Source organism: Mustela putorius, unplaced genomic scaffold, assembly GCF_011764305.1.
Source record: "Mustela putorius furo isolate JIRA1106 unplaced genomic scaffold, ASM1176430v1.1 tig00003896_pilon_pilon_pilon, whole genome shotgun sequence".
NCBI classification, from domain to species: Eukaryota; Metazoa; Chordata; class Mammalia; order Carnivora; family Mustelidae; genus Mustela; species Mustela putorius.
The window spans coordinates 8,426,986-8,548,881 of record NW_025422045.1 but is presented as its reverse complement, the minus strand read 5'-3'; the positions used below and the strand labels follow the sequence as shown (position 1 = coordinate 8,548,881).

The window sequence follows — 121,896 nt, the reverse complement described above, 5'->3', positions numbered from 1 at the left end:
TGCGGGGAATTACAGACGCCAGTCTGACCTGAGCTTGGCTGGGTCCGCCTGCCACGGAGGAGCCTCGCGGAGAAGTGGGACTGCCCGCAGCCTCCGAGTCTCTCGGAGCTGGTTCTCCACGCCGGCTTCCTGCTACTCTGTTTTGTGAGGTTTTCCCCAGAATCGCAGCGCAGGCGGTTGGCCGCCAGGCAGGGACTTGGTCCCGGGGGGGGGGGGGGGGGCGGGGTGAAAGGCGGCAGAGTTGCTGGGATGTCTGGACCCGTATCGGCGGGTGAGCTGCCAGTTTAATTCCCACTTCCCTGACTTCCCCCTTCACTAAGGACCTCCCGGGAGAGTCCCAGGCCTTCGTCAGCCTGAGCGCCCAAGATACAATAATGCTGTTCAGAGTTTGGCGATTGACGGAGATGGGTTCCGGCCAGGGTAATGTGCATTTGAATACTGCAGCACGGATGTCCCAGAGGTGTTTGCCTGAACGAGGGCGGGGATGCCCGGGAGTTGTGGGCCCGGAGGTGGGGCAGCGCGGTGTGGCCTGGGGTCTGCGTTCCAGCCTCTTTAAGAAGGCCACCCCGCCACGGGCAGTGTCCTGAGGCAGGGATAGGGAAAGTACAATCAACAGAGAGGAAAAAGGAAGCCAAGAGCTCAAAGGCTGGAGCTGGGCAAGACTTTCATTCTCCAGGCCTCAGTTTCCTCATCTGGAAGGTGGAAATAATAATACCACCTAATGCTAAGGGCTACCGTGAGCATTCAGTGAGTCAGCGTTCTAAAAAATGCTCTGGAACCAGTGCAAAGGCTGGGCACGAAACCTCTTCGGAGGCCTCCCTAATTGTCTCAGACCCCAGTGCTGCTCTCTCCTGGGGGCTCCTAAAACTCATGGTCCAGCCTTCAGTGCCAGCCCTATAGCCTTGATGGAGTGACTGCTTTATTTTGCAGCTACTACCCCCAGCCACGGGATACCTCTTTGCACCCCCATCCCTACCAGACTGAATTTTTCAAGGCAGACAATGGAACTTGATTTGTTGCTGTATTAATTCAAAAACAAGGCCATATAATACTTTGCAAAATTATACTAAAGTTCGTCTAAAAAATAACAATAATAAGCACAAAGAGACAGAGTTGTGAAAACAAATGCAGTGGGGATGGGGAATGGGACTAGATATTGAAACAATTTGATCAGAGCCATCAGAATTTTTTTAGGTGTATATATACTTTACACTCTATTTTGAAGAATCCACAAAACTCCATTCAAAACTCCATTTTGAAGAATCCACATCTTCTACAGAAATCATAGCAGTGCTAGGGCAAAAATAAATGTGTAAGGACATTTGGTGTGGTGTTGTTTGTAACTGTAGGAAAGAAGAAACTACAGAGTCCACCAGTAGGGGTTAGTGATCATTTTACAATATATGTAAATCAAAGTTTAAGGCAACTTATACAGTGATGTAGGTCAGTTTTGTTTTTTTGTTTTTGTTTTTTCAGTAAATCTGGAAAAAACTAGAGGATGAAAATATATTGAGGTGCGGCCATACAAGGCAATACTGAGCAGTTGTTAAAAAAAGAAATGAATGGGTCTATAAGTGCTGAGGTAGGAAGAATGCCTAAGAGATAGCAAGAAACAGAACAGGGAGTATAGTGTGAGTCCATTTCTCTGAAAACATTCTCCCACTGCTGCCTTTCAGTCTTTGTCAAATCTCCCTTGCCCATCTCAGGATGGCAAAATGGCAGATCCTTTGCTTTGCAGGCCCTTAAGAATATTAAAAGTCTGCTCCAACCCACTTTAAGTTCGGCCCCTTTCCATCTTCAAAGTACGTATTGCACAGAGCAACACGAGGCTTATCATTTTAACACATTTATTTCCCACCACGGCCCTCTGAAAGAGGTGCTATGATTATCATCTTCAGTTTACAAGTAAGGAAATTATAGAATAGAGTCGTTAAACAGTTTTCCCTAAGTCGCACAGATCACGTATGGCAGAACCAGTGTTTACAGTGTCAGAATCCATGCTCTTAACCATTCTGTGTGTCACTCTAGGCTCATAGGACTACAGAGAGCACTTTTTCTTGGTTCAGGTTTTCAGTAGGTACAGTATATATCATTAACTAGGTATACTAGCCTTTCCCCTGGTGAGGGACAGATAGCTTGTTTCCAGCATTGTGCTACCTATCACAAACATTGCTGCAATGAACCTCTTTGGTCAGGTATTTTTGTGCATCGTGCAAACATTTTGGTAGGTTAGATTCATAGAAGTCAATCGCCGGGTCAACGTGTAAATTTAAATTTGGATAGCTGTTCTAGTTACTTATTGCTGTAGGACAAACCACCCCCAAATACAATGCCTAAAGCCACCGCTTTATCTTATTCACAATTTTGCAGGTGAGGAATTCAGGAAGGGCTTAGCTGGACGGTTTATTTTTGCTTCTCTGCCAAGCCAGCCTCCTTACTCACAGGACAAGGCCTCACCACTTCTTGACCTCCCTCTGCAAGTGATGCCATCCCCTCCAGGACTCCCCTGCATGCTTTGGGCTTCTCACAGCTGGTCATTGCAGTTCAGGTAAGAGGCAGGATGTAGAACCTGCTGGGCAAGTTAAGGGATATGCTTGGAACTATAACAGTGTCCTTTTGCTAGATTTTATTGGCCAGAGAACGTAAACACCAGCCCAAATTCAAAGGAAAGGATCGCCGACCTCCTTTCTCTATGGGAGAACTGTCAAAGAATTTGTGATCACCTTTATTCCACCACAGTAGCTATTTCCAAATTGCCCTCCAATATGCTGGTTAGTTTACATTCCTGCAATGTTTGGGGCTGTCTCCCCATACCCTCACCAACACTATACGTTGCAAAACCTTTCATTGGTGCCAATCTGGCAGTTGAAAATGGCATTTCATTGCTACTTTGTTATCTGTTTCTTAAATTATGAGTGAAGGTGAGCATCTTTTCATGTATTTACTGTTCATCTGGAATTTTTCTTTCTTTATGAATTGCCCATTTTTTAATTTGGTTACCTCTTTTTCATGTTGACTTCTAAAATGTGTATATTAAGTATATTAGCTCTTTATCTCACATTCTCTTACAAATAGTGTTCCCAGTGTTTGGTCTTTTAACTTTTCTCCATTTGGGTTTTTAATTTTTTTTTTTATTAAAGATTTTATTTATTTGACAGACAAAAATCACAAGTAGGCAGAGAGAGAGGAAGGGAAGCAGGCTCCCTGCTGAGCAGAGAGCATGATGCGGGGCTCCATCCCAGGACCTTGGGATCATGACCTGAGCCAAAGACAGAGGCTTAACCCACTGAGCCACCCAGGTGCCCCTTTAATTTTTTTTTTTTTTTAAACATGTTCAAATAATCAGTGTTGTACTTTAAGACTTCTGGGTTTTCTGTGGTGTGTTCCTCCCTTTTTCAGAATTTTCGTGCTAGTTTCAAATGTTTATTTTTCCAGAGGAAGATTAATATCATTTTCTGAAGCTCCCTCCCCAATCGTGTTGGTATTTGGCTTGAAATAGCTTTCAATTGATAAACCCCTTAGAGAAAATGCACAACTTTACAATTGGAGGGCAGGGTTGGTCATCACTTTGTTTTGGGTCTTCTATTCTTTTTTTTTTTTTTTAAGATTTTATTTATTTACTTGACAGAGATCACAAGTAGGCAGAGAGGCAGCCAGAGAGAGAGTGGGAAGCAGGCTTCCTGCTGAGCAGAGAGCCCCATGAGGGGCTCAATCCCAGGACCCTGAGATCACGACCCGAGCCGAAGACAGAGGCTTAACCCACTGAGCCACCTAGTTGCCCCGGGGTCTTCTATTCTGTAGGACATTGGGGCTTATTGAGGGGTGGTAGTGCCATCTCAGGTAGGCCCCAGTACCCTGGGCACCTGTAGGGAAGGGAGCCCAAGAGCCCAGCAAGGGGCATAGGCCTGTCCTTGGGAACCCAAGGCCTGGCCAAGGGATGCCTAGAAAACAGCCCAAAGGTACAATCCCAGACCTCCATGCAGGGTGAGTTCTGGCCTCCCTAAAGGAAACATTCCTTGGAGGCCCAGGAGAGGGGCCAGATGTTACCTCAGAGAGCTGGTTCAGGAAGTAAGAGATTTCACAGAGCAGCACCTTGTTCAAGAAACCAAGTAGTAAGGCCTTGGCCAGGGACCATCCTACTGGTCTCAACATCACAGCCATGGGGAGAGGCAGGGATCTGCTCTGGGAACCACAGGTATGGGTGGTGGCTCTGGGCACAGACCTTCAGGCTTGCCTTCCCAACCCTGCTGGGCTCCACTGGCTTCTGGCCACCCTGGGGCCTCAGACTGCAGCATCCAGCTCCTCCTTACCCAGGCAAGGGCCCAGAGGCTTGCCCACAGGCACCCAGGGAGACTGAGTGGCACTCGTGTATTCCCTGATCATTTGTTAAGTGCCTGCTATATGCCCATCTGTGTCCTTGGGATGCAGTAGAGCAAAATTCCTGTCCTTCTGGAGCTGATAGACATAAAATAACTGTGGTGAAAATGTGAAATATCAGGAGATAAGTGCTCCGGAAGACTAGAGGGCGAGGTAAAAGGACTTGGGGGCTGGGGGTGGGAGCAGCGGAGAAGGAAGTCATTGTTTCTGGGGGACATCCATTTGCCCTTCAGCTTGGCTCACCAGTGGGGACCCCGTGCAGGAAGGCCAGGAAGGAGCGCCAGGTGCTTGTTCTCCTGGCTCCTTCCCTGAAGGGTCACAGCTCCTGTCTGGGGGCCCTCTCCCACAGTACTCTTTTTCCTGTTTCCAGCAACCCCTTCCTTCCTTCCCCCTCAAGCCTGGGAGTGGTAAAGTTGCCCCATGCCCCCCGCACTTGGGCATAGCACTCTCCCTTGGGATGTCCTTACATCCTACTCACACCTTTGCGAACAGTCCTCGAATAATCCTAACTGGAGTGCAGTGTTCTGCTGGAACCCTGAGAAACACAGTGGCACCTGCGTGGGCACGAAGGCAGGAAGGTGGTTTGCTGTGTAGATACCTAAGGGAAGGGTGCTCTCTGCAGAGGGGATTACCAGTGCAAAGGCCCGGAGAGGGAAAGTTACATCCGAACTTTTTGTTTGTTGGTTTGTTTGTTTTTGAGATTTATTTATTTATTAAGCGAATGAGCAGGGGGAGGAGCAGAGGGAGAATCTTTAAGCAGACTCCCCAACGTGGGGCTCCATCTCATGACCCTAAGATCGTGACCTGAGCTGAAATCAAGAGTTGGACACTCAACTGCCTGAGCCACCCCAGGTGCCCTGGTATATCTGAACGTTTTGAAGAAAAGCAAGAGGCCAGAGTGGCTGGAGCAGAGGGGAGGAGAGAGGATTAGCACATGGTATTAAAGAGGTGGGTTTTGGGAGGTAAGGCCACTGGAGGCCCCAACTGAGAAGGCTGTTCTTCAACACTATTGCTCTGCTGCTATGTGGAGAGCCAGCTGTGGGGGCTCAGAGGTGGAAACAGGGAGGCCAGTGAAGGGGCTATTGCAGTATCTCAGGTGGCTGAGATGGCAGGAGGGAAGACATGAGCCCACAGGATTTGCTAGCAGGTTAGATGTGGGGGTTCAAGAACAAGGAGGCAAGGGTGCTTCAGGGTCTCTGGCCTATTGGACTTGTCTGGGCTGCTAGGTTTCGTGTGGCGGCCCTGCACCCATCCAGCCTGGCCTTCACGTCTGTCCCTCTGGGGGCCGCAGACCCATCTCTTCTCAGGCGTGCCGACTGGTCTGCCAGCCACTTCCAGGTGGGGTTCTTGAACAGATCTCAGCCCCTCTACTTGGGGCCATCTCTCTGCTGGTCCTTGACCCTAGGATAGGAGTAGATTCTGGGTCTGGGGCACTGGGAACAGGGGCAAAGCCAGATCCCAAGAGGCAGCCCCAGTGAGCTGACTATTGCTCCTCTAGTGACCAGCTTTCTGGGGGTACGCCTAGATCCACACTCTTCAGCCTGGGCCCTGTGGGTCAGCCAGACTCAAACATGACCTCCTTCTTCTTCCGTCATTCTCTTGGCTGGCTTCCTCTCAAGTTCCAGGCCTCTGTGGGGCCATCTGAGGCCTCAAGTGAAGAGCCTGCCCAGGGATGGCCCAACCCTTCCTCAGGGACTTTGTCAGCCTTGGCCCCTCTTGCTGGACATGGTCTTTCAGAATTCCGGTTTGGAGGGCCTCCTCCCACAACATCCTGTGGAATCACTTGGCGAGGTTGTCACTGCCTCAGCCACTGGATACCAGCTGAGTGCCTTCTGGACCAGCCAGACCTGGCCTCCACTGATAATAGCACCACCATCTAGACGTCCCCTGAGCCGGCTCCATGCTGAGATCTTCTCAGGCCCATCCACCCAAGTCCGCGGGGGTCCATCTAGCACTGATGGTCAGTTATAAGAGTGGGTTCTGAGGTATACTCTCTCCCACTGGTCCGCATCTGACCTTGGGCAGTCACCTAACACTCCACGTCTCCATTCCCTCAGCTGACCTCCTGGTGTCCCTCCCACATTGGAGATCCTCATAAGTACTTTCTGAAGAAGTTACTCAATGCAATACATTTAACACAGTGCCTGACCCACAGTACATGCTCAGTAAAAGAGCTACTTATTCATTTATTTGACAGAGAGAGACAGCGTACAAGTAGGCAGAGAGGCAGGCAGAGAGAGAGGGGGAAGCAGGCTCCCTGCCAGAGCCTGATGTGGGGCTTGATCCCAGAACCCCGAAACCATGACCTGAACCGAAGGCAGAGGCTTAACCCACTGAGCCATCCAGGTGCCCCAAAAGAGCTATTCAAATCATCCCAATCTCTAGGTGAAGAAACAGAGGTTCAGAGAGAAATGGAACTTCTCCAGGACTACAGGCTAGGAAACGGTGGAGTCAGTTTCCCCTGTGCCCTGAGCCATCCATCTACCCCTGCTGTTGTCCCCTTCTTCCCTTCCACTGTGAGGCCCGCACAGAGTAGGTGTCAGCCCATAAGGAAACACATAGAGAAGCCAGGAGCTTATACTCTAAGAATCCCCAGGGGAGGGGAGGCACCTGTCTTCATGGGAGGTACAAAGATGAGTTAAATAGTCTCAGCTCACAGGGGCTGCCCAGTCTGGAGCTGGGAGCCACAGTGCTCTGGGAGCCTCATCCTTTCCTATGTAGAAGATTCAGGAAACCGCCAAGGAGGGGTAACACCAGAGATTCAGGGACACGACTGGCTTGTTGAATCATACAGGTCACAAGAAATAGGGACCACACAATCTGAATTTTTAAAGACAGTCTTGGGTTTTAATTCTGGGACATCCTGTCCCATTGTTGGATAAAGCATCGAACGACCCAAAGAATCCAATATGGTAGCACTGAATTGACTTCTTACAATCGGGGGTGGGGGTCACAAAAATCCATGGTACTCCACATGTCCTAAGCTTGACTTGGGGAAATAGGGCCAGGTACACAGATGCCACCTGCCCCAGCTTTATGGGTGTGTGTATGTCCTCAGAGACACTAACACCAGCCAAAGCTAAGGGTCATCCACTCCCGGGTCATTCAGTGACTCACTGGCTTGAGCAGCACCCTCTGCCTGCTCCAGCAATGATCCTCGCCCCCCGTGCTGGGCACTGTTAGGTCTGGAGCGGCTGTGTGAATCCTCAGAGAAAACACCCTTGCCTTGTATACTGCTTGTCCAGATGGAGGAGCAAGGCCTGGTAGAGGCAACACAAGGTTTTGGCTAGAATATCTCTGATCAAGGCTGCTGCCCAGATATGGTGGCTTTGCTCCCTTAGCACAGCTCTGCAACCTTAGCGTTTTGCTACAGACCTGCCTTTCACATGGACTCCTGCCAGGACTTTTGGTTTCAGTTTCTGAGAGCCAAGAAACAAGTCCTGCCCTTTCTCTCTGCTGCCCTTCACACACTCTCTCTTCCTCCTCTGTCTCTGCCCTTCCTTCCTTTCCCTCCCTGGTAAAACACCGGGCCTCTGGTCCCCTGCTCTGAGGGAAAGGATCAGTAAAAGGGGGAAGAGTGGAGTTAGAGGAGAGAAGAGAATCACCAGAGAAATCGCTCCATTACCAGGGCTGCTTACTGTGCAACTCTAGGGGATGCAGATTTAACATCTTGAGTTTGTCCCTGGGAAGCAGATAAGTTACAGCTGAATTCAGCCTCAGGGTCTCCTTTACCCTGGGGGAAGGAGGTGGTTGTCCCCCTGACTGCAACCGGGACCTGGAGTATTCTTCCATTGGGGAATGATGGTGGGAGCCCCGTGAAGTCACCCAGAGAGGCTGTGTCCTGGAACCTCTCCAAACCTCGGTTTCCTTCCCCAGTGAAATGGGTGTGATAATAGTCAACTTGCAAGTGGCTGTGAGGAATAAAGGGAATACTGTGTGTTGTGGCACTGGCCCAGAGAAGGTGCTCAGAGGGAAGAGGAGAGGGCCCTGCAGGGCTCAGGGAGCTGGCCTCCCTGACTGAGGATAGGCCTGCAGAGGACAGTGGAACCACCAGGCCCAGCCACTGCCTGAACTCATGCTCCAGGGCAGGAAACCTACCTGGTTTCTTTTGGGTCCTATAGGCCACCATCTAGCTTTCCTCTGCTGTGGGCTACCCCCCCCCCTTTGCATGACCGCACTTCCTGTATGCTTAGAGACAGCATAGCTCTGCAGGAACCCCCAAAAAGCCCAAATCCCGTAGGCTGGCCTACAGCCCCACCCTCTGCCCTACCACCCCTGCGGCTCACCAGCAACCTTGAGCTATCTGACACCCCCAAACAAGCCATGCATTGTCACACCCCCAAGCCTTTGCCCATGCTCTGTCCCTCCCGTGTCACATGCATGCTTTCTCCCCTCTCCCTGCCTCACAAGAGAGCTAAATCCCACTCATTGTTTAGAGACCAGCTCAAATGTCGCCTTCTCTGGGAAGCCTTTCCCAGTCTTTCCAGTAAAGAAAATAATCACCCTTCCTGTTGGCTCCATCAACTCCACACTCTGTCAGAAGTGCTGTGGGGCTGTCAGTCAGGTCCCTACCCAGCCTCAGTGCCCTCATCTATGAAATGGAGGCAAATCCCCTATCCCAAGGGGTACAGTATTGGAGGACTTCAGGAAAAGGGGACACATGAAGCCCCTAACCATAGTGTGGGCATGCAGTCCATGCCCAGTAAACCCTAGCTGGCCCTTTAATTCCAGCGGGCCAACGGGGCAGGGAGCAGGAAGGGTGGGTCAGGCATCCTTTCCATCCATTTATTTCTGCCCTTTTCAATGGGTCCTCAGGTTCCCGCCCAGGGATGCTGACAGCCCACCTCTCATTGGAAACCAACAATGATTGACAGGCTCCAAACCCAATGATTGACCTAGTCCTTCCTGGAGCAGGTGGCACGCCCCACTGCCCTCTTTGGAGCCGCTATCTGAGGAAGGCAGAGGCCTGGAGTAATTTGGGGGGTGGGAGTGATAGGTCTGACTTCCATGGGTACCCTTAGGTTGGCCTGTGCAGCCTGCCCGCCCCACCGATGACTCAGGTCTACTCCCCACCCTTCCCCTTCAGGAAGAGGCCCTGTCATAATCGCAGTTATGCTACCTAAAAATAGCTTCAGTTCACAGATACTGCATGAACACCAGGCCTTTCCACTCAGGGAAGAGGAAGGCTGTTTCCCCAGTGCATTCTCCCTCAGCCCCTCTTCAAAAACAGATCCTCTGGGGTGGAGTCCTAATGCTTCATGGATGGCTTCAGCAGCTGCTTCCTCCCCTGCTTGGGTGCAGAAGGCTTTTTGCTGCTTTGCGATCAGCTCCTCACATGTTCTCATTTGTCCTTTACACCAGAGATATGGGGCAGAGCAGCAGAGGTTTTTGTACCCATTTTGCTGATGCAGAAACCCAGACCAAGGGAGGGGAGGTGACTTGCCCAAGATCACACAGTGAGCTGGTTGTAGAGCTGAGGTTGGGCACCCGACTCCTCCTACAGTATTCTGTCTGCTCCAGCAAATGTCTCCTCGGAAAATGCCGTGGTCACAAGCAAGGCAAAAAGAGAAAGGGGAGAAGGGAAAGGTTGGACAGAGCACAGATTTGAGGAGCAAGACATTCTTGCAACAAATGTTTGTCAAGCTCCTGCTGTGTGCCAGGCACCACACCAGACCCTAGTGATATAGCAAGGAGCAAAAAGTCTACTTCCTGCTACCATGGAGTTCTATAGTTTAATGGAATGAGAGTTAACATTTACTGGCCATGTTCTTTATACCAGATGCTTTACAAAGCACTTTTCCATGTAATATAGAATTTAATTCTTACTAACATCCCTATAAGGTAGAATATTGGACGTTTGTCATTTGTGTTGGTCTCCTAGCATCTGAAATCCCTTCCAGTGTAGGGGTATTCTTTACTCGTGAGGAAGAGCCCAGCTTCCACGACTGAGACTAAGCATGCCAGATGCTCCCTGTCCCAGCCTCCCGTGCAGCTTGAGGCTGGGCATGTGACCAACCTTGGCCAATTAGCACAACCACCCCAGACTCCATGTTCAGGCAGTAACTGTATGGATCCATCCTGGCAGTCAGTTAAGGACGACAGGAGCCCCATCTGGTTTCCAGAGGCACCAACTGCCATTCATGGGGGCAGAGTCCCTCATTCACTGCTCATGGAGCCAGTGTCTGTACCCAGTGGTAGCAGGTCGTGCTGTCCATCCAGCTGTGTGGAGAGACTGAACATGGGGGATAGTGGAGAAAGGAGAAAATCTTGCACTGCCTGTGGTGGGGATTCTTGCTGCTTTCCCCCAGGAGCAAGTGGGTGGGGTAGAACCTAGAAATGGCAGGGAGTCTGGAGCAGGGGTAAGACTTACTCAAAGGCCTTCCAGTCTGAGTCTAGTGATCTGGGCTGGGATAGAAGTGGGCACTGGATTGTGGCTGCATAATCCTCCCTACCTGAATCCCTGGAGAGCCCCTGTCTGTTCTCAGGCTGTCTCTTTTCTCCCACCCACCGTCCTCACCAACCCACTGACCCAGGCTAAGTTTTAGACCCTTGACCTCTGCCTGGACCCCTGTAACAGCTTCCCTTTGGTCCCCCTGCTTCAGCTTTGTGTCCTTGCATCCATGTACTACCATCCTTCTTCCTGGAGTCAGGGTGAGCCCCTGGGACACATGACTAATAAAGTCACACCTTTCCTTAAGCACCTGCCAGGATATCCTCACCCACAAATGCAACGCCTAGCACTCAAGCCCCTTAAACCCTGACTATGCACATCAATCCTCCACCCCCGTCCCAGAGCCCTGATCCCACACCTCTTTGTCCAGTCATCGCACTCCATTGCCACTGTGCCCTGTTCCTTCCACTTTCTTGCAGTTTTTTGCTTGTGCTGTTCCCTCCATTAGGAATGCCCTTCCCTAACCCCTCTACTCTTCTAATAAAATTTCATTTGTTCTTAAGGCAGCTTCAAGGGCCATGAAGCTTCCCTCAACCGCACCTTGACTCCTAGTACTAGTACTAATTCCTTTTTCTTGTCAAGGAGAAGTTCTGTGGTATGTATAGGTACACAGGTTGCTGCTGCCTAGATCAGGGACTTTGATGTGAAGAAAGCTGTGCCTGTGGGACCAAGAACCTGGGCTCTTGGTCAGACAGACCCAGGTTCCAGTCTAGGCTTTGCCATTTCCATGCTGGGCCATCATGGGCAAGTCAGTTCACCTCTTCAATGCTCCATTTCTTCAGCTCCATTGGGCCCCATGACAAATTAGTGGTTTCCGTATCCGTCTCTTCTGTGAACTATGAGCAGCCCCTCCAGGCCCAGGATTGTCTGGGGCATGGGGCCCTTTACTACCCACCAAAGCCCTCTTTTCTCTGTGTCTCAGCTCCCCCACTTTCAGATCCACTTTCCACTATGGAAGCGTGAAACAGGTCAGAGGGGGACAAAGTGGGAGCCTCCAGTTGGGCATCTCGTGGCACTCAGGGAGAAGTGCGTAGTTGTGCCCCATCTGTGTGACTAGCGGCTGACAGGTACAACTGTGTAAAAACTTGGGGTTGTATAAGTGTGTGTCTGTGGGGACACACGGGCTTGTCTGTGTGTATTTGTATAGCTGCTGTGGTTGTTAATTCAGAGCAAAAAAGCCCACACTTCCTGTTAAGAATCAATTAGAGCATTTTTTTAAAAAGACTTTATTTATTTGACACACAGAGAGAGAGAGATCACAAGTAGGCAGAGGGAGAGGGAGAAGCAGACTCCCCGCTAAGCAGGGAGCCAGATATGGGGCTCCATCCTGGGACCCTGAGATCATGACCTGAGCCAAAGGCAGAGGCTTAACCCACTGAGCCACCCAGGTGCCCCCAACTAGAGCATTTTTATAGAAGCCCCACATCTCCCCAGAAGTGTCAACAGACTTAGGCGACGAGAAGTGGGCAAGGCAAGGCAGGAGGTTGGGAGCAGAGGGCAGGACTCCTAGGTTCTTGTCCCATTCTGTGGCCAAGTCATGGCATGACCCTAAACAAGTGACTGTACTTCTCTGGGCCCCCATTTCCCTTTCTGTAAAAGGGTGGGGGGTTAGACTAGGTGATCTCTGAACTCTGCTGCTCCCTCATTTTCGGAGATCCACATTAGCACCCAGAGTACACTCTTCAGAGGGAGACAGCACTCACAACCCAGATGTTCCGCTGAGCATACGCCTCATGCTGTGGATCTCACCCTTCCCTGGCCATCCTTGGAAGCACCTAGCCTCTTCCTTGAAGTTGTATCACGGAGGGGACAGGAAGGAAGTTTCCACTGGGAAGGACTTATCAGCAGCCAGGCTCCCACCCTCGTCAGTAACTTCCTCTCCACCCCCATCCCTACCCTAACCTCCTCCCTCCCAGTTCCCACATCCTCAACCAGAAGAGAAACAAATTAGTTCCTCAATCTGAAAAGGCAGGAGTCCCTGCCCTTTCTACCCACCCCATCTACAGTGGGTGAGAATACATGGGGAAGAGTCTGGTTTCACAGTCAAGGCTGGTCTCCTCGTATTACAGATGAGAAAACCATAAACGGAGAAGGTCGGTGACTTGCTCAAGGCACGCAAGTGAGATGGTGGCAGTGCCAGGATTGAACTCAACTTCCCACAGGCCTTTCCATACCATCAGGCTGCCCCTCCATGGAGGAAGCTCCCCAATTCATTCTCAGAGCACAAGAGCAGGAGCTTATACTGCAGCCTAGGGACCTGGAGTAGAGGCCAGGAGGCACTTCTCAACCTAGAATTGGTAGACCTGAACAGGTGCCAAAGTAACAGCTCCTCCCAGACATGCCTTCAGAATAGGCTACCCTTGAATGCAGCAGCTCCTTATGGTGAGGGTGATGGCTGAGGAGGCCAGGTTTCCTGCTCAAGTTATCTTTGCAGGGAAGGCAGGCAAGACTGAGAGGAGGAAGAGAGTTAACTTGGCCAGGCCCCATGTTCAGTGCTCCCACCTATGCCCGTGACAGCTTTAGGGGAGAGGATCCTTATTTTATAGATCAGGAAACTGAAGCTCAGAGAAGTTAAGTGACTTTCCCAAGGTCATATAGTTAGAAAGCACAGTTGATCACTGAACAATGCAGGAGTGCAGAACCCTGGCACAGTTGAAAATCTAAGTGTAAGTTTTGATTGCCCCCAAACCTAATTAACTACTTATAGAGTACCGTTGACCTGAATGAATCCTTACTGATACCATAAACCATTGACTAACATCAGCTCATTGAACTCAAGATTTCATAGATGCTATTGCTTGGAAATAGGCAGAAGAAATTGTTTTTGTTTTATCTTTTGATGCCCTTTACCCATTTCTCCCCCCTTCCCCCCAACTTCTAGCAATCACCAATCTCTTCTCTGTTTCTATGTGCTTGGGTTTTTTTTTTTTTAATTTTTGTTTTTGTTTTTTAGATTCCACATGTAAGAGAGGTCATATGGTTTCAGCTTTCTCTGTCTGACTTACTTAGCGTAATGCCCTTGAGGTCCATCTGTGTCGTTGCAAATGGCAAGATTTCATTCCTTTTTCTTTTTGCCGCTTGGCAAGCAGTGGTTTATTAAGGAGACTTACAGAGAGAAGCATGTCTTAGGTGGCAGCAAGATAAATAGATCTTTGGCGATTTCAGTCCTTTTTGTGGCTGAATAATATTCTAATATTATTCTAATATCATTCTATATTATATTCTAATAATATTCTACTATATACATATACTACAATTTCTTTATCCATTCATCCATTAATGAACATTTACATTGTTTTCATCTTGGCTATTGTAAATAATGCTGCAGTGAACATGGGAGTGCAGATATCTTTTCAAATTAGTGTTTTCATTTTCTTCAGATTAATACCCAGAAATAGAACTGCTGGATCGTATGATAATTCTGTTTTCAATTTTTTTTTAAGATTTTAATTATTTGAGAGAGAGAGAGCAAGAGAGGGAATACAAGGAGGGCGAGTGGCTGAGGGAGAAGCAGACTCTCACTGAGCAGGGAGCCTGATGTGGGGCTCCATCCCAGGACCATGGGATCCTAACCCGAGCCGAAGGCAGGCGCTTAACCACTGAGCCACCCAGGCTCCCCTGTTTTCTATTTTTTTTTTAAAAGATTTTATTTATTTATTTGACAGAGAGATTACAAGTAGGCAGAGAGGCAGGCAGAGAGAGAGAGAGAGGAGGAAGCAGGCTCCCTGCTGAGCAGAGAGCCCGATGCGGGACTCGATCCCAGGACCCTGAGATCATGACCTGAGCCGAAGGCAGCGGCTTAACCCACTGAGCCACCCAGGCGCCCCCTGTTTTCTATTTTTTGAGGAACTGCCCTACTACTTTCCATAGTGGCTGCACCAATTTACATGCCCACCAATAGTACACAAAGGTTCCCTTTTCTCCACATCCTCATCAACACTTATTTCTTGCCTTTTTGACACTAGCCATTCTAACAAGTGTGAGGTGGTATTTCCCTGTGGTTCTGATTTGCATTTCTCTGATGCTTAGTGATGTTGTGCTTCTTCTCCTTGAACCTGTTGGCCATCTGAATGTCTTCTTTTGAAAAATACATATTCAGATTTTCTGCCCATTTTTCCATCAAATTGTTTGGGGGTGTTGCTACTTTGTACAAGTTCTTCATTTTATTTTTTATTTTTTTATTTGAGAGAGAGAGTAAGAGAGAGCATGAGCAGGGGTGGGGAAGAGGGAGAAGCAGGCTCCCAGCTGAGCAGGGAGCCCAAAGCTCGATGCTCCATCCCAGGACTCTGGGATCATGACCTGAGCCAAAGCTAGATGTTTAATCAACTGAGCCACCCAGGTGCCCCCTTTTATCTTTTTTTTTTTCATGTATTTTAGACATTAATGCCTTATCAGATAAATAACTGGGGCAAATATTTCCTCCTATCGGTACATTGCCTTTTTATTTTGTTGATGGTTTTCTTTGCTGTGCAGAAGCTTTTTAGTTTGATATCGTCCCACTTCTTTATTTTTTCCTTTTGTTACCTTTGCTGTCAGATTCAAAACCCTACACTAAGACCTGTGTCAAAGGCCTTGTGGCCCATGTTTTTTTATAAGAATTTTATGGTTCCAGGTCTTACATTCACGTCTCTAATCTATTTTGAGTTAATTTTTGTATATATGTTAAGATAGTGATCTAGTTTCATTCTTTTGTTTCTGTTGTCCAGTTTTCCTAACACCATTTACTGAAGAGACTGTCCTTTCCCCATCGTAGATCCTTGACAGCTTTGCCATATATATATAGGTTTATTTCTGGGCTCTCTATTCTGTTCCATTGATCTCTGTGTCTGTTTTCATCCCAATACTATACTGTTTTAATTATTATAGCTTTGTAATAAGAGTTTAAAATCAGGGAATGTGATGTCTGCAGCTTTGTTCTTTCTCTGCACTAAATTTTGAAAGGAATTAAAGATTTAAAGCAAGATATTAAATGGAAAATGGAGTTCAGGTAACAAAAATCTGGAAAATGATGTGTGAATGGATGGAGCTTTAGAAACAGTGCTCGAAAGCCTCTGGTCAGAGGCAGTGAATACGGGTTTCTGCCTGACCACCCTGGTGGCAAACACCTGAGGGACCCCTGAGTGTGGTGCCCCTGTCCAGTCCTCAGGGCCCTGCAGGCCTGGGCTCAGGTGTGTGTGCAGGGGCCAGTCCTAGGGAGATGTGGGTGGGGGAGGGGATCGTCTGAGCTTCTGGGGAAGGAGGCAGGCAGGGAGAAGTATGAAATGGAGCCACTGGGCACCTGGAGTCGGCGTGGAGGAGAGGCTGAAGCTCTCCCCATGGCCTGCTATGTGTGGGTGCCCCTTCCTCCCCCAGTTTTAGGTCCTCATTTTGGGTCCCGGTTCCTACTCTCCTCTGTCTGTATCAGTTTCAGCCTTGCTCACTTTCTGAGGAGCCATCCAGGCAAGAGGGAAACTCTGGGCCTCCCTAAGGGGCAACTGCATCCCTGGGCGTTCTCTCCTGGGCCTGGCCAAGGGAGCCAGTTCCATACGGCTGAACATCAGGCCGGGCAGCTGGCCGGCCTCTGGGACCCAGGGGACTAAGGGAGGATGCCGAACCCAGAGAGGGCCTGCCTGGCTGACCCTGCAGTCTGGGGTCAGTCCCACAGGGGCATGTCATCAAGGAGGTCAAGTAAACTCACTCCAAAGCTAACACAGAAGAACCCCCGGGGCAGCAGGGGACCAGCATCTTCCTGGTCAGGAGGAAGCCCTGTTGGGGGGGTTGGGGAGGAGCTCCATTTTCCTTCAGCCCCTTGCCATTCCTGGCTCTTGGATCTGCCCAGCCTGCCTTCATTGCTCATGGCCTGTTCACTCACTCAGAATTGGAATACTGAGTGATCATATTCGTCAGTAAACATTTCTAGGATGTTTTCCCTGCAAACTCTGGGCCAAGTGTTCTTCACACAGGATTTTATTGAATCTTCACAAGAACGATGAGAGTAGATCCTGTTATTATATAAGCTGAGTCTCAGGGAAGGGAGCTGTCTTGCCCAATGCCAGACGAAGGGCAAGGAAGAGCCAGAATTCAATCTGATTCTGAATGGGTACTCTTTTCCCCATCCGCATGAAGGAGAGCTCACCACTGGAAAAGAAGTCAGTTCTTCAACTTAGACTTGATCTCCAATTGAAATCCAAAGCCCACCCCCTGGGAAAAGCCACCCTCGAAGCTTTCTTTACTACTGTCCTTTACCTTAGCACCATAAATGATTTCTCACTCACCACCTCATGTAGTTCATGCCAGCAAGGTCAGATATGATGCCCATTTTATAGCTGAGGAAACCAAGACCCAGGGAAGGGTGACCATAGGCTACAAACCCCTGAACAACATCGTGACCCTCCCCTCTCTTGGGTCTGCCATTCTATCCACACACATCTCTCTCAGGACCTGTCTCCCAGAACACATTGTGGTAGGAGGGAGAGGAGCCAGCAAGAGGAACCAGGGCCCAAGAGGGAGGGTGATGAAGGGAACACGTGGTTTGTAAGGAGAGGGCAGACTATCTGGGCCTTTGGGCCATCCTGATTGCAACCTCATGCCCTTTCTAGACTTCCAGAGCCCCCTGTAGAAATGTAAGGGCCACCCTTTGTGAAAGCAAGAGCCGTTGTGCATCCTCTCCCCTACAGTTATCCTGCCAGCAGCCTATCCTCTAGCCAAAAGACCTCCAGTTCCTCAACCATTCCACTTAGGACATTGTCTAATTATGGTGAGTGTACATGGAGAGGAAGAATGAAGATTCAGGGCTGTTTCAGTTGAGTTGAACAGTGTGAGTGTCTGTTTGTGGGAGAAGATGCTTCTGCTAATGGACTGTTAGAAGCATTCAGCTGGAGAACTGTGGATTGCTCACTGTCCAGTGACGGTGGGGAGTTGAATTTCACTTACGTCAAGTAACCAGACTGGCATTCAGGTTTCCAATGTAACTGAAAAATAGTCTTTAAAAACTCAGGATCCACTTTTTAAAATTTTTAAAAATATTTTATTTATTTAAATTTTTTTTTAAAAGATTTATGTATTTATGTGTTTATTTGTTTGACAGACAGAGATCACAAGTAGGCAGAGAGGTAGGCAGACAGAGAGGAGGAAGCAGGCTCCCTGCCGAGCAGAGAGCCCGATGTGAGGCTCGATCCCAGAACCCTGGGATCAGGACCTAAGCTGAAGGCAGAGGCTTTAACCCACTAAGCCACACAGGCGCCCCTTTATTTATTTAACTTATTTGAGAGAGAGTGAGAGAGCATAAGCAGAGGGGAGGGGAAGAGGGAGAAGCAGACTCTGTGCTGAGCAGGGAGCCTGATGAGGGACTCAGTCCCAGGACACCAGGATCATGACCCCAGCCGAAGGCAGACACTTAACCAACTAAGACACTCAGGCACCGCAGGATCTAATTTTTAAATGGGGGTGTCTCCTCTAGGTCAGGGGCTCTTCACCTTTGTGTATGCTATAGCCTGCTTTGTCATCTGGTGAAGCCTATAGACCCCATTTCAGAATAATGTTAAATGTACACAATAAAATAACATAGGCTTATAGAGGAAACCAACTAACTTAAAATATGTTTAACAAAAATATTTTTTTCTTTTTTTAAATAAAGATTTTATTTATTTGTTTGACAGAGAGTGAGAGAGGGAACACGAGCTGGGGGAGTGGAAGAGGGAGATCAGGCTTGGAACCTAACATGGGGCTTGATCCTGGCACCCTGGGATCAGGACCCAAGCCAAAGGCAGACATCTAATGACTGAGCCATGCAGGCACCCTCCCAAATTTTTTTGATGTAGTAATGGTGCTTCCTATTTGAGGCATGAAATATCAAGATCTAGCAATAGGTCTAATAACTACTGTAGTTTTGAAATAGTGATGAACGTAAACCATATTTTGAAATATCTGAAAAACTATAACGGTGATTTGAAAATATCTGTAACTCTATCAGTGACATCATCACAGGTCCTCCCTATATGGCTGTGGTTTGTTGTCACATCACTGAAGAGAAAAAATTCAGGTAGAGGTCAGTGAAAATAAAGATGTATTTTTTTCTCTTCTAGATTTTTCGATTCCTTGAATTCTCTTCTTAGATCTTTGGGGAATCCCACAGACCTCAGATTAAGAACTCCTGGTCTAATTCTGTCTTGTATTTTATAGCATGTATATGTAATTGTATCTAATGTAGTTAACCTGATTAAATTTGCAAATAAAGTGCCTCTCAGGTAGTAGGTCTCAGTAAAGGAGGGTCTTTTGGGGCTATGGTTACTCTACTCAGCATTCTTCAGGGGAAAGTGCAGCCTCTTCTCACGTGTAGAAGGCGAAGCTCCCTAGGCTGCATAGAGACACTGCCCCAGATGCTTTGAGAGGGCTCAGCCCTGAGCCAGGCCTTCCCCCACCCGCATGACTTTTGTGCCCCTGCTCTTTTTAACACGACTCAGCAGGAGAGGAACCAAATTAGGTCTGGGGTTATTTTGACCGGCCTTCAACCCTGGGGAAGCTCTGGCCTCCCAGGCACTCTGAGGCCCCTCAGGCCTTCTGCACCCAGGGCCCAGAGCCGTCTGCATTGTGGGAATCCCCCGGAAGCTCTTAGGCGCCTGTTTCCCCTCTTGACTCATTCGTGTGCAGGAGGAGCACAGTCACGAGCCAGCGTGACTAGGTCAGCACTGACAGGCTCACAAGACACTTGGCTGGAAATCAGGCCACAAACATGGGCGGTGAGTTGGGAGGCCTGCAGAGCCTGGGGAACAAACAGAAACTAGAGGAGAGGTCCACTCCAGCTCCTCCGGCCTCAGGAAGCGGCCCAGCCAGAGCTCAGGCTCTGACTCCCCAGAGCTCATCCCCCCACACCTCCTGTACAGCCTCCTGCCCATTGCCAGGCCACCCTTCCCCCTGCCCAAATTGTCAGTGCCGTGGCAGACTTGTGCCCATCTGTGTGGCCCAGGTCTGCCACTGTCTTCTCCTGCTCCAGAACACGTCCCCCTCAGCCTTTCCTTTCTGCTTTCTAATCAAAACCCATCTGTTCAAACAACAGAAAAACAAACAAAACAAAACAAAATGAAAAAAAAAACAGTTGTTTTGTGTCCCTTCAGCCTCTGCTGTCCAGGACAGCTCCCAGTTAGATGAGGTATATAGAATTTGGAATTAAAGATCTGTATTCAAAAAAAAAAAAAAAGATCCGTATTCAAGTGCTGGTTCTGATTAGCTACAAAATCCCCTGCCTCTCTGAGCCTTATTCAGTGTCCTCATCTACTGCATGGACAGTTTAAGTGCTTGTCCGTGTTTAAATTCATAGCTGTTATGAGAATCAAAAACATTTATTTATTTATTTATTTATTTATTTATTTATTTATTTTTAAAGATTTTATTTATTTATTTGACAGAGATCACAGGCAGGCAGAGAAGCAGGCTCCCTGTTAAGCAGAGAGTCCGATGCGGGGCTCGATCCCAGGACCCTGAGATCATGACCTGAGCCGAAGGCAGCGGCTTAACCCACTAAGCCACCCCGGCGCCCCTCAAAAACATTTTTAGATGTGAAATCACTTTATAAAGTTTCACAGCCATTTTCAAAGCACTTTCATAGCTATAATACAGGACCCATGGCTGATAAGTTCCATCCGCAAAGTCTTTCTGGAACAGCACAATGGAATGGCTTTAGTGGGAGTGTTTGGTGGAGAGAGCCATCTAACCAGAGGGCCCTGCCACACGTTCCTACCTTGCGTGGGAATCGTATCTCCACAAAGGCCCTTGTAGGCAGAATCTGGTCTGGAATATGGGTAGGAGTTTGCAAACTCCCACAGAATGATCCCCAGCCCCCAGATGATACTGACTTGCTTCTGCTTTAGATGTGATTCACCAGTTTGTCTCAACCATTGTTAAGGGGAGAGGAGAAGGAAGGATCAAACATCTGTTTCTGAGGAGGAAAGCCGGGAGGTGCAGGCCCATGTGGCTCACAGGAAGGCATTTTTTTTTCTTTTTCTTTTTTTTTAAAGATTGTATTTATTTATTTGAGAGGGAGATCACAAGTAGGCAGAGAGGCAGGTAGAGAGAGGGGCAAGCAGGCTCCTTGCTGAGCAGAGAGCCTGACTCAGGGCTCCATCTCAGGACTCTGAGCAGAGGCTTAACCCACTGAGCCACGCAGGAGCCCCAGGAAGGCATTTTCAAACTGTTTGTTAGCGTGGGGGCCTGGAGTGTGACCTGCTAGGGAATCTTGCAGGGGTTTAGCCCCAGAAGGCCTGGATCCCAAACTCTGCTAAACCACACCCAAACTGTGTGCCCATGGTCATCTCTGGGCCTGCATTTCCTGTCTGTACAAGGCCTGTGGTAATCCTCAAGTCAGCAGAATAGCGGAGCATTCATGGGTTCACAAGACAGCTGGGTTGCAGGGAAAGGTGCCCACCTGCCTAGCCTCCCAGTGTCTGTAGCCTCAATGAGGCCCACCCAGCACAGCACTTGTCTGGGCCTCCCACGTGTCTATCTCCCCGTCGGGTGGGTTCCTATGAGAGATCGAGCAGCACTTTTTCATCTTCCACTTGCATTCATTGTGCACACAGGCCGCATGGAGGCTGGAGAGCGGTGCACCTGTGATTATTTCAGAACTCACACTGTAGCCAGGCCAGACGCACAGGAAGGCCCCTTGCTCCCTGGAAGGCCAGGATCTCCTGTCTACATTAGTGTTGTTTTCAGAGATTTCATTTAGTGTTCCCCTCTGGGGTCATAGAAAATCTCATGCCCAGCCAGTAGTAGCTCCTGTGTCTGGGATCGCTCCATCAGTGCCCTTTCTCCTGCTTTGGGGCCAGTTTGATTCAAACCCCAGCTCTGCTGCTGACTAGCTATACCCTTGGGCAGAGCACTTAAACATTCTGTGCCTGGGTTTCCTCTTCTGTAAAATGGGAAAAATAATTTAATCTACTGCTGGGTAGGTGTATATTCAGCTTGATAAGAAACGTCAAATTTGTTTTCTAAGGGGGTCGTGCCATTTACATACGCAATAACTGCCTAAGAGATGTTATAATATGTAATATGATATAAGATGGTAACTGAATTTTCTAGGTTGAATATTGAATAATTATTTAAACACGGTCCCATGATATTTCAGAAGGGAAGGGAAAAGTATGGCTTGCTTTCTTACTTATGAATTCCAGTGTATACAGCCTATCAAATGACACTCAGGATAATACAAGAGTATTCCCTAACAAGAAAATCAAAATGTCCAAAGCCAAGTTTAAGGTAAAGATACTTTAATTCATTCATGTCTGTATGGGCTCTTTGCGATTTTTAAAGACATCTGATTCTCTGGAGGTTAGAAGGGTCCATATCCCCTTCAACCTCTGTATTATCAAACTTTGAAATTTTTGCCGGCCAAATGGATGTAAAATGGTATTCATTATGGTGCTTGTTTGCACTTCTCTGAATGCTAATGCAGTTGGGTATGCCTTCATATGCTTATTAGCCATACACATTTTCCCTTTGGTCAAATGCCTATTCATATCCTCTGCTCATTTTTCTCTTGTATTGTTTATCTTTTCGTTTAACTGATTTGTAGGAGTTCTCTATTTTTTCCTATATACTGTTTTTAAGAAGACATTTATTTATTTTGAGAGAGAGTGTGTGAGCAGAAGGAGAGATAGAGGGAGAGGGAGAGAGAGAAAGAGTCTCTGACACAGGGTTCGATCTCACAACCTTGAGATCATGGCCAGAGCCGAAATCAAGCAAGAGGCTTAACTGACTGAGCCACCCAGGTGCCCCTTCCTATATATTCTTAATACTAATCCTTTGGTTATATAAAATAATTTCTCTTCTTCTAGTTTCTCTTTTCACTTTACTCAAGGTGTCTTTTGATGAGAAGTTCATTGTAACAAAGTGAGATGTCAGAAAGATACCATATTTTTTTCTAAAAGTTTTCATGTTTGGCTTTGAAGTTCTTGATCCATTACTCCAATCCGGAGTATGTGGTGTGAGGTAGGAGTTTTCCTTTTCCCTATGGATAACTGAATTTTCTAGGTTGAACAGTCCAAGAGCAATCCTAACTGATTTTGAGGGGTCAGGGAGGGAGGACCCAGCTGAGGTCTGACTGACATAGAATTCCCTCTCAGCCTGGCCAAGGGCTTCCCAAGGGACTCACACCCAAGAAGTCTAGAGACAAAAGAGAGCCACACTGCCACTTTGCCCAAGTAGCCCCTGCCTGCTTCCGAACTATTTTATTAATAGGCATAACATGCCTATTAATAGGCATAACTATTTTATTAATAGGCATAACATACACATATGGCAAATGATAATATGATAACAATTCAAATAGTACCGAAAAGTATCAGATGGAAAGTTAAATTCTCCCACGTTCAGTACCCAGAGGCACCACTGTAGTAGTCAGTGACTTTTTCTTTTTGTGAATTCTCTCCCTGACTGCAGAGAGTATGTTTAATGTCTCTGTTTCTTGACATATCTACCCTGGAGTAACTCTATTCATTGTCTGCCGGGAAAAAAAGGTTCATCTACTTACATCTGCCCCAGCTCTCCTCCCTTCTCACCCCGTTCTCAGTACTTGGCTTTTTAAAACTGATTGCTAGAGGGGATGCCAGCTCCTGCAGCTGCTGCCACAGCTATGCCTCAGGAAGCCCAGCCCTGTGAGGTTGCCCCGCAGGAGGATGTCGGAAAGGACATCCCATCACCCCATTTCCTGATTGCAGCCATCAACACTGAACTGGACAGAAGAAAAACAGCCTTTTGGTGGCTGGGGCTCTTGCCAACAAGGGTGTACATGAAAAGACTGGGTCCGTTTCCTGAGCAGCAGGAGAGCCCTGGAAGAGCTGGAGAAGAATGTCGTTCATGTGTGACCTTGGGCAAGTCTCTTCCCTGGTCCCTCCATCTGTAAAATGCAGGTTTCTGAGGTCACTCCCACGGCAGACTGTGTGCTAAGAATTAGAGTGGCGGCTTGGGGAAGGACTCTCTGATGAGGAGAAGCGAGGCTTTCCTGAGAGACTGTGTGATGATAGGCTGATGAGAGGAGCAGCTGGCATTTCCTGAGTGCCCCCTGTGGGCCAGACACTCTCCAGAGGAATCCTCACAACCCTCAGCTGGGTGTTATTCTCCTTATTGAACAGATGAGGAAACTGAGGAGCTGAGAAGTCAGGCAACTTGTCAGAGGTCACCAGGGCAGAAGGTCTGTGCCACCAGTCAAATCCAAAATGAGTCCTGCTGAAGAACTCAGATATTTGAAAATGCTGAAAACCTCTAGAGTCCCTCTGGGCCTCTAGAAAACAGGTTGGAAGGTGGCAGTTTAACCCTTTCTGAGCTCGAGGAGACTCTGCTTCCCACACCCACTGTAGGGACTGATCCTAGCCTAGGTCGAGCGGGCCATTCTCAGACCAATTCCTTTCAGGGAGCCTTTTGTAGCCAGACAAGACTAGGGGGCTGTTTGGCCTGGGGAGACCTTTGCTCACCTTCAGTAAGGACTCTGAACAGTTCAGACTGGTTTGGGGGCTATTCTTTCCCATAGGCCTGCCCAGAGACAGAGCTGTTCACATACCAACACCCCCATCCCACTGATAGGCACTATCTCAGCCATACCACATCCCAGGGACTTTGGGGACCCACAGGCCTCAGCCTCAGCATGGCCTGGCATTGGCCCCAGCTGGGGCAGGTCTGCTTCCCTTCAGGCTCAAGGCCACAGGCTGGGAAGGAAATGGAGGTGGGAGGAGCCCAGAAACGCTGACTTGGTTGGAAGTCTGCCTGGGAGGGAAGAAGAACAGAAAGGCCCAGCCCAGTGCTATGGGCAAAGCCAGAAAAGCTGCCCTGGCATCTCTGTGGATTCAGGGACAGGGACCTCTTCTTGACCACCCAGCCCTGGCTTGTGGCCAAGAGGCTGGGGGAAAGGTCCTAATCCTGTCACACTGTAAGGGACTGAACTAGAGCCTGGCCATGGTGGCCCAGACTATGGAGCTTTTTCCCCCACCAGCAGCCAAGTTGGTGGCTGGTGAGCAAAGAAATGCCCATGTGTTAAATGAGCCCCTTCCCTCAGAGTCCAGTCTGGGACTCTGCACTTCTGAGCCCAATATATAGAAATGAATGAAACAAAGAGGCACAAAAAAAAACCAAGCTTCTTTGCTTTTATGTGAGGGCAGGAGCCCCTCCAAGCTGGGGAAAATGTAACAAACCCCCAGAGACCTACGTCTGAGCTGCTGAACTCCTCTGATATTGTGGCCTGAGGGACAGGTGTCTTGTGTGGCCACAAGTGACTTGTCTCCTCCCTCTTCATGCTGTCCTGGTTACAGCAGTGAGACTAGAAATTGTCCATGTAGGTCAGGGCTTCTCAAGCTCAGCACCACTGACATCTTGGGCCAAATGTCCTAGAGGTTGTCCTATGCACTGTGGGACATTTAGCAGCATCTCTGGCCTCCACACTCCCAGTTGGGACAAAAACACCTCCAGATGTTGCCACATGTCCTCTGGAGGGCAGCATGGCCCCCCACTGAAGAACGCTGCTCTAGAGATCCATTCTTTCCTTTTTCTTTGGTAATAAGACTCCTGATTTCCAGTTGGCACGTGGTCACCAGGAAGAAAGCCCAAGAAACTGGAGGATCATCCTTGCAGCTAGATGTGACCATTTGACTAAAATCTGGCCAATGAGAGGTGGGCAGAAGTGCAACTTCCAGAAAGTATATTTGAAGGGAAGGTATGTCCCTTATGTGTCCTTATGACCCTGTCTCCCTTCCCAGCAGTTAGAATCCAAGTAATGTGACAGGAGCCAAGTTGCTGGCAGGTCATGAGGTAGGAGTCAAGTGATAAGATGGCAGAACAGTAAGAGGTCCTAAGTGACCTAGTGACCTTAGAGCTGCTGTACTAGGGATAGACTCTACTGCTGGACTTGACTCACAGGAGAGAAAACTAGTGTCCCTGTTATCTTGGCCTAACTCCCCCAGGGCTGAGTTTGGCCTCTGATGAACTCTCCTGATGCCATGGCCTCTTATAGGTCACGCTCAAATCTAATCCTACAACATCTAAGATATAACTCTGCCATAGTTGCGGCTTCAATCACCCACTGTCTAGATGCCCAAGATCTTCAGATTTGCTCCAACTCAGTTCTGGTAGCTCACTGGACCCCTCACACAATTGCCATCCTCTCCCCAGCCTGCTTTTCCCCACTCTGCTCCCCGTCTCAGGAATGGGCACCTGTAAGTCATTGATTTCCCTCCCTCCCACTCCCACGAGACCCTAAACCCCCATTCTACCTCTTAGAAGGATTCTACTCCTCTACTCTACCTCCTGTGTTGCTGTCCCAGCTCAAGCCCTCACCCCTTGTTCATTGCTGCCTCCTAATTGGTCTCCCTGCCTCCAGTCTCCAACCCACAGCCTGGGTCTGCCCTCTTCAAAACCCGCCCATGACTTCCCTTGGTCTCTAGGACAAAGTCCAAGTTTTCCAGGTGAACATCACAACCTTCTGCCTTCTGCCCACCCCCATCTCCCAGGCTTCCACCCCTCCCTCAGCACCTCCTCCTACAGGATGCTACACAAAGAATTTGCTTGAACTCCTGTAGCCTGCTGTTCCATGTGTCTCAAATGCCCTCCCCAGTTCCTCTGTTTAGTATTACTCTTCCTTCAAGGTGCAGACGAAAGTCACCTCCTCCATGAGGCCTTGTCTGATTCCCTCAGCAAAAGAAGCCTGTTGAGCTCTGTTCTGTGCTGCTGCAGAATGTGCCCATCTAACACAGCTTATCCCACTGTGCTCACCATGGGGAGGGAGGTGTCTGTCTGTCTGTCTGCCTCCCCTAACTGGTAGCAACCTGGGGAAGCAAGCAACCTGGGGAAGGACCCCATTTTCTTGGAATACACAGCTCCCAATAGAAAGTAGGTGCCTAACATACAATACTGTTACCCATTTACTAAGACCCTACTATGTGCCAGGCCCTGCGCTTTATATAACTTGTCTAGTTTTATCCTCAAAATCACCCTGCTGGGAGAGACGAGACAGGTCAGGGAGGCTGAACAGCTGCTTCAGGTCACACTAATTGTGTTCAGCAGTGTCAGAGACGATTTCACGGCTGCCATACTTGGTTCTAGGTTGGCCTGGGGCTTCACCCCACTGCCAGCCCCAGCTGGGGTCTCCAGGGAAGCACCAGTCCCCACAGCTAACCAGATCTGGGTGTAGAACAAGTCCTTTGTCCTTTTATTCAGCTAACGTTGAGATTTCTTTAAAAAGAAGCTTTTAATAGGAAACCAAGGGAAAGCCCTGCCTCCCAATTTAAATATGTGATATACACACATGTACATATATATGTACGCACACACACACATTTTAACACAACCTATGGGCAAGTTCAAGTCCTCCCACTGAGCTGTTACTTCCTCCTCTCTAAAATCAGTGGGAGGAGGGGCGCCTGGGCAGCTCAGCCCTGTAAGCCTCTGCCTTTGGCTCAGGTCATGGTCCCAGGGTCCTGGGATGGAGCCCCACATCGGCTCCCTGCTCAGCAGGAAGTCTGCTTCTCCCTTTCCCACTCCCCCTGCTTGTGTTCCCTCTCTCATTGCATCTCTCTCTGTCAAATAAATAAATTCTTAAAAAAAAAAACCAACCACAAATCAGTGGGAGGGACTGGATGGTCTCAGGATCTTTGTCTGTCCTGATACCCTGTGATTCCATGCTTAGCTAGCATGGCTAGTGATTTTTGTTGGGGAGGACAGTACCCCGAGAACACAGCTATGGGAGGAGGGGAATAGGATTTTGTTGTGCTGCTGGCCGACCAGTCCCTTTTCCCAGGCCCTAAGATGGCCCTGACCAGTCTGAAGACTGTGTGCTTCCTATAGGGCCTTCAAGGGTCCTGACCCCTCCCTTGGCCTCAGTTTGCACATCTTTGCTTCCCTGGGCCAGAGACTATGGCCTCCCAGGCCCTGGCTCCTCCTCCCCCCTCTAGCCAGTGGGACCCTCTGGAAAGCCCCTGACAGCACAACACAGGAAGGGGAGAGGGGAGGCTATGGGCGAGTTCCTGCAGAGGCCCAAGCTCAGCTGTAGCTGTTGGAGCCTGTCATTTCCCTTCCTCCGCCCACCCAGCTGGGAGGCAGAAAAGTTTCATCATAGCTGAGTTGTTGTCCTTATAAGGGCAGGGCCTCCTGAGCCTCTCCCTTGGGCCATGGCCGGCTGGTGGAGAGCCTAGCCAGCCTGGGTTATCTTCCAGGTGCCAGCAAAGGTGGGGATGCCCCAAGCCCCAAGTCCCCCAGAAGTTCCCTAGGCTTGGCAGCCATCTGAAGTCAGACTCTCCAGAGAAAAAGCAGGAAGCTCATGGTGGCCTCAGGCCAAGACCCCAGAGGATCAAATCCCAGGTCCTGGCACTAACTTGTGGTCTCCTGGGCAAGTTGTTTTAAACTTCAGTTTACTAACTTGTAAATGGAGTGACCATAAATACATCTTCCTCAAGAGGCCATTGTGGTGATGATGGGAGGTCAGTATAGGCCTGCCAAATAGGACGTGCCCTGTGAGGCCAGGCCACTGGGTTTATTAAACATTGTCTATGAGGCAGGCCATGGACAAAGTGTCCCACAGCAACCCTATGAAGAAGGGAGAATTGGCCCATTTTATAGACAGGAAAAACTGAGGCAGGTTGCCTAAGGTCACTCATTCATGGCTGGGGCTTGAATCTAGATGTGTCTGCCTCCAAATCTAGTCATGGTTTTTTCTACTTGTACCCTGCTACTTCCTCCAGGATTTTTGTTTCTTTAATAAAATTATGACAACAGGGAGGAATGTTCAACATCATCTCTCTACCACTTTCCCCCCCAGACCCTCCTCATAACAACACAGAAACCTCCACTGGAGTGAGTGAATGTGGCCTTTTCTGACAGCCAAGTCTCCTATCTCTGACATGTCTTGTGTCAGGGACACGAGAGTAGAGGTTGGAAGACTGGAGTTGGAGGTGGAACAAAACGCAATGGCTCTAAAAAGACAGAGATCTTCCAGGGCCCAGGCTCAGGTGGGGGCAGAGGGAGGGACAATCCAGATGCTACCCATCCCCCCAACAATCCCTTCTGCTCTGTTCTGGGTCTTGTCAGAAGATGGCCACCTTGGGGCACCTGGGTGGCTCAGTGGGTTAAAACCTCTGCCTTTGGCTTGGGTCATGATCCCAGAGTCCTGGGATCAAGCCTGGATCAGGGTTTCTGCTCAGTGGGGAGCCTGTTTCCCCTTCTGGCTGTCTCTCTGCCTACTTGTGATCTGTGTCAAATAAATTAATAAAAATCTTAAAAAAAAAAAAAAAAGAATATGGCCACCTTGTAGTATGTAAAAACCCTGAATTTTGTAACTATCTATAGCATTTTGGGCCACTGAGATAATGAGGCCAGTAGTCCAAAAAACCCCCCAAAAAAACCAAAACAAAAAAACCCACCTCCTCTCTTCCACATAGGCCCCCAGCCCACTAGACCAGAAGGTTCTCACCATATCCTTCCTCAGCCATGTGGCTGGCCACTAAGACCTTTCCCACAGCCACCCTCTCCAAGGTGGCCTTCCAGAGGGGACCTCATTCTTGGGCCAGGGTTGGGGGACACCCTTACCAGTAAAGGGCTTTCTCTCCCTTATCTTCGTTTCTTCTCAGATAAGGGACCTGTGAAAGTGAAATGATTCACCTAGGTCTCCCCAGCTCTATAGGCCACTCACTCAGAGGCCAGTGGCAGGGGAATTCAGGCGGGATTCAAGGATCATTGCCAGTCAATAAGCCCTGAATCGGGTGCTTCCTGTTATGCTGGCCACCAGCCCTGTCCAGCATCCCTCACAGGAGGAAGAGAGCCAGCCGTTGGGGAGCACAGCAGTGCCTTTTCACATCAGGAGTAGGGGCATGGTACATCTCCTTTTCATAAGTGAGGTCTTCAAGGCTAAGAGGGACTTGGGCCATGGCAGTTTGAACTGGATCTCTGTACACTGGCCCAGGGGCTTCCAAAGAACACTCAGTGAAGCCCTGGGATCCTGCTGTATTAGGAGTGTATTGGGGGTGCAGTGGGTAGGGCCCAGGCTCACCCCTAACCAGGACAGGCTCTGAGGGCCAAGTAACAACTGGAATAATTTTGAACCATCATAGGAAACATCTGTCAGGCAAGAATCATCAATGAATACTAAATCTACAGGGAAATTTTGATGAAGTGCAACATATTCGTGCAGTCTTAAAATATCTCCCAGATTGTTTATTAGCTGCAAGAGAAAAAAAAAAACTATACAATAGAAAAATCAGACACCTTGACCAGGAGATCAAAATTGACATCACTAATGAGGGATGAATGAAGGTCATATGCCCTGAGAAGGACCTGCTGTCACCTATGCAGTTTTCTTGCTGAGAATCCATAACCTCAGTCTAATTATGAGGAAACCTCAGTGACAAACCCCAAGTGAGGGATGTTCTAATAAAAAGCTGGGGGCGGGCGCCTGGGTGGGAAGTCGGTTGAGTGCCCAACTCTTGATTTTTGGCTCCGGTCATGATGTTGGGGTAGTGGGATCAAGCCCTCCATTGGACTCTGTGCTCAGTGGGGAGTCTGCCTGAGATTCTCTCTTTCCTTCTTTCTCTAAAATAAATAAATAGATCGTTTTTTAAACAAAGGGGAGGGGGAGGAAGGGCTGTATTCTTCAAATGTATCCACATCACAGCCACAAAGTCTGTGGAAACATTTCAGATTAAGTATGCAATACTTAAGCCTATACTGAAGGAAAAATATCAATGAGATTATTGGGTCAAATGACAAAACTGGAATAAGAACAATAATAAGTTCACCAATGTTAAATTTTCTGAAGTTGATAACTGTATTATGGTTATATGAAAGAATATATTTAGGAAATTCTCACTGAAGTATTTAGGGATAAGGGACCATGAAAATGAATTCCTCAGTGATTCAGAAAAAATATATGTTAAAGACAGAAAGCACTCAAAAGATAAACCAATGGGTCTGATAACACATGGGTTTTCTTTGTACTGTTCTTATTCTTGCAAATTTTCTGTTTGAAATAATTTCTAAATAGTCTCTAAAAATTCAAGTGTTTTTTATGACACTTAGCTCCCAGCTATAGAAACAGTGTATGTGGGGGTGGGGAGGGGGCAAAATTGGAGAGCCTGGCTGAGTTTAGCAAAGATGGGGCACAGCCTATGGGAAGGGAGCCCTAGAATGAAACTTAAAAGACTGGTGATGTCGCTGACCAACCCCCGCCTACCCTCTGCTTCCTTGAGGCCAGCCCTAGAGCTCATCCCCACACTAACAAACAGGCTTGCGGCAGAGAAGTTCCATAAAAAGGGATTTATTGCCAAACTTCAAGAAAGGCGCTTCATGACAGAAGACATGGAATGCCATCCTCCTCAAGGAGGCAGGCAAGGCAGCCCCTGTATATTCCCCAACCTTCTACCCTTCCCATTGAAGCTAGCTTTCCCCTTGGGGCCCAGGCCACCATGGCATGGGGACTCCATAGGAACCAATGGCATTAGGTCACTGAGATGGTCCCAGAGCTACTTGCTTAATCTGGTCACTTATCAGAGGAGGAAACTGAGGCTCTAGTCCCTGGAAACAGGTGACTTGGCTAAAGCCCCAGCCCAGGCTGCTGGTGGGGGGAAAGCTGTTCCCCAAGAGAAGACTGCAGGGGGCCATGTGACATGGGCACATGATAACATCCTTGCTCTCCTACTGAAGGCAGACAGACAGGCAGACTGTGGCATGGGAGCCCAGTTTTGTCCATGGAGTGTAGTTTGAGGAGACCAGTGGGGCCTCGTGAGTCAGGACATTGCTGTTCACCTCCACCCTGCCTAGGACAGGCTGCAGAGTAGCCATCTGCCCTTCTTGATCCCTGGCCATTATCCTCAAGAACAAAGTAGAAGTACAGTAAAGAAGGCATTGACCTGCACTGGCAGGTCTCAGTGGGCACGACTGGTGATGGGGCACTGGACAGAAAGGCCGGGGCATGCAGCTATGACCCTCCCTTCTCCTTTTTCAGTAAATAAAAGTGCACATGCAGAAACCCCCTGAGCAGACCTGTCAGAAGCTGCTCCCACTCCCACAGGCTCCAGGGAGAGCGGCTGTGGCCCTTGGGAGGCTCTGCACCTACACAGGGACTGGATGGATCCCCAGAGCCAGGGACAACTGTGTGGGGGGGTGTTGGGGGAGGGAGGTGGGACAAAGAGAGAGAGGCCCAGGCAAGCATGGACCAGGAAAGGGACAGAAAAAAATGCCCGTTCCACAAGGAAGTTCAGGAGGAGCAGTCCATCTGGGGCCTGAGCCAGAGGAGTGGGGGGAACAGGGAAAAGGTAAGTTATTTCAGGCCCCAGCATACCCCCATCAGCATTCAAACAAATGATTGGGGTATTGGACCTGTTTCGGTGGAGGTGGAACCAGAGACCCAGATATAAATCCCATCTGGGGAGGCACGGAAATTGAGGTGGCTTCTCTTCTGAAGGTTGATTTATAATGACGTATATACAGGATTTTCTGATGTTGACTTCAGAGCCATTCTCAGGCTCACCTCTACAGGAATGTGCAAGGCTGGACACAGGCTGGTTCAGGGATAGAGACTAGACTACAAGACCCTTGAGTTTGTCCTCCACCCTGGAATACTCCAATCATAGCTCACCATAGGGGAAGGCCTGCAGAATGGGAAACAAGCCCAGAAAGGAGCCACACATCCAATGGCATTCTCACACAGCTGCCTCCCACCTGCTGGCACAGGCCCTAGCTGGATTCCAGGTCTCACTCAGCTGAGGGAAGAACCTAGAGCTTGGACCCAAGGCCTTGGCAGCTAGTTATAGTAGGTGTGTGGGGAGGGTTGCTTACGGCTCGGAGCTGCCTCTGCCATAAGGCTCTCTGTCCGGGAACATGTGGACATGGGAGCTGCAGGGGGGCTCAGCTGTGCTCTATTCAGAAGTCAGGAATGTAAACTACTGGGGGTGGGAAGCAGAGATGATGTCACCCCCAGAAACCCCAAGTGCCATGCTAAAGCCCTGGGGCAGTTCAGAACAACCATGCAAGCAACCAAGTGTGTGCTCCCAGCCCAAGCCCAGAGCCTAGAGGCTGGGCCAGATAGTGGCCCTGGGTGGCACCTGGCCCCACTGGCCAGAGCAGGGTGGGAAGGATGCCAGGAATCTGCAGGTCCTGGCCATGCCCCCAACATGCCTAATGGCCCTTCTGCAGCCTGAGCAGAAGCATGTTTTTTGGCAGGGTTGGGCAGTGATGGACTGGGCAGACTAGGAGGGACCGTGCCCTGGACCAGCAGGCCCTAGGGTGCACTTCTCCTGTAGATGGTCACCAGCTCCTTCCGCTTCTCCTTTAGCCCAGGTGCTTCCTGGCTCAGCTCGTCCAGATCTCTGATTTCCTGCAGGACTTGGGTGGCCTGCCTCAGCTGCTCCACAGCCTGGCTGAGCAATGTCTCAGCATTTACGGGGTTCGGCTCACTGTCCAGCACCTTGTTCAGCAGCTTCTCTGTCTGTTCTGAGGCCACCTTCACCTCCAGCTGGGCCCGATACAGCCGTTCTCCAGGTTGCCGTGGGCGCCGCGGGCCTTCCCCAAGGAGGTCCCCCAAGGAAGAACAGCGGGGATGGAAATGAGGTGGCAGGTCCCAGCGGGGCAGTGCTGTGGGTGTTGTTGCATCCTCTGGTGTCGTTTTTGAGATGCCTGAGGCCTGGGGTGGCTTGATGGGCTTGGGACTGTCATCCATGCCATTCACTGAAATCTCTGCTGGGTCTGGGGCAGAGGTCTCAGAGGCCTCAGGACTCTGGGCTGGCCCAGAAGCCTCCATCCTACTCACGGAGGCTCTCAGTTTCTCTGATAAGATCTTGGGTGGAGGTGTAGGGGGCTTCCCACCCTCCTTGGGCACAGCTTCAGGAGTCTCAGAGCAGGGAACCGGGATTTCTGTACTCTCAAAGTCAGGGGAATCCTTGGGGTTGGCATTCTCCCAGCTCACTTTCAGTTTGTCCGGCAGAACCCTGTTGGGGGGCTGTTCAGAGCCACTGTCCTGCTCTGGAGTCTCTGAGTCCTCTTGGCTCCCAGGGTGGGACTCAGAGCTTGCTGAGACAGGGGATGGGGCTCCCTCCCCAGCAGGGGTCTCCATGCTGTCACCAAGGCTGGTCGTTTCAGGTGCTGGGGAAGGCTTGGTAGGAGGCATAGGGGGCTTGAGTATCTCCCGGGGCTGGGCTGCACTGACATCATTGCTGGGGGCAAACACCGGTGGCCCACTATCTGGAACTTCAAGGTCCAGGCGCAAAAGCCCATCAGAAGCTGCGTTGGCTACCTGGTAGGGGACAGTATATGGGTGTCATCTTGGGTAACTGGCATTTGGGTCAGATGTGTCCACCCATAAGGGTACTCAAGCCCTCCCATCCAGGCTGCCCAGGTCCCCAGACCCCACTCTCTGCTTCCAAGGCCACATGATTAGAAGCTAAATTGATTCTCAATGAATCCTTTCCTCTCCCTCACTTGCACAGAATTCCCTGTTTTGGAATCACAAGCCAGGAAGTCAGAGCCTAGTCCTCTTGGTGCCCAGCCTGTGAAAGAGACTGCTTTATAGTCTTTATAGTGGCAACTGTATTGGCCTGGGCAGCAGGGGACCTGGTTCCAGCTCTGTTTCTGATCTCTTTCTGGATGTCTGGCCTTGGGAGGATCCTGTCTGTGCAACCATTCACTCAGCGGGGCAATGGGACCAGGACTCAAACATGGTCTTCTGAGTTGTCTCGAGCCCACTCATTTCTGCTTCCCCTTCCTGGAGACTGCTCTCTCGTCTGCCAGCCTCAGAGCCAGCCCTCCAGCCCAGATTTCTGCAGCCAGTGCCTACTCTCCTCATGCCGTCACATGTAGTCTCAAACCATAGCTGACCGCTACAGGAGGACAGCTGCACCAAGTAAGCAGCTGCCCCCTCACCTTGCCCTAGGGACCACAGGGACACCCAGCAGCCCCCCAGTGATGGAGACCCTCCCAGGGAGCCTCAGAGGCCCTGGAGCAGGGCTGGGCAGGAGGCCTCTCCCAGGGTGCCTCTCTTTTACCATGCACACAGGTGATCTGGCCAACACATACGCTCACTCAGTCACTGGGACATAAGTCCCTCCCTGAATTCTTCTCAGAGGGTCTCTCCCTCCAAGGCCAGCCCTCCCCTAACACCTAGCCCACCCCCTCAGGCATTTCCTTTCTCTCTGGCTATGTCAGTCTTTCCTTCTGCAGGCTTTATTCTCTCAGTTGACAGGCAATGAACAGGCTGTCTCATTTCAGAAACAAACTCTCCAATGACCTTGGCCCCTTCCCTTCTCTCTCCTCCCTACCATGGTCCCCTTCCCTCTGGCACCCCCAGCCCTGTTCCCCTTGACAAACCTAAGCCAACTCCTCTTCTGAGAAAATTTATGCAGTAAATGTCACCACCTGCCCCTTTCCCCAGTCCTGCCTTTGTGATTTGTGGCTGCCAACCTGGCTGATAACCCCCATGTCCTGTGCTCTGGACTGCCATTTGCCTCTCTGGCTTCCTCTTCCTTGGCTATCTACTGCCTGGTCCCACTCCCCAAATGTAGCATTTGCTGAGGTTTTTTCCTGGCCTCCAAAATCTCTCCCCCCAACATCCACCCCCATCAGCAACACTGCCTGTAACACAACCCTCACCCTGCCTATAACTTCTTCCAGATTCTCCATTCCCAGGGCCATCATTCACCCAGTTGGCAGGCTTGGGTCCACCTGTGGACCACCCTCCCCTCTGTCTGGTCTGCCTCCCCTAACCCTGTATTCAGTGGCAAGCCCAGATGGCTCCTGCTTCGCAGTGTCTCTCCCATTATGGCCTCTCTTTTCATCCCCTCCTGGGGTCCGGAGGGCCCACCTCTCCCTTTTCTTGGCTCCTTGCCTTTCCCTCCCTCAGCCCAACCCACTGCACCCTGGGCCTCAACTGATCTCTGGAATGTACCCTCCAGTGCATTCTATTCCCAGCTCCAGCATTCAAGGCCTCTACAATTTCCTACCCTCAACCCACCTTCCCAGACTCATCAACCCGTCAGAAGAACTCAGAATACCTCAAACTCTCCTACCTCAGCTCAGGTCATTCCCTTGGCCAGGGGGCTCCCTCACATCAAGTCTGCCAACTGAAACCCTTCCTATCCTTCAAGGGTTGGCTCAAGTGTCAGTTGAGCCCTCCATGGTCTCTCCTGCTTGGAGAGCCCTCCCGTCTCTCAGAGCCCTCCTCTGTACAGAAGTTAGACACAACTCTGCTTAGAGGAGTATGCGGGCAGGTCTTTTCTCCAGGTGGAAGCTGAGCTCTGAGAGGCAGGGCCTAGCCTCAGGATCTCAGTTTCCCTCAGGTACCGACTCTGGATAAGGCCAGTATGTAGACTCAACAAGCAAAAGCAGGCATCTCTCCTCCCCAAGCACATATGACACACAAGCTTCCACACACAGACACCCTGCATACCACTCAGGAAGCCCCAACTCCAAGAGTCCTCAGGTAAAAAGGTGGCCCGAGCTTGGCTGCCACCTTGAGGAGCTGGGATCCCCGGCTCAACTGACCTCTGACCTAAGCTGGGGGCAAAGTCTTACCTCCTTCAGGTGGACTCTTGTAGGTGGCCGGCGCCGCTGGCCCCCACGCACCCGGTCCCGTGTCACGTGCTCCAGGGCACAGCTCTTGTCCACTTTCACCTGAGAAGAAGGAATAAGGTCAGTGCCCCGCGGGGAGAGGAAGAAATGCCCAGGCCCATCTCAGAGGCAGGGTCTACACCATCATCTTCCCTTTAGAGGGCAGGGCCCCACCACTGGCCCTTTCTTTGAGGCATCTCCCTGTGTCTGGACTTTGCTTTTCTTCCTGTTGCTACACTGCATTTGTCATCTCTCAGCAGTTGGAGGCTCTTCCTCTCTGCCTCAGTCTTCCTGCCTGGATCTGGGCTACCAGCCCTTGCCCTTCAGTTTACTGCAAACACATACCAGCAGGCCTGAGGCTACTGTTGTGCTCAGCTGGGGGAGCGGGAAGAAGGCCCATGATCCCCTGGTGCCTGGCTTCCAGAAAATGGTCCCTGTCACTCTCCCAGGTCCTTGGAAAAGCAAAAAGCCCAGGAAAGAGCAGGGCCTCTGCCCCTTTGGGCTAGGGTGTCTAGAGGATAGCATATCCTCTCTGATGGTAAGGAAAGACAGTCAGGAATAGCTGGGAAGCCAAAGTAAGTAAGATTTGCATGGGAAATCCAGACTCTAAACCCCAGTGCAGCTTGTCCTTGATGGAGAATGTGGCTAAGATTCTTTAACCCTTAAGTCAGGCTCAAGGTCAGTCCCACCCTGGGTCGGGGGCCAGGGCGAACAATCTGTTCCTGACTGCTCCAAGTCTGTGGGCTGACAGACAGCTGTTTCAGTGGCCCCCAACATCTATATGTCCCATCACCCCTCACCCACGAAATGGGGATATTTTCTCCAGCTAGTAAAGAGCTGAGCATAATGGAGTCTCATAAAACATGACATAGGAGTCATGGCTGTGAAGCAGGAGACCTAGGTGTTAAGAGGGACTTGCCTGGGAAGATCCCTTCCCTCAGGTCTTAGTCTTCTGCAATCCAAGGGCTCAGTTTAGGTGGCCCCCAGGTCCATTTTAACCCAAATAGCTGTGAATCCATGATGTCAAAGACAAATCCTCCCTAGGAGATCTGGGCCCATGGGATACCCTGCCTACTGAAAGCCTGATCATAGCCACTGTTGCCACAGATCACACTACAGTACGGGGGGCTGGCTGGTCATTGCCGACAGATGGGAGGCCCAAGGCCAGAGCCAGCCTGGCCTAGACTTGACTGAAAGCTCTCAGCTCAGCCCCCTCAAGACCTCTCCGGGCTGGGCCCACCAGCTGTTTTCAGCTAAGGCTGGGTTGGAAAGGCTGCAGGACTGCCACTAGTTAAATTCTACTCTATCACTTACTCATTTTTTAATTTAAAACAAATTACCTAATTTATTGACACCTCAGTTTCTTCATCCTTAAAATGGGTACACTACTCTAGAGATGTTGTGAGTATTACATGAGGTAACAATAGCAGATGTTCAGTGTTTGCAGCAATGATATAATCAAGAGGTTGTCTGAGGTGGGGCAGGCAGAATCCTCTCTGAGATCACACATGGTGGGAAAGTGGACATAGAGTCATCCACAGGACCGTATCGCACCTCATCAAAAACCTTGTTCTTGCCTCGGTTGATCCCTTCATTGAGGGCTTTGATCCAGGATTCCTTCTCCTCCCCACTGGTTGCTTGAAATTTGATGTCGCTGACCTGCAGGGAGCATGGATGGAGTGGATGGCAGACGTTTAACAGAATTTATATTTGGGGTCTTAACAAGCCTCCCATCCCAGATCCCAAAGTCTGCCCTGGCACAGCTGGCCAGGAGCAAACTGAAATGACCCGCATAACAGGTCTGACATGGGGCTTTGGGGGTGGGTCACAGATCTAGCAGAGAAGGGGCTCGTTCTCAGCATGATGCTGTCAGAGATCTGGATTGGAATACACCTTGTCCTGTGGGAAGAGCCAACATCAGGTCTTACTCCATTTAAGTTCCCCAGACCAGCTGCCTGTTTTTTCCATAAAGTAGGAATTGTCCCGATGTTCCTCCACACCAGGCTGAGTATAGTAAGAGGTGACAGGTATGAAGGGTATCCATCAGTGAAGACCCCCTGGAACCAGGGCCACATGCAGCTTCCCAGGGGCCCCCCCGTTCAGCCCTGGCCAAGTGAAAAAGTCCCAGGGTCTCCTTTCTGCCCTTAAATCATAGATTATACAAGAGAAAGGGCACCGGGGTTCAATTCCAACCCCCTCTTTGTACAGATAAGGAAACAGAGGCTTACACAGATGGGATGGGACTTGGCCAAGGTGACCTAAAGTAATCCCATGTCTCCTGAGTCCATCCCACCCCACCCCAGGGGTCCCTTGTCATCTCAGGCAGGAGCTCCCAGCTCATACATTAGAATCAGAGAGACACCTGGCTGGCTCAGTTAGTGGAGCATGAGGCTCTTGATCTCAGGGTTGTGAGGTGGTGGTGGTGGTGGTGGTTGTTTTTTTAGGATTTTATTTATTTATTTTTTTTAGGATTTTATTTATTTATTTGAGAGAGTGTGTGTGTGTGCACAAGCAGAGGGAGGAGCAGGCAGAGAGAGAAGCAGGCTCCCTGCTAAGCAAGGAGCCGGATATGGAACTCAATCCCAGGACCCTGGGATTATGACCTGAGCCAAAGGCAAATGCCTAAGTGCCTGAGCCACCCAGGCATCCCTCAGGGTTGTGAGTTTGAGCCCCACATTGGTGTAGAGATTACTTAAAAAAAGAAATTTAAATCTTGGGAAAAAAGAAGCATCAGAGGGCAGCTCAGAGAGCCCCCTCCCTGTCTGGCTCCAAGGTCAGACAGGAAATATAAAAGTAGCAAAGCCACATACACTAAGGGGCCACTTTGCACACTAGGGCCTCTGAATTAGACAGAACACCACCTACAGCTGGCTGACCTTAAGCCTCAGTTCCCTCATCTATAAAAGGTCAAGACCACCACAACCCGCCTCATGGAGCTGTGAAGATCAACTGTGTATCTCAGGTGTTGAATCAGGAGCTCAGCACAGAGTGCTCAATAACAGGAATTATCACTACTGCCTGCCTTCTGACAAAACAGTCCCAGTTTCCTAATCTGGATAAAGGGGTCATGCCTGCCCCAAAGCAATGCTGAGGAAATTAAACATGACTAAAGCCAGGGCCCTGCACACAGTAGGTATTCAGTAAACAGTTACTGAATGAATGAGCCAATAAATGAATGAACTGACCCACAGTTCCTTCCCTTGCCCCATTTTTGGACCACTGCCCACTCTGACCTCAAGATGCCCTAGTTCTTGGTCGGGAAGGCTGCCAGCCTGCCCATCCCCCACCCTGGTGTCAGATAGCGCCTTCCCTCCCGCCACCCTCTAAGTTATGTAACAGCACAGTCCGCCTGGCCCCCGCAGCATCCTCGTTATATAACTTCCTCCTGGCTGCCACCTCCTTCTCATGCAGGGCCCTGGGACCCACCCACCTCCCCATGCCAGGCACAGCCAAATGCTCATTTGCATGACCAGGGTAAATTCGATCCTGGCAGCAGATCTGCAGTTAAGTCAGAAACCCCAGGGCACCTTGGCAACTGCCTCTTAGCCTAGCCATCAGGGCTGCAGGGGGCTCAGGGAGGGACAGTGGCTACATCGAGGCTCTGCAAAGGCCCACCCAACCCTGGGACAGGGGCTGTCAGAAAGGTGGTCCAGGGCCAGCTCCTTGGAGCCCAACTGCTCCTCCTCCTCGCAGGCCCAGAGATGGTGGGGCGCCTGCATAGTACAGGATTTGGCATGCCAGAGAACTGCGGAGGCATACACTTGAACTCAGCCACAGATGGAGCAAGAGCAGGGCAGAGAAAGAGCACTGGCCTGGGCGTCAAGCTAAAAGTGTTCTAGTCCCACCAACCCACAATGCACAGGCCTGTGCACTACTCAAGGCCTCAGTGAGACAAGATCAGAACCACTGTGCCCAACCCAAGCTGCAGTCCTTCCCCACCGGCCAGCCCACATGAAAAAGGCTTGGGGGTTGGCAGGGGGTCAGCTTCTGTTCTCTTCTCCGTGAGGGAGAAGGCCGTAGGAAGACCTACACACTAGCCCAAGGGATCCCCTGGGAGACGGAATACGTGGTTAAATCGGACCCAGTCCCACTCTGAAGAACCTTGTTATCCTGGCTCTATGAGTCAGGCATCCCGCAGGGGGGCCAGAATGGGCACAACTGGAATACCAAGAAGTTATTCCTCCTGCCCCACCCCTGGCCCTGTGTCCCAAAGAGCCACAGGCTGCACAGGTCCTTCTCAAGTGCTTCCAAGAAGCCCCAGGGCCACAGGAGCTGCTAGGAGTTTCACAGCTAATAGGACTGGCCACAGAATAGGCCTACATGACCTGGGAAAGGGGGGAGGACAAAATGACAGGGAGGAAAAAAGTGGGAGGGGGAGACAGGCAGCAGGAAAGAGGAACGGGCCAAGCTGGCCGAGACCAGCAGGGCAGCAAGGCCCAGCTAGGCCACCCTGCTTCCTGGCAGCGTCTGCCTGTGACCTCATGGCAAGGGCGTGGGGATGGGAGGCAGGGGGAGAAGGACATGCAAGACACTGGAGTCTTTGTTTATTTGATTAGAGGGGGAAAAAAAGGCAGCCTCAGGACCAGACTGCCAGGGTCATGTGACCTCCCCGGCCAGCCGGCGGCCTCACCGAGGATGGGGAACACCCAGGGCGATAGGAAAAGGAGGGTGAGAGGACGCGGGGGACATGGTGCTCTGGGCGGTGCACTATCTGATTTCTGGAGAGCCCTGCTCTCTGTAGTTCCTCAGGTGGTGAGAGCCAGGGGAGTGGAACCAGATGTATGTCCTCCCACCATCCTGCAGCCCCCACTACTTGCTCCATAGCCCCATCTCCCTGACTTATCATCCTGTTCCCAGAGTCACCTAGAGCCAACCTGAACTCTTAACAGGATTGGGGGTGGAAAGCAGGGTGTTGGCCAAAGCAGCTAAGAATGCAGCTGCACAAACAGGCCCCTCTGAAGGTGATGGGCCACCCTGAGCTGGGCCCAACCCGCCTAAGCCCACCATCAACTGATTGTTAAAGCTGGGTAAAGGAAGCGGCCCACACAACAGCACTGGCAGAGGACAAACACAGCCCTAGCCCCCCACATCCACAGAAGCTCACTCAGAGACATAAAAAGACCCAGAGAGACCCATGGTCAGGTGAACACTCACCTGCATATAAAGAGATACACAAACACACAACCCTCCACACATAATGTGCTCTGCATGTCACTCACACACAACAATGCCTGCTCAGAGAGAAAAGTAGGTCTCCAGAACAGGGAGAGGCCTAACAGGACTGAAAGACCAAAATACGGTTCTCCTTCTCCTAAGAGCCCTAAGCAGCAGATGTCAAGTGAAACCAGGGTCCAGCCCCATGAACTATCACAGCACCATAAACCTGGACTCATACCCCAATTACCAGAGCTCCACAGATGCCTCTGTGTCTCACCCTCCTTGGAGCTGGACAAAGGGTTAGTGAGTAACACATCACAGCCTCCTCCAGGGCCTAGAGCCCTGGGGATCAGAGGACTTAGGCTCCTGGCCCTTAAAGCTGGGGGAGAACAGAATGGCCTCCAGCAGACCCAGACCAGATGCTCCCAACCCCCCGCCTCTGTGACTCAGCCTCGCTCTGTGAGGCTCTGTATGACGTGCAGGGGTTGGGGTGAGGCGTGGCCCAGCTGCAGATGGGCGCAAGCTGGAGAGGTGCTGTACACGCCAGCCTCAAATGTGAACTCCCTCCTGACATCTGTGAAACTATATCATGCATCAACACCCACCCAGACTCCCTGCCAGAGAAATGTGGTGCAAACAGAAAACCTCATCTGCACACACAGTGCGTCCCAGGGGAAGAACCACCCAGGCAAGAGACCTTCTCCAGCTTTAGCCAAGAAACAGAAAGTGCAAAGGGAGGGAAGGTGGGGGGCTGCAGGTCTCTGAGCACTGAGTCCAGGATGGAGCAGGAGGGGTGGCCCACCCACGAAGACCTGAGATGAAGTGGAGGTCACAGCCTCCCCTCTGCCCCAGACAGCATCAGGGTACTGCAAGCCTGGTGAGCTGAAGGCCTCATTCCCCAGTTTTCCTGTCTCAGCTCTGAGCCTCATATGTCCAGGGTGTGAGAGCAGGCCAAGGGCCCCACCTCCAACTACAGCCTGGGAAGGAGGCCCCAGAGCCTGGAAGGGGAGAGGGGATCAGGTATCTCAGAAGTGTCCTAAATGCATCAACCAGGGGCTGGGGAGACTCCGGGCCAAAATGAGTAAAAGGTCCAACCTGTGGCAGACCCTGGGTCTGAGCCTCAGCCACACTGCAGAGACCCTCCAGAGGCTATATCCAGGGGCCCAGCCTGCCTTAGAGAGCCTTCCGGGGGTGATCTTCCCAAACCTACCCTGGCCTGGAGGGAGGTCAGACAGCAGTGGGCATAGCCCTACCTTGTTCCCCGGGGATCGCTGTAGGATAAAGCGGTGTTTCCGCTTGAGGAGGGCACGAAGGTCCTGGCACTTCTCATAGCTGCCCAGCTCCACTGTCTCCACACACTTCTGCTCATCCTAGGGAGGGAGGTAGAGAAGACATGAATCGATGAGAGCCAGACACATCCAGACCCTCAATCACCCAGGCTCCACCTCAGACCCTGATCCCACTCAGTAAGGGCATCATGCTGTCAAAAGGCAACCTTGGGCTGCCAGTCAATCACCAAGATGTGGTATTTGGACCCCAGCAAGTAGGTAGTGTTCCGCCCGTGCTGACTGGAAGGGTGCCCTCAAGGCTCAGCATCCACATGAGATCCAGGGCACCCAGGCTGGAGGTGGGCAGCAGGGCTGACTCAAATGCCTAAGGCCAAAGGAGGAGACAGCAGAAGCTGGAGAGACTTTGGAAAGGACACCTGGGGGTCCATGCAGGCCCAGAGGCCACACAGAGAACTGCGGAAGAGATAGCCTAGAAGAGGGAACAGGATGTCACAAAATGAGAAAAAAGAAAAAAAAGAAAAAGCCTTCCAGGCAGAGCCACAGAGGGAAATGTGAACTAGGCACATTTGAGCTGCACACCCTGCCTTTACCACAATGATCCTGAACTGACTTCCCCACTTGGTGTCTTCCTCCGCTGACCCCTGGCTAGGCGGGGAGGCCACTTTCCATGGCCTGCACAATGGAGAGGGCAAGAGTTCCTTCAAAAGCAATCCCCCCATGAACCTGCCATCCTGAAGCCTCATCACTAAAAAGATAGTTGGCAGCCTCTTCTAGGCCACCCCTGGACACTGGCTGGGCTGCACTCCTGCCCACCAGCCCTGGCACTGGTGTATTTTTCTCCACGGGGGCTCCACCTACCAGGTGCCTTTGATGCAAGCTGCCTGGGATTAGCTCCCCACCCAGGGGTGGTCAGTTCCTCTTCCAGGGGAGACCCAGCTGGAACAGCTCCTCAGTGTGCTGCATTCTCACCCTTGAGCATCCGGGGAAGAAGAAGCAAACCCTGGAGGTAGGGGCTGGAGGGGAGAGCTGCCCAAGAGGCTGGCCAACAAGTTAAGGACATGCTTGTGCTTGGACATCACTCAGAGAGCCAGCAAGAGCACCCACCAGGGACCGCCTTGGTGCTCTGCAGTTTTTGGTGGAATATCTGAGAGGCAGTGACTCAACTGTCTGCAGAGGAAATGCTCTGATTTCCCTCCATGATCATCTGCATATGTTAAGAAGCCCTGACACTTAGCAGGCACTTTTGCTTCCTTGATTCTCCTGAGCCTCCCAATCTTCATGAAAGCTTACAGCCCCAGTGTTTGCCTCACTATATGCAGGAAGAGAATGAGGACTGCAGGCAACTGATTTGCCCGGGGGGAACAGACACAAATGTAAGGGGCAGGGCCAAACGCAAAGCTACCTCCTGCCTCCCAAACAGAGCTGTTTCTAGCACACCACTCCTTCCAGCCACAGTCAGAGGCTTGGTGATCAATACCTTAGCAACAGGGCACTGAGTCTCAGTGGTCCTCCAAGTGAGGCACGTGGCCCAGCAGCGGCATCACCTGAGAACTAGTTAGAAATGCAAATTCTCAGGTCTTATCCCCACTGAATCATAACCACAGGAGAATGGGCCTAACAGTCTGACGACTAACAAGCACTTCAGGTGATTCTGCTGTATGCAAAAGTTTGAGAACCTCTGCTCTACACCAGAGCTTCTCAACCACAAATAGCATCTGGGAGCTTTAAAAACCCCAATGCCCAGGCAACATCTCAGACCAATTTCATCAGGACCTCTGCGGGTTGGAGCCCAGGCATCTGTATTTTTTAAGAGATGACTGTATAGCCAAGGGCGATAACCATTGACCTGCTCTCTGTTTGGGCTGTCTGGGGAAGGGGAACAGATAGATGGCCAGGGTGACCAGATCTTTCCCATCCAGGTTCAGTTAAGTGTCTTTTTTCATTTTTGCTTCTAAGCATGTCTTTCCAACCCCTAGTTTCCAAGCCTTTCCAAGTTCCTCTACTCCACACAGGGCTAGTAATATCCACCTGCTCCAGGAAGCCTCCTGCCACACCCCCACACCTGAGCCCTGGTGCTCTCCCTCTTCTGAGGTCTCCCATCCACAGAGCACCTGCCAGGCACAGGCACTATATGAGGTGCTAGGGCCACCCTGCCATGGGGAAGAGCAGTCCTAACTCCCTGCTGGGCATCTCTGTCTACCCTGGGGTACATATGTGTCTGGTTACCTCTACAGCACCCTGTGAAAGGCCGCCCACAAGAGGGACACATATTGGATTAGTCTGCTGGACTGAATGCCTGACACAGGGTGAGACTCTGGTCTAGCAGGTCCCCTCCTACCTGCATCCAGGGAAAGAAGCTGCCTGGGGAAGGAGGCCTGGTCCCAGAAAGAGCAGCTCACCTGCCCCATGTGCACAGGCCTCCCTCAACTGGACAACTACAGGCCCAAACACACCCTCCTCTGTCTGGGAACAAAAAGTCAGTCCATCCCCACCACCCGGCTCTCGCCAGGGTTTCCTGACCTGGGTCTCCTCTCCACCCCAAACGCTGAATCATCTGGCCCTTCTGCAGCTCAGAAAAACGGATAAACCAGCAGGCACTGGGTGGGGGTAGCATTTTTGGAATGTTAGCCTCCCTGACAGTAAAGAAACAGCCAAGAGTCATTTGCACTCGCCTAGTTCCTGACATCAGAAAGAGGAATTGAACTCATTAGCATTTCTCAATTCCTGCTCCTGGGCCAACCTTCCCTACCCCCCAAGTGCGAAGTTCTTGAAATTGCACGGAGGTTTTTAATAGTGACTTTTAAGCCTGATTTAGAGGTTTCATGTTTATGGGATGTGAAATCCTTCCCACTTCCCAGTTGTGGCCAGATGTGGAGAGGGTGCCCAGGACAAGTCTGGCACAGCCTGACAGGCTGACAGCTTGGGGGCTTGTCATTCAAATCCTATGGCAGCTGGGACTGAAGGAAGCTGTGATAACTGCCTTTATTTATAAAAATATCCCCCTGCTGCAGCTACCACACATCCTAATTTGGTAACAGCAGCAGTATAGAACATCTGGGGGACTGTCTGCACATTTCATTCCCTTGCCCTCCTCCAACTGCTTCTGACACCGCAACTCCATGAGCCCAGGGACTCGGGCAGGAAAGGCAAGGTGCTTCACAGAGGCAGTTCTCTAAACTGTTAGATCTGGTTGCCCAACCTTTCTTGGCCTGGGACAGTTCTGACTTTGCCAAGATAACCTGAGGGATGCTGAGAAAGGACGGTGGGAGACAGGCAGGATCCCTCTTCCTCTGCCTCCAAGCCAGTTCTGCCCCATGTATTCCATCTGTCAAAGGCACGCAGGGATAGCCCATCTTCCGTGGATGGGCCTTCCAATGGCATCTATCCCAGGACACAAACAACATCTACAAGTAAAAGCCACCTTTCCTCCTCAGATCTTCACCCACAGCTTTATCGACTCTTTCTTAACACAGAATTTTAACATCCTTGGTTGTTCAAGTTCCGAGCCTGCTGAGATGGGAAGGGGCACAAGCCTGACATGGGCAGCTGTGAGGACGATGAGAGGCACACGGACGGCAGAAGTGGCAACTGTGTCTTGACATTAAAGCAAAAAGAAAAGCTGAAAAGTATGGTTTGGCAGGATGGTATAGTCTAATAATAAGTGACTTGGAGCTACCATGGAAAGACTCACTTTTAGTCCAACACCTTCTGTTGAAGAAGGTAGAGAATACTTAACATATTTTAGCCAATTTCCACCAAAAATAAGCTTTAGAGTTTACTTGCCAGAATCTATGAGTGGAAGGAGCACTGGATCTGTTCTGGGTCCCAACTCCTTCATTCACTGAGATGCTGACCAGTCACTGGCCCCCTAGGGCTTCAGTGTCTTCCTCTGGGACATGATGACACTCTCATGGGACTACTATGAGCCTCATATGGGAGATATGGAAGAGCCCCACAACAAGCATGAGTGCAAAATGTTACTTCTATTCTCATTGCTGAATGGAACAAGCTTTAGCTTTCTGGAACATTCACTTATGTGGCTTCTAGCCCAATGACAAGAAGTTACAGTATAGACACACAGTGAGGAGACACACAAGTCCCTTCAACAAGCCCCTAATCCAGGAGCCCTAGACTTGTACCTAGAGGTACTGTCCCCACACCACAGTGACCCGGAGAAGATCAGGCACTCCAAGGAGTCAGGTCTCAAACCAAATCCAGTTATACAGCAAGCCAAGAGTGGAGCAGGTGTTCCAGTGCCAGCTCTGGGATCCTCCAGCTGGCCTGGGCTGCCATCCCTTTGCCCCATCTCCCAGCACCCCCAACCACAGGGCCAGGGGGGTCTTTACCTCGTTCTCGTAGACCAGCAGCTGGGCCTGGCAGAGGAGAAGATACCGGTCTTTCCAAAACCCCAGGAGGCCACCACTGCTCTTCTTGATCCAGCCAGCCTTGTCTGCCCTCCGTGCTCCCCGAGGCTTCTCGCCCCCTTCCTTCACGCCCTGTAAGATAGCACCAAGACATGCCATGAGGGCTGCTGCCGTGGGGCCACACTGTCCACTGGCCACAAGAGGGATGTGTCCCTCTGTTGGGTACCTCCTCATACCATCCCACATGACTTTTCCCACAAACCCCAAGGCAGATACCCTTAGTCCAATGTCAGGAGAAACGGGAATAGGGGCACCTGGGCGGTTCAGTCGGTTAAATGTCTGCCTTCAGCTCAGGTCATGATCTCAGGGTCCTGGGATTGAGCCCCGCGTGGGGCTCCCTGCTCAGTGGAGAGCCTGTTTCTCCCTCTCCCTCTCCCCGTCCCTCTGCTTGTCTGTGTTCTCTCTCTCTCAAATAACTAAAATCTTAAAAAGAACAGTAGCGACAACAATAATTGCAACAGGCACCTCAGTACTAAGGCATCAGATTATGTTTTACACACATCATCCCACTTAACCTATATTAACTACTTTCTGGGGTGGTAGCATCATTATCCACAGGGCACAGGCAAACTGAAGCTCAGAGAGATGACTTGCCAGAGTCACTCAGTGGGAGGGACAAATCCAGAATTCAAACCAGGTCTCTGACCCCATGTTCTTCCAGCTCCGCCACTCTGCCTCTCATGGATTCATTCAACCAGTCAACAAACACTACACTGCGCACCTACAACGTCACGGGTGCTGACGTAAGCAGAGAAGAGTAAAAATAATGCATCTCTGTCCTCACAGAGCTGGCAATGCAGGGAAGGAGGAGTCGAACAAACATGAGACACAAATACATTAACAAGCATGAAATGCTATGAAGGCTACAGTGAAGGCGGCATCCAGAAGAGGGGAGTAAGAGAGGATGGTGGGGGACCTCGCTGAGGTCTGGGTGGCCCAAGAAGGCGTTCCAGGGGAGAGGACATTCAGGCAGGAGTGGAAGGATGGGAGGAAGCAGGCAGGTGGTGGTCATCTGCCTCTCCACCCCTGCCCTTCAAGAGTATCCATTCTGCAGGCCCCACCTCCTGCCCTTCAAGAGAACCCATTCTGCAGGCCCCACCTCCTGCCCCAAAGCAGGAGGTCCTCTGCTCTTAGCACCACCATAGGCCAGGACTTGGGGGTGGCCATCCATCTGGTAAGGGCTCTAGGGACTCTGCCTTCAACCACAGGCTGGTACAGGAGGTAAACCTGAGTCTTCCTCTCGGACAGGGGCAGCCACCCTGGGGCCTCTAGGCTAGCTGCTGACATCTCATGGCCCTTGATTATCTGCTTAGGTGGCCGGCTATCAGGTGCATGCCTATCAGATGGGGTCATATTTACCTCTGGTCCCCAGCACCTAGCCCTGTTTCTTTACACATAATGGGTGCTCAAGAAATATCTGTGAAAGAAAAATAAAAATACACCAAAATTTGCTAACCACTTTGCTTCGGTGACTGGTGCCCACAGCAGTGAGTGTGAAGGGGAGGGTAAAAGAGGGAAGGTCAAGAGGTGTCAAATCTAGAGGATGCTAGAAGGAAATTAGCACTGACTAAATTTGACTACTTTATAATTTACATAAAGTTCAAAAAAGGGGCCCCAGTTAAAAGGAGCATAACTCTCCCCAGGGATACCCTGTGGCCACAGCTTCTTTTGGAAGGACAAGCCTGGGCAGAAGTGTGCTGAGCTGTCAGGGGCTGGGCAGGGCACTGCCTCCTTGCTCTCTATCACGTCAGGGGAGCCCCAACCTGGTTCTCACTGTGGCCCCACCCCTGTGAACTGCACACTCTGGTGGTTGAGAGTCAGCTTTGAAGCCCAAGTCACACAGACCCAAGGCAAGCCACTTAACCTCTCCAAGCCTTGGTTTCTTCATCTGTGAAATGGTTATACACCAGAAGTTGCTAGGATTTTAACTCCACAAGGGCAAGGATTTTTGCTTTATTTACTGCCATATCCCCAGTGCCTAGATAGCATCTGGCATTCAGTAGATGCTCAATAAATGTTTGTTGAATAAAGATATGCCTTTATATAAAGTAGTGCCTAGAACACCCTAAACTTGGGAAATGGTAGCTTTCATTGTCATTGTTGTCAATGGCATCCCCTCTGGTTCTCAGGTACACTTTCCCTGGACCTGGTTCAGAATTTAGGAGGCCCTTCTGGGCTTAGCTGCTGGGCTTCAGTACCCCAGGAGCTCCAGGAATGTGGGGTGCCCCTCAACATCTCTCCCTAACTTGTAGAAGGCAGGAAAATGGGGAAGTGAGATGGTCCCAAATGATCTTTCTGGATGGAGGAATGTGGAAGTGGGAGACTTGCTTAAAGGCCAGTTAAGAGCAACCCACCCTGACCAGGGAAAGAGGGGACTTCGGCACACTTTGACTCTTTCACATCCAATCACGCACCAACCCCAACACCAGAGACCCTGTGTTCATCCCCCACTAGCTACATGACCAGCAGGAGCCTCATCTCCCTCAGTGAGCCCTGCAGGCTGGCGCAGTCCCAGGGCTAGAAGGGAAGAAGTAGGAGATGGGAAACCCCACCCCATCTTGCACACCCCTCCATAGCAACTGCAGCACTGTTGTCCACTTCCTAGGACTGCAGACTCTCAGTCTCTCTCAAATGAAGCAGAAGCAGTAGGGACTGCAGAACACGAAGCTTCTGCCTGATCTCCCACTGCTGAGTTCCAAGCTTGCCTCCTGCTTTTCAGGGGCCCATCCACCACCCCATGGGATTGCACACCCCTTTCTAAGTTCTCTCCCTCTGTGACCTCCCCTGCCTGCCTCACCCGCTATCTGACATGTGAAAACTTCCTGTCAGCTAGAAGCTCCCAAGGGGCGATACTAGACACTTGTGCCTTAACTGCTGTCCTCTCAGGGTGTAGTAGATAGAGCAGAGCTCAGTGAACACCATGACTGAGTCAGCTAAAGAAGCAAGTCCAGGGCCTTCGGGAATGGGTGGGAACAGGATGGGATTGAGGCAAGAAGTCACTTTAGGGATGGGGGGAGTGAGAACTGAGGGGCTGGAGGTGGCACAAACCAAAGCCCAGGGAAGGGTCTTCTTGTCTAGAATCAGCCTCAGCAAGAGGCCCCCAAAAGGGAGGCCTGGCTGGAGGCCAGAGTCGTGCTTGCCTGCCACCCTCCACCCTGCCCCTCGGACACTCCCACCGGGGGGCCTGGCTATGCCCCAGTAAGTTTTAATAAATGGCCCCTCCCCTTGGCAGGGCTCACAGGGGAGGTTTTGTCTTGCTCAGCCCAGTTTCTCGGCCTCCTCTCCTCTTATTGATCAGCTGACCACTGTTCTTCCTGTTTCACCCTCTCTTCCCACCCATTCTCACTCAGACCCTCCCCTAGCCCCTGTGAGCAACTCCTGAGGCACCCCTAAGCACCGGCCTGGCTCCCTTTTGCCTGAGATGCAAGGCACTCTGGGTCATTCCTTTAAGAAAAGAAAAGGATGCCAGGGCACCCTAACCCTGTACACAGAAGGAAACAGGTGGAAAGCCCCCACTAGCTACATGACCAGCAGGAGCCTCATCTCCCTCAGTGAGCCCTGCAGGCTGGCGCAGGCCTAGGGCTAGAAGGGAAGAAGTAGGAGATGGGAAACCCCACCCCATCTTTCACACCCCTCCATAGCAACTGCAGCACTGTTGTCCACTTCCTAGGACTGCAGACTCTCAGACGAGTAGAAGGAACCTTGCTGGCACCTCACATCACAGGGAGCTTATGACCTTTGCCCTTGCCCTTTGCCTAAACCCAGTGATGTGCTGACCAGACCCTGCTAAGAACCCACTGTGTCAGAAGGTGGGATGGGGTAACCAGAGAGGAAACACAGGCTCTGCCTGCAGGAAGCTTCCAGTCTGATGAGGGCAACATAGACCCTATGCAGGGAAGGTCCTCAGTCTGGGGGTGGGGAGGGCATTCCCCACTTTTGGGAGAACACAGGACCTCAGCCCTAGCTCTCTGGTGGGGTAAGGGCTTGGGGTGAGTGTGGGAAGCCCTTGGAGAAGCTAAGGTTTTAGTAGGAGTGAGAAAAGAAAGAGACGTACACCTTGACCCAGAAGAGAAGGAAGGACACAAAGGGTATCAAAGACCCTATACTCAACCCCTTCACTATTGAATGAGAAAGTATAGCCCAGAAAGGGCAAGAGATTAGCTCAAGGTCACAAAACCAGGGCTGGGACAGGACACTGCCCTGCCTGTCTAGATGGATATGGGCAAATAGGCAGCCTGGAGCCACTAGAGGCTGAGCCAGGGAAAGGCATGACTATAAGAGGGAAGCAGGGAGTAGCAGGACCCCAGGGCAGAGATAGGAAAGAAAGCCTCAGTTTGGGGGTTTTAACCTTACTCCAGTGGCAGCAACAATATCCATAATATCTGCAGTTTTCAAAGCTTTTGCGTGTATATCAATCACATTTGTGGATGGCCCACCTCCCTCATTTTATGGGTGGGGAAACTGAGGCCCCGAGAACTCAAGCGGACAAATGCCCAGTGCCCAGACCTGCACTTCTTCACTAAGCCTCAGACTGATGAGGACTATCAAGCTACTGCACAGAGGAGGCCACTGAGGCCAAGGGGTCTTGGCACCAGGGTAACTGGGACACGGGGAGAAAGCTCTGAGCTAGGCAAAGGGCTAAAAACAGCCATGTGGGGTGATGAGGCCTGCCTGAGGTTATGGGGAAGAGCAAGTGACTATGATCTAAGAGGTTTTAGAGAAACAACGATGGACACTGAGACCTACAGAAAAAAGAAATGATTAGAGGAAATGGGAGGAAAAGAATTAGGGATGCCTAAGAGGAAGAAGGAGATAGGGAGCCCCTAGCTGCATGGGGAGGAGGTAGGCAAGACCTTAGATGGCTCAGGTATGTGGGGGACTCCTGGCATCTGGGAGTCAGTAAGTAGCAATGCTAGAAACTCAGAACCAGAGGGAGTGCAGGGCTGGGCTGGCCACGAGACAAACCATCGGCCCAGGAGGCCCCAGGAGAACTTCCCTTAATTGGGGGCCAGAGCAGATCAGGAGATGGAGTAATCCTGTCCCACATCCTCTGGGAGAAGGGGAGGGGCCACAACCAGACAGTCCAACACTCACACCAGGGGCCTGGAGTGGGGGAGGAGCAGCCCCACCCCTGTCAGCAAGAAACCACAGCAAATCATAGTGGCCTGACTTTGCCCCCTACTTCCACCCACTCTGAGAGAAGGGGACACAATCACACAACACAGGGGGAGAAGGCCAAACCCTATATTTTATAGAAGAGGAAATGCAGGCTGAGAGGGGAAGTGACTTATCTACCATCCCACAGAAATGCAGGGCCTGGCCTGGAGGAAACCCCGACAGACTGTGGCCCCAGGAAATAGGGAGCCAGACACTGATGCGGACACAAACAGCCTGGTCCACCAAGGGCTCCCCAGCTGACCAGGGTTGCCCCAAGAACAAGGTTTCATCTTTCCTCTCCACCCATGCTGGCAGACACCTACCCTTGCCTTGGGCTGGGAAGGGCAAAAGCTGAGACCCTCTCAGGGGACAAGAAGCAAAGTCCTTGAGACTCAGCAGATCCCGGCTCTAAAGTATTCATTCCACAGATACACACTAGGTGCTCACTGTGCTTCCATGATGGCGCTGCTGGGAGAGCTGAGATTAAGTCAAGGGTAGGGGTCACTGAGTGCCTGGATTACTCCAGATCAAGAGAGTCCTGAGGTGGAAGAGGGAAGCTCAAGGGGCATTGCTGGTCCAGTCTCCCAGCTGGCCAGAGAGTTGGCTCTCCCAAGGAGGTGGGGAAGGCAGTGGCCAGGATCAGTCCTTCTGTGGACCTGACTCCAGAGCAGGGGAGAGGGTATGGAAAAGAGGATCACAGGGACTTATAAAGGGACCAACAGACACGGTCACGGCCTCAAGATTCCTTGAGACAGGGACTGTGAAACCCGCAGACTCCGCAGTCTACCTCCTCCGGATCAGACCTGGCCAGCACGGGGTGTCAACCATAACCCCGTTCGAGCCCGGTAACCCAAGCCACTTTCAGCGAGTCGTTAACTGACCAGAGCCTCAGTCTCTCCGTCAATTCAATGGGAACAATAACCACCGCGATGCCCACAGTTGGTGAGAGAAGACGAGATATCCAAGGAGTCCGCGAAGAGCGGGACGCAGAACCCTAGCCCCTGCTCCAGCTGCCTGGGGGGATGGGGGTGGGGTAGGGGTTAGATGTCGGGAGTACCGCGGGAGAGGGGCTGGTTGGAACAAGGGCCTGAGCCTGCGACCCCAACAAAAGTGAGGGTCTCAAAGACCCCAGCCCCGGCCTCCTTCCCGGCCCGGCCCTCACCTCCTCCTCCATCGCGAGTCCGCTGAGGTCCCGCAGCTCCGCTGCTCACTCCCCGCGCCGCGCGGGCTTCGCCACCTCCATCCACACCCGGCCGGGCGGTGGCTCTCTGCGTTCTGTCCCGCGGGCCGCCAGGGGCCCAAGAAACTTCGGGGGGGCGGGGTTGGGGGCGGGGAGAGGCTTCCGGGGGCCAAGGGGCGGGGCCCGGGGAAGGGAATAGCGGGGCTGGGAGGCCCGGGGCCCGGGCGGGAAACGGGGGGGCGGGGCTGGTGCTGGGGGGCGGAGCCTGGGCGGGGCCGGGCGTTGGTTTGGGGACCGGACGGAGGAGCCGGAACGCAGGAAGGGGGAGGGACAGGGCGGAGAGAGGTTTCCCCGACCCGCCGAGGAAGAGGGACTGGGAGGGGACAGAGGATGCGGGGGACAGGGAGGAGGGAGGGGGAGGGGGCTTCCGGCCAGAGGCTGACGGGAGGGACGCGGGCGGGGCCCGAGGGCGGGACTGGGGTGGGGCAGGACCAGCGAGCGCCGGAGGCGCTGGCGGGTTGCGCCTTTGAGGTTTCCAGACCTGAGAGGGGTGGGGTTGTGGGACTGGCCCATGAGGCCCTGGGCGGCCCAGAGATGGGGGGCACCAAGAGGCTCCTCCTTTTTCTCCTCGACGATGGCGCAGTGGCGACGACTTGGTCCTCTTCTCCCAGGAACCTCTTCGCAGGGCCGGGCCTGGACCTCGCGTCCGGTCCGGATAATCGGGTAACGGGAAGACTTGGGGCTGGGAATCTGGATTTAAGGGGTTTCTTGTGGGGGAGGGGGCGCTACCTCTGGTTCTCAGGGGTCCCCAAATGCAGTGTTCTTCTGCCCTCGTTGGACGTTGCACAGAGCTGTTCTCCCTGGTTCCTATATCTGAGGGTCATCCTGCAACTCCCACCTCCATCCAGTGGTGATCTTCCAGGCTCCACAGCCTTGCTGGGAGTGGAATGTTTACACCGTGCGCCCTCATTTGACATTTGGAGAAACAGAGGTCCAAAGAGAGAAAGTGACTGGCTACATCCCAGCCTCCAGCACCATCCCTCCCCCTTCCCTCTCAGCTCTCCTAGCCAACTTTGCCTAAGCTTGTTTCAGCTGGAAGAATTAAGTATATGTGGGATCAACAGTGACCTCCTTTGGCTCTGGCTGCTATAGCAGCAGCTGCACCAGTTGACCAAGTTCCCCTTTCACAGCCTTCTGCTGGCCCTCATGCCCCTAAGCCACTTAGAGCCCTGCATGGAAAAGGTAGCCTGGGGTCCAAGGGGGAGGAAGATGGGGACCTACTTTGTCTTTATGACTGGGCCTGGGTTCCTTCATTTTACAGGATCTGAGAAAGTCAGTGTATGTGGCAACCTCTTGCAACCAGTCCATGGTTTTATTCCCTCAGTACGGTTTATATTGGTTTACTCCCTTTCCAAGCTGGGCATCTCATGCCTGAGGACTCAGAAGATCCTGTACCTGGAGACTCAGAAAAACACCTGCGGGAGACCAGAGACCCTGGGGAATTCACGTTAGTTGCACAGAAGCAGCTCATGGTTGGGGTGGGGTAAGGTCAGTTTTCACATCCAGCGAGCTCAGTAATTTTGGGGAGTGAGCCACTGACAACCACTTTGGCATCAGTTTCCCCATCCCAGCCCATGCTGGCCCTCTAGTTGTTGCCTCCACACCACATGCATTCATTCAACACAAATATTTTATTCACCTTGTCAGTCCTTACTCTAATGGCTGTAAAATAATGGCCCAGTCCTCTATCAAGAAAGACATGTAAACAGATGAGAAGAGTATGTTAAATGTATATAAGGGTAAGTGTATATTAGGAAGAGCACCAAAACTGGGACAAAGGGGCAAGATGAGCATTTTAGGCAGAGGGGAGAGTAGAGCCATGACAAAGAGAAATGAAGCAGTAGTGTGTGTGTGTGTGTGTGTGTGTGTGTGTAGGGCAGCCAAGCTGGAGAAGCAGACAGAGCTCAGCGTAGAAAGGACCTTGAGGGCTGTGTTGAGAAGACTGTATTATAACCTCAGGGCAAGGGGAAGTCATTGAAAGTTTTTGGCTGTGGAAGTGATTGAGTCTCTTTTGCATGTACACCGTATTATCAACAAAACAAATTTAGGGCCTTTGAAGTGGGGTGCTTTCCAATACTTCATCCTGGCATTTATTCACTCAAAAGAATTTAGGGAGCCTCTGTCATCTGCTCACTATACTAAACTCCTCACATGTATCTCCTTTAATCTTCACAAAAATGGATAATGACCTACGAGATGGATACAATTGTTATCTTCATTTCAATGAAGCTTAGACGTATTTCAGGTCCCTTGACTGGTGAGTAGTAGTTGCAAGGATTCGAACCTCGCCTGACTCCAGAGTCCTTGCTCTTGACTGCATGTTTCGGCAGCACTGTATGACCAGGCCACACAGGATCCGGGCCCTGCCTTGGAGGGCTGCAGAGCCAATAGGAAGGCAGACAACTCCGTAGAAGGGCTCTGAAGAAAAAGTACACAGTGTGTGGTGAGAGCTGCTCCCCAGAGGAAGGGCTGGAAAGACTGAGAGTAGGCTCCTTGCTCAATGGGGAGTCTGCTTCTCCCTTTCCCTCTGCTTATTCTCTCTGTGTCAAATGTATCTTAAATATATATATATATATATATATATATATATATATATATGAATGATGTGGGTTTTTAACTTGAGCTAAAAATGGTGGTGCATTTACTGAGATAAAGACAGGAGAAACACGGGTTTATGCGGTGTTGGAGAGGGAGATTAAAACCTGTTCTGGAGAAAGTGAGTTTGACATGCCTGCCAGGCATCTGTGTAGTGATACCAGGAGGACAAATGGAGACAGAGCTGGAGTTCAGGGGAGACAGGGGCTAGGGATACAATATTGGGAATCAGCATGCAGCTGATAATCAAGCCACGGGATTGGGAAAGATAGAAGGGGAAAAAAGTCCTTCCACATTGAGAGGTCTTGGTAGGGAAAAGGGGCTAATAAAGGAGACCTATATGGTGCAGCCAGTAAATACAAAGAAACAAAGGAAGTGTGCTGTGGAAAAGAACAAAGGATTTCAAGGAGGGAGGGTCACCTGTACCAGGGATTTAATGAGTGTCAGCTAACTGGTGATGAAGGAATGCCAGGTGAGGTAGTGCTCTGGAAGCTGGAAGACCCTTTCAGCATCTCTACCAAACTGTCCCTATAAGCTTAGGGTTGTAAAGTCTCTTTTATTTTTTTCTTAAAGATTCTATTTATTTATTAGAGAGAAAGTGAGCGCAAGAGAGGGAGAGAGCGCGAGCAGGGGAAGGAGCAGAGGGAGAGGGAAAAACAGATTCCCCACTAAGCAGGAAGCCTGATTCCGCTGCTCCATACTGAGACTCCAGGATCTTGACCTGAGCAAAAGGTAGACGCTTAACCGCTTAAGCTTAACCGACTGAGCTAGTCAGGAGCCTCTGTAAAGGCTCTTTTAAGTATCAAATGAGATTACGGAAGAAAAGGCATTCTGTAAACCGCCCAGTCCCGTCCGATTAATGTCGCTATTGGTTTTTAGTAATGAGGCGATTAAAATTGAGACCACAGGTAAAAGAGAGCGCATGACTTATGGAAAGAGTTCTCAAGGAGAAAACTTGATAATGACGAAAACTCGTTCCTCCTAAGAGCTTGCGTTAAAACCAGGCTTGGGGTTAGGTGAGAGATCCAGGAGCTGTGGGGAGCTTCTTTTTTAACTGACACTGGCACCCACCCCGGCAGCACTGAGGAGAACAGTGAGGATCGCAACAACTGCCCAAAGCCTGGAAGGAGGAAGTCTGGCCCGGGACGTGAAATCCTCTGGTTCCGCCTCCTTCCTCCACGGACCAATCAGGACCCAACTGATGGGGCCGCGGCGCTGGGACGGGGAAGAGGGCGGAGCCTGAGGACCGTTAATCAACCGCTAAGCGGTACCCAGTTACTCATTCGATTCCTTTCCCTACAAGGACTCATTGTTGCTGCTCCTACAAACCACCACTTTGGAAAAATCCGTAGCAATCTCATATAAAACTAAATGTACACCTAGTCAATGACCCGGCAATTTTTTTCTTAAAGATTTGTTTATTTTAGAGCATGCAGGGGTGAGGGTCGGAGGGAAAGGAAGAGAGAAAATTAAGCAGAATCATGCTGAGCATGGAGCCAGACCTGGGGCTCGATCCCACTACCCGGACATCGCGACCTGGGTGGGAACCAAAAGCCAGAGGCTTAATGGACTGTGCCACCCCTGATGACCCAGTAATTTCTCACTGAAATATTTATTTCTTAAAAAGTAAAGCATAGGGCGCCTGGGTGGCTCAGTGGGTTAAAGCCTCTGCCTTCGGCTCAGGTCATGATCCCAGGGTCCTGGGATCGAGCCCCACATCGGGCTTTCTGCTCAGCGGGGAGCCTGCTTCCCCCTCTCTCTCTCTGCCTGCCTCTCTGCCTACTTGTGATCTCTGTCAAATAAATAAATTTTTTTTAAAAAGTAAAGCATAAATCTATAGAAAGCCCAGATATCGATCAACAGGAAAATGGAAAAACTAGTATATTCATACAGTGGAATACTACTCAGCAACAAAAAGGAACCAGCTACTAATAAAGCAACATGGATGAATTTAATTTAAGGAAATCATTATGCTCAGTGAAAGAAACCTGTACACACAAGAATACATAACATATAATTCCATTTAGAAGAAATTTTAAAACAATCTGTGGTGAAAAAAAAAATCAGAGAAGAGTTGCCTAAGGAATGAGGATGGGGGGGAAGGATTGAGGATGGGGATTGACTAGGAAGGAAGTAACATGAGGGAACTTTCTAGGCGATGATAATGTTCTTAGAACTTTGTGCAATAAAGGAAATGTCCTAAATCTATGTTGTCTAATGCAGTAGCTACTAGCCACATGTGGCTGTTGAGCATTTGAAGTGTGGCCAGTGGGATTCAAAAACTGAATTTTAAATTTTATTTAATTAATTTGAATTTAAAATTAGCCACATGTGACGAGTGGCTACCATACTGGACAGCAGAGTTTATATCCTGATAAGGGTTGGGCTGCACAGATATTTGTATTTGTCAAAACTCTTCTCATGATAAGCCTAAGAGCTGTGCATTTTACCATATGTAAAGTTTACATTAAAAAGATAAGCATACGGGTGCCTGGGTGGCTCAGCTGTTAAGCATCTGCATTCAGCTCAGGTCATGATCCCAGGGCCCTGGGATCGAACCCCACATCGGGCTCCCTGATCCACGGGAAGCCTGCTAATGCCTCTCCCACTCTCCCTGCTTGTGTTCCTGCTCTCACTGTCTCTATCTCTCAAATAGTAAATAAAGTCTTTAAAAAAAAAAAAAGATAAGCATAAAAAAGAAAGATAAGCGTAGGGGAGACTTGGCTGTCAATTAGCATCTGACTTAGACTTGGGTCATGATCTCAGGGTCCTAGGATGGAGGCCCACATAGGGCTCCCCACTCACCAGGGAGTCTGTTTGTCCCTCTCCCTCTGGCCCTCCCCCCACTTATGCCCTCTCTCTCTCAAATAAAAAAAATATTTTTTTAAAGATTTTATTTATTTATTTAACAGAGAGAGGGACAGCGAAAGAGGGAACACAAGCAGAGGGAGTGGAAGAGGGAGAAGCAGGCTCCCCACAGAGCAGGGGGACTCTATCCCAGGACCCTGGGATCATGACCTGAGCCAAAGGCAGACACTTAACTGAGCCACCAAGGTGCCCTAAAATGTTTTTTAAATAGGAAGGTAGGTAGGTAGATAGATAAGCATAGGGGTACCTGTCTGGCTCAATCAGTAGAGCATGCAACTCTTGATCTCAGGGTTGTGAGTTCAGGCCCCACGTTGGCCATGGAGCCTACTTAAGGAAGAAAACAAGCATAAACTAGTTAATGCTATGCATGTTGAAGTGTTTAGATGTGAAACGTTCTGTTTTCTGCAACTTTAAAATACATAACAGATGAATTCATGGATGTTGAGATGGACAGACGACTAGGCATGTGATAAATACAACAAAATATTATAGACTTTTGATGGTGGGTATATGAGTGTTCACTGTAAAGTTCTTTCAACCTTTATATGTTGGAACATTTTCAGAATAAAATGTTGGGGGGTGCCTGGGTGGCTCAGTGGGTTAAAGTCTCTGCCTTCGGCTCAGGTCATGATCCCAGGGTGCTGGGATCGAGTCCCGCATCGGGCTCTCTGCTCAGCAGGGAGCCTGTTCCCTCTCTCTCTCTCTGCCTGCCTCTCTGCCTACTTGTGATCTCTGTCAAATAAATCTTTAAAAAAAAAAGAATAAAATGTTGGGGTCACCAAGGGCTGAGAGGAGAAAGGAGTAGGGGGTTATTATCTAATGGGTAAAACTTTCTGTTTGGGATGATGAAAATTTTCTGGAAATAGTGATGATGTTTATGCTACAATCAGGTACATCAAGTACTTCATGGGAATGAGTTGTACACTTAAAAATAGTTAGATGGTAAATTTTATGTATATTGTATTTTTTTTTTAAAGTTCAAAGCTCAAAAGAAAAAAAGTATTGGGGAAAAATCAATGTGGAAGTGTCTGTGCCTTCTCTAGAGGTAGTCTGGGGTACTTCACAGAGGGAAAGGGAAAGGGAGTAGGTTGGTTGTGAGTGCGCCAAGCCCATTATAAGAAAAGGGTAATGGGGGGCGCCTGGGTGGCTCAGTGGGTTAAGTTGCTGCCTTCGGCTCAGGTCCTGATCTCAGGGTCCTGGGATCGAGTCCCGCATCGGGCTCTCTGCTCAGCAGGGAGCCTGTTCCCACTCTCTCTCTCTCTCTCTGCCTGCCTCTCCATCTACTTGTGATTTCTCTCTGTCAAATAAATTAAATCTTTTTAAAAAAAATTATCTTAAAAAAAAAAAGGTAATGGGAAGAGAGAACAGAGGCTGTGGAAACAGAACGGGGTTTATAATCCCATTTTTCTCACTTTCTGGCTGTGTGACTGTACTTGTTCTTAGTGCTATTGCTCTAACAAATTATCACAAATTTAGTGGCTTAAAACAACACAAATTTATTATCTTGAGTTCAGGAGGTCTGATATGTGTCTCACTGGGCCAAAATAAAGATCTGTGTTCCTTCTATAGACTCTTAATAGGCAGGAACAATATTTCTCCTGGTTTTTTCCTAACAGTTTTATTGAGATATAAATACATACCATACAGTTTACCCATTTATTTTTTTTTATAGAAACAATCATCAGGAATTATTTATTTTTTTTAAAGGTTTTATTTATTTGACAGAGAGACATCACAAGTAGGCAGAGAGGCAGGCAGAGAGAGAGAGGAGGAAGCAGGCTCCCTGCTGAGCAGAGAGCCCGATGCGGGACTCGATCCCAGGACCCTGAGATCATGACCCGAGCCAAAGGCAGTGGCTTAACCCACTGAGCCACCCAGGCGCCCCAGTTTACCCATTTAAAGCAAACAATTCAGTGGTTTTAGTATAGTCACAGAGCTACACAATCATCACATTTTCATCTCTCACCATTTTTATATATGAGGAAACAGAGGTTTGAGACATTAAGGAAACTCTCTTAGAGAAACCTCTAACTGGCAGGGCTGGGGCGCGGCAGGGGCTTTCAGGAGCTGAGATTCCAGTGCACGCCTAGATTCCCTTCATGAAGTTCGACTAGTCCCCTGGGAGCAGTGTGGTGCAGTAAACAGCAGATGTTCACACCAGGTGAGACTCGGGTTCAAGGCTTTGTTTTGCTATCTGCAAGCTATGTGGCCTTTGGTAAAATCTGTTGGAGCCTCATTTGAAAAATGAGGGCAATAAATCTGGAGGGTGACTCACCTGAAAGATCCCTTCCAGCTAATAAATGCCAAGCCTCAATAAGGGGGAAGAAAAGATAATTAAAAATAAATTATCCAAGGGTGCCTGGGTGGCTCAGTGGGTTAAGGCCTCTGCCTTCAGCTCGGATCATGGTCCCAGGGTCTTGGGATTGAGCCCCGCTGTCGGGCTCTCTGCTCAGTGGGGAGCCTGCTTCCCCTCTCTCTCTGCCTGCCTCTCTGCCTACTTGTGATCTCTTTCTGTCAAATAAATAAATAAAATCTTTTAAAAAAAATAAATAAATTATCCAGCATCCAGTGCAACAAAAGGGATACGAATTCCCTGAAGACAGCGGCTCACGTACTTCTTTGTACTTCCTGAGCACCTGGCGCAGGTTTTGGAATTCCTCCCCAAAGGGCCTCAGCCCGGTGAGAGACAAATAAGTAAACTGACCCTTACAGAGGCACAGAAAGGTGGAAAGAGCAGTGGGGGCGATGAGGGTTGTGGGGGTGGTTACCTCGGGGTAGTCGGCGCAGGAGTGGGCAACTGCCAAGTGAAGGTAAACACGGGTGGGTGGGATCAGGGGCAGCTCTTTCCAAAGGCCAAGTTCAGCCGCAGTGTGAGGGCTGGACCGAGAAAAAGCGTGTTGGAGGTATTGTTCTAAAAACAAATCTTCAAGCGGCATTGGGTGACACAACATCACGCGTGGCCGAGCTCCGCCCCTTCCCACCTCTCCCGCTGGTGCACGAGATTTGGTGTACTCGCCCACCACAATAAGCCTCCTCTCGCCGCCTTGCAATTGGTACAGCCCAAGCTCTGGGAAAAGACGCCCGTTGTCACGCCCCTGCCTCTGATTGGCTGGAGAATTTAAAGATCCGGCCGGTAATAGGGTGATTTTCGACTTCTAGTATTTGAAAGTTCTTACTGCCCGAGGTTCACTAGGGGCCAGCTCTGGTTAGCGTGTTCGTCCGAGTACCGGTGCAAGTGAGTGTCCACGCGAGCCCAGAGGTGGGAGACAGAGAGCCTGCTTTTTCAAAGGGTCTCTGCCGGGAGGGTGCAGACGAGTGGGTCAGACGGAGGAAACATGGTTTCCCGAGCTCCGGGGTCCCCGGCGATTTCCCCAGCCAAACATTCTCTACCCGGTGCCCACTTTGAGATGGGAAGGAAGAGTCAGGGCTTGGGAATCACACTAACTGACTCCTACCAGTCGTTGTAACCTCTCCCACTCTGTTTCCACTAATGTACACGGGGAATAGTGAGACTGACCTGGCTGCATGTAAACCACTGAACGTATTTGGAAGACAGAATGTGCCCTGGCTCATCTCTCCACTTAAGCTTCCCTTGCTTCCTTGGGAGAGGACTCGGGATTCCCTTGCCCGCTCTGGGCTTCTTGGAATCAGGCTTCTTTTTTGTTCAGAAGTCGGACAGCTGAGGCTCACCATTCCTGAGTGCATTTGACGCTGCCCCGTCCACCTCTCTGGAAAATACTGCTAAGATAGTAAATGTCTGCGTGAATTTCGGTTGATCCCAGGTCCCTCTTGCCGTCTCCGTGACCTCTTTGTCTTACCAGTGACAGCTTCCGTGAACTTCTGTGGCCTTGACCGGGCTCCCTATTAGGTCCACTGAGTCCTTATGACTCCGGCTCTCCGGACTTTTTGCAGATCTGCAGAGGCGGTGGCGATGCTATCGGGCACCCAGGCAGCGCCTGCGGGATTCGAGGACGCGGAGCTGCGGTGCCGCGTGGCTCTGGAGGAGCTGAGCCCGGGCGGGCAGCCGCGAAAGCGCCAGGCCTTACGCTCTGCGGAGCTGAGCCTGGGGCGGAATGAGCGCCGCGAGTTGCTGCTGCGGCTGCAGGCGCCTGGGTCCGAGGGGCGGCCGCGCTGCTTCCCTCTGCGGGCCGCGCGTCTCTTCACGCGCTTTGCGGCGGCGGGACGCAGCACACTGCGGCTCCCCACCGACGGCGTCCCCGGGGCAGGCGCTGTGCAGCTGCTGCTCTCCGACTGTCCCCCCGACCGCCTGCGACGCTTCCTGCGCACGCTGCGCCTCAAGCTGGCCGCGGCCCCAGGGCCCGGGCCGGCCTCCGCCCGGGCGCAGCTGCTGGGACAGCGGCCCCGCGACTTCGTCACCATCAGCCCCGTGCAGCCCGAGGAGATGCAGCGCGCGGCGGCCACCCGGGTCCCGCATGCCACGCCAGTGAAGCGGCCCCTGGAACCCCAGGCGGGAGCCAAGCCCAGCACTGTGAGCGCAGGAAAGGGGGGACGCCTCAAGGAGGGGTGTGCCCCTGAGATGGAAGAGACCCAGGGGCCCAAGTTGGGGTGGGGGGAGGTGGTGACAGGACATGGGAGGGGGTTGTTGGTTATCTCAGAGGAGATGCCCATCCAACATCTGAGCATGACAGAGATGTGGAAATTGTGCCTGTGTTTCTGAGTGCAATCCCTGAGTAAGCTAGAACAGGAAGAGCAGGCCCACCTCATGGTAAAAGAGAAAGAGAAGGAGATTTCAGAAGAAAAAGTCGGAGGCTGTTGGGCCTGGAGAAGGAGAGGAGCTCTTGGAGAGAAGTGGCCAGCAGTGTCAGGCACAGCCAACAGTTCTGATCAGTTGGAGGGGACAGAGTCTGGAAGGTCTGACAGTTTGTGAACTGGGACGCCTGGATCACAGACCACAGGGTTTTGAGACTAAGCTGGGGAGAAGATGGAGATGGAGCCAGGCAGGGTATTGCTATGAGACAGGCAGGTTTGTGATGGGAAGAGAAGTGAGAAGGAAGGACCTGTGAGAGAACCCAGGAGATTTAGGGAAACCAGGAGACAGAGCCAAGGGAGGATCCAGACCCAACCAGTGCAGTTACCAGGGCACCAGGGATCAGTGGAGATCCAGCCTTGAGCCCTTACTCAAGGAGAGACCTGGCCTGGAGTAGTTATTAGTAAGATCTCCTGGGGAACCAAAACGGCCCACGGGCTTCAAGGAATGAAACCAGCAGAGACACAAAGGGCTACCAGGCCTAGCATGGCATACAGGCTAAGAAGGGAGGGGCAATGCCTAAGTGGGAGTAGGAAGCCCTAAGATAATCCTGTCCCCCCACAGGAAGCCCCAAGATGGCCCTTGCCTGTGAAGAGGCTGAGCTTGCCCCCAACAAAACCACAGCTTTCTAAGGAGCAGGCTGCTGTGCTAAGGGTTGTCCTGAAAGGCCAGAGCATCTTCTTCACTGGGAGTGCAGGTAGTGGGGGGAGAGGGGGCAGCATCAGGGGTTGGGGGGAACGGTGATGGGGTAGGATAGAGGAGCAGGAGACCCTGACTTTACCCTCTCTCCAGGGACAGGGAAGTCTTATCTGCTGAAGCGTATCCTGGGCTCACTGCCTCCCACAGGTACTGTGGCTACGGCCAGCACTGGGGCGGCAGCCTGCCACATCGGGGGTACCACGCTCCATGCCTTTGCAGGTAAGTGGGAACCTCTGGGGCTTCAGCAGGAAGCCAGCCAGTCCTGTGAGATAGGAGAGGGGGCTCTGGGCTGAGACATGGCTAGGGTCTCAGGCTGCATGGAATCACTCACAGGCATCGGCTCAGGCCAGGCTCCCCTAGCCCAGTGTGTGGCCCTGGCCCAGCGGCCAGCTGTGCGGCAAGGCTGGCTGAACTGCCAGCGGCTAGTCATCGATGAGATCTCCATGGTGGAGGCTGACCTGTTTGACAAGCTGGAAGCAGTGGCCAGGTCAGTATGTGCAGCAAGGGCTGGGTTTTGGTGGTTTTCCATCTGGAACCTGGCCACCTCAGCTTCTAAAGTCCCCCATGCTCCTATGCAGAGCTGTCCGGCAACAGGACAAGCCTTTTGGAGGGATCCAGCTCATCATCTGTGGGGACTTCCTACAGCTGCCACCTGTAACCAAGGGATCCCAGCCCCCGAAGTTCTGCTTTCAGGTATCACTCACCCTCCGGCCCTGGCCCCCGACAGGTGCCTGCTCTTCTCCCTGAAACCCCTACCCTACCCCCACCAGGCCAAGAGCTGGAGAAGGTGTGTCCCAGTGACTCTGGAGCTGACCGAAGTGTGGAGGCAGGCAGACCAGAACTTCATCTCTCTGCTGCAAGCTGTCAGGCTGGGAAGGTGCGCCCTGGTGAACAGAGAAGGGGGAAAAGTGCTTCATGGTCCCATAGAAGGTGGTCACTCTCTGAGCATTGGGACTCTGTCTCCTCCAAGGTTGGGTCCCCATCACCCAGCACATGCCCTGGTGCAGAGTAGGTGTCAGGAAAATATGGGCACATGGGTACACAAGAAGAAATCAGAGATGTTAATACTCCTACTTCACAGATGCAGAAATGGGGCGTTCAAAGAGGTGAAGTGACTTGCCCCAAATTCCAGCCAGTAAGTGACTGGGCTGGGATTTGAACCTGGCCTGACTCTAAAACCCAAGTTCCTTCCACTCTTAGAGGCTACAGCATCATTTGGTGAGGGAGAGAGTTTTCAGGCACCATCCCACCCCAACTAGGACAAAAGGTTGAAATGCTGTGACTATTCTAATGTGCAAGCAGGCAAGAGGCCAGGAAGGCCAAAGACATGGGCCAGAGTTGGGCCTTGAAAACCAGATTGTGACAGGAGGTGGTGGTAGTGAGGGGCTTTCTATGCTTAGGGGCCCTGTCACAGATATATGAGTCAGGTAGGAAGGCACACAGCACACACCAGCATATGCGGGGAACAAGAGGAAGATTGAGTGGCAAAGCAGAGAGAGATGTAGGTCTTAAGTTTTCCCCCCACTCTCAAATGATTTGCTGTCACACCCAGGCTTCTCCAGTGGATGAAGGCTTGAGATAGAAACACAGGCTAAGGGCACCTGGCTGGCTCAGTCAGAGGAGCAAGAGGGTCTTGATCTTAGGATTGGGAGTTTGAGCCCCACATTGGGCATAGAAATTATTTAAATAAATAAATATCATTGAACATTATATCAGAAACTAACGATGTGCTATACATTGGCTAATTGAATTTAAATAAAAACAAACAAACTTAAAAAAGAAAAGAAACACAGGCAAAATTTTTGCTCCCAAGGCAGCAAGCAAGCAAGGCTAGAAGACTGTAGCCTGGAGGCCAGTCTGATGATAGGCTACCAGTATGACAGGATATCAACCTCAGTGCCTTATCGAGGTCCTCTGAACCTCTGGTCTGTGCTCACTCATCATATCCAACTTCCTCAGGAGCACTGGGGTGGGAGGGTGGCTAGCTCCTACCTGGGGACATTCACAGGGAAGGGTGCCTCCTTCTGTGGGAGCAGGGGAATGATCTGTGAATGATCATTCCCCATGTTGGAGCTCCGAGTGGGGAAAGGCAAGTTAGCCAGCCTGGGGGCCAATACATTCTGCCTTGGTGCCCCTTTCTAATCCCCAAGTCTGACCCATGCCCTACGGCTTGGGCCATTATCAGCCAGGTGCCCCACCTTCCCTGGTGTTCAGGTGGGCTCTGCCCTGACAGCCTAGCCCCTACAGGTGCTCAGACGAAGTGACCCGCCAGCTCCAGGCCACAGCCTCCCACAAGGTGGGGCGAGATGGGATTGTGGCCACAAGGCTCTGCACTCACCAGGATGACGTGGCCCTCACCAATGAGAGGCGACTACAGGAACTACCAGGTGAGCAGGGAACCAGGGCTGGTCAAAACCAGCTGGGAAGGGCCATCAGGCTGGTGTGGGTCTCCACCCCCACCTAACAGCCTGGGCCCTTGGGGCCATTTGGCTATTTAGACCCCCAACCTCTCTGGCCATAAAGACTCTTGTATTTGGGATGCCTGGGTGGCTCAGTTGGTTCAACGACTGCCTTCAGCTCAGGTCATGATCCTGGAGTCCCGGGATCGAGTCCCGCATCGGGATCAGAGCTCCATGGGGAGTCTGCTTCTCCCTCTGACCTTCTCCTCACTCATGCTCTCTCTCACTGTCTCTCTCTCAAATAAATAAATAAAATCTTAAAAAAAAAAACACAAACCTTATATTTGCAGATGTAACTGTGACTTTGAGAGGCATGACCTTGAATAGGTCAAGGTCACTGAGCCAGTAAATGCTGGAAGTAAGATTTGAACCCAGGCGCCTGATTCCAAAGCCCCAGCTGTCCCCACTACCTCCTTCTATACCCTGGTCTAACATGTGGTTTTGGAAACTGAACCACAAGTCAATGACTTGTAATCTGTTTGCCTAACTCTTTTTTCCTAGGTGAGATGCACACCTTTAAGGCCATGGACAGCGACCCTGAGCAAGCTCGAAGCCTGGATGCCCAGTGTCCTGTTAGCCAGATTCTTCAACTAAAGCTGGGTGCCCAGGTGAATGGGAAGCAGAGCCAAGACCTGGGGGCTCTGGGCTTCCCCGGTGCTTGCCCCTCAGCCCAGGCAGCTCCATAGCCAGAGGGCCCAGCTGTGACCCCAGTGAACTCCCTCCCTCCTGTTCCCACCCACTTTCCTGTCTTCAGCTTCCCACTGCTTCTTCTTGCTAGGCCTGGGGCACCAGCAACAGTGCTTTGGACAAGCCCCTTTCCCTTGCTAAAGCTCAGTTTCTGTGAGAGGGCCCTGCTTCTTCCTGTGATGTTGGGGTGGGCCAAATGGGAGACTTTCCTTAGGTTCTGAAGGGCACTTAAGTGTTGGAAGAGGGGTACAGGACTGGGGCTATCCCTCACAGTTTTTGTCCATGCACATTCCCTATAATAGAAACAATCATTTTTCAGAGCCCTGTGATGCCCGTTACCTTACCGCTCCTTACTCTCTCCTGAGGCAAACAGCAAACGTCATTCCCCTTTGACACCAGGGGCAACTGAGACTGGAGAAAATAAAGCCGCTTGCCACAGGGGTCACAGTCAGGCAGTGACGGAGTTAAGGATTAGGACTTTGTACCTCTCCAGGTGTTCCCCTAGCTTCTTGGAACTGTCCTAGCGACTGCTGAAGCTGAGGCCAGGTGGGGCCATGGCTGCTCTCTGTGACTCAAGTTTGCTTTCTCTTGCAGGTGATGTTGGTAAAGAACTTAGCAGTGTCCCGGGGCCTGGTGAATGGCGCCCGGGGCGTGGTCATTGGGTTTGAGACTGAGGGGAGAGGTAAGCAATGGGCCTACTGTGTGAGTTTGCAGCCCTGGGGTATGTGTGAGGAGAAGGCTAGGTTGGAGGGGTAAAGCCTGCTCCTCACCTCTGAGCCCTGAAGCAGGGCCAAAAAAAGGTGGGACTTCTCCACGCTTCCCTCAGGGCTGCCCCAGGTGCGGTTCCTGTGTGGAGTCACTGAGGTCATCCGTGCTGACCGCTGGACGGTGCAGGCCACAGGGGGCCAGCTCCTCAGCCGGCAGCAGCTGCCCCTCCAGCTGGCCTGGGCAATATCCATCCACAAGAGCCAGGTGAGCAGCCAGTGTGGGGGATGGAGAGGGGCAGGGCAGATGGGGGACAGGATAGGCCTGGGGCATGTTGAAGGAGGTTCTTAAAGGCTTTATGGAGGTTGAGCTTGCCCTGGATGGAAAGTTTCAGACCAGTGGTAGAATGAGCCTTTCTTTTGCACATTTCCTGTCCTCCTTCCTCTACCTTTCCCAGATACACACTGTCCCCTCTGACATCTCCTTTCCTGCCATTGACTGAGCCACTACCAGATGTTAAATTTAATCCTGACAACTGTATGAGGTGTAGATGTGATAATCGGTCCCATTTTACAGAAGGGAAAACCAAAGCTCAGAGTGGTTATGTAAGTTGTCCAAGGTCACACAGAGAGGGAGATACAGAGTCAAGATTCATTTCCTTGCCTGTCTGATCCAGGCCTGAGCTCTTTCCTTTCACCCCCATCCCTCTACTCTAATCCTCAATCTGTGTTTCCTGGACCTGCTCCTACTCAGACACACAGTTTCTATCAATCTGTCTCTCTGCCTTGAGACTCTCCAGACTGACTGAAGAGGTCCAGGGGCAGTCTCTGGGCCGGCGCAGGTGGGGTCAGGTTCTTGTGCACAAGGGATTTCAGGCTAAGCTGGTGCTCACTCTGTCCCTCCGTTCCCCCAGGGCATGTCCCTGGACTGCGTGGAGATCTCTTTGGGCCGTGTGTTTGCCAGTGGCCAGGCCTACGTAGCCCTTTCCCGGGCCCGCAGCCTGCAGGGCCTGCGCGTGCTGGACTTTGATCCCATGGTGGTTCGTTGTGATCCCCGTGTGCTGAGCTTCTATGCCGCCCTGCGGAGGAGCAGGGGCCTCAGCCTGGTAAGAGGGAGTCCCCTGTTGGTGGGTCATATGGCATGGGAAGCCAGGAGCTAGGACAGAGGGAAGGCCAAGGGGCCATGGGGTCGGGATGGCAGAGCCTTCTCCAGCTCTGTTGGGAGCAGGGGCAAGAGGAAGGAGATGCTGGCCACTGGGCTGTGGCCCTGGGGAACAGCATGAGTCCATAACTGGGTTTCTCTGTCTCTGATCCAGAAGTCTCCAAATGATGATGAGGCAGCCTCAGACCAAGAGAATGAGGACCCAAACCTTTGAGCCTCAAAGAGAAGACAAATGGTGGTCTCCCCTTCTACCTCCTTCCTAGTGGGCCAGGGCTCCTGGAAATAACTGGGGGAGGATAGCCAGTGTCTCTTTCTGCCTTCTGCAGGGCTCTCAGTCTCCTGGCAGGGCACAAGGGAGAGCACTTTCCACCCATTTGCCAGCTGTGCCTCAGTTTCTCTCCTTGTCCTGGGTGAGCTACTTCCAGGAATAGGAGAAACCCTTTTCAGGCCAGTTGGGAATGGGCCTATGGTAGTACCTGGTGTTCTAGAACAAAGCTGTCTGTGAGGGCTGGCCCAGGGCCACGCGGTTGTGAATGGTGCTTTCTTGGAGCTGCAGAGGGGAGAGGCAGTGAAGACAGGTACTCCAGGAGCAGGAATAGGCTATAGGAGCCCTGGACTGGGAGACTCTGGGCAAATACAGGCCCCAAACAGAGAAGGGAACTGGGGTTAGTTTCATAGGTAGGCCCAGGCTACACAGGCCAGGACAAACCCCTTCCTGAGCCTAACCTGAGAACACTCAATGCAAACCATGTGCCTGTATCTTAAGCTCCTTTTTTGGAGAAGAAATAGTATTTAGGGGTATTGAGATGGATGTTCTCAGATTACATTTATTTAGGCCAAATAAACTTGTGAGTTGTATAAGGACTATGAGTTGAGTCATCTGCTCTCTTTAAGAAGGCATCCCTGCCTGGGAGACGAGCTACACCTGTAGCCAGGGCCCTCTCCCCATGGGTGCACACAAGGTGTTTGCTACATCATGACACCCTTATGTGAGTTTTTGTTAGGATCACTGGTTATTTGGAAAGCTGAGTTACCCGAGATTGGTGACTCACAATGAAATGACAAGGTGAATCACTGTTGCCCAGGGTTCAGACAAGGACACAGAAGAGAATTCACACGGCAGGATATGGGCCTTCCGTCTCCTCTCTGGTTGCATAGTCATGGGGGTTTCCCATTCTTCCCATCCACTCTCCAGAGGAAGGCTGGAGAGAAGTTAGCAGGTGAACAAGTTGGAGAAAGGCATTTAGGAAAAGGGAACTGTACGGTACAGAGGCACAGAGGTGTGAAAGATGGAGCTTAACGTTCTGCTTTCTTAGACTCGAAAGCAAGACAAAATGGCAGTTGGGTGAGTCCGGCATATTCCTAAGGGTGCTCAACATGGGGAGGGGTGGATAGAACCCCTCTGGGGAGAAAGAGGGTCTCTTGGAGTCCCACTTCCAGCTAAGCACCACTTGTATCCTGGGCCTGAGAGCTCTGCCCTCAGGCCAGGCGTGACCTGCCTTGGATGGTAATCAGCAACTTACAGTTCTATCTCCTAGAATGAGCCAAAGCCCTTGGGATGGAGAGACCTGGCTTAGATGTCTGAGTTCCCCCATGGCACTCCACACCATGACTCCAGAAAGGAAATACTTCACAAAATGTTTGATAGGGGCGCCTGGGTGGCTCAGTGGGTAAAGCCTCTGCCTTCAGCTCAGGTCACGATCCAAAGGTCCTGGGATCAAGCCCCGAGTCGGGCTCTCTGCTCGGCTGGCGGGGAGCCTGCTTCCCCCACCCTCTGCCTGCCTCTGCCTACTTGGGATCTCTTTCTCGCTTTATAAATAAATAAAATCTTTAAAAAAAAAAAAAGTGTGATAAATGAAAGAATGAGCCCCCTAAGAGGCAGGGATGTTTACTCTGATCTTGCAGAGGAGGGAGCTGAGCCAGGCAGTGGCAGAGCTGGAACTCAAACCCACCCCCCTCCCCCTCTCCTCCACCCTTCCTGGAGCCCTGCAGAGGAAGTAAAATGTGGGGCCGAGATGGCAGACCAATGGAGTGTCCACCAGCACCCCCCCCTCAGGAGGGATGCCCAGGAAGGGTTAGCTACGCATGATTCATCCTGGCATATTTTGCCTACCGCCACAGGGCCAATGGTCATCCTCAGAGGCCCTGGATCCCAGAGTACTAAGCCCTCCTGCTCCCCTATCACCACACACTGAAGACCACTAGGTGGCGCTAAGTGGTCAGTCCCTTCCCAGAGACCTTGCCGGTCCTTTGTCTCCTCGCGGTCCCTGGGCGGGGCTCGCGGGTTCCTCAGGAGCTGGGTTGCCCAGCAATTGTAGGGAAGAGAGATCCCTCTGTTGAGAAGTTTGCACCAAGTAGGTGTGGAGGACCTCATGTTTGTGTTCATGAGCCCTCTAGTTCGTTTTTCATAATAACTCTGAGAAGACAGTGGGACATTATCCCCACCTCATCGGAGAGAGAACGAATTTCATGAAATGTTAGATGGCTTGGCGAAGCCACCCTACAAGCTGGGTCTGGAACCCAAGTCCCAGCTACAGGGAGGGTCCTGGGGTTTTTGCGAAGTCAGCAGAGGGCCATGAGGCTCCAAGTGGCACTGCCACTTCCCATGCGACCTTGAACAAGCTGCTGAAATCCTCAGCCCTAGTCTCATCATCAGCAAAGTGGGTCTAAGAGCGACCAACAGAGTTAGGACAAGTACAGAGCTGGGATGGAGGCAGGCATGGGTGACCCCTCTTGATTACCTCTGTTGTGTCTACACTGCACTTACTCCAAGCCGCCACCCTGCACCGACCCCCCACCCCCACTTCTCCCCCTGCTTCTAGAGTAGCCCTGAGGATAACAGAAATAACAGGATCCAGAGTAAATGAAAAGTTCTCTTTCAGTCTTCCCTCCTGGAGGACCCAGACTGTGCCCACCCACCACAAGGAAGGGGAGAATGAAGGGCCCCTCAACAAACATGAGGTTCCAGCCCTAGTGAGTACATTTGTCAGAATCAGTTCTCTTCCTTCCTCTGTCCCTCCTCTTCTTCTTTTTTAAAGTAGGCTCCATGTCCAACATGAGGCTTAAAATTCACAACCCTGAGATCAAGAGTCCCATGCTTTACCAACTGAGCCAGCCAGGCACCCTCTCCGTTCCTCCTCTTAACAGAGCTTTGACGACCCTTTGAGTGGGATCTTCAGACTGAGATTCCCAAGGAGGAGACAGGCTCACAGAAAACTGGCAGCTCACAGGGTCTCCACTGTAAATGGCAGAGCTAGGATGGGCATAAGGCCTCACCCTGGTATTCAAAGGCTTCGGAAAAAGAGCAAGCATGGGTGCTTTCAGCCCCTAGCTTTGTCCACACACTCAAGACCCCATTTCTTTTTTTCCTCCCCCATCCCCCGCCCATTTTTTTTTTAAGAGAGAAAGAACACAAACGGGGAGCAGGAGGCAGAGGGAGAAGCACACTCCCCACTGAACGAGGATCCCAGAACCCTGGGACCATGACCTGAGCTGAAGGCAACTGAGCTACACAGGCACCCCTTCTTTAAGATTCTGAGAGCATCTCCTGCTGAGACAGAAACAGCTGGGAGGGGTCAAGATGGGAGGGGAAGGGCTTGGACGGAGACCCTAAATGGGGAAGTGAACTCAGGGGCCCAGACAAGCCCCACAGGGAGGGGACTGACTGCTACCCCACCTCCCACTCCTCAGACTCTCACTCCCTTGACTCCAGCTCCTTCCTTGCCAGGAATGGCCCTTCATTTCCTCTCCTGCTGGTATTGGGTTCAGTAAGCAGAGCCCCAGCTCACCTGCAAGGTGCGGAGTGAGGAAGGCGTCCAGTTACATCCTGGTGCTGGGAGGACAGGCAGGGGCAACCTGGAGGCAGGAGCCTAAGGTCTGGGAACTGATGGTGGGACCAAGTGTTGAGGGGGAGGCCCGACACCCCTGTGGGTGCCCCCCCATCCCTGCCATAGGGGCCCTATCTTTTGGACTCCATGCCTCCCTGAACTCCTCCCACCTACTGGAGGCGGTTATGGAAAGACATCTGGTAGCTAGTGCGCCTCAGTTCCCTGAGCTGGGTCTCAGTTTCCTTATCCTCGGAATGGGGGTAGGTTGGGAATAAGCGCCGCTGACCCATTCCCTGCAGCCTGGGATTGTGCTCCATAAACTTGAAGGGCTCTGCACACCCCTTTCCTTTTTTTCTCTCCACCCAGGGTGGCCTCCTCCCCCCCCCCTCACCCTGGGCCCTGGCACCGCACTCCATGCCTATTTAAGGCAAATCTCCTGATCTCCTTTTAAATAACATTCGCTTCTTGTTGTGGAGAAGACAAGCAAGGCCTGAGTTTAGGGAAAGGGGAGGGGAGCCCCAGACAGCCCATCAGAGAGTGGGGGGAAGGGGATCTGGGGATGAAGCAGGTTTGGGAAGGTCCTTGCCCCACCCCCCACTCCCAGCCTCCCATTTGGTCCCCTTACTGAACAGGCCTTTGATTGGCTCAAACCCCTTTAGACGAGCTGGGGCACCCCCAGAATGCTTCATGCAGCCCCTTACAGGCAGCGGGGGTGGGGAGATGAGGAATAACAACAGTCCCAGGGCCTGGGATGGGTGTATGGTTGGGAGAAGGAGGAGCACAATCGGGGTGACCAGGAAGGGGAGTGGGAGGCTCTGGGGTAGGATCAACATCTGATCTCCACAGCCTGCCCACTCTGAAGGATGAAACATAAACATTTTTTGGTTCTAGAATCTGAAGCTCAGATAGTCCAAGAGACCTTCCTGGAGCCGCACAGCTGATGAGTAGAAGGGTCTGAAATACAAGCCTGGCCTGGCTCAAATTTAATGCTTTCTTCCTCTTCATGCAGGTGTCCTTGTGCTGGGGCTGTATGTGACACCTGACAGTGACTCTTATTAGGAACAGGGCCTCATTGAAAGGCCCCCTGCACACACCCTCCCTCTGCTTGCACATGTCCCAGGGGGTAGGACCTGATTCCTTCCTTTCTGCCTGCTTCTTCTTTCCTCCAGGCCCACCAGACCCCTCTCCCCTTCTCCTGCTTGACTTGGTTCAAACACTGAGAAAATTGTAGGTAGAAGGTAGCATGTCCCACACCCCTCCAGAGGAGGCAGACCTCTGTAAGACCCCTGCAGGGCCCTTCCTACAGATCTTAAGGGGAAGATCTGAGGCTGCCCTCTCCAGCTTCCTTCTCTCCCCTTTTCTTAGTCTTTCCGCCAGGTAGCCATCTCCAGCCTCCCAGCTCAAGCAGGGCTAATTTCCTTGCGGTCTTCATGTGACTGAGTTGCCCTCTTCAGGGTTCAAAAGGAGAGGGTCAGGGATCCTTTACAGATCATGTTGCCTTCTTAGGACCAAACACTCACTCCTTAGGCATGTGAGCTCCAGCAGAACCAGCCCCAACCCGTGTCAGTGTCAGGCTGGACTGGGGGCTGGGGGGCCAGAACAAGAAGCCCTAGCCTTTCTCTGGATACTTAGAGCAGAAAGGGGTCTTAGTAGTCAGTGGGTCTGATGGCCTCCATTCACAGATGAGCTAACTGTGACCCAGGCAATGAGAGGGGAGGCTCTGGGTTTCCACAGTGAGACAGAAGCTGAGTTGGATCATACTGGGATCCCTGATTACCCCAGGTAAGGACCTGCCTCCATCTGCAGTTCCCACCTTCCTGGGGGGGGGGGGGGCGGGGGTAGAACTGCGGGGTCCTAGAGAGCCAGCTGGCAGGATGCTTGCTGAGACAATGGCTGGGGCTGTGAGCTCCTGCCCACACCCCATTCCTTCCCCCCAGGGTGGTGTGTTTGACAGGGGATTACCTTTGACCCTCAGAGACATCCTTATTGCCAACTCCAAAAAGACTCTTAGCTGGGCCTCACAGCAGGCTTTCAGCTGGAGGGTTTAGATCCTGGTCTTCTGATGACTGACCAAGTAGATTCTCAGAAAACTTCCCAAAGACCCAGGAAGCAGTGGCTGGCAGGAAATATGTTATTAGGAGACATCTAAGGGAAGAGAAGTCAGAAACTAGATGCTTGGAGACTTCGCATTCTGGGGTATAAACACTCTCAACCACTTACTAATTATAGGGCCTTGGGGGGATTATCTAATGTCTCTGAGCCTCGGCTTCCTCATCAGTAAAATGGGGACAATAATATTGTCTCATCCTATGACAAAAGAATTGAGTGATATATGCAGAGTGCTTAGCTCATGGCCTGGTACCTCATACATGCTCAAAAACGGTAACTATAATCCTTGTTGAAGACAGACGGGGGCGCCTGGGTGGCTCAGTCGTTTAAGCATCTGCCTTGGGCTCAGGTCATCATCCCAGGGTCCTGGGGTGGAGTCCCATGTCTGGCTCCTGGCTCAGCTTCTCCCTCTCCCTCTGCCCTTCCCCTCAGTTCATGTGCTTGCGCGCGCACTCTCTTTCTCCATCTACTTAAAAAAAAAAATTTTTTTTTTTAATGGGGGTGATTGGGTGGCTCAGTTGGTTCGGTGTCTGACTCCTCGGGGTACTGAGATCAAGCCCCACATCAGGCTCCAAACTCAATGCAGAGTCTGCTTATTCCCCTCCCTCCCCCTACTTGCTCTCATTCTCTCTCCAATAAGTAAAATCTTGAAACAAAACCAAACCCAAATGGATCAAGGCTCCCAGCTGAGGCAGGAAGGGCTGCTGGGAAGCAGGGAGGCACCGGGGCACAGGCTGTTCAGCCAGAGGTAGGCAAGTGGTTAGTAGCTAGAATAAAAACACACAGCCCCAAGCCTGGTACTACAGCAGTCTACGCAGACTATTTCATTTAAACCTCAGGCTCTCCCTTCGTCAAAACTAGGTCTTCAGGACAGAAGCTTCCTAAGGCCTTACTAGTTCAGTGAACACTTGACTTCCATTTACAGATGTTTTCAGTGTACAAAGTACTTTTGACTTTATAGAGCCAACTCTGTGAGTGTTCTGGTAGTTGTCAGTGGTCACATAACCAGGTCTGGGACTCGAACTAGGGAGGATGGCTCCATCTTTCCCCAGAGCCTGTGGCATACGGCTCTGAGAGGGGTGGGTAAGACCTGAAGCCCCACCAAGGGCCCAGGGAGGAGCATGGCCCTTGAAGGCAACGACGTCATGGAAGCTTGGCTCTGGCTCCTGCCCAGTGTCCGGTTCTGTCGGACTGTGCTGGGGCCCAGAGGCCTGGATCTGGAACTCGTCAGCCCCACCTGTCAGCCCTCCCCTGGCCAGCACCCGGGGGCCTTCAGTTATCACTAAGGAGAGTGTGGCTTCAGTCCAGGGGCCCTGCATCCCTTCCCTGCTGGAGATGCAGGGCAGGGAGCTGTGCCCCATCAGCCAAGTACCCCTGGTTTGACCAAGCTCTGATATATGACAGGTACCATGAAATATACAAAGACCTCAGTTATTCAACAAATATTTATTGAACACCTATAGTGTGCCTGGCCCTGAGCTGGCTCCAGCGAATCTGACAGAAATTCTTGCCTTCACTCTAGTAAAAGAAGTTGTAAAGGAAAGCAGAAGTGTGAATGGGAAATAAAAAAGAGAGTGATTCACTTTACACAAAGTAGTCAGAGAAGGCCTCTGAGCTGAGAGAGGGAAGGACAGCTAGACAGAGCAGGCCCGACAGAGGTAAGGGCCCACACCAAGGCCCTGAGATAGGAAAATCTGGAGTGTCTGGAGAGCCACAGACCAGCAAGCTCTCCCCCAGTAAGTGCCCACCAGACAAATGAACATCACAAGGATTTCTGCTTCCAGCCAAGATGGAGTAACCAAGACTGGATTTACGTCCCCACCTAAGATGGCTAAAATACCCCACAAAATATATGAAACAGTGGTCCTCAAAACACTGGATGTCAGACCACGAGAGTCAGGAAACAAATGAGGAGAGCCCTAGGAATGCTCCACCTTACTGTCTGAAGAACACTTCCAGATCAGAGCACTGGGAGAGGAAGGCAGGTGGGGTCCACATTCTCCTTGCACTGACAGGATGAAGTTAGGAGTCTGGGGACACAAGGCAGAGAACCAAAAAGGAACATACTGTACCCAGAGAGAACTCTGGAACACTACATAGGGTACATCTTTAATCATTCAGCTTGGTGTCTGCATGTGAAGAAACTACTAGAAAGCACAGTTAGAATCAACCAATATGATTAGAGAGAATAATCCTTGGAGCTCACACAAGGCTGGGAATAGGGCTGGCTCCCACAAACCAGAGTGGAAATCTCACAATTAATGGGGCATTGAGTGGAGCACTCACAAGACCTTTTGACTCAGAAGTGGGTGAAAACAAAACACTGCTCTGGTCCCATCTAACAAAAGCAAGATCTGAAAAAGGACCAAACTATTTCCAAGTGCTTTTGCACCCCGCAACAAAACTCAAGAATACGGATAAGGATACAGAAATGTCCAGCATCTAACAAAATAAAATTCACAATGTTTGGCAACTGATAAAAAGTAGCATGTATGCAAAGAAACAGGAAAGTATGACCCATAATGAAAAGAAAAAAACTGATCAATTGAAACCTACCCAGAAATTACCCAGATGATAGAATTAGGAGACACAGACATTAAAACAGTTATTGTAACTATGTTCCATATGTGCAAGAAGATAAAGCAAAGACTGACCATGTTAAATAGAGAAATAGAAGATATTACTTAATAGACCTCAATTGAAATTCTAAAGCTGAAAACTATAAGGTCTGAGATAAAAAATACACTAGATTGATTAATGGAACATTAGATGTGGCAGAAGACTAGTGAACTTGAATACATAGTCCCAGAAACTATCCCAAATAAAATACACAGAGAAAAAAGCCTTTAAAATAATAATAACATGGCACTGGGGAGCCATGTGACCTAATATATTTGTGTAACTAGAGTCCCCCACAGAGGAAAGAGGATAAGAAAAAGAAATACTTGAAGGGAAAGGAAGAAAAAACAACTGAAAAACTTCTAAGTTTGATGAAAACTTTGATGAAGATTTGATAAATCCATAGATCTCAGAAACTAATGAACCCCAAGCACAATACACATAAAGAAACTATACCAAACTCTCTGTTTCTCCCAGCTCAATAGACAGCCACATCATGTGCAGTGCCAGCTGGGGCCCTGGGACATAATGGTAAAGGTTGTGGTAAATGGATTTGGCCATATTGGATACCTGGTCATCAGGGTTAATTTTTTTTTTTTAAGATTTTATTTTTAAGTTATCCCTACACTCAATGTGGGGTTCGAATTTACAACCCCAAGATTAAGAGTAGTGTGTTCTACCAAGTGAGCCAGCCAGGCGCCCCAAGGGGAGTACTGCTGCCGTCAATGGCCTCTTCATTGATCTCAACCACATGGTCTACATGTTCCAGTAAGATTCCACATGTGGCAAGTTCAATGGCACAGTCAAGACTAAGAATGGGCAGCTTTGTCATCAATGGAAAGCTCCTTTCCATCTTCCAGGAGTGAGATTCCACCAATATCAAATGGGGTGATGCTGGTGCTGAGTATGTAGAGTCTGCTAGTATCTTTACTACCTTGGAGAAGGCTGGGGCTCACTTGAAGGTAGAGCCAAAAAGGTCACCATCTCTGCCGCTTCTGTTGATGCCCCCATGTTTGTGAAGGGCATGAACCATGGAAAGTAGGACAGCTCCCTCAAGGCCCTCAAATGCTTCCTGCACCACCAGCTGCTTGGACATCCCTGACCAGTCTCATCCATGACAACCTTAGCATCATGGAGGGACTCATGACCATAATCCATGCCATCACTGCCACCCAGAATATTGTGGATGACCTCTCTGGTAAGCTGTGGCATGATGGCCATGGGCTTCCCAGAACATCATCCCTACTTCTAGTGGCACTGCCAAAGCTGAGGGCAAGGTAATTCCCGAGCTATATAAGAAGCTCACCAACATGGTCTTCCATGTCTTCTCTCTCAATATGTCAGCAGGATCTGACCTGGTCCCTGGAGAAAGCTGCCATATTTGATAACATCAAGAAGGTGGTGAAACAGGCATCATAGAGGCCCCCCAAGGGCAGTCTGGGCTGCACTGAGGACCAGGTTCATCCTGCAACTTTAATAAGGATACCCACTCTTCCACCTTTGATGCTGGGGCTTGTGCTACCTTCAGTGAACACTTTGTCAAGCTCATTTCCTGGTATGAAAATGAATTTGACTTCAGCAATAGGGTGATAGACATTCTGGTCCACATGGCCTCCAAGGAGTAAGAGTATCCTAGACCAACAGCTCCAGTAGGAACACAAGAAGAGAGAGACCCTCAGCTGCTTGAGAGTGTTTACCCTAACTCAACCTCCCAACACATTGAGGCTCTACAGTCTCCATTCCAGAATCCCTGAGGAGTGGGAGGGGCTTAGGGAGCCTTCCAAGTTAAGTACCACCAATAAAGTACACTGGACCCAGCCCCCTCTCCTCCAAAAAAACCTATACCAAGGTATATTTTTAAAATGTGATGGGGCGCCTAGGTGGCTAAGTGGGTTAAAGCCTCTGCCGTCGGCTCAGGTTATGATCCCAGGGTCCTGGGATCGAGCACCCCCGTCCCCCTGCTTGGCGGGGAGCCTGCTTCCGCCTCTCTCTCTCTCCCTGCCTCTCTGCCTACTTGTGATCTCTTTCTGTCAAATAAATAAATAAAATCCTTAAAAAATAAAATAAAATAAAACGTGACAAAGAGAAAGATTTAGAAGTGGTCAGAATGGGGCACCTGGGTGGCTCAGTCAATTAAGCATCTGATTCTTGATCTGAGCTCAGGTCTTGATCTCAGGATCATGAGTTCAAGCCCAGCATGGAGCTTACTTAAAAATGAAAAAAAAAAAAAAAAATACACACACACACACACACACACACACACACACACATACACACACACGTAAAAGCAGCCAGAGTAAAAAGACATACTAGATACAAACAAAAATAATGCTAACAGATTTTCTTTTGTCAGAAAGCATGCAAGGAAGAAGATATGGAGCTGCATCTTTAAAATACAGAAAGAGGGTTGCCTGGCTGGATCTTGAATTCATGAGTTCAAGCCCCATTTTGGATGTAAAGATTTAAATAAATGAATAAATAAAAACTTGAAAAAAAAATACAGGAAGAAAAAATACAACATTAACCTAAAATGTTAACCTAGGTTAAAAAAAAAAAAAAACTTTCAAAAATGAAAGTGAGACCACAGGGGACGAAATTCGAAATTAATGACAAAAGGAAATCTGGAAAATTCACAGACATGTGGAAGTTAAGCAACAACTCTGAACTAAGCCATGGTCCAAAAAAGAACTCACAAGGGAAGTAGAAAATATTTTGAAATAAATTAAAATCCTGTATCAAAGCTTATGGGATGCAGCTAAATTAGTGCTGAGATGGAAATATATAGCTGTCAATGAAAAGAAATATCTGAAATCAATACCATAACCTTTCACCTTAGAGATACTCTGAAAAGAAGAGCAAACTAAATTTAAAGCAAGCAGAGATAAGGAAATAGTAAAAATTTGAGTGTGAATTAATGAAAAGGAGAATAGAAAAATAGGAAAAAACCAATCAACCAAAAGCTGTTTTTTGAAAAGGTCAACAAAACTGACAAATCTTTGTTACAATGACCAAGAAAAAAGAAAAGACTCAAATCACTAGAATCAGAAATAAGGAACTTCTTACTGCCAACCTTATGAAATAGCATTATTTATAAAAGCATAAGAAATACTATGAACAACTGTATGTCCATAAATAACTTAGGGGTGCCTGGGTGGCTCAGTGGGTTAAGCCTCTGCCTTCAGCTCAGGTCATGATCTCAGCGTCCTGGGATCAAGCCCCACATCCCATCCGCATCCGGGCTCCCTGCTCAGCAGGGAGCCTGCTTCCCCGCCTCTGCGTGCCTCTCTGCCTGCTTGTGATCTCCGTCTCTCTGTCAAATAAATGAATAAAATCTTTTTTAAAAATTTAATAACTTAGGGACGCCTGGGTGGCTCAGTTGGTTGAGCGGCTGCCTTCGGCTCGGGTCATGATCCCAGCGTCCTGGGATTGAGTCCCACATCGGGCTCCTTGCTCGGCAGGGAGCCTGCTTCTCCCTCTGCCTCTAGCCTGCCACTCTGTCTGCTTGTGCTTGCGCTCTGTATCTCTCTCTCTCTCTCTAACAAATAAATAAAATAAAAAAATATTTTAAAAAATTTAATAACTTAGATGAAATGGACAAATTCCTAGAAAAAAAAAACTACTTAAACTGATTCAAGAAGAAACAGGCAATCTGTATAGACTTACAGCAAGTAAAGAGATCGAAGTTTTTTGTTTGTTTTTTTTTTTTTTAGAGATTTTATTTTTAAGTAACCTCTATACTCAATGTGGGGCTCAAACTTACAACCCCGAGATCAAGAGTTGCATGCTTTCCCAACTTAGCCATCCAGGCACCCTGACATTGAAGTTTTTGTTTTAGATTTTCTTTATATATTCGACACAGAGAGAGAGATCACAAGTAGGCAGAGAGGCAGGCAGAGAGAGAGGGAAGCAGGCTCCCCACTAAGCAGAGAGCCTGATCCCAGGACCCTGAGACCATGACCCGAGCTGAAGGCAGAGGTTTAACCTAGTGAGCCACCCAGGCGCCCCACATTGAAGTATTAATTTAAGAAATTACCACAGCCTAAGATAGTTTCAATGATGGATTCTACAAAGTACCTAAAGAATAATTAATATTGGGGTACCTGGGTGGAATAGAACAAAGCCTGTGTCTGTGGTCAACTGATTTTCAACAAGGGTGCAAAGACCATTCAATTGTGAAAGAATAGACTTTGCAGGGGCGCCTGGGTGGCTCAGTGGGTTAAGCCTCTGCCTTCAGCTCAGGTTATGATCTCAGAGTCCTAGGATCAGGCTCTCTGCTTAGTGGGGAGCCTGCTTCCCTCTCTCTCTGCCTGCCTCTCTGCCTACTTGTGATCTCTCTCATATAAATAAATAAAATATTTTTTAAAAAATTATTTTATTTGTTCCATCACATGCTCCACTTTTTTAAAAAAAAAGATTTTATTTATTTATTTGACAGAGAGATCACAAGTAGGCAGAGAGGCAGGCAGAAAGAGAGGGGGAAGCAGGCTCCCTGCCAAGCAGAGAGCCCGATGTGGGGCTCCATCCCAGGACCCTGAGATCATGACCTGAGCTGAAGGCAGAGGCTTTAACCCACTGAGCCACCCAGGCGCCCCCAAATAAAATAATTAAAAAAAAAAAAAAAAGAATAGTCTTGGCAACAAATAGTGCTGGGACAACTGGATATTCATGTGCAAAAAAAAAAAGAAGTTGGGACCCTTACCCTTACTTAATATCACGTGCAAAAAGTAACTCAAAACAGATAAATACCTCAATGTAAAAGCTAAAACAATAAAATTCTTAGAAGAAAATGTAGGCGTAAATCCCAGATTAGGCAATGGATTCCTAAATATGATGCCAAAAGCATAACTAACAAAAGAAAAATGAGAAGAAATGGACTTTATCAAAATGTAAAAGTTTTGTGCTTCAAAGAGCACTCAGGAAGGCAAAAGGCATACAGAATGGGAGAAAATGTTTGCTAATTATATGTCTGATAAAGGACTTGTATAGAGAATATATAAGGAACTCTTACAATGCAATAATAAAAAGACAAACCAATTACAAATTGAGCAAAGGGTCTGAATAGACATTTCTCCAGAGAAGATACACAAATGGTAATAAGCAAATGAACAGATACTCGACATTATTCATAAAAACTTTACACCAGTAAATTTGATAACTTCAATGAAATGGACAAATTCTTTAATAGAAGACACAAAGCATGAAAGCTAACTCAACTAGAAATAAATAACTGAAATAGCCCTATATCTATTTTTAAAAGTCAGTTTCATTGTAAAAAGGGATAATCTTTGTGACAAAGGATGCTGGGCCAATCGGACATTCATACCCACATGAAAAGAAAGAAATTTAACTGGGACCGCATACATATGCCAAAATTAACACGAAACAGGTGACAGACCTAAGAGCAAAACTTAAAACTATAGGCAATTATTAGAATTTCTACAACCAAAATGACTGAAACTAAGGATTTGGCGAGGATCTGAAGCACCTGGAACTTTCACACACGGCTGGTGGGAATGTGAAACAGTATGGTCACTTTGGCTGCATAAGCTAAGCATAGCATTCACCCACCATGTGACCAAGCCATTCCACTCCTAGGTATTTATCCAAAAGCAATAAAAGCATATGTCTACATAACGACTTATATACGAATGTTCATAGGAGCCTGATTTGTAATAGTCCCAATCTAGAGACAACCTCAATGTCCATCAACGGTTGAATAGTAAACAAAATGGTCACATGTCCATGTAATTCGTTACGACTCAGCCACATAACTGAACTATTAAGATGTGTAATAGCACAGACACCTCTCCAAATAGTTAAGCTGACTGAAAGCAGACAGACAAAAAGGTACATATTGGAGGGCTCCATTTTTATAAAATTCTGTAAATGCGAACTAGTCTAGAGGTACTGAAAGTGACTGCCTGGGCTGAGAGTCAGCGAGGAGCTGGAGGGATCAAGGAGGGCAGGAGGAAACTTTTGTGGGGGATAGATATGTTCACTGTCTTTTTTTTTTTTTAAATCTGCTTTTAATCTGATTTTTTTTTAAGATCTTATTTATTTATTTGACAGACAGAGATCACAAGTAGGCAGAGAGGCAGGCAGAGAGTGAGGGAGGAAGCAGGCTCCCTGCTGAGCAGAGAGCCCCATGCAGGGCTCGATCCCAGGACCCTGAGATCATGACCTGAGCTGGAGGCAGAGGCTTAACCCACTGAGCCACCTAGGCACCCCTATATGTTATAGTTTTAATTACTCGGAGATACTGAACTGACTCCCTGTCAATCACACAGGCAAATGTAAATTCTCAGAGAAAGACCCTATTGGCCTACTTGGGTTAAGGACTACACGGTGCCTCAAGGTATGTGGTCAGGGGGCAGAGCCCTATAGGATGAACGTGACTGGTCTTACTTTCTGCAGAGGGAGAACAGGACAAGTGCTAGGAAAGTGCCTGGTGGACACACCACAAAAAGAGTGCCAAGAGAAATTACCAAGATACTAGCTGGAACTCAGGAGGCCTGGCTTGTTCTGTACTCAGAATTGTGGCTCTTGATGGGGCAGCATCTATATTTATAATGCTCAAGTGAGCAGCAGCGGGAATCAGTGGAGGAAGAAATCACTCCCAACCGGGCAGTCTAGGAAGGCTTCACGGAAGAGGTGCCAAGGATATCAGCTCTCTGAGAAAATGTATGCCCAGCATTTGTGTGCCTTTAAAGTTTAATAAGTGCTTTCATAGCCTCTCTTTACAATGTAGACCTACCTTCTCAACCTCTCCCCTGGGGTTAGCTTTATTTTATATCCCATTGCACAGATGGGGGAAATGGCCAATAAGAGACATTGATGAACTTGCCCAAGTTCAAGAGTATGATATGACTTCTGCTGTTTTGATACCAGAGCCCTGGCTTGCCCCCTCTCCAAGGGTGACTTCAAACGGAGTGTGGGGAGAAAGGCTTGTTCACTGAGTGCTTAGCAGAGACTGAAAAGGGAAAAAATCTTGGGTAGCATCTCTGAGCTGCTCTGCAGAAGATGCCCTGTCCCCTGCCATGGCATGACATTGCCTTTGAGCTGTGCTGCAGACTCAGCCCAGTTTCCGCCCCACTCTCCTGACCCCTCATCCTTCAGCTTCAACAACTCAGGGGATCTTAAGACTCAAGATGTGAACTCATTAGAGCCCTGGAGAATGCCAAAGAAACCACAGGACCCACGCCAACCACCTGAACATAATCAACACTAACAGTCAAAAGCCGGGCCATATAAACACATATGGTACTGATTTCATTTGCATATACATTGTGGGGTGCGTACCGCTACTGTCCCCATTTCACGATTGTGGGAAATTGAAGTTTAAATGACAGTTTATTCAGTGTCCCAGGTCACATAGCTGATAAGTGGTAAATCCAAGTGCGTCTGATGACAAATGAACTAAAATCATCCTGCTAGGGGCGCCTGGGTGGCTCAGTGGGTTAAGCCGCTGCCTTCGGCTCAGGTCATGATCTCAGGGTCCTGGGATCGAGTCCCGCATCGGGCTCTCTGCTCAGCAGGGAGCCTGCTTCCTCCTCTCTCTCTCTGCCTCTCTGCCCACTTGTGATTTCTCTCTGTCAAATAAATAAATAAAAAATCTTTAAAAAAAAAATAAAATAAAATCATCCTGCTAAATTGATTCCTCTTCTCAGTTTGCCTATTCCTGCCGGTGGCACCAGCCCTGACACTGGGCCATTTCTCCTGCTTTCAGTGTCTTAGGACAACCTGCAACTCTGAAGTTGCTAGGGGCTCAGGTTGGGTGGCAGACAGGCCATCTGCACTGACATGGTGAGAAGCAAAGCGGGACTTGCCTCCTTTCTCTGTCAACCATGGATTTAATGTTGCTACTTTCTTTTTTAAGTTTTTAAGTAATCTCTACACCCAGTGTGGGGCTCGAACTCATAAGCCCAAGATCAAGAGTCATCTGCTCCACCGACTGACCCAGCCAAGTACCCCTGTTGCTTCTACTTTTAATCCCAACTTGGTAAGAGTTAAATTTAATTGTCAAATTTTATGCCCTGGAGTTTAAGAGCAAGGAGGGTTCCGGTCCTGCCCTGGCTTCCCTACTTTCCTGCTGTGTGATCTTGGGGCAGCTTCTAAACCTCTCTGAGCCACAGCTGCCTCATCTGGAACAGGGATTAACAACCCCAGCCTCTTGGGTTAGAATGTTGAGGGGAGATGAGATTTCCACTAGAGGCGGACAAGGCTCGGGTTGCTTTAAGCAGCACAGCACATACTCCATCCATCCCTCTAACTGAAGCTACTACTATACTTCAAAACATTTAAAAAATATACTCAAGTTGGTCAGATGGTTAAATCTTGTTAAGTAATCTCTACACCCAGCTTTGGGTTCCAGCTCACAATCCTGAGGTCAAGAGTCGAATGCTCTACCAGCGAAGCCAGCCAGGCGCCCTGATGGTTAAATCTCTTTGATGCTTGCTTAGGTTTATTTATTTTGCCTGAAATGTTCTTCCAGTAAGTCCATGTGTGAGTCCCAGTGAGCCCCCAGACCTAAAGCAGCCAGCCAAACAGCCCGTAGAAACAGCTAAACTGAGGTCTCACTGCCCCCTGCGAGCCTTTCACATGCTAACAAGCATTTCAGGCCTCCGGGAAGTATTACGGATGGAAAGGGAGCAATGGAAGCTCCCAAACTGGCTCCCTGCAGCACCTGCCTGTGTCTCCTCTCGGAGAAGGCAGCCACTGCTTCCCATTCACATTGGGTAGGCTTTTCCTCAATCTGTCCCTGGCTCCAGCCTCCCACTTTAAGCCGGAGAGACAAATGTCCTATCACATCTGGCTTTCTTCTCTGTCCTGCCCCTAGCGCCCTCCACCCAGGCCTCCTACTGCCTCCTGCTCCCCTCCTTCAAAGCTCTGTGAGGCCCAGTGCTTGTTTTTCTCTATCTTAAGGCCCTACAGTTGTCACCTCCTGAGACCCTTGGTCTAGCTCCCACCAGGGCCCTAGCCACTTGTGGACCCAATTTTCCTTCTCGCCTAACTCCTGGGAGTTTTTCTCTGTTCACCTGACACTCCACCCAAACCAGGCCCTCCACACAGAGTTTCCCTACACCCATGTCGTTTCCTCTGCCTGGAATGCCCCCAACTACCTACCCGTCTTCAGGGTCTGGCTCTAGTGCCTTGGCCTCCCGGGGCTTTCCCATCCAGTCTGGGTGAAGGCCACAGGGGCTTCTCATTCAGTTTGGGCAGAGGTCTTTGTTCTTGAGTCTGCTTTATCACTTGTGAGGTTCAGTGGACTCTTTGATATACAGTAGGTGCCCATAAATACCTGTAGCCGGAAAGAAGGAGTCTAGCCCAATGCCTCCATTTTGTGGCGGAGGCAGAGCTAAAGAGATGTGCCGGACCTCCAAGTGCTGCTAGGAGACAGGACCAAGTGGGCGGGGCTCTGCCCCAGGCTAGGCTTTTTCTGCCATTCGCCTGGGGAAGGAAGCCCTCCAGGGGCCATGTTTCCCTGGGAAGACAACCATCTAGAGCTCACGCCATAGACTCCTCTCAGCTAGGTACTCCACTGCTGTCCCTGACACACAGCCTCCAGTTGGGCAACCTGGCTCCCACTCTGTCTCTCGGAGCCTTCCACTGCCATTCCACGGTTCCGAACACCACCACCTTGATACTATCTGAGGCAGAAGGGGCCTTCAGGATGATCCATCTGGGGAGTCCACAAAAGCTTCAGGTGGTTCTTAACCCCTGAGGTGTATGCACAGCTGTGTGTGTGTGTAGATCTCTGGGCTGATCATCCAGAGCCACCACCTGAACCTCAGCGGTGTCCAAGACCCAAAAGAGATACAGAACAGCTTATCTGTGGAGCTTCCGTTATACAGGTGTTAATAGACATAATGGTACAACTGTACCTGGTACATTTTAATTGCTCTCTAAGGTACGGACTGGCCCACAGCCTGGTTTTGCAAACAAAGTTTTATTGGAACACAGTGACACGTTTGTTTCTGTATTGTCTGTGGCTGCTTTCTCACTATGGCTACAAGGGCAGATTTGCAACATGGATATTGACTGCATTGCTCACAAAGTCCAGGAAGAATTGGCTGCCGTTATGATAACTATTCAGGTAAACAGGAGGCCCTAAGCCACACAGCTAGTAATTTGGAGCTCGAATCTATGTCTATTCAAGAACCCCGTGATACATCTTTGTGCTTTTCCACTCACCTTTAACACACAGTGTTCATTCATTCATTCAGCAAGGGTTCAAGGAACCCCTTCTGTGTCCTCCAGCCTACTGGGGGCAAAGTCTGGGGGGAAGCCGATCTTACAGCTTTGTAGAATGACTTCACTTTGCCTCTAGGGCCCTTAAGTGACTAGCCTCATGTATCTTTTTTTTGTCTGCTGAGTATACAAATATTCCTCCTACCTCAGGACCTTTGCATGTGCTGGCTTAGCTGGCACTTTCCTGTCATTCAGGTTCTAGCTCACGTATCACCATCCCATTAAAATTCCTGGGCTCAAGTCACTCTTTATTCTTACATGGCACTTAACACCAGGTGAACTACTTTATTACTTATTTTTTGTTGCTTTCCCTGAACCTAATGTGAAGTTTGTCTCATTCACTGCTAGAGCCTAGGGCCTAGAACAGTGCCTGAAACAATGGGCACTCATGGTACTCAATAATTGTTTATTAATGAAATGACTCCTGGATGGGGTGTCAGGCAATGTGACTTCTCTTCCTGGCTCTGTGAATCCACTCACGGAGCCACATTTCCCTTCTCTGGGCCTCAGTTGCCTCCTAGGGAAGACAGAATGTGAGAGTTGGATGAGAAGCCCCTATTCTTTTGGTTTGATCATTTTATGATTTGAAGGCATTTCCCAGGGACCTGCCATTGGTAGGTTTGGTGGTAACAGGCTATATTTGACCATGAGCCTGAGTCCCAGCCCAGGCCCTGGGGACAGATGAGAAAGTCTCTACTAAGGGATAAGGGAAGGAAGAGGGAGGGGGGAGGAGGTGGAGGGGAGATGCAAAATCAGTCAGGCAGGGAAGGCTCTGAGAGCTGCGGACCAGGGGCCAAGGAGGAAGTGCACAGAAAAGGGAGGCGGATGAAGAAGAGGGAGGACAGAGGTTGTAGGCAGAGCTGCTTCCACTTTCTAGCCTATGAGCTTTAGAGTTGTTTGAAATTTTTGTAACAAGCATGCATTATTTTTGTAACTGGAAAAATTAAAATGTGTATGCCCTTTGACCCAGCAACTCCATTTCTAGGAAGTCCCTGCAGATAGAGACATGTGTGAAATGACCCATATACAAAACTATTCAGGCAGCCTTGTCTGAAATGCCAAAATATGGGAAACAATCTAAATGTCCATCCAAAGGGGACAGACAGGCTAGATTAACCAGGGCACATCTAGAGAAATGGAACAGTAGGGAGATGTTAAAGGCAAGAGCCTAGCAAGTCTGTAAGTGTGGATGCAAAATAATCTCCAAAATCCGTTCAGTAAAAGAAACAAAGTACAAAACAACAGTCACAAGATGCTGCCTTTTATATGAAAAACTATACATACAAATGTTTATAAATTGTCAGATCTCTTTGTTTGTGTACCAGTTGCTAGGGGATAGGACTGGAGGGACAGACTCAATGTCCAATATTCTTCTTAAAAAGTTGAGGTAAAATTCACGTAACACAAATTGAACCATTTTAAAGTGTACAGTTCCTGGGGCGCCTGGGTGGCTCAGTTGGCTGAGCATCTGCCTTTGGCTCCAGTCATGATCTCTAGGTCCTGGGGTTCCTTGCTCAGCGGAGAGTCTGCTTCTCCCTCTCCCTCTGCCCCCCAACTTGTGCATGCTCTGTCAAATACATAAAATCTTAAAAGAAAGGGATGCTTGGATGGCTCAGCCGGTTAGGCAGCTGCTTGGCTCAGGTCATGATCCCGGGGTCCTGGGATGATGGAGTCCTGCATCAGGCTCCTTGCTCAGTGGGAAGCCTGCTTCTTCTCCCTCTGCCTCCAGCTTCCCCTCACAGCTCTCTCTCCCTCCCTCTGACAAGTAAATAAGTAAAATCTTTAAAAATAAATAAATTGGATAATAAATTGATCGCCTGCTTGTGCTCTCTCTGTCAAATAAATGAATAAAATCTTAAAAAAAAAAAAAAAGTAAATTGGGTGCCTGGGTGGCTCAGTTGGTTAAGCAACTGCCTTCGGGTCAGGTCATGATCCTGGAGTCCTGGGATCAAGTCCCACATCAGGCTCCCTGCTTGCTAGGGAGTCTGCTTCTCCCGCTGACCCCTCTCATGTTCTCTTTCTCTCTCTCTCTCTCAAATAAATAAATAATTAAAAAAAATAAAAATAAGTAAATAAAATATCAAAGAAAAATAAAGTGTACAATTTCCGTACAGTTGAACCATTGCCCTATAAAGAACCCACCATTCACACTAGCAGTCCCTCCCCATCCCGAGCTCCTAGCCCCTGGCAACCACTAATGTGCTGTCTCTATGGACTGGCCCACTCTGGATAGTTCATATGACTGGAGTCGTACAGTCTGTGACCTTCTGTGCCTGGCTGCTTCCACTTAGCATGTTTTGAGGTTCATCCATGCCCATCCTCGTCATGGATTTTATATTCCACTGTACAGACAGACCACATTTTGTTAATCTGTTCACCAGTTGATGGACATTTGGGTAGTTTCCACCTTTTGGCTATAGGCAATAGCACTGCTATGAACACTTGTGTATAGGTTTTGGTTTGAATACCTGTTGTCATTTCTTTTGGGTACATATCTAGGAATGTTAATTGTTGGGTCAACTGGTAATTCTATGTTTAACTTTTTTAAGAACTGAAGACCGTTTTCAATATTCTTTTGTCATGAGCATTATGAGCAGATACCACTCCGCAAAAACAAAAAATACATGAAGGTATATATACTCATGGAAAAAAAGAGCGTACTGTCAGTGCAAAGGGTTATCATTAGGTAAGAAATAAGTAAATTTTTATCTAGATGCTTTTTAAAAAAGATTTTATTTATTTATTTGACAGACAGAGATCACAAGTAGGCAGAGAGTCAGGCAGAGAGCGAGAGAGAGGAGGAAGCAGGCAGGCTCCCTGAGGAGCAGAGAGCCCGATGTGGGACTTGATCCCAGGACCCGGAGATCATGACCTGAGCCAAAGGCAGAGGCTTAACCCACTGGGCCACCCAGACACCCTATCTAGATGATTTCTAAGGAAAACTGCATTTTGGACTTAAGGTTTCAATTCAAATTCCACTCCTTTTTACCATTCTAGTTCTGGGTGTGGGCTACAGGGAGAACTCAGATCAAATGCCAGGCCTGTCAGTTTCAGCTGTGCACTGCTGTGTAGGTTACTTAACCTCTCTGCACTTGGGCTGTAAAATAAGGAAAGATCATTGACCTGTGAGAGCTGGATAAGCCAAGGGCTGTGTCACTCCTAGGCTTGTGCTTGATAGGTTAGTGGCCTTAGGCTAGCAGAGTGCAGGAGTCACCCTCTTCTTCTCCTGGGACCGCTGCTCTCTGCACCCCTAAGCTGCTCTGATTCCCCACATGCTCAAGGAACTGCTGGAGTTCTGGCTTGCTGGGCCATCCCTCTCCCACAATTTCATGACCTCTAGGGCTAAACCTCTCAGAAGAGGGACCAACCAGGGTGCAAGGGGACAGGTGCTAGGAAAGGGGCCTGTTGTCTACCAAGGACTGCCCTAGGACGGGGAGCATAGGTTTGCTTTATGGAGCCATGGAGCCCAGGGCCATAAATATGAAGGAGTTGGGTACACGCACAGGGAGAGAGAGAGATTTGGGTTTACCTGGAGCAATAACTTTTTTTTTTTTTTAAGATTTTATTTAGGGACATCTGGGTGCTTAATCGGTTAAGTGTCTGCCTTTGGTTCAGGTCAGGATCCCAGTATCCTGGGATCAAGTTCCACATCAGGCTCCTTGCTCAGTGGGGAGCCTGCTTCTCCCTTTGTCTGCCATTCCGGGGCTCCCCCCCCTTGCTCTCTCTCAATTAGGGGGAGGGGGCAGAAGCAGAGCAGGGAACCTGATGTGGGGCTCAATCCCAGGATCCTGAGATCATGACCTAAGCCAAAGGCAGATGCTTAACAGACTGAGCCACCCAGGTGTCCCCAGAGGAACAACTTTTTAATTGAGAGGAGGATGTAATGCCAAGCACGGGTGTCAAGCACTGTTACCTGATCCTACACAAAGTATCTCCATTTCACTGATGAGAAAACTGAGGCTCAGATTCCTTTGTTACTTTGCCCAAAGTAACAAAAATAAATGTGAAGTGCTGCCTATTTGTACCCAGGGCTGTCTCAGTGTAGAACTTAGAAGCTTAGCCTCTGTGCTAAGGGGTCAATGGCCAAGTACTTGACAGATATTAATAACCACTAATCATTATCTGATAACAACACTGGTGTATGTAGAGCTGAAGGTGTAGCAATGCAATGAGTAGTTTGGGGTGGGGAGTGTGAGTTGTTTCTCCCCAAGTTCTGGCAGAGGCTGGATTAGCTTTTCGTAGAGATTTAAGTCTTTGATGCAGATGACTGGATTTGGGTCCCAGGTTCTAGTTTTGAGAGTGCAAGGAGATGCCCAAGATATATCCACAGAGATTTAGCTGTAGTTGTTTTCAGATGGGCCTAGGCATCACTTTTTTTCCAAAAGCAGTTCTGGCCTGCAGTGAAGTGTGAGGTTCACTGGCTTGGATGACCTCTAGGGTCCCTTCTAACACAGATTCTATGATCTGCAATGCCTTAACACCCACTTCGGGGAAAGCCTTCCATTGGGTGAGACATTGTCCTCTCCCTCTCCTGCCTTCTGATTCCCTAAGGCCCTAGAGAGAATGAGTGCAGCTGCTCCCTTCCCCTATGAACACAGGCTTTGGGGAAGGCAAAAAAGATTGCAAAGATGCAGGAACAGGAGCCTCACTGCCACTTTCAGTGGTGAGGATGATGCCAGCTCATCTTTCTTCCTTGCCCTGCTCTACTCCACTCCATGAAGAGCCTCAAAACTGTCACTCGCCCCACTGGGCCCTGGTCTGGTGCAACCATTCCTACTTTCAGCTCCTTGGTCTTTATCAGACACTGCCCAGTGGGGTCAGCTTCCTGGGCAGGACAGGCAATTCTGCAGAGTTTTTCTGGTCCATTGGTTCCGTCCTCTCCCAGCTTCTGGGAGGCCAGCAACAGGCAGGGACGTAGCCCAGAGAGTCACTCTCAGTGACCTTCGGTTCTCTGGGAAGGGCTCAAAACTGGTAAAAGTTTAGCAAGTACCATTTAATTGTTGCCAGAACTTTTTATTTTTTTTTTTTAAAGCAGACTTTGAGGACTCTGTAAGAAAAGATCTGCCACCTGCTTTTGAGATTAAAAATAGCGAGTATGAAATGAACTCAGTACCATGCTGTGGGACCTCAAGTGAGTTAATTTCAGCTGCTGAACCTCAGTTTCCCCATCTATGAAGGCAGATGGTCAGTGGCTGGGTAGAAACTGGCAAGTGGGGTAGGGGCTCTGGATGCTGAGAGGTAGGGTGTAAGCTGGGAGACCCAGAGCACAGCCTAGGAACTTTTGGCCTGCCACCCTTTTGGGTTCCTGATTGTTGTTTTTTATTTTATTTTTATTTTTAATTTAATTTTATTTTTAAAAGATTTTTATTTATTTATTTGACAGACATAGATCACACGTTGGCAGAGAGGCAGGCAGAGAGAGAGGAAGGGAAGCAGACTCCCCGCCGAGCAGAGAGTCCGATGCGGGGCTCGATCCCAGGACCCTGAGATCATGACCTAAGCCGAAGGCAGCGGCCGAATCCACTGAACCACCCAGGCACCCCTAATTTTTATTTTTTAAAAGATTTTATTTACTTGACAGAGAGAGAGAGCACAAGCAGGGGAAGCGCCAGGCAGAGAGGGAGAGGGAGAAGCAAGCTTTCCACTGAGCCAAGAGTCTAATGCTGGGCTCCATCCCAGCAAAGGAATCTGAGCCTCAGTTTTCTCATCAGTGAAATGGAGATTCTTTGTGTAGGATCACATAACAGTGCTTGACACCCGTGCTTGGCATTACATCCTCCTCTCAATTAAAAAGTTAAATCCCAGGACCCTGGGATCATGACCCGAGCTTAAAACAGATGCTAAATCGACTGAACCACCTGGGTGCCCCATCATTGTTTTTTTAATCTTCTACTTTCCTTGCAAGTTCTTAGCATCTCATTGTCTCTCCCATCTTAGGAGAGGAAATGCAGTCGTTGATATGTTAGTATAAAAATACTTCTCTCAGGGATTTTTCCGTGGCACTCAAGCCTATCATTCATTCCATGTTTATTACTGAATTATTATTCCCTTCTACAAGGACCTGGGCTGGGTACCAAGGATTCAAAGATTTTTTTTTTTTTTTTTAAAGGCATCATTCCTGACCTCAGGGTCCTCCCCTAATTTTCAGGGGGATATAAGAAATAAGCTTTTGGTGTTTTGTTTTTGGAAGTGGGGGAAATACTGCCTCTTGGGCTTGAAGTGAAGTTCTTGGTTCTATTCCTTTGCTGATTTTATAATCACTCCTCTTGTTGCCCTACAGCTTTGAGGCCATCAGAGAACTTCCAGAGCCCAGATCTCACTTAGCACCCCCAAAAGCCTGGATAATACTCACGAAAGCCTGAAAGACATCTCTAGTTTTACTTTGTGGAAACAAATTGTTGGGGCACCTGGGGTGGCTCAGTCTGTTAAGTGTCTGCATTCAGCTAAGGTCATGATCCCAGGACTCTGGGATGGAGCCCCACATCAGGCTGCCTGCTTCTCCCTCTCTCTCTGCTGCTCCCTCTCTTTGTGCTCTCTTGCTCTTTTCCTCCAGTAAAGACATTGAAAAAAAAAAAAAAAGCCTCAGAAAGTAAAGTACTTGCTCATGGTCACACAGGTTGCTATGGTCACCTGGACTCAAACCTCGGTCTTCTGGCATAGGCATTTTGGAAATATAGTTTGCCTTGGATTTGACCCTGCAATCCTGCAATTTAGGTTACTATGTGGCCCAGAGTAAGGGAGGCAAGAAGACAGAGCTCAGAAACTTGGGCCTGAAATGGTCCAGTCTCTGATCTTGACCTGCACCTTGACCTTCAAACTAGCAGCAGGACCACAGGCAATAATCACAACCCCAAGAGCTTCCCATGAGGTTATTTGTCTTACATAACACATCCCCAAACTTATGTCTTAGTATCCCCATTTTACTGATGAACTGATTGATACTGAGCTGGTAACTTGTCCAAGGTCACCAGATCAAAATCGCATCACAGGGCTGCTTGGTGCTTTTCCCACCACCTATGCCATCCACCAGTAGCTAGGTGAGTTCCCCTTAATACTTATGAGCCCCCGTTTTCTAATCTATAACTAGGGATAGCAGGAACAATGGGAGAATTGGATGAGAAGACATATTCACTGTCCGGAGTAGAAGGAGGCATTTTGTAAGTGCCAGCATCCTGCCTCCTTCTCTTCCTGAGACCTCTTGTACCCAAGTGGAGCTTAAACCTATACATGCTAAGAAAAACACCTCCAATATATCCTAGCCTTTGGGCCTCAAGGTCACCCTCTCTACCTGCCTTCCTATCACACAGGCTTTCCTGAAAGTAGGGGAGGTAGAATTAGAATGGGGGGCCTACTTGGAAGTAGCCTGGCCTACCCTCAGGATGCCAGGTCCAAGGCAGTGTTTCTCAAGAGTAAGGACATCTGGCTCTTTCCCTTATCCCAGGAATGAACTATCAAACCATAATGTATGTACCTACAGTAAATCAGAGAGAAAGGGGCGGGCACCAGATAACCTAGAGGCCCCAGGAATGGCCCAGTACCATTTCAATAAAGACTTATGGAAACCTACTACTGCAAATGCCCATCTCTCATCAAGCTATCTGCTAGAGGCAAGGGGGCTGCAGAAATCGAGGGTAAGTCTATTCACTTAGCAGCGCTTGTGAGCACTGCTCAGAGTCAGAAATTTTCCCATCTGGTAGGTAAGACTGGAAGATAAGGAATTCCCAGGCTCAAGAGGACACAGAGGAGGCCCTCTGAGAGTAATCAGAAAGATCAGGGAACTGGGAAAGAGGGGTAGTTCCAGGCAAAGGGAACAGAAATGTGAGAATTTCAGAGGTCATGTGGAGCCGAGCACTGGGAGAGAAGGGCACTGAAAAGGCTATTAGATGATGGGCTACTAGGTCACAGTTGGGTAAGACAAAGATATTAGTTCCCAACCTCCAGGCAGTCTGCCGTACTGGTACACCCCAAACTCCTCTCTTTGGCCCCATCTGCCTCAACCCCAACTCCAACCGGGCACTGATGGATACTCATGCCAGGTTGGGTGGGAGCTTTGCATTTATATGATCTCCAAATTCCCTTGGGGTCAGAGATTCTCCCATTCCCAGGACAATCGACATATAGAGGAATAAGTTGTTGCCCCTAAAGTGCTTAAGGTCTGGTCACACATGAAGCTTTCAGAGGCATTAAGAATTTGAATATAAGGTGTTTCTTATGAAAGCAAAAAGAAAGGGACACCTGGGTAGCTGGCTCAGTTGGCTAAGCATCTGCCTTCGGTTTAGGTCATGATCCCAGGGTCCTGCGATCCAGTCCAGCATCAAGCTCCTTGCTCATCGGGAGCCTGCTTCTCCCTCTGCCTGCTCTGCTTGCCTCTCTCCCTACTTTGTGCTCTAAATCTCTCTCTGACAAATAAATAAATAAAAATCTTAAAAAAAAAAAAAGAAAGCAAAAAAGAAAAAAACTGGAAATCATTTAAATGTCTAACGAGAAATGAGTTAAATTCTGGCACACCCAATACGGGTTAAGCAATCATTCAAAATTATGACCAAAGAGGGGTGCCTGGCTGGCTCATTTGGTAAAACATAACACTCTTGACCCCAGGGTCATGAGTTTGAGCCCCATATTGGGTGTGAAGCCTACTTTATTTATTTATTTATTTATTTAAGATTTTACTTATTTGAGAGAGAGAGAGAGAGACAGCCATGAGCAGGGGGAGGGGCAAGGGAGAGGAGGAAGCAGACTCCCTACTGAGCAGGGAGCCAGATGCTATGCAGACATTAAGATCACGCCTGAGCCAAAGTCAGACACTTAACCCACTGAGCCACCCAGGCACCCGGAGCCTACTTTAAAAATAAATAAATAAATAACTTAAAAGAAATGTTTGTGATAAATTTCAGAGGAAAAGGAGTATTTAAATTGTTTAGCAGTTTTGGGGGCGCCTGGGTGGCTCAGTGGATTAATCCTCTGCCTTTGGCTCAAGTCATGATCTCAGGGTCCTGGGATCAAGCCCCACATTGGGTTCTCTGCTTGGCAAGGGGCCTGCTTCCTCCTCTCTGCCTACTTGTGATCTCTGTCTGTCAAATAAATAAATAAATAAAATCTTAAAAAATAAAATTGTTTAGCAGTTTTGTTTTTTAAAATAGGCTCGGACAAAAAAACCAGAGGGAAATATTAAAAATGTTGCTCTCCAGATTTCAAATTGTTTTCTAAACTATTATATAGCTTTCAACTATTCAACAATAAGTGTGTATTGCTCTTGTCACCAGAAAAGTAATAAAAATTATTTTAAAAATCATCAGCTTCTGGGCGCCTGGGTGGCTCAGTGGGTTGGGCTGCTGCCTTCGGCTCAGGTCATGATCTCAGGGTCCTGGGATTGAGTCCCGCGTCTGGCTCTCTGCTCGGCAGGGAGCCTGCTTCCCTCTCTCTCTCTCTCTCTCTGCCTGCCTCTCCATCTACTTGTGATTTCTCTCTGTCAAATAAATAAATAAAATCTAAAAAAAAAAAAAAATCATCAGCTTCATGTCACAGAAAAATAGTGATGAGGGTCAATAGTGGACCCTACTCTGTTTTTGTGTTTTTAAGAAATCTCTACACCCAACATGGGGCTCAAGCTTAGGACCCAGAGATCAAGAGTCACATGTAACACCAACTGAGCCAGCCAGGCACCCCCATTTGTCACCTCTTTGGGCCTCAGCTTCCTCATCTATAAAATGAAGACCTGAGGACAAGATAAGAATCCCTTCCTCTTTGAAAAATTCAAACTCACTTCTATAGGATACCTGAATTTAGAAAACTGGCCCCGCGTCCTCTTCCTGTTAAAAGTGGGGCTGAAAAAGGATCTTGAGGGAAGGATTTGGATTGAGGAAGAATATTGCTGGGCCAAAGTTGGAGGCATGTCTAATGAGAAGCTCTATTCTAGGGAAGAGGGTTTAGGAGTGGGAATAGAGCCACAGTGGAATGAGGCGTCTGAAGGATGGCCAGGGTATCTGCAGGTTCACCAGGCTGGCTCCATCTGGAAGTGCCAGAAAGAACCTAGAAAACTCTGGGTTAATTGAAGCACCTATAACTAACAGGAGTGCCTGATTCCTATAGGAGCAGTTCCTATCATAATGGGGCCTGAGCCAAGTGTTGGCAGTGTGGCGGGTGGGAAACCAGGGTGCTCCTGGTCTTGACATCAGCACACAGTGGGTCCCGAGCACACAGTGGGTGTTCAGCAGTTTACTGAAAGAATATGTCACTGGGAAAGATATTACCTATCTCTAGACCTCAATTTACTTATCTGTGAAAGGGCAGGTTAGGAAGGGGATCATAATTTGTTGGGGAGACTAAGTCACAGGGACACTATATACTTCCACACTTGACACTCCCATATGGTGGTGCCAGCCCTATTTAGAGGTCTGCATATTGAGGCTCAGATAGGTTGAGTCATTTATCCAAGGTCTGGGTCCCAACTGGTCCCAACTGGTTCAACACTGCGAACCCAGCTTCCCCCACTCCACCAACACTGCGCCTTACTTCCAATCTCAAACCTAGTTGCCATGACCTGGTTTGGCGGGGAAAGTCAGAATCGCACCCAGAGACCCCTGAACCACGCCGGGCTCACACAGGATTCCCCTAACCTCTCAGCAGTATCTTCCCAATTCCACACGGGACCTCTGGCCGGGATCCCCTGGGGTGCGGCTGGAACTTCCAGGCGAGGGGTGGTGACTGGGAGCGCCCAGTCCTCGAGGACCTCCCCCCGGGTCAGCTCGGGGCCGCTGCCATCTCAAGCGCGACCCGAGCGGGGCACGGAGTTTTACAAGGTGGTGGCAGGGTCTGGCCAAGTCCGCGCGGGTTCTCAAACCAGAGGCAAACGAGCCTGCGGACCGCGCGCTGGAGTCCCGCGGAGGGGGTCACCACCGTCCCGCCCAAAGGCTGCTCTCCCCTCCCCCCCCCCCCCGCCCTCGAGCTCTGAATAGGAGGAGGGGAAAAGGTGTGTGTGTGTGGGGGGGGGGGCGGTATTTAAGCTGAGGGAGGAGAGGACCCCAAGGCGGAGGTGGGGGTTGGGAGGAAGGAGGCATTGAATGGAATCTTGCTCATTCAAGGTATCCCCTCGCGAGGCTAATAACCATTCGGGTCCCAAAAACTTGTCTCCCCGCCCAGAGTCCTTATTCAGTGACTAGGAGCGGGAAGGGAGTTTGAGATCTAAGTCCCACCCTCTGGGCTGGAAGCCTGAAGCCAGAGAGGGGAAGTGATTTCCTCAAGGTCACGCAGCAAAACAGCGGCCAGTCAGAGCCAAACCCCAGGTGTCGGGCTCCCGACCGCCATCACCCTCAGAACCCAACCCCCAACAGTCCTGCGCTCGGGGAAGGCAGAAGCATGGCCGGGGGCTGAGAGGCTGGACTTGGGGGTGAAATGAGTGCGCGGGACACTCTGTAACCCCCAGTCAGGGTACGAGGGGAGCTTTTCCTCCGCGACGACCCAGGAGCCTCGCTTCGGGCGCCTCTCGCGTGGGGCCGGCGGGCCACGGATAGCTGGGGACAAGCGAGCGCGGGTGCCTGGCACGCAGCTCCACCTCCCGCGGGCTGGGACAGCACGGAGCGCACGGACCCTTTAAGAAAGTTCACTGGGCGAGTTCATCAAACTTTAAAAATTTGTCACAGTAGGGTAAGGGGAAAGGAAAGAGAGGGTAAGAGACGACGAGGGAGAGGGGAAAAGCCCTGCCGGAGGCTGGCGCGCTGCAGCCCCGGCTGGGGCGAGCCCTCAGTGGGCGGCGAGGATTGGCTGCGCGTTCCCCCGGAGACCGCGAGGAGGGCGGGGGAGGGGGCTGGCCGGGCCCCAGCTGAGGCCGGTTCCGGCCCCCGCCCCCCGCCCGGCGCCCGCCCCCTCCCCCGGCGCCCGCCCCCCGCCGCAGCCGCCGCCGCCGCCGCGGGCGCACTCGCCGGTCGCAGTGAAAAGGCGGAGGCGGCGGCCGCTCGGGCTCGGCTCCGGTTCCGAGTGCCCCCCCCGCCGCACCCCCCTCCCCACCTCCCGCACCCGCCAAACTTGATGTGACCCCAGCCCGACGCTGCGGCTGCCCCTCTCACCGCCCCGCGCGCCCCCCACCGCCACCCCGCCCCGCACTCCCGGAGCGCACCGCTCACCGCGCCCCTTCCCACCTCCTCGCCGGGGCCGGGCGCCGCGCTCGCCCTCAGCGTTCCCTTCCCTTCGCCACCCCCACCTCACCCCCCGCACCATGAGCAACCTGAAGCCGGACAGCGAGCACAGCACCAGCACCGGCACCGGCACGGGCACCGGCACGGGCTCCGGCGGCACTCTGGAGGAGGAGGTGGGTCTGCGGCCCCGGGACTTGTCGGGGTGAAGTGCACGCGGAGGTGGGCGGGGGAAAGGACGCGCTGGGCCTCCCGCGCCGCGCGGGGCCGGTCTGGCAAGCGCTCCGGGCGCCTTCCCGCCGCTGCCCTTCGGTCAGGGAGGAGCAGCCCGTGTCCGGCGGGCGGGGGCGCGCGGCCTGGACTGCCCCGCCGGGCGGGCATTGTCTCCCCGCCCTCCCGGGCTCGGGGCGGGCCGCGCGCCTGCCGCCGTCCGTGCGTCCCGTGGTGGGCGAGCGGCGCGTTGCCTGCCCCATGCCCGCTGCCCGCGCGTCTCTTGTTCTCCACTCTCGGAACGGCCCGCTACAGCCTTCCGAGGCGCTCCTCGGGTAAGGCCGGGACTCCCGCCTCCGCTGGAAGGAACTAAACGGGATTAGGACCGCGGGCGGGCGGCACCCTCACTGCCTTACACTTTCCACCCTGACCCCTCCCCGTGACCTTGGAGTCCCGGGCCGGCCGCCCCGCGCTTTGGTTCACTACAACTGAGCTGTAGTCACGGGGGGTGGACGGACTTTCCTTGCAGCCCCAGAACTTGGGCTTTGGCAAAGAGGTCGGCGGGTGGTTAGTGAGAGTTGAGAAAGAGATGCCTGAAGATACTTCTTTCCCGGTTCTCCTCCCTTCGGTTTTGACCCGGCAGGCAATCAATCCAGGACCCCAGAGCTGGCCTGGGTGGGATTCTGCAAGGAGAGGCGACATTATCTTGACCACCGGACATGTGCTAAGAGGAGGGCTTGTGAGGCGGCTTCGTGGAATCAGCAGTAGCTGGGTGGTTAATGGGATGGCCAAATCGGGGAGGGTGTTTGTGGGCGGGGTGGGGTGGGGTGTGAGGTGGTGGATATAAGCTTGAGAGCTGTGGGCAGCGAATGGAGACCAGGACCTGGGCCGGCTGAGACAAAAAGTGGTGTGGAAGGGGCAGGCTTTGCAGTTGTCTCCCAAGGGCCTCTGGCAAGCTGTGTCACTCCAGGGCTGAGAGACCCTTCCTGCCGCGCCCTGGAAAGCCCTTGCCCAGGAAACCAAGGGCCAGTTATCCACCCTGAGCTCCTTTCCCCTTGGTCTGAGGATAGTAACCGCAGAGCCCCTGATGGGGGCCGGTGCTGCTGCCTCCCTCCAGTGCAGTGGCCGTGGTGCCGGCGGGCCGTGCTGTAGGTGTGGTGCAGAATGGCGGCGGTGGCCCATTGCTGGGCTGGGCTCCTCACTGTGGGAGGGATGGTGGGAGGGTCACACCACCGGCACCCACTCTTAGTAATTCAGAGGGTTGCTGCTAGTCGGAGTCCACCAATGGCATGGCATCTTGAGAATCTAGGTCTAGATCTCACTTTTTTGGGCGAAGGGGTGGGAAATCTATAACTTCACACAGAAGGATGACAAGGGAGGGCCTGACATTTGTCCGCTGGGGTTGTGTGGGCTCCAGTGCAAGGGATGGGGGTTGGCTCCTGAAGTCTTTGTCTTCCTCGGACCTTGACATGCTGACAGGCCCATGGCACTGGTGGGAACCTTAACCCCATCCTAACTGTACCTGGTTGTTCAGAATCTCTCCTGAGAGTTGAGGGGAGGGTGACAGGGTTGCTGGTGTATATGGGATCTCTGCTTGGCCTCTTGTGAAGCTGGGCAAAGACCCAGAAGGCCACTAGTGCTAGATGGTTGACTTCAGCAGGGGGTTCACCCAAGAGGCTGGGCTGACCCTCAGACCTACCCCCTTTGAAGTGGGATGGGTGAACCTTGTGGCCAAGCTAAGTTCTTAGAGAAAGCATGTGAAGTATTGGTCACTTTTTTCTAAGTGCTTTTTCTGAGAGAGAAGGCAGAATCTTCAAGAAGTGGAATCCCTGTGACTCCTCCTTAGGGGCAGAGGTGGGTCACAGCACCGTAGTGGTTAAGGGAATCAGCGCACCTGGTGCTGATGGAGGGGCACAGGCTTGTATGTAACAGAGTTCTAAAATTAAAGTTCTGGGAATCTCCTGGATTCTAGTGTTTGCTCTGGTCAGGTTAAGTGCAAGGATGAGCCCCCTCTCCTCATTAGACTTCTGGACCAAGAGCTCTTCTGCTGAGGTTCCTTGTTGAATTGGTGGTTTGAGCTGGAACTGAATTCCTTCCCTTTAGCTTAGCTTCCCCCTTGGCAGTCATTTCTGCATCCCCCCAGGAGCCACCATCTGGGGAATCTCTGTTAGCTGGGGTAGTTTACTCTCATGGCTGAGCCAGGCTGGCTCTCAGAGATTAGGTAAAGCAAGCTTGGAAAACCAAGGAATCCTTCTTGCCCACCAGAAGACCTCAATTTCTAAAGGTGTTAGGTGGCTGGAGAAAGGGGTTTGTTGTCATGGTTCCAGAAGGGGGTATCAGTAGGGCTGCTCCTTTGTGTAGCCTTGACTTTTCCTGTTTGACCACCTTATGGCTGGGGGCTTTATCCCTATCACAGGCATTAGGTTCCTTTACTGGTTCAGGGAGCAGGATTACAGGTTCAAGGTCACAGACTTGAAGGTAAGAAGGAGGAGGGGATGGAGGTTAAATGCAACAGTAGGTAATATAAGGGATATCAGCAAGTGATGCAGTGGTGCCCCTGAGAAGGTAGAGATCAGCCCTTCCTGAGATGTGGCCAGGTTAGGAGGTTGGGAAGCCTATGCTGGTCAGAAAGTGTTCCAAGAAGAGCACATAGCAGATGTCAGAGGGAGAGGTAGATTATGGAACCGCAGGAGTACCTGGTGTTTGCTAGGCTGCAGCCGTCCTGGGGGCCACATTATGAAGAGTCCAAGATCACGCAGGGCTGGGGGGAAATGGGCCTTTTTCTGCCACTTGGAAAGGAGATGTGTTAGAAGCTATGGTACTTTTTGAAAGCTAAGGAGGATGGCGATGAATTAAGGAGAAGGTCTGCAGGGGAAGAGCTAAGTGTCCCTTTTGATCTGGAGGCTATGCCTTAACCCAGGTGGGTCATGGCTGGTGCTGGGAGCTCCAGAAAGTACGGTGAGACTGTAGCACAGGGCAGGCTTGCCTCTGATGCTTTGGAACCCCAGACCAAAGCATGCCTTAGTGATTCTGTAGGGCTGGCTAGAGCGTTACAGTGTTTCTGGGGAGGGGTACTTGTGGTTTGAAAGCATTCTATTTTGAAAAAGGAGACTTTCATAATACATGATGAAACTAAGTTAAGTAATTATTCACTGTGTGGGGGGTGGCAGAGCTGAAGGGAGCGTAGTATTTGGAATCTTGGGGTGGAAGGAGTTCAAGTTTCTAAGAGTTAAAGAAATTTTTTTGCCAGCCTAATGGTAAACTGTAGAAAGGCAGCCAAAGAAGCGACAGCTTAACCTGAGGGTCTTGGCCTCTCCTGTCCTCCCACTCCATCTTTGCTGGTCTGTTGCATCCAATGGATCCAGGCCAGTGTGGCTGCTTGCAGGCCTGGCACCCCTTGGTCTGTCCTGTGTCCTCTAGAGGTCTCTGAGGAGCCAGCCACGTCCCTGGCAGGATGGGCCAGGGTTAACACTCTAGATGAAGGTGAAGGAATTCTGGGGTCCAGCATGTGACTCAGCCACTTCCCTTTTTCTCTGCCATCAGAAATCTTTGACAGAATCCAGGACATCTTGGTGCTCTATCCGTAAACTTTTTATTATTTGTTTGTTTGTATGAGTGAAGGCAGGCCTCTGTTCTGGGCGTTTACCTGGAGACAGAGCCCCACCAGATAGGCTCAGGCAGATTCTATAGGCTGGGGTTGTTGTGGATGTGACCTCTCTGCTCAAATAGTAATAGAGAGGCTGTCCTGGTATTAGTGAGCATGCCCAGCTTTCGTGCCGGGCGTTATTCTAAATACCTGACCATTTTACCTCCTTGAACTTTCACAACAGCTCTGTGAATTGCTTTACTTTATTGTCATCACCACGTTATGAATGAGGAATCTGAGACCAAAAGTTTAAATAACTTTCAGGTAGGGGCCCTGGGTGGCTCAGTTGGCTGGGTGTCCAGCTCAGGTCATGATCTCAGGGTCCTCAGATCAAGTGCCTTGTCAGCCTCCGTGCTTGGCATGGAGTCCTCGGGATTCTCTCCTTCTCCCTCTGCTCCCTGCCCCCCGCCCCCAGCTTGTGTGTGTGTATGTGTGCGTGCATTCTCTCAATTAAATAACATCTTTTAAAACTATCACGTAGCTAGTAAGTAGATAATTTGGGATTTGAACCCAGAATTTGCCCTTAACCACACGCTATACCTGCTGTTCCGTTTTACATTAGGGTTTTTGGTGAGGGTTGGGGGCGTGGGGAGTAAAGTCCTTCAACTAAAGTTTTTGAGGCCCGAGCTTTGGGTGATGTTGCTGCAGGCTAGTTCCCATTGGGCTCAGGCATCTGAGGATTGGGTGATGGGAGCTGGCAGCCCTTGGGAGAGGAGCCTTTTATCACAGGTATTGTTGAGAATTGCTATCACAGGATGATAAAAGCAGACCAAGCCCGTTTTATTATTCAGCCTCCATGGTAGTACACCCCCTTGTTGCCTGTCCTGGGGCTTACTGCTTTCATTCCCACCCCTACCCCTGCCCCCAGCCCACCTTGGTACCCTGCTGCTTTGGGCATCTTAATTGAAGAAATGGTACCCACTCTAAAGTGACTGTCATTTTGTGGGGGAGGGGGCGGGCATCATTCTGTTGAGGTGCCTTATCTCTTCTTTTCCTGCACATGGGCAGCCTGTCTAGCTTATCCCAATAAGAACCAGCTTCTCAATCCCATTCAGCATTTGGACCTTCTGATTTCTTCTCATCCCCATCTCCAGAGAGGGGCTGAGGAGTACTCAAAGTGGAGTCAAGACATGAAGTGTGGGATGCCTTGCTTTTTGCTCACGTGCTCTCCACTCACTTATCCTGTTGGGCCTCCAGACAGTCCTGAGAGCAAGAGGAGTCCATCCTACCTGCCCTGAGGGCTGGGCTCCTGGTCTGTGGCTCTCAGACTCGGCTGAGCTTTGGTTTTGGGTGGCAGTGACATCTGGTAACTTGCTTGTTTCTCTGCTGTCCCCTGACCATGGCTGCCTCAGAGGCGTGCTCACACCTCTGGCAAAGCCATGAGGCAGGAGGGCAGAGCCCATCCCTATACTTCAGAAACCGTGTTGCTGTGAGGTGGGAACTATAGATACCCCACAAAGCTCTGTGTGCTGGAACCCCATCTACTCCCTGCCCAGAGACAGCATGGCCTCCCTCTTTCTGCTGCTTCCCCTGTTGTATCCTTGGATGGAAAAAATGTGGATTCCTCTGAGATGTGCCACGGCTGACAGAAGAATCAGACCTTCCTGAAGAGTCCGCTGGTGGATGCGTCTGTGCTGGGGGCCTCTGGAGGATAGCAGGGGCTGTGGGTATGGGCGGGTCTGTCTAGGCCTGTCTGCCATGGCCTTTAGTCTTTTATGGCCCACTGAGCAGAGGCTCTTGGCTGTCACAAGTCATCAAGGCTGCCTGTATAGTTCGGAACAGGCCTGGGACTCCCGGGAAGAAAGGGTAGGGCCTGACCTAGACGAGTCTGTGGGATGAGTGTCTGGATTACCTAGCTCCCTTTTGTGGTTTGCTACCCTCTCCCTTCCCAAATGGGTCTTGGGCTTTTACTGGTAGAGGGGGTGTCAGGAGAGGTAACTGGAATAGGACCTGGACCCTTTTTTGAGAACATTTGTTGAAATGAAGACTTGGAAGGACTTTTGCCCAGACTGGCCCTCATTCTTTTTTTTTTTTTTTTAAAGATTTTATTTATTTATTTGACAGAGATCACAAGTAGGCAGAGAGGCAGGCAGAGAGAGAGAGAGAGAGAGGAGGAAGCAGGCTCCCTGCCAAGCAGAGAGCCCAATGCGGGACTCGATCCCAGGACCCTGAGATCATGACCTGAGCCGAAGGCAGCAGCTTAACCCACTGAGCCACCCAGGCGCCCGACTGGCCCTCATTCTTAATGTGTGGTGGTGGCTATATCCAGGCACTGCTGGAGATGTGTGTGACCCGGGAGCTGCAATCCAAAATGCAGACCCTTGAAGCAGCTTCTGTTCCCAAACAGATTCCCTCCCCACAGAAGCATTGTGTTAGGAACCCCCTCTTACCAGGCATCATCTGCTTCCTTCAGGTAAGTGGGCAGGTGTGGTAGGCTTGGTACTCTGTGTTCACAGTGAAATAACGTCAAGTGGTTTAAGGGTTGGAGGTACTGGTTTTGGAGCTGGGGGAGGGATATAAGGTTCTCCGGGAAATACACTTTGGTGCGTGGCAGTGGTGACAGCTGTGACTCTTGCCAGGGACAGGAACGAGCAATAGATCTGTGTTGGCTGACCACACAGCCTTAGGAGGAACGGCGGAGGTGGGTGGCACAGGAGGGAAGGAAGCCTACCCTCACCATCCTCTGTGCTGGGGACCCTGTGACCCTGCCACTTGAGTTGCCTCGGCCCCTGGCAGTGTCTAGAACCAAAGGGAAAACAATCCCCTGGTGCACTGAGTCTGCACCGTGCAGTTCAGGTGGTTTGGTCTGCTTTCCTATAAATGAGATGTAGGCTGTACTCAAAACAGGCTTTGTGACCAGGTCTGTCCCTGAGATGTTGTGCTTTCTGTTCCTGGGGCTAGAAGTGGCTTGTAGCCTGAGGTCATAAGCCTTATTATTTAAGACTCCATTGGTACCTGGCCCTGCCCCACCCTTTAGAGAATTTCTTACCACCCCAGTTTGCTTCCCCTGAGCCCATACATACACAGTCTGGACTCTGAGACACATGGCAGGTTGTAGGGCAAGTGCCCGACTTCCCAGGTGACTTGGGTTTTACTTCCAGCTCTGCCCCTGGCTGGCCCAGCAGCCAGTCCCTGAGCTGGTTCTTCATCTGTGAAATGGCCCGACTGCTCTGCCTGTTTCACCCAGGGACTATCCTGTTCCTATGCCAGATGGTAGGTATAAAAGACCTGGGAACCACAAAGTGCGGCCCCAGGTGGGGTCTTGAGAGCCAAACCCTGTGATTTGGGGCTGTAATTAGCAGGGGCAGGCTTAATGCTATAGAACACATCTGAAGCCTGGTCCTTCACAGCATCGAAGATGTCCTACGTGCAGGGAAGCTGGGCAGTGTCCTAGCCCCGGAGCTGAGTGGCCCAGAGTTCTTTGGAGGGAGCATGGGAAGCACTGGTTTTCTGGGAGCCTGTGTCTCAACTCCCATCCACTGTCTGGCTGTATCTGCTTGCTCTTTTTCCCTCTGTCCTTGTTCAGCCCTTATAAGTCCTGCATCTGCGGGCCGTGTCACCACATTCCATCCACCTCTCGTCAAGTGGCCCCACTCAGAGGGACTTCTTTCCCCCGGGAGGGGTAAGAGCGACCTGCTGGTGCCAAGCCTCGGCCTGGGACCCAGGCGGCTCCCTTCCCCCACCCTGCCTTCTACATGCACACCCTAAAGAAGAAACCCTGGCCACAGAGATCTCTGGGAGGGAGTTACATGGGGGGGACTGCCCTGAGGTTTCTTTTTGTCAACCCCAACACCACCCCAGCAGAGACCCCTTCCAGACCCCTAGGGTCTGGCTGCTGACTTCCTGCTCTGTCACTCTCTCAATCTCTGTCCCTCTTTTCATCACTTTCTTGGCCTTTTTACGTGCAGAAGGGAGTCGCTTAAGCTCTGAGCAGCTGGAGGACAATACCCAAGCCTTATCTGGGGACTCAGTCACCTTCTCCTGTGTCCCTGGTATCTCACAAGGTAGAGTGTGAAGGACCCCAAGGCCAGTACATCCTTCCTCTTTACAGTTGAAGCAGCAGAGGAAGGCTACAAAGCCATCTGCCAGGCTTGTGGCCAGGCTGGGGCTCCTTACCCAGGCTCCCTGACAATTGGTTTGAGGCTCTTTTTCTTTTGTTTCCATATCTGAGCAACAGGTGCCTGCTGAGCAGAAGGCTGAGCCCGAGTCCTCTGGTGTCTCCATTCTCAATAGTGTTTCTTCCCCCTGGAGGAAGAATGATGATGGCTGATGCAAGCTTAGAAAGGACCTTTAGGGGACACTGGAGTGGCTCCGTCCCTTTCAGCTCAGGTCACGGTCTCAGGGTCTTGAGATGAAGCCACATATCAGGCTCTGTGCTCATGCAGAGTCTGCTTGTCTCTCTCTGTCCCCCTGCTTGCTCTTGCCCTCTCTCTCTTTCAAATAAATAAATACATCAATATCTTTAGAAAAAGAAAGGACCTTTAGTATCTTTTTTTTTTTTTTTTAAGATTTTATTGATTTGACAGAGAGAGAGAGCAAGCGGGCAGGGGGAGAGTGAGAGGGACAAGCAGACTCTGCACTGAGCACAGAGCCTGATGTGGGCCTCAATCTTAGGATCTTGAGATCGAAGGCAGACGCTTAACTGAGCCACTCAGGTGCCACAGGACCTTTAGTATCTTCATGTCAGGAAAGCTGTAAGCTGGATGTAACACCGGTTGCATTTCATCAACTCCCAGGGTTTGGCTGGTGGGGGTGGTGCTGACTGATGGGGTGGCCTGGGCTTCTGTTTGGACTTGGGTGTTTGGGGCCACACGTGCCCAGCTGCTCTGTGTGAGGCATGTCTGTGGCCCTGTTCCGGTGCCTGCCTGCAAGTCAGCAGGGCACAAGGCTGTTCCCACTTAGCTGGTGGGAATGGTAGTCTGTCTTCCTTTGACTTTCCTATAATTAATTTTGTTAAGGACTAAGCATGGGATCATCCAGTAGACAAGACACCCCCCACCCCCAAGTCAGCCTTCTGTTTCTGCCTTCTTAGCTCAGAGGCTAAAGGCCACTTGTTTTCAGGGTGCCCAAGGCCAACCTGATTGAGGGCCGAGTAAGTTGGGGTGTGAGGCTGAGGTCTGCAAAGTATTGACTCATGGGCACCTGGGGACATAGAGCTCGTGGACATAGACCATGAGCAACTCACTGGACCTCTGGGCTTTGGTTTCCTCCTCTAAAAATAAGGTTTCTTCCAGTTCAAATGTTCTGCATTTCAGTTGCTTCAGAGGCCTGGGAGTCAGGGAAGGATGTGGGAGGGGCTTCTGAGAGGCTTGTTTTTCCCTTTTTGGACTTCCCTCCTCCCCCCACTCCCTTCCCTAAGAGGTGTTTTCCATCCAGATGACACCAGAGCTTGTGTGAAGGTGTGAGTAGGTGGGGATTCAGAGTGAGCCCATCACTTCCGTAGTTTCGCTGGGACGGACAGGTGAAGTAGTTAATTCCTTTCCAGATTGAATTCCAGCTTCCAGAGATGCTACAGGACTGCTGCAAAGAATCCATTTTCAAATGTTATTTTTATCTCTTTGGTGGATGTATCTCTTGCCCCGAGTCACGTTTCCCTGGGTGTGTCCTTCCCGAGTCCCAGGCCTGTGAGGCAAGGATTTGCCTCGAAGGCACAAGTCTGTCTTCTAGGGCAGAGTGTTCCCGGTGGACCAGAGGGGTTTATATGGGTTGGGATGGGGAAGAGGTCGGGGTGGTTGGTCCCCGAAGTCCCGGCAGGACTGTCTTGGAGATGACAAGGCTGGGCTTTAGAAGAAGGCTGTGGCTGTCCTTCAGAGTTAAAGGATAAGAGGGTTTCATATCCATGATCATTTCACTGTTTTTTGAAAGTGGTGTTTACCCTTTTTTTGTTGTTTTTCAAAGATTTTAAAAAATTTATTTGACATAGAGACAGAGAGAGGGAGCAAAAACTGGGAGAGAGAGAGAGAGAGAAGCAGGCTTCCTGCTGAGCACGGAGCCCGATGTAGGGCCCAATCCCAGGACTCCGGGATCATGACCTGAGCCAAAGGCATACATTCGACTGACTGAGCCACCCAGTTGCCCCTTCCCTTTCTGCCTCATAATAAAAGCTGGGACTTAGGGAGCCTGTCCTCTCAGCCACAGGACCCTGCTGTGCTCTCAGCTGCGAAGTTGAACGTTTAATGCTTGGTGTGAAGGGAGTCTTGTGTCGAAAAGGTCGGGGCAGGTTGGGGCTATAGGATCCTTAGTGTCAGTCCTGTCCCTGTCATTGCAGAGAAGGGCTAGGGCAGCATGGCCAGGCCCCAGCCTGCATGTGGAGTCCTCTTTGTGTGTGTGTGGGGGGGTCCTTCAGTGACCACCGCCTTCTGTGGAAGCTTCACTCAGCTGTTTTCATCTGTAGAGAAAACCGACTTCCTCGTTGTCCTCCGACAGTCCCCTTCTCTTAATACCTCTACAGCCTCTGTGTGAGCAGGGTCCTGCGCGTGCCTCAGGGAAGAGGGAGACCTCTGAGCAGCTGCTGTCGAGAGAGCTGGCCTGGATTGGCGGCACTGAGTGACAGGTTTCTGCCTGGGGGAGTGTCTAGGACCAAGAGGATGTCCACCTGGACTCCTACAGAGAGGATGAGTCCTGCCTAGAGGCCTTTCCCACAGAGGTCTAAACTTGTTCTAAGGCTGATACCTTGTGCGTCACTATCCCCTTGCTCCTGAAGCTTGTTTGATGTCACTTTTTTCTGAACATGTGTAAGCAAATGTCAGTTTGTCTGAAGGAGGAACATCAGAAACACACAGATATGAATGAGATGACCAGAGTCCCTGCTTCCTACTTCTCTTCAGAAGGTCATCTTCCGGGGTGCCTGGGTGGCTCAGTGTGTTAAAGCCTCTGCCTTCGGCTCAGGTCATGGTCTTGGGGTCCTGGGATTGAGCCCCGCATCGGGCTCTCCACTCAGCGGGGAGACTGCTTCCCTTCCTCTCTCTCTGCCTGCTTCTCTGCCTACTTGTGATCTCTGTCAAATAAATAAATAAAAATCTTAAAAAAAAAAAAAAAAAGAAGGTCATCTTCCTCTGCCTGGAGAGGACCACAGAGGAAAGGAGACCTCCAGTATGAGGCCTGAAGGAATAGCCAGGCACTCCAGGGAGCCTGTCATGTTGGGGTTAGAAATTGGGCTGAGCTCCACAGGGGTCTCAAGAATAATGCTGGGGGACGGGAGACCGCTTGCAGACTGCCCTTCTCCGCCCTCCCCAGAGTGAGCGCAAGGGCCTCCTGTGGGGGAGGTGAGGGCTCTTCCTCCCAGCCCTGGAGGGGCCCTATCGAGGAGCTGGACAACCTCAGGAAGTCTGACCTCCAGTGATAGCCTGGGGCATGGACTTTAATGAGACTGGACCTCCTCAACCCTTTGCTTCCAGCATCTTGGGGGAAGGACAGGCAGCAGGACTTGTCTAAAGGAAGAGCAGCCTCAGGAGCCCCCAGAGCCTGCTGGGTGGGTGGGGGACACAGTTGTGCCAAAGGTCATTTGGTTCCTCCAGGCAGGCCTGGGGCTCGCTGGGACCTCCAGCAAGACCAGGTCTGCTCCTGACCGTCATGAAGGCAGCATAGCCATGTCTGCAGTGTCTTTAGTGGGCAAGTGGCCAAGTTCCTTGTCCATGTCGACATGGTAATTCTAGCAAGTTCCACCAGAAGAGCTGTTCCTCAGCATGTTTCTTCTTTCACTGACTTCTAAAGATTCTCTATACTTTTGTCCACTTCTCTCCTGATACTCTCCCTACCCTGTTCCAAACTTACCTTCTACCTGCACTGAGGTTGTGGTTGTGGTCCAGCACCTTCCACCAGCACTTGCCATAAAGGTGGCCATCTTAGAAGGTCTGCTGTTGCCTTAGACGTTTCAGGATGGGGGAGATAATCCCTTGCGTTCTCTGGATACTTCTGGAGAAAGGGTGAGTGTATGGAAGGAGAAGGGCCCAGGCAACAAGGTTGGTGCCTTCTAGCAGCCCAGGATTGTGTGAACCACCCCTTCTGTTTTCTTCAAATACTTTAAAACGTTTTTGTGTTGAATTCCTCTACTGAACACATAGAATAGGCAGGACGTGGGTGCTTTGGTTAATCTATCTAGCTTGGTATCAGCCTGCAGTTGGTGCCCAAACCCTTGTCTGTACCAAACCTCTTTCCTGAGTGTCGCACCCTATTGCCATGAGGCTGGCATCAGTGGGGGCAGAGAAGGAGGAGTCTCCAGTGTAAGCCTGGGACACAACCAGTAGGCAAGGCCTTGGAGAAGTCACTGTATGTCTCTGTCCCTGCCGTCCCCTAAAGGACCTGACTGTGCCATCAGCTTGCTGTGTTACCTTCCTATCCTGAGCCTTGGTTCCCTCATCTGCAGAATGAGAGTGCTGAACTAGCTGCTCTCCATGGTGCCTCCCACCTTGGCCATTCCCTCCCTAGGGAAGAGGAACATTAACGAATCCAGTGACTATTTAAGGTTCACTCACCTGCATTCCCAGCTCCCGACTGACTTGGACCCAATCCAGACTCACTAGGCAACTTTATAAATACATGGCTCATGGCCCCTGATAGGGGAGGTTTTTGTGCAGGTTGGTGATGTGATTACAGGAGCCCTAAGTGAACCAGCATTTCACTGAGCCTCTGCTACGTACTGGGCATAGAGGAGAGGGAGTTCTTCATCCTGGAGGTGGATGGTATCTGCATTGTACAGACGGAGGAACTGAGCTCTGGAGAGATGACACCCCTTCCCCACGCCAGGCATAAAGCTGGGAGGCAAACTCCGGTGTAACCGACCCAAGCCTGCGCTCTCCCCCTGTGTGGTGTCACTGTGCCGTGCCGGGCCACACCTGCCCCTGGCTGGGAGTCTTTCATCTGGATGGACTGAGGGGCACAGAGACGGGGTGGGAGGGGTGGGTAGTTCAAATGCCGAGGCGTGACTCTAGGTCCCAGTGGAGCCCAGTGGCTCAGTGGGAAGGAAAGGGGAGTGAGGAGACAGAGGGACCCGAAAGATAAGTGCTATTCAGTTAGGGAATGAGGAAGGGGTGCGCTGAGGGGCAGCACAAGCAGCTGCCTTGCGACAGGCCTGTGGGGGTGCTTGTTGGGAGGGGGTAGGACTGGACAGAGCTGGAAGCAGGAGGGGGGGGGGTGGTCTCTGCAACCTTCTGTCCTCTCCACAGCAGCTGAGCAGCCGGCTAGGCTGACGCTTCCTTCCACCTCTGGTTCCTTCTTGGTCTTCCCCCATCACTCCAGCATTCTAAACAGGTGCCGGGGGAAGGACCGCCTACCGAACTGACAGAACTTCACCCACCCGTGGGGCTAGTGAGGCCGCCTCGATGCCGCTCCCCCTGCCCCCACAGCAGAATGGACTGCTGGTGGCATAGATGGCTAAGTCAGGGTGCCTGGGTCTTACCCAACTCCGCTCCCTTGAGAGCTCAGCTGTATGAGCCTTTTCTGGGCCTCAGTTTTCCTGTCTGCACAAGGGGATAGGCAGAGGGCACATCATCTGGCAGTGATGCTAGGGTCAAGTGAGTATACAGGTTAGGCTATCTGCGACCTGGCGGCTGGGGACCCACCACCTAATCTGTAACCGCCTGACCTCAGCTTGTGTCCTGGGAGATGGGGTGGTAGCCAGATGGTAGTATTTTGGACACTTTGGGACCTAAAAGGTGGAAACAGAGGAAAAGGGTCATCTGGCCCAGAGGGAAGGCTGGAAAGAGGCTCCGAGCTGGGAATGAGGGAAATCTCCCCCATACTCACCCTCAACCCCACCCCCAGCCCAAGCAGGAAATTTTATGCTGAGAACTTGCTATTTAAGGGGGCCTCTAGGGAGGTCTGGCCAGAAAGGAGCCATTTGAGGAAGGGTTTAAAATTAGCCCGGGTGAAATGGGTGGCCCCTGGGGAGAACTGAGGCAGAGGTTTCTGTGGGGTGGCTCTGGATCCTTGTCTTTGACCAAAACCACACCCCAGGGAGTAGGACTGAGCCAGGTCCATCGAGCACAGCCCTGGCTGGGCTTGTATTGTGTCAGTCCATCTTTGGGGGGTGGGCTGGGTGCCCGGGTCTGCTGCCTTTTTTTTTTTTCTCCTTTTTCTTTTTTTTTTTTTGGAAAATGAAAACAAAAATCAGTGACCCCTACCCTCTCACCCATCCCTACCCACCTCCATCCCCCACCCCCGGGTCTGCTGCCTTTTAAGAACAAGCTGCCTGACCTGAGCCTAGCACTTCTGTTTGAGGGCTTACATGTAAATTAAAGGCCCTTCCATCAGAGGGCGGAGGCGTGTAGACACTGTTGTTCTCTATAGAGTCCAGGAGCTGGGTTTACCCTACCTGGAGCTTGGGCTGTCCAGTTCTTCTCAGGTTCCTCTGGAGATTGGGCCATGCCTGAGAACTGCGTCCACAGGGAAATTTAATGTGCAGAACCTTTGACTTGGGCCTAGAAGCAGAGAATGTCTGGGGAGGGAGAGGCACGACCAGAGGGGGAAGATGCATCCTGAATGGCAAGGGATTCTGCCTGGTGTGCTTCTTGGCAAACACCTGTGTGAGAGAAGCAGCTTGTCCTCAATCTATTCTTGATCAGCGATGGGCTGGGAGTCATTCCTGGTGTGGGCAGGGCTGGTGATCCTGGTTACCAGCAGCTGTCGGTGCTGGTTTCCTTTGCCATTCCTGGCTCTGTTGAGATCTGTGTATTCACTGGGGGTGTGTGTGGTCTGTCTGTCTGTCTGTCTGTGTGCCTGCCTCCATTGGGTGTAACTTTGCCTGGCTGCTCAGCTTCCTGGTTCAAGCCACTGAACCCAGGGTTGCCTGGGTTCAGGAGGCCATCACTGGAGCATGGAGGAAATTTTTTGGTGCCTCTGGAGAAGGGGATGTGGCCCCTGTAGGGCATCTGAATGCCTCAGGAATGGCCACATGGAGGGTGGGGGTGACTGAGGCCCGTGAGCTTTCTCTTAGACCAACAGGGATGAGTCGAGAAGACCTAATGCGTGGCTTGATGGTACAGGATGCAGCTTGAAATCAGGAGTCAAGTGTATAGGGGAGCTCTATTCATTTGGGTTTTTTCATGCTCAACCACAGTTTTTATATGTATTTTTAATGGACCTAAACGATGGAAAATCCTCCCTCCCTATTCTAATTATTGGCTGATCTGGCCTTGCTTCTTGAGCATCCGGTGCCAGTGGTGAGGTAGAGTGTCTGCCAGCCTGTCACAGGATGGACCCCTGGTGTCTTGACCTGGCTTTACCAGGAACTTGTCACCATGGTGAGGGCAAGGCTCTAATAGCGCCATCTGCCTCACTTGAAGCTAGTGGGATCCTACTCAATCTCCAAAACCCTGCGTAACTCTTCCCTCTCTGACTCCTTAACCAGTTTCCTTATTCAATAAACATTTAATACAGCCATAGGCTAAGAATGGGGCATATAGGCAAGAATACAGCATAGTCCCTGCCATTGAAGAGCCTCCGTCTAGCATAGGAAGCACTAGGAGATGGGTTGTGAACGTGCTGGGCCCTCTGTTGAAATCCTTCCAGGGTGAAGCATGGCCTAAGACTTAGGATCTGTTTACCTCCTTGCGTCTTCTCTGGTCAGGGCAGAGCCTTTCAACCAGGGGTCATTGGTACCCCCTGAAAACTATATACATTGTGACTTATATAATTTCGGGGGTATAGACACCATAGCTTTCTGGAAGTCTCTGGGATCCTTGATCTGTGTGCTTATCACACAGGGCTCTCTCCTCACACAGGGCTCTCTCCTCTGGCCACCGTTCAGTCTGTGCACAGAGGCTGTCAGCAGGTGCTCATTAGACCACCTGTGGGATGAACATAGAGAAAGCAAAGTGGATAGGAAGGGCTTTGAGAAGTGAAATGCTGTGAAACTCCCGAGTGTTCCTTTGCCTTGGCCTTCAAAGGAAGCCCAGGGTACACGGGATTCCTTCTTCGCCTCTGGAAGGATTCCAGTTCCTTCCTGAAGGAAGAGCCATTTTACCCTGTCTGCTATGGTCTCTGTCCCCCAGGTCCGGACACTCTTTGTCAGTGGCCTCCCTGTGGATATTAAACCCAGAGAACTCTACCTGCTCTTCCGGCCATTCAAGGTGAGTCTGGACCCAGCTGCCCATAGGCAGAGGAGGAACATCAGGAGTGAGTCTGACCTGGACAGGGCAGCAGAAAAGACAGAGGACAGCATATCAGAAATTGTGATTGCAGAGCTGGCTCTCTGTCTTGGTTCAGCTCATTCCCATGTCTTTCTTCACCAGTGGCTTAGCCCTCTTTGAGCCTCTTTTTTCTCATCTGTAAAGCGGAAACGAGAGAGAATCTCAGTAGATTTAACCATATAAGGAATATTTGTGATTCAGTGTAGACTTTTCAGTTGAAGTTTTGAGAAAACTTTACAAGGTAGGGTCTGTCCTTCCAGATTATAAGTTAGCAGAGCAAGCGGGAATTTACGCATGAAATGATGAATGCTGCCTCATGATGCCCACCCCGTGTGCTAGACCATGTGATGGGGAACACAAGGGCAGAGGGCGCATGCCAGTGGTGGAGGTCAGAGTGGTGGACGTGGGTGGGGAGTGCGGGGGAGTGTGAGAATGGTGCAGCTGGGTGCGGGAGGAGGGGGGCTGGGATAGGCACAAGGAAGGCTTCTGACCTTCTCCGTGATGACCCTCTCTCTCTGCAGGGCTATGAAGGGTCCCTGATCAAGCTCACATCGAGACAGGTAATTTCTCTCCAAAGTTTTTTTTCCTCCCAGCCCAGACTGACTGCTAAGCTTGAACCTAAGCCTGCTGCCTTATTCCTCATCTTGAGGCATCTGGCAGCTGAGACCTGCTCCCTCTCATCTGGTTTCTGTGCTGGGCCAGTGTAAGAGTGGCCTCTAGCTCCCTTGTCCTTACCAGTCAGCTCCTGGGCCTCCTGCTTTGACATTTACAGAGCTGCAGCCTGGCTCCAAGGCTGAAGAGCACAGACACGGTGGCTGTGCCTGGGCTCCTGATGGCCCTATGTGGCCAACTTGCCAGAATGAAGTTGGAAAAGTTTTCAACCTGTTGCCCCTTGATTGAGCCTGGAGCCTTCTTATGTCCTTGATATGTTGGTGTCCCCTTTCTTGTTGGGGAAAACACTGGAACTTAATCTTAATTATGGGCATGCATTTTTTTTTTTAAGATTTTATTTATTTATTTGACAGAGTTCACAAGTAGGCAGAGAGGCAGGCAGAGAGAGAGGGGGAAGCAGGCTCCCTGCTGAGCAGAGAGCCCAGTGTGGGGCTTGATCCCAGGACCCTGGGATCATGACCCGAGCCGAAGGCAGAGGCTTTAACCCACTGAGCCACCCAGGCGCCCCACGGGCATGCAGTTCAAAAAAAGGTTTACGGAGAGGGTAATGTTTTTTTTTTTTAAGATTTTATTTATTTATTTGACAGAGAGAGATCACAAGTAGGCAGAGAGGCAGGCAGAGAGAGAGGAAGGGAAGCAGACTCCCCACTGAGCGGAGAGCCCAATGTGGGACTTGATCTCAGGACTCTGAGATCATGACCTGAGCCGAAGGCAGCGGCTTAACCCACTGAGCCACTCAGGCGCCCGAGAGGGTGATGTTTAATGTGGTGGCATAAAGCTCTGTTGGCACCCTTTCCCACAATGGGGAGCCTGGATGGGAGACTTTGGATGCATGAGAAACTTCTTCTCTTCCTGCTAAACATAGGCAGGAGATAGGCAAGAAGTTGGTTTTTGTTTGTTTGTTTGTTTTATTTTTGAGGGGGAGATGGAATATTGGGAGAGATGCAAGGGTGTTCTCTCTTCTTCCTACTAGCCTGTCGGTTTTGTGATCTTTGACAGCCGAGCAGGAGCAGAAGCAGCCAAGAATGCACTGAACGTGAGTAGACAAGGTTTTCTCTGACTTGCAGACCTCTAGGCAACGAATATTCCTGTTCTACCTCCTGCAAACCTTCCCACTCTCCATGTCCTCCCACCCCCCCAGAAAGGGCTACAGATGTGCCTCATTGCCCAGCCATTCTGGGGCCACATCCCTGGCTGCACTGTCTGTGTCAGATGCCACTACTTAGAAGGTCCAAGCAACATGTCTGTCTTGTCCCCTGCATGGGTGAGGCTTTTAGGCAAGATCGTTTCTTTTCTTTTTTTTTTCTTTTCTTTTTAAAGATTTATTTATTTGAAGGGTACCTGGGTGGCTCAGTGGGTTAAGCCTCTGCCCTTGGCTCGGGTCATGATCTCGGGGTCTTGGGATTGAGCCCCACATTGGGCTTTCTGCTCAGCAGGGAATCTGCTTCCCCCCCGCCTCTGCCTACTTGTGATCTCTCTGTCAAATAAATAAATAAAATCTTAAAAAGAAAAAAAAGATTTAGTTATTTGAGAGAGAGCACAGGCAGGGGGAAGCCCAGAGGGAGAGGGAGACCAGCAGATTCCCCGCAGAGCAGGGAGCCCAGCTCGGGGCTTGGTCCCAGCACCCTGAAATCACAACCTGAGCCAAAATCAAGAGTCATTCGCTCAACCGGCTGTGCCACCCAGGTGCCCCCTAGGCAAGCTCTTGTCTGGTCCTACAAAGTCTTTTCCAAGTCTTTTCCATCCTTTCCTTCACTTCTCTTGTAGGGTATTCGCTTTGATCCTGAGAACCCGCAGACCCTGAGGCTAGAGTTTGCCAAAGCCAACACCAAGATGGCCAAGAACAAGCTAATGGCTACACCTAATCCCACCAATGCTCACCCCGCCCTAGGAGCACACTTCATCGCACGGGACCCCTGTGAGTAGTGCTCAGAGCTGTCGTCTGTCATCTGCTGTCCTTTTACTTGGCTCAAGCTGGGGATCCGAGCAGAGTTATATACAGAGAGGAGACATCAAGATTGTAAGTGAGGGAGTAAGTCCTCGCCAGGAGGCTTCTTCTGTCCACAGCCACCTCTCTCTAGCGTTCCTTCCTCCCCTGTCGCCTTTGCTGGACTGAAGACAGACTAAGCTCCTGAGCTGTCTGTATCACCAACTCACCTCCGGAAATGGTCTCTGGGTTCTCTTGGTTGAGGTGGGCAGGGGCCCATCTTAGGGCTTCTTAAAGCAGTGAGGATGCTCGCCATGCCAGGTCAAGCTGACAGGGCTTGTTTCCCTGGTCTTGGGGTCCTTGAGGGAAGTCTGGCCTCAGTGGGCACTTTACACTTCAACCATTCTCTGTTTGGAATGGGGTAGTGGAAGGGGAGACCCATGCTCTGACTGTGGGGTCTGTTTTCTTCCGTTGCAGATGACCTTATGGGGGCTGCCCTGATCCCTGCGTCCCCAGAGGCCTGGGCTCCCTACCCTCTGTACACCACAGAGCTGACCCCCGCCATCTCACCTGCTGCTTTCACCTACCCAGCTGCCACTGCTGCCGCTGCCCTCCACGCTCAGGTACGCCCTTCTGGGGGAGGGGCAGTAGGGGACGGAGGAAGCTCAGAGCTAGCCAGACTTTGTTCCTGGGTGGCCTCTGGGCCACTCATGCTGCCAGAGCCACAGCAGGACTGCTTTCTTCCGTGATCTTCTCTTTAGGATTTGGGATCAGGCAGAGGGGAGGGAGAGCAGGCCACATCGAGGATCTGCAGCCAAATGTGTGAGCTGAGAGAGACCCAATGTGGTCCTACCACCCCCTGAACCCCTCAGGCGGGCACCGTACTGCGTTTTGCCTGTGGTGACAGAGCGCCAATGCCGGTCCCAGCCTGAGTGTGGCCTCCGGAGCCAGGCCGCCTGCCTCTGCCTCTCCCGTCTTCAAAAACTCCAGAAAGCTTTTCAAGATTTCCGTGTCTTGGCTTTTTTACTGTCGGGCAGAGTGAGAACAGTATTCTCTACCTCAGGGCTGTGGCGAGAGTTTCATGGTAACAGCACATGAAGCGCTAGCGCGGCAGCGGGAGCGTCCCGAGGGCTGCGTGTACACTGGTTTTCACGAAGCCTGGACACTCCTCTTGGTGGCCCTGCACTGGGGTGGGAAGCCGGGGATGATCCCCTCTCAGGGAGGGTTGGGGAGGGCCCTGGGCACCATGGGACTCTGTGCTCCCGAGTGCCATCCCGTGGTGGGTACCTAAGAGGCCAGTGAGCCACCAGCCATCCTGGCCTGAGCCTCCCTGAGGCGGTGGTGGCAGAACACACTGCCGGGTGTAGGGACCGGGTGTCACCAGCGGCACAGTGAGGTTGAGGAGCAATGCCAAGACCACTCTGGCCTGTGGTCGGTAGACTGTGGGAAGAACAACTGGGCCAGGCCCATTCTGCTGCTGACGGAGGTAGCCCAGGCAGGACAAGAGGGCAGGAGGAGGAGCAAGACATGAGAAGCCAGGACAAGGGGGTTCACAGGAACCAGAAGCTGAGGTGGGAGAGGTTGGGTGCTTTGCACAAGGGACGGCTGAGTGCGTGTCTGTCTCCAGTCCTCTGAAGGCCTCCGTGACATCTGGGTCCACCCAGTCCCAAGGTAGAAAGTATGGACTTCCCGGCTGCTACCTTCGCAGGCTGTTTCCTTCAGCCGGGGGGATTCTTGGCCATGGCTGCTTTAGATCCTACTGAGGGCAGAAGCGTGGTTAAACTTGGCACTGTTCTCCAGCTGAGTACCACAGACAGCCGGAAAATTGATCAGGGGATAGGAAGGTGGTAAAGATCCTTCCCTCAAGGGAAATGTTTGGGTAGCACAAGCCAGGTACTGCGGCGAGCAAAGAATTTTAAGCCCAGAAGACAGTCCTTGTCCTCTGTGACCTGGCAGCGTGGGGAAGGTGGGCCGGGGTGCTCCTGGCCAAGCAGGGACTCTCACTGCAGCAGCCCTGCGAGGCCTTGCTGGCCTCTGTGCCTGCGACCCCAGCTTTACCACCATTGAGCTCCATGATCTTTTACAAGTGACTCTACCTCTGGGCCTCTGTGTGTGTCCTCATCTGTAAAATGAGAGGGCAAGATCAGATCAGGTGGGGAGGTTCTCCCCCTTCTGCTCTGAGATGCTCCGCCATGACAGTGGTAATGCAGCGGCTGGGAGCGAGACAGTGTGTCAGGTTAATAGGGGGAGACGCCTCTGCCCTTTCTTTGGTAGGCTCCCCAGCTGGCTGGGAGTGGCACGTGACAACCTGTCCTTAAAGGCCATACTACAGGGCTCTGTGCGCTCCAGTCGTCTTCTTTTCCAGCTTTCTCCCAGCCTGTCCATGCCCAGGGGCTATCCAACTGGTCTGGCTGCCTCAGTCCAAATCCTGGCTCTTTCAACCCCTGTGTGACCTTGGGCAAGTTACTTAACCTCTCTGTGCCTCCATTTCTTTGGAATGGTGATAATCATGCATACTTTATCAGTGTTTGTTTTTCCGCATGTTAGTGTAGAGGGAGAGCTAGAGAAGGGTCAGTTATCACAGTTACTATTTACTGTCATTATTGTCTCACGCTCCTTGGGTCCTCCCTGAGGCTGGAGGCATAACTGGTTGTCGGTTCCTGTCTCTGGCCTCCCCCGGAAGGGAATAAAGGCCACCTCAAAGGATAATGGCATTTTCTCAGGAGGAAGGCTGACAACAAGAAATCAGACCAGGGAGTGACTTGTTCTGTCCCTACTACTCGACTTCTCTGGACTTCAGTCT

At 50.8% G+C, this 121,896-nt stretch overlaps 2 protein-coding genes and 1 pseudogene across 9 annotated transcripts; 2 read left to right on the top strand and 1 right to left on the bottom strand.

Annotated features, from left to right (window-relative positions):
- The first annotated feature begins 2,354 nt into the window (after nt 1-2,354).
- PIF1 (PIF1 5'-to-3' DNA helicase) lies at nt 2,355-70,444 on the top strand. Of its 7 annotated transcripts, none has more exons than XM_045067553.1 (14): nt 61,639-62,335; nt 62,769-62,840; nt 63,012-63,589; nt 64,433-64,565; nt 64,661-64,786; nt 64,901-65,054; nt 65,146-65,260; nt 65,338-65,444; nt 66,815-66,954; nt 67,528-67,634; nt 68,308-68,395; nt 68,540-68,685; nt 69,332-69,523; nt 69,734-70,444. In XM_045067553.1, the coding sequence occupies exons 3-14, from the start codon at nt 63,032-63,034 to the stop codon at nt 69,791-69,793; spliced, it is 1,926 nt and encodes a 641-aa protein (XP_044923488.1). In that variant the 5' UTR covers nt 61,639-62,335; nt 62,769-62,840; nt 63,012-63,031; the 3' UTR covers nt 69,794-70,444. The 7 variants fall into 7 exon arrangements, with proteins under 7 accessions (XP_012914980.1, XP_004758755.1, XP_044923488.1 ...); XM_045067552.1 differs by having other exon boundaries at nt 63,001-63,589; XM_013059526.2 differs by lacking the exons at nt 61,639-62,335; nt 62,769-62,840 and adding an exon at nt 2,355-2,548 and having other exon boundaries at nt 63,013-63,589.
- Nucleotides 31,073-53,708, bottom strand: PLEKHO2 (pleckstrin homology domain containing O2). 2 transcript variants are annotated; one of them, XM_004758697.2, is made up of 6 exons: nt 53,560-53,705; nt 47,163-47,312; nt 42,781-42,897; nt 37,925-38,029; nt 36,335-36,433; nt 31,073-34,061 (listed from the first exon to the last, which is right to left on the bottom strand). In XM_004758697.2, the coding sequence occupies exons 1-6, from the start codon at nt 53,569-53,571 to the stop codon at nt 33,051-33,053; spliced, it is 1,494 nt and encodes a 497-aa protein (XP_004758754.1). In that variant the 5' UTR covers nt 53,572-53,705; the 3' UTR covers nt 31,073-33,050. The 2 variants fall into 2 exon arrangements, with proteins under 2 accessions (XP_004758754.1, XP_012914981.1); XM_013059527.2 differs by lacking the exon at nt 37,925-38,029 and having other exon boundaries at nt 53,560-53,708.
- Nucleotides 70,445-78,567: 8,123 nt separating the features above from the next.
- Nucleotides 78,568-80,000, top strand: LOC123388234 (annotated as a pseudogene).
- Nucleotides 80,001-121,896: the final 41,896 nt, after the last annotated feature.

Excerpts from the sequence above, each read along its gene's own strand:
- PLEKHO2 (XM_004758697.2), bottom strand. Across the intron at positions 38,030-42,780 it reads AGCGATCCCCGGGGAACAAG|GTCAGCGACATCAAATTTCA; the intron begins GTAGGGCTATGC and ends TGCTCCCTGCAG. Across the intron at positions 34,062-36,334 it reads CAAGAGTCCACCTGAAGGAG|GTAGCCAACGCAGCTTCTGA; the intron begins GTAAGACTTTGC and ends GTCCCCTACCAG.
- PIF1 (XM_004758698.3), top strand. The coding sequence starts at position 54,149 with ATGAGGCCCTGGGCGGCCCAGAGATGGGGGGCACCAAGAGGCTCCTCC. Across the intron at positions 64,787-64,900 it reads CACGCTCCATGCCTTTGCAG|GCATCGGCTCAGGCCAGGCT; the intron begins GTAAGTGGGAAC and ends AATCACTCACAG. Across the intron at positions 69,524-69,733 it reads GGAGCAGGGGCCTCAGCCTG|AAGTCTCCAAATGATGATGA; the intron begins GTAAGAGGGAGT and ends TCTCTGATCCAG.